Source organism: Acinonyx jubatus, chromosome E1 (genome assembly GCF_027475565.1).
Source record: "Acinonyx jubatus isolate Ajub_Pintada_27869175 chromosome E1, VMU_Ajub_asm_v1.0, whole genome shotgun sequence".
Lineage (NCBI taxonomy): Eukaryota > Metazoa > Chordata > Mammalia > Carnivora > Felidae > Acinonyx > Acinonyx jubatus.
The window spans coordinates 48,806,804-48,926,019 of record NC_069397.1 but is presented as its reverse complement, the minus strand read 5'-3'; the positions used below and the strand labels follow the sequence as shown (position 1 = coordinate 48,926,019).

The following is a 119,216-nucleotide window of genomic DNA, read 5'->3' as shown; positions in this document are numbered from 1 at the left end:
TTCTCACATTTTATGCCAGATAATTCTTTGTTGGGGAGGGAGGACAGAGGGGCTGTCCTATGTATTATAGAATATTCTATGGCAATCCTGACCTCCACCCACTAGATGCCAATAGCTGTCTTCACCTCAATATAACAATCAAAAACTTCTCCAGACGTGGCCCAGATCACCCCATCGCATTACAGTTGTACGCCTCTAAACCAACGCTTGGTAATTTTACCATCTTGGAATGAAGTAAAAAATGAATGAAAAACAGTCTTTTTTATTTGGGGGGTGTGGTTTCCTGCATTGAATACTCGGGACTAACCTGCCAAAATTGTTCTTTTTGCAGACATCTAGAAAATCAGCATTAAAAATGGTCAGTAACACATTTTAAAATGTGTGGGCCTTGGTGTAGCTTCTGTTTGACGTTCACGTCTCTTTGAACTTTTTAGAGAGCACAAGCTTCAGTGCTGTGTTGCACCATGGTCTGTAAACTGTTTCAGGGAGGGAAAATAAAGAACTCAGCACCCTGGTATGTCCTGAATCAGTGCAGCCTCTGAAAACACAAGCATGGCAAAAAATACTGAAAACTAAATGAGATTCCTCTGTTTGGTGTATTTTAATTTATTTTTTTTAAGCTTATTTATTTTGAGAGAGAGACAGAGACAGAGAGAGGAAGGGGCAGAGAGAGAGGGGGAGAGAGAATCTCAAGCAGCCTCCACACGGTCAGCGCAGAGCCCAAAGCAGGGCTCGAACTCATGAACCACGAGATCATGACCTGAGCCGAAATTAAGAGTCGGATGCTTAACTGAGCCACTGAGGTGCCCCCGGTTTGGTGTATTTTTTAATATGCTTCCCCAGGTATAGATGGAAAGCCTTTCCTTTGGGTGGTATCTTGATAGGAAAGGTAAATTTTGAGGCAGACACATCACCATATATGGAAAAATATCCTTACTCAGCACTGACTCCTCGCCTGGGGTTTAAAAGCACATTTTAACCATCAGGGCAAATTAACAGTAAAATTCGGAGCTGAACATGACCTCAGAGATCCTACCATCATTTGCTTATTTTATAAACGTAGGAAGTGACAGATTACATGGCTTGCTTATAGAGCATTCAGAGAATTTGATCGTTGGTCATCATAAATTTTTATAGACTTAACTTTTTGAAAATGCATGATAGGATGAAAACTCACTGTTTATATCGCTAATTCAATATAATGGAATATAGGATTGTACCGGTAGGTTGAATTCTGGTTTGCAGCTTTTCTCTCGCTAATGGACACCAACTATATTGTAACCTGTTTGGCTACAAGAAAATTCTTTATGGATTACTTTGGATGTTCAGTCTCTTCTGCGTAGTTCGTGCTGATCTTGAACTACATTGCCCGGTTTTCACAAACTGACAAAACCGAGTGAAGAAGTTGAAAACCCTTAAATTTTAAGGTGGAACCCATTGGCTTGTGATGTTGAGTTCAGAAAAGGATGAGCTGGAAACAGTGACAAAGACTGTCCCCAAAAAGAATGAAAAAGTAAGCAAAAAAAATATTCCTGTCCCTTAAGGCAGATTTTCTATTGTCCTTCTCGTCATCCATTTCCAGCTATTGGAACTCAGGTGCTATCACTTTGCTTGAACACCTTGTTCTATATTTGCTTATTTTCTCACGATTTTCAAACTCTGTCCTAGAAATTCTCCAGGTCATTTATTTGGATGATCATAAGATAATGTTTGGTTTCAAGGCCCGCCCACACTTTGACCTGCCTTCCACCCACCCCTTTCTTTATCATTTGAATCACGTTCATTGGGCAGTTTTCCCTTACAACCATGATCTCCTACCCACACCCCTTCTAAACTCCCAAACCTGGGCCCATGAGCTTCCATCTGGGAGACTGAGCACTGCCAGAGAAAATCAGTTACCTTGCTCACCAAATGCAAGAGAACAGTGTGTCTACTCATTCCGCTTATGTCCCTCAACATACTGTAGACTCAATATTCTTGGGCATTCCAGACATGTAAGAAAATGGCATATTTTCATGTTGTTTTAGCGTTGAAAAAATAGACCCTAAAATCTTGTAAAAACTCCTCATGTGTACATGTTTCTCAACCAGGACTTTGATTAAAATTTGGATCTATTACTCGAATTTAAAATCTTTCTCAATACTCTAAGGTGTTCTATGTTCCTGATTAGAAGACTGATACCCTATATATATATATATATATTTTTTTTTTGAGAGATAGAGAGCATGCCGTGGGGGGGGGGGGGGGTGCAAAAGGAGAAGGAGAGTGAACCCGAAGCAGGCCCCACGTTCAGTGCAGAGCCTGATGTGGGGCTCAATCTCATGACCGTGAGATCATGACCTGAGCCAAAATCAAGAATTGGGCACTTAACTGACCGAGCCACCCAGGCGCCCCAGAAGACTGGTATTCTTAATGCCCAACTGAACACGTGCTACGTTTATGAACAGTAAGATAACGAAGAAATAGAAAATATGTCCCACTTCTACCCGAAGGAAGATCGAGACCGTAGGGAATTTTAAGAACGCCTCTGGAGTCACATGTGCTGCAGGTCAAAGCTGTTGCTGTGGTGTCATTACTCTACTGCCACGAGATACCTAAGACAATCCACTCAAAGGCAGTAATTGAAACTGACTACAGATCAATACTTTCCGAAATACCAAAACATGTTATGAGAGGTTGTAGAAATGTTAAATCTATAAAAGCTTCTAAAGCATACTCTCACATCCTTTGCTATTTTGACCTTGAGTAGTATCGCCTAAGTGCATGACATACAGTGCTTGAGGATGGTGTCTGTAGCAAAAAGCACCCCTCATCAAGGAAGATTATAAAGGAGCATACATACCTTAGTCTGGCTCATATCATACCTTCGTCCCCAGTCTTGCTACTAACCAAGACTCCAAAATAGTAAATAACATTTCTCCCCACATCCGGTTTCTCCTGCCCAAGCATGCTCAACTCGATTATCTTTAGTATGCCTTCCAGACTCAGATTATAATCACTCACTTTATAACCACGCCATTGTGATTCTCCCCGATGGTCAAAGACAGGAAGCTTCAGGAGATAGATCAACAGGTCTTGGGTTTTGAATCCAGCTAAAATGTGTCTAAATCTCAATTTCAGGGGGAGACTTCCCATTCCCTCAGGTATATCACGGCCTTCCCATGGCCACCGGTGACGTCCATTCTTGCATCAACTCAGCTTCTGATTTTAACAAGCCATCTCCTCTTGTGTATTATAAACAGAAAAGGTGGGACTCAAATTCCATGCAGCAATAGCACGGATGACGGTGATTGGAACTTCCACAAAGAGTTAAGGTACCTTGGAGCTGCTTTCTTGTACAAGATGACAAAGACAGTAAGTCATGCCAGGCTTTGATAGAACAAGTTACAGGTGTGAAGGAACATTCCAAAATGTCAGGATTAAACACTGAAGGAATGAGATGATTCGTTACTGAAATGTTGCCAAGGTTTTTCTTGTCGAAGAAGGTTTCTGAGATGTTAAGATTTGGAAGATGTGGAAAGGTATATTAGGACAAGTTTGGCTGCGATATCAGATCAACCCAGGAGGGTAGAATGGCTCAAACAAACGAGATTATTCTTCCTCACAAAAGAATCCCAGGTGGCTATTTCTGGCCCATGGATATCTCTGCTGCAGGGGTGATTTCAAGAAGCAGACCCGCCCACCTGTTGGCTCAGGCATCTGCTGTGGTATCCAGGAAAACAAGGTGAATTGGGCAAACCCCATTCATAAAAGGTTGACTCAAAACTGGGTCTTGGGTGGATTTTTCCTTTGTTGTGGAAAAAGCTGCCACGGTTTTTGGATTTTAAACTGCTTGTGGCATCTATGTTTAAAACACGGGATTATTTTCCTTTAAGCTCTGGATGATTGTTCTCAGAAAGATACCATCGTTTGACTGGCACCTGAATTCTCTTAAAAATGTTCTTCAGGATAAGGCACAGTAAGAAAAACAATTACAGAGCCCAGCAGGAAAGATAGCCTTTGTTGTACTTTGTTTCTTAAGGAAAGCTTCCTTCAGCTGTTTTTAATTTTTGCGTTTAAAAAAAATGTTTTTTTAACGTTTATTTTTGAGAGAGAGAGCGTGAGCAGAGGACGGGCAGAGAGAGAGAGGGAGACAGAATCCGAAGCAGGTTCCAGGCTCTAAGCTGTCAGCACAGAGCTCAACGCAGGGCTCGAACTCATTGACCGTGAGACCATGACCTGAGCCAAAGTCAGAGGCACAGCTGACTGAGCCACCCAGGTGCCCCTACTTTGGTGTTTTTAAAGTAGATTCTTCCCACCCGCCAATCAAGGAGCTTAGCTTTGAGGTGAGAAAGCAAGGTTAATCTCCCTTTTTTAAACATAAAAATATTTTCAAAATTATGAATATTTATCATTTTGGAATAAAATACCATTAAACTCTAAAAGAATAAGAAATTTTATAAAAGTGAAAGTTTAGATGAGTTTTCCAAACTTTTTTAACAAGTGAGAACAATTATCTCGCACTATGTTTTCACGCAGGTGCGGGGAAAGCTCTGGGGGTTCAAAATCACCTCACTGGACAGTAAAGAGATTATGGGGCTTATAGACGATATAACTGAAGGCAGCTAGTGAACACACAGAGTTAGGGCTAAGGACAAAGTGACTTAATTTCTAAAACACATATATGTTGTGTTTTTTCAGAGCACGTCCCTAAAAATCATCACTTCGTATGATGTGCTTGTCATTTACGGACACTGGTCATTCTTGCCAGCTGCCTGCAAAGGAGCATACCGACCAGAACGATATTTTCCAGCACCGGAAGATATTTCTTGTCGCTTCCACTTTTGGCTAGAAATTTCCTCTGCGAGTTAAGGTCCTTGAACAAAGAGCTCCACGCTCTCAGAAGCTACTGCGATCTCTCCTGTAATGTGCAAGCCTGTCGCCGACTGTTTCTTTTCCAGGGAACATTGTCTCCTTGACTAGGGACCTAGTTACCCTGGACACCAAAACCACAAGCTTTCTTTTAAAAGAAACCATGGAAACCACAGCCTTTCGACTTCACTAACGCAATTGACTCCCTAATGGTCAGTACTGCCGTTAAAAAACTAAATTCAGTGGGTAAATGTGAAAGTCTAATTGGCCTTATTAAACAATTCGTAAATTGGAATCATTGAACAAGTGGGGGGGGGGGGAAGGAGCCTTCTGCTGAGCTAAAAGAAAGAAAGCTTTCAAAGGCAGAGAGGGGACATCAAGAAAAGAAAGAAAAGAAGGAAGGAAGGAAGAAAAAAACAAAGGAATTTAGTAGCAAGGAATGCCTTGCTTAGGAGAGGCTGCCCTCTTAAGGAGAGGGGAAGGGGCCTGTCAGTAAATTTCCGAGCCCTGACCAAGAAATTCTACGTTGACTGCTTAAAGGTTACATTCCGGGGAAGTTGAAACTGCAGGTAGGTTACGGATTAAGTCTGGTTTACTGGGAGACAAACCATCAGAGACTCTTAAATACAGAGAACAAAATGAGGGTTGCTGGAGGGGAGGTGGGGAGGGGGTCGGGGGGAGGGATGAGCTAAATGGGGGATGGGCATTCGGGAGGGCACTTGTTGGGCTGAACACTGGGTGTTGCGAGTAAGTGATGAATCGCTGAATTCTATTCCTGAAATCGTGATTACGCTATACGTTAACTCACTTGGATTTAAATTAAAAAATTAATTAAGAGAAAAAGCCTGGTTTTCTGTACATGCCCTAAGGGGCACTATGTGGGGCCTGTGGTTTTCTTCTTAGCACTGTTCACGAGGAAATTGCCTTGAGGCCTTGCGAGTACGTGCTGAAATGTTGACCAACCGTTACAAGAAGAAAGAGCCTGTTTTGCTGACTTCTGCCTGCCTCCCGTTCAACAAAGCTGGCTTTGCAAATGTGGCTGTCATTCCCCAAGTGTGCAAACTTGGGAAAGTAATCCTAACCCTGAGAGCTTCTGTCCCCGAATCTTTAAAGAAGGGATCATACGGGCGCCTGGGTGACTTAGTTTATTAAGCATCTGACTCTTGATCTTGGGGTTGTGAGGTTGAGCCCCGCATTGGGCTCCATGCTGGGCATGAAGCCTACTTAAAATAAGTAGTAAATAAGGAAAGAAAGAAGGAGAGAGAGAGAGAGAGAGAGAAAAGAAGGAAGGATCGGAATCTTACCTCTCAGCTTGACAACTATATGAGATAGTATATATAAAGCATGTAACAGCATTTGCCACATACTGAGACTTGTAATCTTTAAATTATCAATATATTTTTTCCAGGAGAGGCTTTAGGGTTATTAGGAAAGAAAGAAAGAAAGAAAGAAAGAAAGAAAGAAAGAAAGAAAGAAAGAAAGAAAGAAGAAAGAAAGAATAAAGAGAGAAAGGGAGAGAGAGAGAGGAGATCATAATTACACCTCTCAGCTTGAGAACTAAATGAGATACTGTATATAAAGCACGTAACATAGCTCTTGCCACATATTGAGACTTCTAATCTTTCCATTATCATTAACATATTTTTTCCAGGTGAGCTTTTAGGGTTATTAGGACATAACAGAGCCAGTAAAAGCACATCCATTAGAATGTTAACTGGAGACACAAACCAAGTGCAGGACAGGTAGATGGATGAGATAAATAATATATAATCTAACAACACCCAGGATAAGTTTATAAGATATGACACTCTAAAACAATGTTGCCACTCAGGCACCTGGGTGGCTTAGTCGGTTGAGCGTCTGACTTTGGCTCAGGTCATGATCTCTCGGCTTGTGAGTTCGAGCCCGGCGTCGGGCTCTGTGCTGACAGCTCAGGGCCTGGAGCCTGCTTCAGATTCTGTGTCTCCCTCTCTCTCTGCCCCTCCCCCACTCTTTCTCTCTCTCCCTCTCCCTCTCCCTCCCTCTCTCTCTCTCTCAAAATAAATAAACATAAAAAGAAAAAAAGGCAATGAGGCCAAACCATCAGAAAGCTCAGGGTTGCCAGAGGGACAGAGATCACAGGACAGAGACAACATATTTTCCCCTTGTTAAAAAACAAAATGCAAGGGTAAATTTGGAGATGTAATTGGCTTTCCTGGGCAGCATCCCATCCGGTGGGAAGAGAGATACTCTTCTCACCTCTGGGGACAGTATCTGTGGTCGCTGTGACACCATTGTCTTCTCCAGACTGAGCACCCCGACTTTCTGGGCCATGTGGTCATTCACAGCACTCCCCAGATTGACGCTGAGACCACTCTTGGCCTGGGACATGTGGCGGCACATTTCCAATCTGCTGGGCTCCTAGAGGGACCGTACCTGCACTTGCCTGTCTATTTTGTTAAACTCCAAGGATATTTTCAACTTGATTAGGGGCAAGTTGTAATGGCTTTTGGGGAAAAAAAAAAAAAAAGCCCGAGAGGCATCTATCTGTTCCTTCGATAGCCATAGCGGTCTTTTATAAACTTATTTATTTATGTATTTATTTATTTTTAATGTTTGTTTTTGAGAAAAATAGAGTGTGAGTGGGGGAGGGGGAGGGGCAGAGGCAGGGAGACACAGAATCCAAAGCAGGCTCTGCACAGAGCCCGACGCGGGGCTCGAACTCACCAACCACGAGATCATGACCTGAGCCAAAGTCGGAGGCTCAACCGGCTGAGCCACCCTCTCTGCAATCTTCCGACGCTTCCCTTTTCTACGTGTCGTTTCCTCCCTTCCTTCCTTCTGGCTGCCGAGTCAGCTCTGCTAAGCACTGGCTCACGTGCAGGGACAGAAACCTTGGGGCTGTTTCCCCCCTTAGAGATCTCAAAAAGTGGGCACCACGCAAGCGTAACACAAGTGCCTTCCATCCCCCAGACCTAAGCAGACGTGTGTCTGTTAGCTAGAAGATGTGCTCACTACCGGGGTATGTGGGTGGCTCCATTGGCTAAGCAAATCAGCATGTTCTTGATTTCGGCTCAGGGCACTCTCTCACAGGTCCGTGGGTTCAAGCCCCGCGTCGGGCCCTGCACTGACGGTGTGGAGCCTGCTTGGGATTCTCTCTCTCCCTCTCTCTCTCTCCCCCACCTGCGCCCTCTCTGTCTCTCTCTAAATACAAACTTAAAAAAAAAAACAACAAAAAACAAATACATTGAAAACAGTAAACTTTGAAAGATGGGGCCAGTCGCCTCACCTCATTTAAGATTTGCCCGTATTTTCTGTTTGTGTCCTAAGGTGATGTAGTCAACCATCCAGATTTAAAATATACGAACTCCTAAAGCGTGCCCACCCTCCCGCAGTTCAACAGAGCTTCAGCCTGGAGGAGTACGGCCTCTCGCAGCCCACCCTGGAGCAGGTGGGTCAGTCTCCGTGATTTTATTTATTTACTTATTAATTTTTAAGCGTTTAGTTTTATTTTGGGGAGCGTGCACGCAGGGGAGGGGCAGAAAGAGAGGGTCAGAGGATCCGAGGCGAGCTCTGCACTGACTGTCTGAGAGCAGCGAGCCCAACACGAGGCTCAAACTCATGAACCTCGAGATCGTGACCTGAGCCCAAGTTGAACGCTCAACTGACTGAGCCGCCCACGTGCCCCAGGATCTGTGGTTTTGTATCAGCCGTGAATATAAAAGTACCATCTGTGCATAGACACTGCACTCAGTCCAGAGCTACTGAAGGCCGTGTGGCCTCCTTCTATCTGTTCGTTTCCAGAAGAGGTTTTCTTGGACCTCTCCAAAGAACAGGAACTGGATGATTTTGAGGAGGAACTTCAGCCCTCAGCCAAGTGCAAGCTTCTGCTGGAACAGCCCGAAAGCCTCAAATACCCTCTGTTTCTAAAAAAGAATTATGCTGTTTTAACTTACTGAAAATGTTTTGGAGTGATAAAGCTGCAATATTATAATTATAATGTTATAAGTTCTCCGAGAAGCACAGCATAGTTCTTCCTGTAGTGGAGAGGCAGAGCAAGGGCTGGGCAATGGCAGTGACCATGTGAACAGAGGCACATGGCTGAGCCCGCCCCAGGGTCACAGCCTCTGTGTTGTGTCTCTGCACATCATATTTTTCCTTTTTTTTTTTAACTCAACGTATCTGTGAAATCGGCATGGCAATGGGTCACTTTTATTTGTTGTCGTGTGGTATTCCACTGTATAAATACACCATAATTTATGTACCCATTCAGGCTATTATGAATAAACCTGCTGTGAACATCCTTTTATAGGTCTTTCGATGGACGTTAGCACTCATTTCTGTGTATCTATGCCTACACTCCCAAGTGCTGGTCTTAGAGTAGACACTTACCTACCTGTAGTAGATACTATCAAACAGTTATGAAAAGTGGTCGTACAAATTTACAGTCATATCAATAGTATGTGAGAATTCTGAGCCGCCCACATTGTTCTCGGTTTAATAACAGGCATTCTGGTGTGTGTACATGATTTTAATTTACGTTTCCAGATGACTAATGACGTTAAACATCTTTTCATACGTATTGGCTATTTGGAAGTTCTTTTGCTTGAATACCTATTGAGATCTTTTACCCATTAAAAAAATCAAATTGTATGCTTTTCGTTTATTGACTTGTGGTATTTCACATATATTATTAATATGAGTCCTTTGCTGAATAGATAGATAGATCTACGGTGGAAGTACACAATGGGTGTGTTCTCTTATTTTGTGATTTTTAGTTTCTCACTCTTCCTTTTCACAAATGGAATTTCATTTGTGGATAGTCCTGCTTTATTTTTTTTTAATGTTTTATTTTTGAGAGACAGCACAAGAAGGGGAGGGGCGGGGGGGGGGGAGACAGAGGATCCGAAGTGGGCTCTGTGCCGACAACAGTAAGCCCAATGCAGGGCTCGACTCACAAACTGTGAGATCATGACTTGAGCCAGAGTCGGACGCTCAACTGACTGGGCCACCCAGGCACCCCTAGATGGTCCTGCTTGAAAAATACTTTGTTTTTCCCAAGGTTATGAAAATATTCCTCTGAATAAGTTTTAACTTTTCCTTTCTAAAAATTATGACTTCTAAGTCATTTTTCTCCATTTGTGAACTGCTAAAACAACAATGCTGAATACCTATATTGATTGTGGACATCCTTCTTTTTCCCACTCACAGAGGTAAAGCATTCTCTATTTCACCATGAAGAGCGATATTAGCTGTGTGTTTTTTTTTTAAATCCTTCATCGTATTGAAAGATTCCCTTCTTTTCTTAATCCGCAGATAGTTTTTATTGTGAATGCGTAGGTAACGTTACGAAATGATTTTTTTCTTCTAGTGAAATAATCATTCATCATTAGTGGTTATGATGATTAATTAAATGGTTGGATTTTAGAATGCTAGCCAGCCTTGCCTTCTCGGACCAGTTCATGGCCAATTAAGCCATGGTTACCTGGATTTGATTTGGTAACATTTGGTTAGGACTTTGCATCCATGCTTATGAGGCATGTTGCTCTATCATTTTCATTTCTTGACACGCCCTTGTCCAACTTTGGTATGCAAATAGTGCTGGCCTCCTAAAACACGTCGGAAACTTGGGTGGATCACACCAGGTCAGATGTCGGAAGGGACGCTCAGACTCCTCACATAGGCTTTTAAAGGTAAAGGATATGCTAGATCAGAGAAAAGCATAGGCAAGCATTGGGCTCTGGAAATAGTGCCCTAGGCTTCTTTCTCAATCACATGGAATATGCTTCTTTGCCTGAAGATCCACCAAGATGTGTGCAAGAAATGTGACATCAGGGAAGTCTGGGAAAAAGTTTCCAGCAAGATCGTCTATACCTCACTGCTCATGACGCCAAGCTATCTTCAGGAGTTGGGCCAAGAGACCCTGGCCCTCCCATCAGTCCGGATCATAATTCTCTCCTTTGTCTCCCACCATATCAGGTGACTCTGGCTTTGCAGGAACTGTAGATTCCTCTTTTGAGTACTCATCAAATATTTAAAAAGTCCCTGATGGTAGCATAAAGAGGAACCTTCACCGGTTCAGTCGCAGCTCTACAGGTTGGTGGAACATCTGGATCATCTACTCTCTTTAGTTTTCCGTTAAAATGTTAGCAATTACTCTATTCATTTCTTCCACTTTCAAGTCACTTTTAATTAAGCTTCTACACAGTCGACAGCCTCAGAAGGAGTCTTCCACTTCCTATGTATGACTGGCGTTGTACAATTCTTTTTCTCGTTATGTGTTATACAACCCCACATTTACCCTGGCTAATAAGCTGGGGATGGGGAGTCTGTCCCTTTATACAAATCTCTGCAAAAGCTGCTGCGACCTGAGGGTCTGATTGAGACCCTAACCTTCCCTTCCACTTGGGTGTATCTTTGACATTCGTGTGTAAAATCCGCTTCAGTAGAGGGTCCAAGGAGTTCCTTGGGGCCCCTGGGTGGCTCAGTTGGTTAAGCATCTGACTCTTGGTTTCAGCTCAGGTCATGATCTCACACTTCGGGGGACTGAGCGCTGCATCGGGCTCTGTGCTGACGGTGCGGAGCCTGCTTGGGATTCTCTCTCCCTCCCTCTCTCTCTGCCTCTTCAGTGTTCATGCTCTCTTTCTCTAAATAAATAAATATAAATAAATAAACAAATAAATAAAAAGAGGGAGTTCCTTAAGATCATTCACAAAACACCCTAACTCTTTGACCACATCTCCCCATGTTTGGGTAGTCTTGATTCTCCTCCAACCGCCTGCTACCTATATAATCTTTTTGGTGATCATTGATGGGACAGGGACCCAAGCCATCAAAACAGATTTCCCCCAAACTCCTTACGATGTTATGTCCCTTTCTTACAGACTGAATCGCCAGCCGTAACTCAGCAATTCTGGCGGCCCACACTATTTCTTAGTTACTTTCATTTTTGCTGAATGAACCCAAAGCAGCCAAGGTACCATTTTCTTGGCTGACCTCAGCCAGAATTTCTTTTGTAATGTACTTGTAATTCATAGAGATATACCAACACCAAAACCCCAGATAAACTTTTCCTTTTGTCCATGGCTACGGTGCTTTAGCGACAACCCCCAGGGATGGTTACAAAACCCAGCTGGCAACGGTAGTTCCTCAACAGGTCTCTCTTCTGCAAACTTTTGTATTTGTCTCTCTCCCAAACAGAGCCACGGCCATTATTAAAACCGTGGAGCCAGAAAGATTTTAAAAAACCTTCTACCACGGTGCTAATTCCATAAATTGTATAGAGGCAGATAATTGAAAGGACTCACAAGACCCTTTGGGGTGTGTATTTCTGTAAGGTACAGCAGCAGAAAATAAAGGAGGGGCAGGGAAAGTATCGGAAGCCTGAGAAAATTCCAGAAGTAGATCCCCATCATCCTTTTTCAATCACACAGGTAACTGTTTGTATTTGAATTATCAGCCACCAAGATAATACTGCAAGGAATACTCGTTCCAGGAAAGCCCAGGTAAAAGTATATAGCCACATGTGTACCCCCCCCCCCCCCCCCCGCTGGTGATTTATCCAAGCCAGGTTGTGTAACTGGTTAAATTAGAGGTAAACTATCAACCCAACATCGCTATACAATGAAGACAAGGTGGCCCCAGGTACTGGCAGGGGCGTTTCACGCTTTAAGCGGCACATTGTAAATTACTAGCTGGCCCTTCTAGTGTTCTCTTGGCTAAGTATCAGTAGTTAACTTCTTAGAAAAATTTTCCATCGAGACCTGGATGTGTCCCTCTTATCCTCCAGGGAAAGGTTTGTGGTGATACATTCAACTCCTTACATTGTGAAAGAATGATTCAATTTTGAAAACATCTTCTTGCGTTACTTTGGGTAAGTGTGCGTGTGTGTGTTTTTTAAAGGATTTCTCATTTAATCCAAATTTTCAAATTTATTAAGACATGGTAGTTTATAACACTCCTGTTCCTTTTTTTTTTTTTTTTAATGGAGTTTGTTTATTTGTTTTGAGAGAGAGACAGACAGTGCAAGTGGGTGAGGGGCAGAGAGAGGGAGAGAGAGAATCTCGAGCTGACTGGACACTGTCAGTGCAGAGCCCCATTCGGGGTTCGAACTCATGAACCGTGAGGTCATGACCTGAGCCAAAATCGAGAGTCAGATGCTTAACCAACTGAGCCACTGGGCACCCCCTTGTTCCTTTTCTATATTAGGAGGATTGATAAAGAAACTTTCCTTTTCATTCCTGACAAGTAATTTGTCTCTTATTTTCTTAGTCGACCTAGTAGATTATAAAATTTTATTATTATTTTTCAAGAATCAAATGCTGACTTTGTCAGTCTTTCTCTTTGGGGCAACTAAACTTCTCTGTCGGGTTGAACTTACTGTCGTATTTCTGGCTTCTTAAGACTGAAGCTTCAATCACTGATTTTCAAACTTTTTCTTTTCTAATATATCCATTTAGAGCTACAAATTGCCCCCTAATCATTACTTAGGATATAGTCACAAGTGGATATAGTCACAAGTCTGATATGTTGTATTTTCATTATCATTAAGAAATAACGTTGGGGCACCTGGGTGGCTCAGTCAGTTAAACATTCAACTTCAGCTCAGGTCATGATCTCACAGTTTGTGGGTTTGAGCCCCGCATCAGGCTCTTTGCTGAGAGTTCAGAGCCTGGAGCCTGCCTCAGATTCTGTGTCTCCCTCTCTCTCTCTGCCCCTCCCCCACTTGTGCTCTGTCTCTGTCTCTCAAAAATAAATAAACATTAAAAAATTTTTTAAAGAAATAATGTTTTCTAATTTTTCATTTTGATATCTTTTTTAGTAACACTTTGATTTTTTTTTGGTACCATTTCTTATTTAGAATTGCATTACATTTGTGCAAACACATACATGTACATATACACATGTGCCCGCATTACTATTATATTTTAGAAAATATTTCATTTTAATCTATATTTTCTTTGAGCCCCCCCCCCAAATAATTAAGTTAGTTAGTGGTTCACATCTTTAAAAAAATTTTTTTTAATGTTTTTATTTTTGAGAGAGAGACAGAGCGCGAGCGGGGCAGGGGCAGAGAGAGGGAGACACAGAATCTGAGTCAGGCTCCAGGTTCTGAGCTGTCAACCCAGAGCCCCAAGCAGGGGTAGAACCCATGAACCGGGAGATCATGACCTGAGCCGAAGTCAGACACTCAACCAACTGAGCCACCCAGGAGCCCCAACATATTTTTAAATATTTATTTATTTAAAAGTTTCAGTTAATTAGTGAGATCTGTCTTCCTGTTGTGCACTTACTAATTTTTACTTTTGTTTTTTTGGCTCTTTGATTTGGCTTTCTTTTTCGTTTGTTTTCTTGTTATTTTTTCTGACTTTCTGTGCTGGACATTAAATATGTATTTTATTTATTTATTTTTTTCAGATAGGAATATTTGTTGGAGGGGGCTATCAGGAAGACCCCGGGGTTGGCCGCAGCAGTCAGAGGCTGCTCGCCCCTCCCCTGTCCCTGGAACGTAGCCCCCATCCACCACGCCCACCACGGGAGCCATTTTGAAGGTCACAACCTTGAGAGAGCAATGTGCTGCTGAGACCATTTGGAGGGTTTACGTGATCGAACCCCGTTAAGGACTCTGGGTAAACATTTAAGATTCTGGCCTGGGTGCAGACATCTACTCGTCTGGAGGTGTGGGACACAAGCCTTATAAGTAAGTCCCTTTGCTTCTTAAACTTAATATATGCCACCGATTCGGATACATAGTGTTTTGTTATCATTTCATTTTATAAAATGTTTAACTTCAATTTTTATTTCCCTTTCCACTCAAGAGATGTTTAATAAAAGGTTGGGCAGTTTCCATGTGGAATGCCTTTTAAATTCTGCTGCTAATTCTTAGTTTTATCACATCGCTTTTCGAGAATGTTGTTTATATGATATTTCTATTTGATAGAGAACTCGGTGACTGATTTTTGTGACCCAGTGGAGGATCACTGTATGTGACTGGTTCCTGTGCATGAGAGGTGAAGCTGTATTCTCTGTAATCAGGGCATAAAGTTACTTATATTGACGTAGGATACATTTTGACATTAATTCAGATTTACGGAAAGGTTGCAGGAATATTTTCACACATGCAAAATACACAAACATGGGCCCAGCCATACATACGTACGTACGTACATAGTACATGAAGTAACTTGTTCATTGTGATTTTTAAAACAGAAAGAACTTTGTATAGGAATGACTATAGTTTTATGCATTGATATCTATATATCAATATAGAATGTGTATTTATTTTTGGGAGAGAGAGTAGGGGAGGGGCTGAGAGAGGGGGTCAGAGGAGCAAAGCGGGCTCTGTACTGGCAACAGTAAGCCCGATGCGGGGCTCCAATTCACGAACCAGGAGACCATGACCTGAGCCAAAGTCCAGTCTCAAGCGACTCAGCCACCCAGGCGCCCCTATATATAGTACCTTTTTAATTATGCTGTTCCCATCTTCTGGATCCTTCCTATGTTTTGTCCATTTCCTCTGTCTTGTGCTCAAGGTGGTGTGTTAAAGTATTCTACTATTGTGATGCCCTGTTTCTGTCTCCTTGCATCTCTGTAATTTTTATTTTATAAAATTGGTTGCTGGGTTTTTGGTGAACAAATATCATAATTATTATACGGGGCGTCTGAGTGGCTCAGTCAGTTAAGCGTCCGACTTAAACTCAGGTCATGATCCCAGTGTTCCGTGAGTTCAAGCCCCACACCGGGCTCACTGCTGTCAGCTTGTCAGCCCATTGCCCACTTCCGATTCTATGTCCTTCTCTCTCTCTGCCCCTCACTTGCTGGCGCTCTCCCAAAAATAAATATTTTTTAAAAATCATAATTATTACAAATTAATTGTCATGTTCAGTTTTTTTCCTTGAGTTGTATTTTGCTTGATATCAGTATTCCTACATAGGATTTCTTAATAATTTTTTTAATGTTTATTTGGGGGAGACAGAGTGGGGGAGTGGTAGAGAGAGAGGGAGACATAGAACCTGAAGCAGGCTCCATCCAGGCTCTGAGCTGTCAGCACAGAGCCCTATGCTGGACTGGAGCCCACAAAGCACAGGATCACGACCTGGGTCAAAGTCAGACACTCAACCGACTGAGCCACCCAGGTGCCCACCTACATAGGATTTCTTATTACTAATCACCTGGTGTATTTTTGCCACTCTTTCATTCCTGCTAGTGACAATTTGCGTGTTTGTGTGTTTATTAATGGTTAGGTTAGCTAGAGCTCAGCGATGTTACCAGTCTTCGCAAAGACTACAAATTCTAGTTTCATTGAATTTCTTTATTATTTTCCTATTTTATTCTAGTCACCAAAACTATAAATTGTCCTCTAAGTACTGTTTTAGCTGCTTCTCACAAATTTTGATACATTGCATTTCATTTTTATCTCTTCAAAATATTTTTCTTTTTAATATATTCTTTGAAAAATGCATTATTATAAGTATGTTATTTAATTTCCAATTATTTGGGGATTTTCCAGCTATATTGCTATTATTATTTTCAATTTAATTCCCTTTTGGTCAAAGTGCACTTGTAAGATATTTTTAATTTATTAAGCTTATTGAGATTTGTTTTGTGTTTAATATATATCTACTATGATGAATAGTCGATGTGCATTTATTTTTTTTTTAAGTGTTCTGGGGGCACCTGGGTGGCTCAGTCAGTTAAGCATCCGACTTTGGCTTAGGTCATGATCTCATAGTTCGTGGGTTTGAACCCCACATCAGGCTCTGTGCTGATAGCTCAGAGCCTGGAACCTGCTTTGGATTCTGTGTCTCCCTCCTTCTCTGCCCCACCTCTGCTCGCTCTCAGTCTCTCTCTCTTAAAAATGAATAAAACGATAAAAAAAAAAATCTTTTTTAAAAATCTGTTTTTTTGTTTTGTTTTGTTTTATTTTGTTTTGTTTTGTTTTTGCCTAGAGTGCTCAATAGGAGTCAGTTTAAGAAGCTTGGTTGTATTCAAATTTCCTATATAGTTACTTTTTATCTAATGATTTTATCAGCTACTGAGCTACAGCTGTTGAAATCTGTGGGCTTGTTTGTTGGCCTTTTCTGTTCTGTTTTTTTTCTTTTCTTCTTTTTTTCTCTTTCCACTCATTTTTTTATTAAATAAATATGGCTGCTAGTAGTCCTGGGTTTTTTTTTCATTCATGAGTTTTCAAGCTCTGCTCTTAGGTCTATATACACTTAGTTTTTCATGTCTTTTAATGAATTGACCTCTGCATGATTAGGAAAGACCCCTCCCTCACCAGCAATAATTCTTGTCTTGAAGTTAGTAGAGCCACACCAGTTTTCTGTGATGAGTCTTCCCAAGGTGTTTCTTTCCCAGTGTTTGAGTTTTCATCTTTGGGTCTTTAAAGTGTGTTTTCGTTCTTTGCGGATCGCATGTATTTATGGCAGACTTTTCAAAGTAAGTCCGGAAAGCTCTCTTATAATTGGAATGTTTTCATAATTTGTATTTGGTGTCATTATTGACATTGGTTGAATTCAAGCTACCATGATTTTGTATTTCCTATCTACTCACTGATGTGGTTTTGGGGTGATGATGGGAATCTGGAGCCGAAGGCCAAGAAAGAATTCTTGAGACGTCTTGGGTGCAAAAAGATGGCTTTAGTAAAGCACAGGGACAGGACCCGTGGCCAGAAACAGCTGCCCGGGAAATTGTGAGAAGTTACTGATTATATACTTGGGAGTTGGGGTAGATAAAGGTAAGGGGAAGTTTCCAAAAAGATTTTCACGTGCTAAAGAAGACTCCCAGGATCCTGGAGGCCCAGCTGTTGTTAAGCCAAGGTTGTTTTTCCCTCCAGCAAAGCATTAATATTAAGACAGTAGGGAGTTCCTAGAGAAAAGTTATACTCGGCCTGCCCCAAGTATTTGTCAATGGGCTGCAGGTTATAAGGAAATTTAATTTTCTTTTGTTTTTATTTTTGAAGTTTTTAATGTTTATTTATTTTTGAGAGAGAATGAGAGAGACAGAGCATGAGCAGGGGAGGGGCAAAGAGAGGGGGACACACAGAATCCGAAGAAGGCTCCGGGCCCTGACCTGTCAGCACAGAGCCCACAACACAGGGCTCGAACCCCTGAGCCACAAGATCGTGACCTGAGCCAAAGTCAGATGCTTAACTGACTGAGCCACCCAGGCACCCCAGGAAATTTGATTTTCTACCATTTCCTTTTGTCTTTGTTTTCCACATCAGTCACTATGTCCATTTGTTACTACTCCTACTTTTTTTTTTTTTTTTTACTGATTTTATACCGTTAGTATTCCACTTTCTCTACACACTTGTCGTATTAGTTATATTTATCTATTTATTTTTAGTGGCTATTCTAGGGCTGACATTATGTACTTTTCATTGTTGTTTTGCAATGGTTGCATGGTTTCGGATAAGAAATTAACCTGCCTTTTTTGCAGAGTTGTAGTAGAAACAGTTCTCTGACACAGTCTCCTGCTTCCTGTCTAAAATCAGATGGGTCCAGCAAACTTCTGCTTGAAGTTCGTGAGCCCATGAGTATTTGCAAAAGGGCACAGGACTCAGAACTGAGTGGCTCGATCACCTGTAAATCATTCATGCATGAGAAAGGAAGGAATCAAAACAAACGAATAGTGGCATACGCTATTTGTGTGATCTCTGAAAATTTAATTGTAGCAAAGAATGAAAACACGGAGGAGTCATGTGGTCAGCTGGAGCTACTCCATGAACAGCTGCAGAAGGCTCTCCTTTCAATAGTTTAGCCAGAAAAAGAATTATTGAAAAGTTATCAGGTGTTTACTGTGAGATAATGCACCTGATTTTAGTAGCCTGATTTTTTTTTTAATTTTTTAAAAATGTTTTATTTATTCTTGAGAGAGAGAGAGACAGCCTGAGCAGGGGAGGGGCAGAGCAAGAGAGGGACCCCGAATCAGAAGCAGGCTCCAGGCTCCCAGCTGTCAACACAGAGCCCGCCACGGGGTCATGACCTGAGCCGAAGTTGGACACTTTACTGACGGAGCCACCCAGGCGCCCCTTTGGTAGCCCGATTAAATATAAACTCCTCACCTAACGGTTAAGAGTGCATTTTAGCCAGTGCTAGAATATAGTCATTGTATACAGACCTGAAATTGTCCGTAGATGTCATACCATCATTGGCTAACTTTACACGTGAAGAAACTTATCTGCATGTGTGAGAACAGGGAGACCTTTATTACAGGCGTGGGCTCTTGTGTGTAATTGAAGCGTCCTTGGGGCTTCCAGGCCTGGTTTCCAGTTGTGTATTGCTGGGCCCCAGCTCTGGTGCGTTAACGGTGTTTAGCGATAGCCATCCGATATCGTCATTCTCGTATTTACTTGCTGAGACACCATAGTCTCAAATGCCTCATAGATATGTACTTGCCAGTGCCTTTGTTTCCACCGGTGCATTTCTTTTCTGGGACCGTTTCTGCTATTAAATGTTAGACTGTCTGGTGCACGACATTGGAATTTTGAGGGCAAGATAATAAGAGACGAATATCTCTTAGAAGAAAGAGGGTGGAGTGGTGATGTAAGAGCAAGAAAGCCTCAGGCAACCTGGTGGAGAGCTCTAGACGAGTTCTGCCATCCAGGGTTGTCCATATCAGGTTGGAATAGTTGGGCTTTGTATCCTAGCCTCACTCAGTCGCCACTGGATGCAAGTGGCCCCAAGGAAGAAGGTGACCTTGTGCAGCGAAAGCAGATCCAGAAGGAACTGACAGCTGAAGCAGCTCAGAGCCCGCTTTACATAATCTGTCTCCTTCTCTCTCTGCCCCTGCCCCACCCATCCTCTCTCTCTTTCTCTCCCTCTCTCTCAAACATAAATAAACATTAAAAAAAATAAGTAGTGGAATGTTGAAATTAGACTTAGGGAAGCAGAGAATTTCAAGCATTAAAATAATCCATGTATATGATCTATTGGATTTGGCCATCATATGGCAAATGTTAAAACCTCAAATTGAAGGGTGCCTGGGTGGCTCAGTTGGTTGGGTGTCCGACTTCGGCTCAGGTCGTGGTCTCGCGGTTCGTGAGTTTGAGCCCCGCATCAGGGCTGTGTTGACAGCTCAGAGCCTGGAGCCTGCTTCAGATTCTGTGTCTCCCTCTGTCTCTGCCCCTCCCCCTCTCACACCCTGTCTCTCTGTCTCCATCTCTCTCCCTCTCTCAAAAACAGATAAACATTTAAAAAAAAAAAAAAACAACCTTAAATTGAAATTCAAGAGCGTGAGTCAAGGAGGTGAGGTATTCTGTTCATCCATGTGTACGTTGTCGTTGGGATGGCTTTGTCTCTTGCTTTGTGCTTTTTGTTTTGAATTTGATTTTTCATTGTTTTGCGTATTTTTTTTGGTCCAAGATAAGACAAAACCCAATTACATACCTGTATGTATTTTTGTCAGAGGAGATTATCTTTTTTAGAGCATAGACACACACACATTAAGGACAAAATATAAGATACATCCCTTTGTTCCCGGTATTATTTTATTGGTTTATACTATGGATTAAGAAACAGGCCATTCATCTAAGCGTGAATAACAATTCTCCTTTGGTTGGTCGCACTTTACATCTGGACATCCTGCATCATTCCCTCCAGCTCAGTCTTCTGCTTTTTCGTGTTTCTTGCTCCTCGAGCTCACGAGCTTTGCTGTTCACGACTTCCTCCTTGTGCTGTTTTCCTTCTCGTTTTTCGGTGGAATCCTTGCTTGTCACCTATTCCAAGGAAAATGTTCAGGTTTCCTGGTCCTGGGAGACTCTGATGACTCCTGTTGACAGCAGCTGGGGTCACAGTGACACATCTTGTCTTCATTCTTTAATTAAGCTGAGCACCTCGACTTTCTCAGTGACGTGGTCATTGGTCACTCTCCGACTGGCACTGTGGCTAGGACTGGCCCACCACTGTTGGTGATGTATTTTTGGTCTGTTGGGCTCCACTTTGGGTTCTCACTGCCCTACCGAGCCAATATTTTGGTCAACAACAAGGGCGTTCAACTCAGCTTAGGGCAGTGGTTTCTTGAAAGAGACAGAGAAGGGTATCTGTTCCCTAGAAAACCACAGATATCCAGCTGTATGATCTTCTGATGTAAACTTTTCCAAATGTCCCTTCCTCCTGCTTCCTACTGTTTCCTGCTGCTGTGCTGAATGTGTTAAAAACACTGGGTCATGTACAGGGAAGGAGCTCCCTAAGCAGTATTTCCTTCCCTTGATGTGCAGTGGGTAAGCATTTATTATTTTCTCAAACGTAAGCAAACGCATTCTACATTTCAACCCTGGGACAAACTCAGTCCGTGAATGTTTATTACTTTATCTTGTTCCTTGACTTTGTTACTTGTACTTGGTCGATTTTTCAGACCATCTGGATATAAGAATGTACCAAGACGTACAATAATTCTACCCTTTTGGAGTTAGAAATTCAACCTGGAAGAGGACAGCAGGGACAGAGCTCTCCACATAGCAGGACTTGGCTAATTTTGATGAGGAAGTTGATTGCTTGGTGAAGGGGAAGCTCCCGTAGGAAAACCCATAAAGCCCATGTACCCTATGGTTTTGTTTAAGTCTCTGCCATTTTCTAGGAGAGTTCTTTTCGTAGCTTTAATATTATGCCTTAATGTTTAACAGTCATACCAATTATTTGGTATAAACTATCGTGGAACTCATGTTCGAATTTTACATGGAAATGCTGGAATGAGTCTTCTTGGCAGAAGAAGGGCAAGTCCAGAAGTAAAGTCAGTGATGACATTGAGAAGATTTCCGGGGCATAGCCAAGATGGATAGACATGGATGGGTGGGGAGAGAGAGAAAGAGAGCTAACAGACAGACAGATAACAGATAGTTTTCTTTGATAACATGTTAAACTGGGAAATGCACAGGGACTGGACTGTAAAAGCATTGCAGCTCTCATTTCGGCCAATATTGGATCTTGGCCTGATTGTTATACTCTGTGCCAAATATAAAAACTAAACACCAATTCTGGTTATTTCCTGGACATCCTTTTGGTTTATGATAAAAGCAAAAATAAAATAAAATGAACGGTGATCAGTTTTGAGTACAACCCTCAGTGATCTATTTGCTAATGCAGAAGATTAAGCATCTAATATGCCTTTGTGTCATTTGGGAAAGAGGTTGGAATTTGGAATCCCAGGTCATCTGAGACTGCATTGGCTTCTCCGGAGATGCGTGGTTGAGAGTAAATCCCATAACCTTACTGAGCCTAGGGGCCTCTTCGTCCTGTATACACGCTAGGTTGTATGGAAGTCAAATGGGAAGCTGCAGGTGGGAGCTTTTATAAACCCATAAAGCTCTTTATGCAAATTATCTACAGAGGCAGAATGCACGTTCATACAATGTGTGAAGTTGACTGAGCAAAATGATTTCCATTGACTCCTAAAATCTTCATTGGTAAAGAGGTCACAGACTGGTAAGTCTCTGATGTATTCCCCAAGGACCGGAAGCCCACACAATGGAACTTTCTCGTTTTAACAGAATTTTCCCGCCCTTGACCCCTCTCCTACCATAGGGCCTGTAGATCACGTGACAGAATGGCAATGATTTGCAGGACACTACGTGCCTGCTGGAAAGTCCATTCCTACTCCAGGCCTCACTCAAAGATGGCATCCTTCCCTGTCAGGCCGTGTATGGACCAGAGAAGTATTACTAGGTGTTGAATGTGTTGCCTCCAGAATTCAAAGAGACATATTAGGTGCTGGTCTCCTATCGGTAGGGGATATAAGGTATGTCAAATTGTCTTTTACTTTGGAGGAGATATGTAGAGCGCCCCTGATCACTGGAGCCATCAAGCCTTCAAGTGATGGGTCACGGGTGATGCGTTCCTTATCCTCCACAGGATTTGTCCCCTACTCTCTGGAGCATTTGTGTCTTACCCATGTCATCTCTCGTCCTGATAGGTCAGTTATCGATGTATCAATATGATGTTCCGTGAGACACTCTAGGTCTCTTACGACTATAACAGAAGCGAGAGAGTTAACATAGCCCTGAGGCAAAACTATAAAGGAATATTATTGTGTAATTCACCTGAGTGTGAACTCTTTTCTAATCAGAATAGAAAACAAGGCATCTGGTTAGTCACCAGCTGAATGTCATGGACCTGTCCTAGAAACAGATACCATGTCTGACAGAGCAGCTGTCACTACCTGTTTGAGTTTACAACAATCTGGTTGTTGTTCAGGACCCATCTGGTTTCTGGAGGGATGAGACTGGCAAATTAAATGAAGATAGATACACTCTCTTTGTATTCTTTTTTTTTTGGGGGGGGGGGGGACAAGTGAGAGAAAGTCAGAGAAAGAGAGAGAGGAAGAGAGAGAGGGACAGAGAGAGAGAGAGAAGCGGGACTCACTGGAAGCAAGTCTCGTGGAACTTGAACTCACAAACCGTGAGATCATGACCTGAGCAGATGCTTAACGACTGAGCCACCCAGAAGCCCTCTTTGTATCCTTTATGTCATTAATGGTCTCTACTTTCCCCCTCCTCAAGATACAGTATTGTTCTTGATTCAGTGTCTTGGCTGGGAGTGGGGTTGAAGGAATTGTCAGAAGTATCCACTTTCTCTACCCCATTATGAGACTTCTTACCCATAGGCCAAGGACCCAACATGGGGATTATTCCAAATACCAAGTATATTAGTTCTGATGCTATACCTGGTGTTAGAGAACTGGCCACTGGGTGTGTTTGTGTTCATAGACTCAGTGGGACCCCATAAAGCTGGGTTTTAACCACAACTCCATGAATTACCTTAATTTCATGCACCCATTCTAACAATGGGGCCATAGTGACATTTTGGTTTTCTAGGTATCAATGTCCATTTAGGCCCTATGCCCAATAGCTCTTGAAATGTCTAAGGATTTTTCTTTCTCCAGTGCACAGTCATCCAAGTAAATGGCTGTAGGTCCCTTTGAGTAAGGCCCAGGGGAAATCATCAGAGTATATACTTGTCAAGATGTTTGGGGATTCTTCTGACTGCTTCTTCAGACAATAGATTCTGGACCTTAAGATTAGCTCAGAGCCTGGAACTACACAAGTGATAAGAACTTTTTACTGGGGTGATAGTGACTGCCCTTAGCCTGTTACTCTCCATTCTTGACTCCCGGTTTTAACTATTAAGCAACACCCTGTTGGCTGCCTACCTGTTTTGCCCCTATGTGATGGTAAGACTTCTATATTCTACTTAAAGTGGTAAAATATTGCTTCTTCTAAGTAGACTGTGTAAAGTTAAATGTGTCTTTTTTTTTTATTTTTTTTTAATATTTATTTATTTTTGAGACAGAGAGAGACAGAGAATGAACAGGGGAGGGGCAGAGAGAGAGGGAGACACAGAATCTGAAACAGGCTCCAGGCTCTGAGCTGTCAGCACAGAGCCCGATGCAGGGCTCGAACTCAAGGACCGTGAGATCATGACCTGAGCCGAAGTCGGATGCTTAACCAACCAAGCCACCCAGGCGCCCCTAAATGTGTCTTTTATAATCCCTAGGGCAATCACTGAAATAAGTATACAAATATATGTAGTTTGCCATCGCAGTGGGTAAATTGGAAAACTAAAAATGTTCAGAGAAGACAAAAGAAGGCAGGAAATGGGAAACAGAAGGATGAAAGTCAGAGAAAACAAATAACAAAACGGGAGACCTGAATCCTAAAATAGTAGTAGTCAGATGAAATGTAACTGCTCTAAAGACACCCATTAAAAGACATATATTATCAGGTTGGAATTAAACAAACAAATGAACAAAAAGGACCTCACTTAAGCTGTCTAAAAGAAGGTCACTTCAAATATAATGATATAGATAATTGAAAATTAAAAAATGGGAAAAATATACCATGGAAACACTAATCAAAAGGAAGTGGGAATGGTCCTATTAAAAGCAGGCAAGGTAGACTTGAGAACACGGAAAGTCACCAGGAATGAAGATGGGCGTTATTACATAATGATAAAAAGCCAATTTGCAAGGAAGACATACCAGTCCTAACTATGTAGGCACCAAACGACAGCTTCAAAGTGCATGACACAAGACTAGTTAGACCCGAAAGGAAAAACAGAAGAGTCCATGATTGTTGTTAAAATCTTCAATACTCCTCTGTCAGTAATCAACAGACCTAGTAAACAGAAAACCAACAAAAATATAGAAAAACTGAAAAACACCATCGACCTACTAGATCTCATAGATATTTATGCAATACCCCACTCAACAGTAGAACGCACCTCTCTTCAAGTGCATAAGGAATATTCACCAAGATAAATCATATCCTGGGTCATAAAACAAGTCCTAACAAATTTGACATACACAGTAAATTTTCTGACCGCAGTAGAATTAAACTGGAAATCAGGGTGCCTGCGTGGCTCAGTCGGTTATGCGTCTGACTTCAGTTCAAGTCATGACCTCACAGGTTGTCAGTTCGAGCCCCGCGTCGGGCTCTGTGCTGACAGCTCAGAGCCTGGAGCCTGTTTCGGATTCTATGTCTCCCTCTCTCTCTCTGCCCGTCTCCACTCCTGCTCGCTCGCTCTCTCTCTCTCTCTCTCTCTCTCTCTCAAAAATAAACATTAAAAAAAATTTAGAAACAAAAAAAGAATGAAACCAGAAATCAGTAACCAAAAGATAATAGGAACATCTCCAGGCATTTGGAAATTAAACAACACACTTTGAGATGATTCACAGGTCAAAGAGTAAATCGTAAGCGAGACTAGAAATATTCTGAACCGAATAAAAATGAGACACAGAGAAATGAAAACCCTGATTATCCAAGTGATGATGTCCATCAGGCAGCATAGAGCTGTGTAGAGAGGAGCTTTTCTCTGATTAAACGGTTGACTTTCCCTTCAAAGGCACTGCTTTAGATTTTGATATTAGTCCACAGTTATCTTGGCCATACCAGACGAAAGCTTAGAAATATCGGACCTCCTTGGTAAGATTGCTCTTCATAATATGATACGTCCAGGAAACAGCGTGTAAATGTTACTCACTGCTCTACAGGAACTGGCTGAAAAGAAGGGAAAACATCCCAACAGTCCAAGAGAGATCATGTGAATGTGAGGTTTGGCAGGACCTGCGGGACTGAGGTCTGAACTTCTGAAGGCTGTCTTCGCAGGAACTTTTCACAGAAGTCAAACAGTTAAAGCAAATTGCAGAGAGGTGGTAGAGACCGGGGGTGAACATGTGAACTGTTTTCTTCTAAACAAGGATCCACGTCAGTGGATAAAGTGTGATTCTGGATTCCTTGCTTCAGATTTCTCGAGAGTAAGTTCGTTTCATTTTTTCTGGTCTGTGACTTGTGTTTCGGGGTTTTCTTTCTTTCTTTTTTCTTTTCTCCTTATCACAAAGTTATAAATTTGGATGCTACCCCTCTGTGGAGAAATTATTTTGGAAATTAATGGGCTGTTTTGATGTTTTGAGTACTCCGTGTTTAACATGATGGAAGCGACGGCATTGAGTTAAAATACAAAGGTGTAAAAATCATACAACTCTTAATACGATTTTTCACCAGAAACTGAGTGTGGAAATAAGCTGAACTTTGCTTAACATGTTGATCAGGAAGAAGTAGGGATCTTGAGAACAGATTTGTAAACCTGAATTGTTTTTGAAGTGATGGCTCTTTGCTTTTATTGCATAATAATTTGGGGCTATTGTGGATAAACTGTTTCATGACTTTTACACTGTTGACCAAAAGCATTTACAGAAATATTTTTATTGTCTCTGGCTCTCTTACGCTGTGAGAATTTTGGAAGCAGAAGATGCTTTCTGTGTACACGGTGTGTTGAATCAAAATTGACTGCAGCATTTCCTTATCACAGTATTATTTCAAATGTGCGTTACTTCTATAAACAGAGATTTCAAGCTGCTCTGGTATAAGCGTTTTGCCCTGAATTTAACAACCGTATAAAAGGAGGAAAATCGGAGCCCTTACAAAATGAAACTATCTACTGCATGTATAATGAGGAATTCATGTTATTGTTAGTCTTTTGATAAACTACAGAACATACGTGAATCGGGGCGGGGGGGGGGGGCGGGGGGAAGTAGGCAATACTAATTTCCAATGGAAAATCTAAGGGATGGGAGCCACACTGACATTTCCAGGCTGAATTGGGCTGCAGCTGATTTCACAGCGAGATCACTTTTTGGCCAGCTTACCCTCCTACGCAGCCATGCACAGTCCCCTTAAAAGTGTCCACACTGAATTCTCTGCACTAGGGACAGCCTATGGGATCCTCATTCTTGTTATCACTGGATACCTGACCTAATGCTTCCCCCAGCACCCCCCGCCGGGAACTGTCTTCCTCCCATCACCTGCCGTTCCCTGGGCTTTCTAACCTCTTCACCCAACCTGCTTCCACCTAGACTAGCCCCTCAGGCTCATCAGCCTGATGTGTAGGGTTTAACCCCGGGGCTCTCTGAGGCTTTCTTGGCCTCCCATTGGAACTGGCTTCTGGACATCTTCTATGAGTTTGGTCTCTAGGAAATAGCACAGCCTTAAGCGTCATCCCGTGGCATGAATGGAATGACAGCTTCGGGCAAAGGCACAACCATTCCTCATCACTATGGAGAAGTTCATGGCAACCGTGTGGTTTCTGTCCCTGGCCGGCATGAGATGCACGTGGGAGGAGGAAAATGCACCAAATTCAGGACTTAAGAGCCAAATTCCAGGTGGAGCTGCTGACTCTGTGTTCTCAAAAGTCTCGACTCATTCTCCCAAGTCGCGTCCCTGGCATGCTTTCCAGAAAACTGATGATCATTCCAGAATATCTTTATTCTCTTTAATCCAGCTTAGATATACTGCTTGCTCCTACAGTGAGGACCTTTTGAAAGCCCTCAGTTTCCACGGTTTTCAGGAGAACCTCAGCAAATCGTATTTGTGTAGTATTGGCTGATTAGGGCTCTGGAACGATGTGGTATTACTATTATGCACTGAGAAGCTTCCTTCTGGGAGGTATTTTGGGTCACTGCAAAAAAAAAAAAAAAGCATAAATTTCCCTGCCTAATCCTCACCACCACCACTAGCTCTCACATATGCACACAGGTGCACACACACACGTACACGTTCATATATGCTCTTTGCCCAGGGGAACGGCCTGGTGTAATGCTATACTGTTCTCTGGTTGCTGATAGGCTATGTCGGGAAGAATACTGCCCTCTGCAGGCAGTTTTAGGTAGAGTCCATGGGCTGTTTTCACAGTGAACTAGCCCACGTACAAGTCAGAGTCCTGGGTTCTTAATCTGGCTAAAGTCTATCCAAGCCTCGTTCAGGTGGAGTTTCTATCCCCCACCTCAAGAATAAGTTCAAATACATCACAGCCTTCCCATAGTAACCTTATGCAATCCATTGGCAGCTTTAATTAACTCTGGGCGGCTAAACTCAATCCACTTTATGTATCCTTTAAATTATATGTATTCTTTATATTAAAAATTGAACCAAGTTTCGATAGCAGTAACCGGAATGATAGGGTTTGAAATTCAGCTGAGAGATAATTGTCTGGAAAGTCTCTGTTTGTAAGAGGGTCGTGATAATAAATGATGTGGAGTTTCCACTTGAAAAAGAAAGATATTTTCCTAGGAAAGTCCAAAAATTAGTAGTCATCATTAAAAGAATATAAATACCTTTTATATCTTTGGGACAGGAAAGGAAACATGGTGGGGGGGGGGTACCTTGATAAACTTCAATAGAAGGTTATTGAGATAGGACTAGAAGCAGACAATAAAACACAATGGAAGATCATCCGAAACAAACATTCATACATGACTAAATTCACCTCTTAAAAATATAGTATCTATGAGTTTGAATTTCTAAAAAAAATGATGAATCTTTCCTGCCTTAATCACACATCTTAAAGTTGGGCAAAAGGCTAAAATAAAGAGGAGGATAAAGCGACATGAGGCAAAATATTAAGCTAAAGAAACTTCATGTCCCTATGCTGCTGTCAGAAGTAAAAACAACCTACCATTAAAATAAGAGTAGGGGCACCTGGGGGGCTCAGTTGGTTGAGCATCTGACTTCAGCCCAGGTCACGATTTCACGGTTCGTGAGTTTAAGCCCCGCGTTGGGCTCTGTGCAGACAGCTCGGAGCCTGGAGCCTGCTTCGGATTCTGGGTCTCCCTCTCTCTCAGCCCCACCCCTGCTCATGCTCTGTCTCTCTCTGTCTCTCGAAAATAAATAAACAAAAAAAAATTAAAAAAATAAAATAAAAAGATCAATAGAGCAAGGTTTTATGCACCTAACCACTTAGCCTTTAAATGCACTGACTAGGGGCACCTCGGTGGTTCAGTCAGTTGAGCATCTGTCTGACTTGATTTTGACTCAGGTCATGATGCCAGGGCCAGGGAATTGAGCCCTGGGTCGGGCTCCACGTTCAGCGCAGAGCCTGCTCAAGATTCTCTCTCTCTCTCCCTCTCTCTCTCTCCCTCTCTCTCTCTCCTTCTCTCTCTCTCCCTCTCCCTCCCTCCTTCTCCCCTCCCCCTGTCCCTCTCCCCCACTCACACTTGCTCTGTAAAATAAATAGGGGCACCTGGGTGGCTCAGTCAATTAAGAATTGGACTTCGGTTCAGGTCATGATCCGACAGTCTGTGTGTTTGAGCCCCAGTTTGTATATTCAAGCCTGGCCTTTGTGCTGACAGCTCAGTTCCTGGAGCCTGCTTTCAATTTCAATTCTGTCTCCCTCTCTTTTTTTCTTAAACTTTTTAAAATATTTATTATATATTTTTAAGAGAGTAAGAGACAGAGCATGAGCTGGGTAGGGGCAGAGAGAGAGGGAGACACAGAATGTGAAGCAGGCTTCAGGCTCTGAGCTGTCAGCACAGAGCCCGACGCGGGGCTTGAACTCATGAACGATGAGATCATGACCTGAGCTTAAGTCGCACGCTTAACCGACTGACTCACCCAGGCACCCCTGTCTCCCTCTCTTTCTCTCTGACCCTCTCTGCTTGTCCTCTCTCTCAAAAAAATAAATAAATAGGGGCGCCTGGGTGGCTCAGTCGGTTAAGCGTCCGACTTCAGCTCAGGTCACGATCTCGTGGTCCATGAGTTCGAGCCCCACATTGGGCTCTGGGCTGATGGCTCAGAGCCTGGAGCCTGCTTCCGATTCTGTGTCTCCCTCTCTCTCTGCCCCTCCCCCGTTCATGCTCTGTCTCTCTCTCTCTCAAAAATAAATAAAATGTTAAAAAAAATTTTTTTCATAAATAAATAAATAAAGATAAACAATTTTTTAAAAGTTTAATAAAATAATAAATAAATACACACAGTAAAAAGTAACAGAGGGGCACCTGGGTGGCTCAGTCAATTAAGCATCCAACTTCAGCTCAGGTCATGATCTCACTGTTCATGAGTTTGAGCCCCACATCAGGCTCTCTGCTATCAGCACAAAGCCTGCTTTGGATGCTCTGTCTCCTTCTCTCTCTGCCCCTCCCCTGCTCTCTCTCTCTCTCTCAAAAATAAGTAAACATTAAAAAAAATTTTTTTTAATGTAACAGAGACACAATAAAAAATTGGCAAGTCCATGATCGGTGGAAAAATTTAACAGAATTCTATCGTAAAATGATTGCTCTCGCAAATAACATTCAAAAGGATGCTGAAGGTTCGAAGAACACAATTATGAAAGATACGTACAAAAGAAACTAAAGGGTGACATATGGCTATTTCAAGCGTACATGGAGTATTTCCAAATATTAAAATATGCTGAACCACCAAGGAAGTCTCAAGGAATTTCAATGAAACAGTATCTTACAGAGCAGCACTTCCTCAGACTACAGCATGATCAAGTTAGAGACCAAATATTAAAAAACCACTAAAACCAAAGAAATGCAATATTGTAGGGGCTAAGTAGGGGATCCTAAGTAACATATCTTGTCTGTAGCTGTATTTACATTTCATAGCAAAACTAAAAAAAAAAAAAAAAGGCAACAAATAACACACATCAATAAACATTTACGGCTGGGATGTGTGGGTTCGTCTTTAGGTGGTTCTGCTGATCTTGGATAAGTTTTCTCAGATCTCTGGGGTCTGGCTGGCCATCCTTTGATGTCGGCTACTCTATACTCGGATGACTGGGATGAGTCCGCTGTTTCATGTGCTTTTCATCCCAGAGGCTAGCCCAGGTATGCTCTGATAGCAATGGCAGAGCCACAGGAACAAGAAGATAGATTCAAGGTCTCATAAGGTCTAGGCTCAGAACTGGCACAATTCTGGTAACAGAGTGCTCCCATCCCTCTCTACAGTCAAAGTTATCGTCTGCCCTCAGGGAAGGAACTCCAGAGTTCTCAGACAAAAGGTACGGACAAAAGTAGAGGTGAAGAATTGGAACCTTCTATGTTGAATAAGAGTGGTAGGGGTGAGTGCCCTTGTCTTGTTCCTGATCTTAGAGGGACAGCTTCCAACCTTTCACCATCGAGTATGACGTCAGCCGTGGGCTTGTGGTATATGGCCTTTATCGTGCTGAGGTTTATCCTTTCTGTGCTTACTTGTTTGAAAGTTTTTATCATGAAAGGATGTGTATTCTGTGAAATGCTTTGCATCTATTGAGATGACCGTATGATTTTTACCGTTCTACTCGTGTGCTGTATTACATTCATTGATTTGCATATATTGAACCATCCTTGCATCGTGGGGGTGAATCCCATTCGGTTGTGGTGTATGATCTTTTTAATGTGTGGTTGTGTTCAGTTTGCTAAAATCTTGTTGAGGGTTTTTACATCTATGTTCCTCAGGGATATTGGTCTGTAATTTTCTCTTCTTAGAGTATCCATATCTGGCATTGGCCTTGGGGTAATGCTGACCTCGTAGAATGATTCTGCAAGTGTACCCTCCCCTTCAGGTTTTTGAAGTCTTTGAGAAGGACTGGCATTCCTTCTTTTTTGAATGTTTGGTAGGATTCAGTGAAGCTGTGTGGTCCTGGACTTTTCTTTTTTGGGAGGTTGTTTAATTTTAATTTTTTATTTTTTTATTTGAGGGAAAGAGGGAGAGTGTGTGCACATGAGCGAGTGAGGGGCAGAGAGAGAGAGAGAGAGAGAGAATCTCAAGCAGGCCCCATGCTCGGTGCAGAGCCCACTGTGGGGCTTGATCCCACAATCATGGGATCATGACCTGAGCCAAAATTAAGAGTTAGATGCTTAACCAACGGAGCCACGAAGGCAGGAAGGTTTTTGATCACTGATTCCATGTCCTTCCAGCTTTTCTTTTGTTACTCATTTCTAGTTTCTTATTCTCACGGTCAGAAAAGAAACTTAGTATAATTTCAGTGTGTTGAAACTTGGTTTGTTGCCTGTTGTATGATCTATCCTTGTATCTGTTGGGAGGTCTTGGATATGTGAAAGCATCCTCTCTCCTCCTTGGATGATAGCCTGTCTCTGCTTTGTATCAGTGCTGGATTCCCAAGCAAACCTCAGCAATAACTCACCTTTGCTTAAGAACGGGGGCAGAGAGGTTTCCCACCACATTCTTGATGGTAGATGGCCATTGCTAACTCCATGCAAGGGTCATGTTGTGTCAAATAAGGTGTGTTTGGATGGATGTTGATGCAGCCCACGGGATGACAGGGAAGCCTGAATGTCAAGCTATGGGCACAAGGACTGGAGTGCTCTGTCTTTGCAGTGGAGAGCAGGAGGAAACAAAAGTCTGGGGGAAAGGCTCCAGCTGTCTCAGGCTCCCAGATGCATTACTGCTCTGTGGTCAAGAGCTGTTGGAAACACACAGTGAAACCTGTACCATCCAGATGCTTTGTGCTGGAGGAAATCATTTCCTCTGAGCAGTTTGGGGGGGGGGGAGAATACATTCTGTAAGAACCAGGAAAATGAACCCCTCTGACACCAAAAAGAAGAGTCTCTTCTTCCCGAAATGCCTCTTCAGTCCTTTCTCCTGACAGTTTTACATCATGGCGGCTGGCAAAGGAAAATATGTCTAGGGCCCACATCCACTTTCACAGAGCGGGCTGCAAAGGATGACTTTTGAGCTGAGAGGCAAGAAAATGATGATGGACACAATGCATGATGAACAAATGAGGGAGTAAAGAGTTTGGACGTGGGAGGAAAAGAAAGCCAGGGCGGCGGGTTATGAAAAACTAACTTTGGAACTCTCAATTCCTAGCGCTCATGTCTAGCGCTGCAACGATCAGCCTGCTCTGTTTTGATTGTTCGTTTGTGGGGAGATTTCTTCTCATTAAGGCCATTGCATTTACGTGATCGTCTTGTCTTTCTTATTAAACAGGGCAAAATGATTAAGAGGGAGATAAGTGTGTGTCAACAAACATGCGCATTATTATGCAAGAACCTTCTTAAAAAATGGAGAATGAAGAGAGAGCCCTTAATGGTATGCCTGTCCCTTTGTATTTACAGGACGAAAATGTATATTCTTTGGGAAATAGCTATGCTTTATCTCCCCTTCCAAAAACAAAACACAACAACCTTTCTGTTGCAGAAGAAGCTGTTCCTCAAACTGCAATCTGTCTGCAGACATTTCACTTGACATAGACCCTAAATTGAGGTCTTAAAGCACTGAAGCTGGCCAACAATACAAAATCCAATAAATGTTTTAAAAGTCAACGGTCACAGGGCGCCTGGGTGGCTCAGTCGGTTGAGCATCCGACTTCGGCTCAGGTCATGATCTCACGGTCTGTGGGTTCGAGCCCCGCGTCGGGCTCTGTGCAGACAGCTCGGAGCCTGGAGCCTGCTTCGGATTCTGTGTCTCCCTCTTTCTCTGCCCTTCCCCCACTCATGCTGTCTCTCTTAAAAAAAAAAAAAAAACATTAAAAAAATTTTTTAAGTCAATGGTCACATTTTTGCTAGTGTTCCTACTCATGAGTCATCAGGTCCAGATGCTGAGATTCTGAAGGCACGGTAAATCAACCCCCGGAAGTAGCTGGCGGGTATTTTCGGTTTTGAATCTCTTTCTCTTTTTAAAAATACATTATTCTCTTCAAACAAGTGGAAAACTCGGAAATGACATTAGTGCCAAGAACAAAATTAGTATTAGCCCCTATAATTCTACCATACAACAAAAATCCTGGTTAAACTCCAGGGTCTTTTTAAAATCAGGTAGTTATAGCTTCTCCGGTTGCCTGAATCGTATGGAGTTTTCCAATACCAGACTCCTGCCTTGTAGCCAATGTATTATTGCTAAGGAAGAGGTGTCCTCGAACTGTCTCATGTAACGCTAGGCTTTGAGCAGAATCAGATACAGTGTGAGTAGTTCCTGCCCACTGGTAATAATTTATGATAGGTCGCCACTGTTGTGTCTCATACATCCATGATCAGCGCATGCTTTAGACTGGTGCTGTGGATCAATACATTTGAATTCCTACGAATAACTCAATGGAATTAGACTGCTGACATTTGTAAGGTACATATTTTAAACAGTTCCTAATGTGGCATACATTGAGATCAGAAAGATGAATGAGACAAACTGTATGCCCAAATGATTGTGGATAACTGATTCAAACTCATAATTTTCTTTATTCTTTGTCTTGGATTGTGTAGGAATGGCTAAGCTCATTGCTCCTACTGCTTTTTTTGTATGAATATCCTATTTATCATGAAGCTCATGATTTTTCTTCACTGCCCGCCATGGACCTGGGACCGGTAGATTCATTCAATGATACTACATTTGCTATTGCATTCACACCGGTCACCAACGTAACCCAGCAGATCATGGACAAAGTAGCCTTAGCCTCCTTCATGAAAGGTGAGTTTTCTGGCAACCAAAGAGAAATATTTCTGATGGCAATATTTGGTTCAAGTGACTTTAGATGCATGCATTTAATTTGCATTTCAGTGGATAAACCACGTTACTTGTCAGATTTTCTAGATTATGTGAAATTGGAGTGCACAGTCTCTCAAGAGAGAACTCTTAATCTTGCATAGGATTTGGGGAAGCATGGAATATAGAGTTTGGCAGACTTTGAAAAGCAGGAGTGTTAAGGAAATCGTTGACATTGCCATGGAAGCATTATTACTAAAATGAGGCTCTCCCTCCGGCGTTTGCTTGTGATGAGTGACAAAAACAGCTAGTCTTTCCTTGAGTTTGATTATAGGAATTCTTTCTCTACCTTTTTACTACCAAAAAACAGCTTTACTATATTTGAGGATTCTATGGAGGAGTGAGTATTCATTGTGTGTTTCAGATTTCCACGCTTCCGTGTTAAGATACTTATCAATGAAAAATAAGAGTAAATATGTGGATCCTGAGAAACTTAACAGAAACCCATGGGGGAGGGGAAGGAAAAAAAAAAGAGGTTAGAGTGGGAGAGAGCCAAAGCATAAGAGACTCTTAAAAACTGAGAACAAACTGAGGGTTGATGGGGGGTGAGAGGGAGGGGAGGGGAGGTGATGGGTATTGAAGAGGGCATCTTTTGGGATGAGCACTGGGTGTTGTATGGAAACCAATTTGGCGATAAATTTCGTATATTAAAAAAAGAAAAAAGAAAAATAAGAGTATTATTACTGTCAGGATCACTTCCCTGAAAACTAATTTTTTTAAATCAGAGGAGAAGCAGCCTGGTGCAGAGGCAAGAGAACTAGTCTTAGAGTCAAAGAACGCTTGACTAAAAGTGTTTCTATGACTGGGTTTGCATTGCGTTTTGCAAGTCATCAACTTCTCTGAGCCACATTATCACCATAGTCAAGATATGATAAACAATGCTATGGTTTTCATGACTATTTCAGTTGAGAATGAGAGAATCCCAATTCAGCTTGTCTCAAAAAAAAAGGGGGTGCTAGACGCTTAAAGGAAGAGAGTATGGATAGAGATGTGTCAACAACAAAGGAAGAAATACGTCTCCAATTCTTAGGTCTGTAGTATTGTGTGCTGGCCTCATTCTCAGGTTGGCTCCCCCCAAACAGAAGCTGACTTAGTCTGTAGAATCTCCAGATTTAAGCCCTACCACAAACAACCCCTGTGAAAAGCGTACAGAACAGTTCAAAATAATTTTAGAGATTAGACCCATGGGAAAAATGGTCTACTGTGGGTTAATGTTGGTCTCGGTCCACCAAGAACTAATCTCATTGGATAGAAGAATATACTATTGTCATTGCCCGTTGGCTGAGTTCCTACGTCACTTTGCAAACCACATCCAAACCATGTGGTATGTGAGTGGGAGAGTGGCAGTATCCCAGATGAATTTTGGAGTGTTTACTAGAAGGGGGACTGAATGTCAGGCAACTAAAAACAATTCTTTGCAAATATAAATGCATACCTCCAAGGGGAATCTATGGTGATTGCCCTATAATTGTGAGTTGAGTTATAATTTAAAAATGGATTAGAGCTTGTACAACTTTGTGAATATGCTAGAAATCATGAAGTTGAACAGTTTAAAGGATGAATTTTATGTTCTATGAATTATATCTCAATTTTTAAAAAGAACATAAAAATGTGCCTTGGAAGGTACTTCATGTTAATTTTGAACACCATAACTCTCCACCACGAGTATTACTGTGAGGAGAACTTTTGGATCTTTTTCTGCCCAGTCCCTGGGAATCCATAAAATGTCTCTTCTCTTTGTCACCTTATGTCCATGATGCTAGTACAGCTTATGTAACCATTAATTTTGTGCTTGGATTCTGACTCCTTAACTGTATTGAGTATCCAGAAGTCCACCTGTCTGTAATCTATATTTGGAGGTTCTGTGGTCACAGTTCCCAAATTATGTTGGGCTTTTCCTTCCTGTCCATGCTTCGCTGCACACTTCCAGGACAGGTGGATGGTTTACAGCCAAACTTGTTTTCCCATCACGCCTCACCAACTACCTCTGCCTTACTTCCTTCCAAATTGGAATGTTTACACTGTGCATCTCACCTGCAAACACTGACCCCACTTCTGATTCAAGATCATAGCCTGATCGCTCTCCACCTAAGGTGTAGTCTCCTTGTCTATCCCAACACATGTTTGCCTTGGTTCACAGATGGCCTCCTAGGAAGTCACAACGCTATGAATTTGTGCCTCCCAGCAACACCCTAGTTCAAAGTCCCCTGCAACAGTTAATACATATTCATTAAATGACTACTGCGCACAGTGTCTTTACATCAAGTTTATCTTTACAATGAACGCGTTGTTATCTTTGTGTCATAAATAATGTAACTAAAATTGTAAATATTCATTAAATGCTATCGTGTGCTAGATTTTTATAGAGACTTTATTCTGTGGTAATAGAATATGATTCTATCATATTGTTATTATGTATTTTACTTTTTTATACTCTAGTAATATTCTGTAATACTAAAAATAGATATTATTATGTTTATTTTACAAACAGTGGGGATTGAGTAATAAAGGTTATGCGACTTGCTCAGGATCACATGGATTTAAGGAATAGATTCCAGGGGAAAAAAAAGTAATTTTATCAAAATACATGCTGCCTTCTTTTTTGACTTCATCTTCAACACTCCCATCCAACCCAGGACTTGCTTTGTATTCCTTCTCATCTTTTCAGTCTTAATGAGACATCTGTATGGCGTTGAATACACTATCTGCAGAAAAGAGGGATTATTTTAGTGATGTCAACATAGTCGACATATTTTTTAAATTTCTCACTCTTGCTTTTAGTCTATTTAGCATACTGTCAGGATTATTAAAGGAAAAAGAATTTTTATAATCATTTCTACCTGCTGTAAACCAGAGACTAAGCCAGAGACTAACTGTGATTTAAAAAAAAGATATATGCATGTGTTTACTACCACTGGAGATTTATTGCAAAGCTAATTCGTATGTGAATAGTTTAATTGGAATGGAGTAATATTATACGTGATTGAAATTGGTTCAAGAACTACAAATGAAAATAAAATAACTAATTTTCATGGAGTCCTTCCGAATGTGTCTAGATGAACGTTAGCAATGTCTGTTCCCAAATTTTACTCCTCCTGACTTACTCAACGGAGATATTTGATTTTGTTTTATTTCCAGTGAAAGCTCTAATATAAGCAATTTAACATGGCCTCCTAAAGTTGATCTCTTGTAATTTACTAATCAATATATTCCTTTCTTGTAATGGCAGATAGAGAAGTCTTGGGACTGTCCAGTGAAGAAGATATTCAAGAATTAAGGACACATTATCTTGCAGAAATAATACAAGTCAGCTTTTCTAATACATTCTCGTATCATTTGAAATTCTCGCTGGGATACAGGATCCCAACGATCAAGGAACACAGGGACCATACAGGTAACTAGCTAGCTGCCCAGTTCCACTGCTCTCTATTACAATTATGTTATAGGCTGTACATGGGAACATGTGTTAGCACAGCAAATTTAAAAACCCCTGCCTGTGATGTGATGTCAGTAGGATAATCAACACATTTTAAAAATGTATAGTGGTTTTGGGGTTTATTAATGTACTGTATTAGATGGTTATTATATATGGTTATACATATGTACATATATTTATACATGTATTATACACATGTATATGTACATATATAATGTACATGTATTTACACAGATACGTGTATATGTATACACATGCATATATATGTATACATATCTATTATATGTAATATGCAGTTGTAATATATTAATTTTAAAGGAAAGTATATTTGTTTATGGATAAAATAGAATAAACTTCTCTTCAAGTGTCTGAGTAAGTTTATTCTTGAGGGCCCAAAATGAAGAAGTCACCAAATCCAAACTGATTGATTATTATTAATGCTGTATGATTTTGCCAGTCTCAGTAACAAAGAGATTTAGGTTTTAGCTGCATGAGGACAAGTGAGAAGATCTGGGGTTTAAATGAGATGAAAATTTCTATATTAATGTGGAACTTGAGGAAACTATATACGCAGTGAAGAAGTGAACAAGAAAAAAAGCCAAGATGGTCTTTAAAAAGAGTGAAATTATAAGTAATTAACACAGTATGCTATTGCCATAGTAAAAGACCAATGAAACAGAAGGAAACCTGGAAAAGTCTCACCTAAACATGAAAACTAACATATGACTGAGAAGACATTGTGATCAGTGCTGGGAAAATTCTCTCTCCATAAAGAATAAAATGAAATTATCTCATACTTAACAGTCAATTCCAAGTACAGAACTCAATGGAAAACAAATTACTATAAACTGTCTAGAAGTCAATATAGAAGAGTATATTTATAACTGTTGGATAAAATAGAATTCTTAAAGCAAAAAATGCATCAACTACAAAAGAAAAGACGGCTAAATTCAACTAGATAAAAATTAAAGAATTACCTTCACCAAAAGACCTCAGAGAGAGAGTGAAAAGTAAAGGCAAAACTTGTGATGAAATGTTTATACAAATAAAACTAACAATGGGGCGGCTGGGTGGCTTCGTCGGTTAAGCATCTGACTTCCGCTCAGGTCATGATCTTGTGGTTTTTGAGTTCAAGCGCTGCGTCGGGCTCTGTGCTGACAGCTGGGAGCCTAGAGCCTGCTTCAGATTCTGTGTCTCCCTCTCTCTCTGCCCCTCCCCTGCTCACGCTCTGTGTCTATCTCTCAATAATAAATAAAATGTTAAAAAAATTTAAAAAAAAAACAAATAAAACTAACAAAAGGTCAATAACCAGAATATAGAAAGATTTTCTTTGGATAAATAAGGGGGAAAAACGTAGAAATAGGAAAGAAGTGAAAGATATAAATAGGAACTTTGTAGAAGGAGAAACACAGATCCAGAATAAACACATGGACAGATGTTTGCCTGCATTAGCATTCAGGCAAATGCATTTTGAAACCACGTTCAACCAGATTGGCAAAGAACAGTAAATAGAACAATACAAACTATTGACAAGGGTCTGTAACAAAGAAAATCCAATTGTTATAAAGTATTTTAATTCCACAAAAATTGAGAAATTTTATTTTTACTTTGAAGATGTGTATAACCTGTAAGCCAGCATCATAGGAATTTTATTAGAGAAAATCTCATGCCTATTGAAGATTTGCAGCCTATTCTCCTCTCCTTCCTGAGGGCATAGAATAATTGTTTTTGGCTATAATTAGATACCTAGACTCAAGGTATTGAAAAGCAGATGTGAGTTCTCTACAACCTTTCCTCACATACTTCTGCAAGCTAGATAGAAACCCTATCACCTTGGGACCCTTAGATGTGAAACAGAGGACCTTGCACCCCTCCTTCCAAAGATCTGTGCTGAATCTATAGTCTGAGAAGTAAACTTTTGCTGTGAAAAGACATTGAGATCTGAGGGTTGTTTGTTACTAGGCATATTGTAGACTATCCTGACTGATACACACATATTATGAGAAGACGTATATAAGGACTTTCATAGCAGTAACCTTTTTTTTTTCTTTGCAATAGTAAAAAGAAAAAAAAAAAACCTAACCAAATTATCAATAAGAGAATGGATAAATACATTGAATTATTTTCTTTCAATGTGGTTCAACACAATCATAAGAAGAAAAAATAAGGCCATAAATTTCAAAATCATAATATAGAATAAATGAAACAAAATACAGAACGATCGCTGTAATGAGATGCAAGATATAAATAATTTTTTAAAATTTTAATATTTATTTTTTTGAGAGAGAGAGAGACAGATTGCTAGTAGGGAAGGGGCAGGGGTCGGGGGGGAGACCCAGAATCGGAAGCAGGCTCCAGGCTCTGGCTGCCAGCATAGAGCCCAATGCAGGGCTTGAACTCACGGGTCATGAGATCATGACCTGAGCAGAAGTCAGACATTTAACCGACTGTGCCACCCAGATGCCCCAAAAGTTTTAAATTGCATGTATAGTTTTGAGATACATTGTAAAAGCTTAAAGGCATACGTGAACACAAAGTTCAGGAAAGCAGTGAACCAATTAGGAACTTGGTGCTAGGAAAAGCAATGAGATCCTAGGCAATATACTGGGGTTTGCAATTGTATTTGTAATGATTTATTTATTTTTAAAATTTGGCCACGGGTACCTATGTGTTCATCACTTTAGGCCTGAACTATTTTGAAATGATTTTTTAAATGGTTAAAATTTTAATGAAACTCACACATAATTCCAATATTCAATTTTAATTTTTCATATTAAATAATGTCTCTTTTTTTAAGTGTTTATTTAGTTTTGACAGAGAAAGAGAGACACAAAATCCAAAGTAGGCTCCAGGCTCCAGGCTCTAAGCTGTCAGCGCAGAACCCAATGCAGGGTTCAAACTCACAAACTGTGAGATCATGACCCAAGCCGAAGTCGGACGCTTAAGTGACTAAGCCACCCAGGTGCCCCATAAATAGTGTCTCTTTAATGCAGTTTCATACTCAATGGACTGATAGGCTTTTTTTTCTTTTTCTTTTTTTTTTTTTTTTTTTTGGTAAGAGTTTTTTCTTCAAAAGATGTTCCTATTGACATGATTTAAACATAGTAGGTCATGCCCTCCAAACTCCCAGTTGCTCATTACTGCCTGTGGTGTATTTAATGCTAGGCAAAGCTTTAGTTCTCAATCCGTATGAGACCTACTAATCTTTGGAAACACAAAAAGATTTTGTTTTGACAATACAAAATCATGAAGAGAAGAGCTCAACAAGATTCTTTTGTTTTTAATTTTTTAATGTTTAGTTTTGAGAGAGAGAGAGAGAGAAAGAGAGAGCACAGGGGAGGGGCAGAGAGACAGAGGGAGACACAGAATCTGAAACAGGCTCAAGGCTCTGAGATGTCAGTACAGAGCTGATGCAGGGCTTGAACTCACAAACCACGAGATCGTGACCTGAGCTGAAGTCAGACACTTAAGTGACTTGGCCACCCAGGTAGCCCCTCAACAAGATTCTCGATGGGTGAAGAAGCATGGAAGGTAGTGGAAGGAAGCACGGTGAATTCTCATTTAATGCAGAATGTTCCCTACAAGTACTCTGCCTGCCCTGCTTTGAGAATCATTACTCCCATTTATATTTTTTTTTAATTTTTTTTATTCTTTATTTATTTTTGACAGAGAGAGACAGTGAGACAGAGTATGAGTGGGAAAGGAACAGAGAGAGAGGGAGGGAGATACAGAATCCAAAGCGGGATCCAGGCTCTGAGCTGTCAGCACAGAGCCCAATGTGAGGCTTGAAATCACAAATTGCGGGATCATGACCCGAGCCGAAGTCAGACACTTAACCGACTGAGCCACCCAGGCGCACCCCCCATTTATATTTTCTTAGGCTTTGAGTCAAAATAACATTTGGAATCTGTAGCCATTGTAAAGTGCACTGTCTCCTGCGATCAGAGCTGAAACCATCCATCATCTTTTTTCCTTAAAGGTCATTGTTTTGAAATGGGTACTGAAGAGGTTAGCTGCCAAGTTTCACAATACTGGGAAAAAGGTTTTCTGGCTCTTCAAGCCGCTATCAATGCTGCTATTATAGAAGTGAGTACGATTGTTCCCAGCTAACTAACGTTCCATGCAGATTAACGGTATGAGAAGCCTCAAAAGTTTCATGGAAGAATACAGAAATGGGTAGCCTTATTCTTTCGCTTGATCACTGGTTTCGTTTTCTTTTCTTTTTTTTTTTCCTAAGTTTTATTTATTTATTTTTGAGACAGAGTATGTGTGTGCAAGCGGGGGGAGGGGCAGAGAGACAGTGAGACAGAGAGAATCCCGAGAAACCCAGGAGAGAATCCCACACTAACAGCATGGAGCCCAATGAGGGACTCGAACCCGCAAGCTGTGAGATCATGACCTGAGCCGAAATCAAGAGCCTGATGCTCAACTGACTGAGCCACCCAGGTGCTCTGATCACTGGTTTCTTTAGATCGAAGTGTATTTAAGTTGATATGCCATGGGGACAGTAGACATACATGGAAGAGAAATTTTCTCTCCCAAGGACTCAACCTTGTCAGGAAGCCAGGCATTTAATAAGAATCTTAGTAGAATGGGAGAAGGAGATATAAAGAAAGTCCCTGTAAGTAAACAAGCAAAACTTCTCAGCCTAGAATGCCATGGAAGAATTCCTAATCGAAGTAACATTAAAACTGAAGCTTAAGGTAAGATTTGCCAAGTACGTAAGGTCATAAAGGCACTTCAAGCACATTGTAGGGCAGTGTTAGGCGGGGAGGTGATAAAACACACAGTAAATTTGGAGAGCTGTGCGAACCTCAGAATGCCTGGAATCAAGGCTCCAAGTGGGCCAGTGGTGGAAGAAGCGAGTAAAGTTAGGCTAGCGTCACAGCCAGACCGACCAGTTACGTATTCAGAGGAAAACAGACAATTGAAAAGGAAACGAACATGCTATCCATTAAAATACAAATTTTGTTTACTGATGTATTTCCTCAGACCACAACAAATCATTCAGTAATGGAGGAATTGATGTCTGTCACTGGAAAAAATATGAAGATACATCCTTTTGTTTATCAAGGAGGTGTTGCCACTGATTTCTTCATTTTCTTCTGCATCATTTCCTTTTCCTCATTCATTTATTATGCGTCTATTAACGTTACAAGGGAGAGGAAGAAGATGAAGGGCTTGATGAGGATGATGGGTCTTCGAGATTCGGCATTCTGGTGAGTAAAGTGTAGCACAAATGAGTGAATGTCGGGATTCGGGGAAAGTGGGCTTCTTCAAAGCATCAGCACTCAAACTTAATGATTTTCCAGCTCTTCCCTACGAATGGGGTAAATTCTCCTTGATGTAATGCTTGTCAGGATAAGGCTGTGGATTACAAGGCTTTTTGGACTGAAGAAGAAACATCAGGGTTGGGTTTGTGAGGTGGCTGTGAGGTAGAAATAGTGAGGGACGGCCGTTGAGTCTACTGGTAAGAGACTCAAGGTAGAAATGGTACATTTGGGTATCTAAGCCAGGCGGCCGTGGAAGTCAAGCCAGGATGGTACTGAAAGGGGAAAAAAGAAGTCAAGGGTTAGAGCTCTCTAGAGACTGAAGATCTAGCATGATGGATATATTTGAGGGAACAAGTCAGCTGTATGCGATGGCGAAGAGGGGATGTGTAGTTTGAATTTAAAATCTTGGGAGCTGGGTAATTCCAAGGATGGACAAAGCCCTGTGTTGAGAGAGAACCTGAGCATGACTGAAAAAGCATAGACGTGATGTTGATCACGAGGGGAAGGTAAAATAACAGAGACACTAGGAGGCCAGGCAGAATATGGGAAGGGCGACAAATTTGGAATCTGGAAGATATCCTATAGATTAATATTGAACTCTTTTTTAAGTAAGTTTGTTTATTTTGAGAGAAAGAGAGCATGCGAGCAAGGGAGGAGGAGAGAGAGAGAGAGAGAGAGAGAGAGAGCCTGATGCCGGGCTTGAACTCCATACCGTGAGATGATGACCTGAGCCGAAACCAAGAGTCTGATGCTTAACCGAGCCACCCAGGCACCCCTATTGAACTCTTTATTGAGTTAATATTGGAGGGAAGTATGGCCAAGCAGTGAAATCTAATGACTCTAGAGCCCGATGCCTGGACTTGAAACATAGTTACTTGACATCTTTGTTCAGTAAGTTCTTTGTGTATAAAATGAAGGAAATAATGGTGTTTCTGCGTAGAGCTGTGGTGGGCATAACGTGATTCAATATTTGCTAAGTTTGTAAAACACAGTCCAGTATGGAGTAATTGCTATATGTGTGGGCTATTATTTTGTTGGTTTTGCTGCTATCTTTGCCTTTTATTATTTCATTATATCCTTCAAAGAATATTAATCCACATGAGAAAAGAATTGAAGAAAGGAAAGTGAACTATCCTAACAGTAAATGGATGGAGTTAGAGACCAAGTATGTAGACTTTTTGGTGTACGCATCCAGAGAAAGAAGAAAGCTTCCGCAAAAACAGAAAGTGACAGCACTACACATAGGAGGAATTTTTTTTAACTCTGAGGAAATTCATAAAGCTCCTCACCCCTAGACAGGCCCCAGAGAGGAGAAAAGATCTGAGATTCAGGGCGCCTGGGTGGCTCAGTCAGTTAAGCATCCAGCTCCTGATTTCGGGTCAGGTCATGATCTCACAGTTCATGAGTTCAAGCCCCGAGTTGGGTTCTGTGCTGACAGCGCGGAGCCTGCTTGGGATTCTGTCTCTCCCTCTCTTTCTCAAAGTAAATAAATAAACTAAACCAAAAAAAAAAAAAAAAAGATCTGAGATGCATGGAGGGGTTACTCTGTACTAGGACTGGGTCCCGCATAGACATGACTTCATTGATCTAATACTGTAATATTATTCCTATTGTCCAGAGCAATAACAAAACAATGAGGGGTTACAAAGTTTGCCCGAGGTCACAGAGTATGAGTACAGCAGAGAAAAATGTTTGAACCAAAATCAATCAGACCGGAAGACTATTTTCTCCTTTTCTCTACAATGTTATGTGTGTGTGCATGTATTTATGGGTGTGTATTTATGAAATTAATTTTAGGAAGACGAATATTCCTAATTCCTAGAGAATTCTTCCCAACACATTTTCCTTGTATTTACATATCCTAAAACTCAATAAATATCTACCGAAAGGATGAGTGAATCGATGAATAATGTTAGCATCGATCCCAGGTCCTCCTTTCAATGAAACAGGAAATACTAAAATAAAATCTTGTTTCCACCTTAGGCTCTCCTGGGGTTTACTCTATGCCGTCTTCATCTTCATTATGGCGCTTTTCTTGGCACTTGTTATAAAATCTGTCCAGTTTGTCATTCTGACTGGCTTCGTGGCGATCTTTATCCTTTTTTTCCTCTATGGACTGTCTCTGGTGAGTTGGTGAACTAAATTGCTTTCCATTCAACTCTGACCCTAAGGATCAAGTGTTGCTTTCCAATTAGGTTAATTCTTCTCCATATCCCTTTTCATCACTGTCTGCTATTTGCCTGAGAACATCTGTATATGTGATTTATAGTGTTTTGTAATGCCAGCTTATAGTGCAATTCGTAGAGAATAGTTTTGTATTATAGACAAAAAAGATGTAACTCTAATTTTGTGTATTAAATCCCTTATTTTGTTATGCTAATGATAATCCATAGAGAAATATCAAGCAAATGGATCTTCTCTCGTTTTAGATAGCTTTGGCTTTTCTCATGAGCGTCTTGGTAAAGAAATCTTTCCTCACTGGTCTGGTCGTGTTCCTTCTTACCGTCTTTTGGGGGAGTTTGGGATTTACGGCATTGTACAGGCACCTTCCTACATCCTTGGAGTGGATTTTAAGTTTTCTGAGCCCCTTTGCCTTCACGCTTGGAATGGCCCAGGTGAGAAACAGTCTGATTGTTTATCGATGGCATTTCCTAAGCATCTTTCCCCTCTGGAATTCAGTTGTCTATCGTCGCCTCTATGATGAGCATTGTAAGATTTAAAGCCCCAGTGCACAACACTTGGAAAGTGCAAAGGTGAACTTGTAAAGCTTTGGATACACTGAGCTCAGCAAAATAAGCCATTTGGTGAGTGAAAAATTGGAAGATCAATATACAATTCATTAGAGACAATCTAAAGCATTTCCTTTGACTGTTAATTAAATATGTATCTGATGCTGCAAATCTAAGTCTAAATCGTTATTCCAGTTTGTAGTTTGACTTAGTAATTGAATAGCTTAGTGATTGATGGTCCAAAGCACCAGGTAAAAGAAAATTAAAGGTTAAAAACCTCTTGAAAATACATGAATTGGCCAGTGAATTACGTTTCTGCTCATCAAATGTCCTTTGTCTTTATCTGATTCTCACCGTGAACTCACTTTGCTGTCCCTCCAATTAAATGGCAATGTTGATCATTACATACATAATTCTTAAGGAAAGGATTATTAATTTTAGAAGACCCATTAACTTGAACATTATGGACAAGCCCACTTTTTCCACTGGTTCTCCTTAAACACACCAATTTTTTTTTTGTGGGTTTCTTTTTTTTTTTTCCCCAAGAGCATGAACTCCTTCTCATGTAGTAATTTTTGAGCAGGACCATACCTTTGTCCTATTTGGTAAAAATTTATCTAAGGTTAAGCTCAAATGTCATTTTTTCCCATACTTCCCTTCCTCCTCCTAATGCTCCGTTTTCACTTGGTACATAGTTGAATCACAGTAATTACTAAATTTCGTTATACTTGGTCACATGCCTATGCCTTCCAAAGATTTGAGAATTTTAACGTATGCAGTTTCATTCAACTTTGTACTCCCAGGATAGGGCAAAAAGTAGCTATTTTATATTTCTGCCAAACTGAACTGTTCAAAATTTATCATCAACCTAAGTTCCTTAAATTAATTTCTTTTTAATTTTCAGCTCTTACGTTTGGAGAATGACTTGAATTCTAATGCATTTCCTGATCCATCAGACTATTCAAATCTGATCGTAGCAACAAATTTCATGTTGGCTTTTGATCTTTTCCTCTATATGGCACTGACGATTTATTTTGAGAAAATTTTGCCAAGTGAGTAGTGACACAACGAACATTGTTTCCTAAAACAAATCTCCTAATACACGTGTTATTTATATTTGAAAAACTATTTGGGGCATCAACAGGAAAGAAATAAACAAGGTCATTGCCAATGGCCCAATTAGTTATTTCTTGCTACTTGACTGGTCAGCATTACAGCTTAAATTTTGTTTATAGGATCACTGATCTTTGAACTCCACTATGATTTAAGCTTATAGTTTGTTTCTTTTTAAAGACTTGCTTAGAAAGCTATTTCCTAAATGGGTCTGGCGTGATACTCACTTAGCTCAGCAGTTCTTAGCCCTGGCTGTATGTAAAAAGGACCTTGAGAACTTTAAAAATACCAAGCACAATTCAACTCTGAGAGATTCTGATTCAGTTCACCAGTGGTGGGACCAGGGCATCTATATTTTTAAAAATCTGCCCAGAGTGTCACAATAGGGAAGTCAGTAGGTCGTAAATTTTTATTTTTATCACCTTGCAAGTTAAAAGAATATGAGTTCATAAAAGCAATGATCTATGTTATTCACAGAGGCAGCAAAGCACCCACCCCAGTATCTGACGCACACAAGGGACTCATAAATAGTTGGGGTCGAAATGCTAGCTCATTTTCTTCTCCCTCCTTTTATAGTCAGTCACAGGCGGGGTTTGTGTCTTGCACCTGTGCATCTGCTGTTCAAAACCGAATGCCAAGGCTTTCTTCACCCCACATAATCCAGCATTCCCACTTGTGGTTGCATATCCAAAGGAAAGAAAATCACTCTCTGCACTCCTGGGCACATTGCGGCCATTATTCACAGTAACCAAGATATGGGAACAACCTAAGTATCCATCAGCGGGGGAAAGGATAAAGAAAATGTGAGATATAGGGAATCTTATTTAGTCTTTAGGAAAGAAGGAAATTCTGCCATTTGCAGCAACGTGGATGAACCTTATGGAGGACATTATGCTCGGTGAAAGAAAGCAGACACAGAAAGACAAACACTGCATGATCTAATTTATACGTGACATCTAAAGAAGTCAAAAGAATGGTACCAGAGAATAAAATGATGGTTACCGAGGGCTGGGGGAGTAGGAGGAATGGGAGATGATAGTCACGGGGTACAAACTCTCAGGTACAACATGACTAAGTTCTGGACACCTAACATACAGTGTGGTGACTGTAGTTAATAATAATGTATTGTATGCTTGGAATTTGCTAAGATAATAGGTCTCAAGTATTTTCAGGACACACACACACACGCGCACACACGCGCACGCAGAAAAAATGATAACCATGTGAGGTGATGATATGTTAATTAGCTCGATGGTGGTAATACCTCACAATGTATGCATATATCAAAACATCACATTGTATATGTATGCAATTTTTATTTGTCAATCATACTTCAATAAAGCTGCAAAAATTATGAAAGTTATTAATGAAATCAACACATCGAATAGGTTTTTAAAAAGTCAAGGGGGTTGCCCGGGAGGCTCAGTAAGTGAAGCGTCCAACTCTTAATTTGGGCTCAGGTCATGATCTCGTGGTTTCATGGGTTCGAGCCCCGTGTCGGGCTCTGCACTAACAGTGAGGGGCCTGCTTGGGATTCTCTCTCTCCCTGTCTCTGCCCCTCCCCCGCATGCGCTCTCTCTTTTATTTTATTTATTTATTTATTTATTTATTTATTTATTTATTTTTAACGTTTATTTATTGTTTGAGACAGAGAGAGAGCATGAACGGGGGAGGGTCAGACAGAGGGAGACACAGAATCGGAAGCAGACTCCAGGCTCTGAGCCATCAGCCCAGAGCCCAACGCGGGGCTCGAACTCATGGACCGCGAGATCGTGACCTGAGCTGAAGTCGGACAGTTAACCGACTGAGCCACCCAGGTGCCCCTGTCTCTCTCTTTTAAAAAGTCCAGGATTGATCACTTGGACAAAGGGACAAAGGGGAAAGAATGAGGGCAAAGGTGCAGAGAAACATCTTGAGGCAGTGAATTGATCATGTTGTTGCTCTTAGATAATCCCTTAATAACAATAACTGTCTCTGCCCTTTAGAAGAGTCCAGAATAGTAGATGCCAGGATCTACAATTTTGGCTAAAACATTTGTTATATGGTTAGAATTATTTGCATCATCATTCATTAAGCCTGAATGTAAGCCTGAATCCAAATGGTGACTTTGTTCAAAATTCTTTTAAAGATAAGAAATATGAATGAGAGAAAGGAAAACTAACTGGCTCAAATGACAGAATTCTTTAATAGTAAATCTGGTGGTAGAACGAACCCAATACAGCTACGTGCTTTCGTTGGTTAGATTTCCTAATCAAAGGAAAGAGATGCGATTAATTATATATCAAATGGCAGGTGAATAGAGAGTGTTTGGTCAATATTGAATGAACGAATGAATGACAACGCATGAAAAGTACACATAATTTGAAAGCCCATCATCATTACACTGGAGGTCACTTGCAGAATATTAGGGAAATACAATTTTTGTATTTCATAATGTCTCCTAACACGTAGGGAAACAGAGGTGATAATTAAATGCAAATACACTGTGGATTAATTTCCAGAAAGAGGTTCGTGAATAGTAAATTTGCTTCAGAGGAAAGTTATTATCTGGGGATGAAATAGAGGATAAACCCAAAGTAGCTTTTGGAAAAATTCCACTCTGTTAAATTTCAATGAATTGTTTTGCCCCTCTTCTCGCCCTTTCTTACAGTGTGTCCCTTATTTTCTTTAATTCCTATAATCCTGTTCTGTTTTCTCTTGGAATATTTGTATCCAGTAGTGGCTTCCGAGTCTCTTCTCCCTTTGTGGGGGGCGTGGGGGGCACGATACTGGACTCCTAACATAGCATTCAGGATGCTTAGCATATCTCGCGTTTGTATTCTAGTATCTGGCTTTCTGGGGATTAAAAAAAGTCCTCACATTTACTTAAATTCCTCCTGGACTTTTTCAAATCCCAGTTTCATTTTCTCTGATGGGAACAATTATCATAATAGAGACATCTTTGTGATTTTCTTCTCCTGACGAAACTACCTGTGCTGATGACACGTTCAGGTTAATGGGCAAAGGGGTCCTATTGCTCTGCTTTGTTAGGGTGCCTTTTTCCCTTAAACTGATGACTGACCCAATATTTAATTGTCTCCTGGCCATGTAGATAAATATGGACATCAATATCCCCCCTTGTTTTTCCTGAAGTCTTCCTTCTGGTCACGGCAACCAAAAGCTGATTGTGTGGCCCTTGAAGATGAAATACATTCTGATCCTTCATCTAATGACTCTTTTGAGCCAGTGTCTCCAGAATTCCATGGCAAAGAAGCCATCAGGTAACAAGGATGCAAATGAACAGGGCCAAGATGAAGATACTAACAGCGCCTGAAGCAAGCACAGTTCTCTTTTGTGCCCTCTAGACGGCTCCGACCTAACCTCCATGCTACCTTCGTCATTTCCCAGTTCACGTTTAAAGAAAAATTCCTTTAACCCTTTTTATCTCATATCGTTGGCTTTTACATTAAATACTAACTTAGGGGGTGCCTGGGTGGCTCAGTTGGTTAAGCGTCCGACTCTTGATTTCGGCCCAGGTCATGATCTCACGGTTCCTCAGTTCAAGCCTCACGTTGGGCTCCGTGCTGAGCGTGGAACCTGCTTGGGATTCTCTCTCTCCCTCTCTCTGCCCCCCCTACACTCATGCTAGTGTGCATGCACGCTCTCTCTCTCTGTCTCAAAAAATAAGTAAATAAACTTAAAAAATTAATAAATTCGAATTTAGATTGCACCAACAAAGATAATTCAACGAAAACCCTGCCTGTATTCTCCATCTTTTATCTGTTGTTTCTCCCCTCCATCCGTAGCCTCTCTCATTTCTTTGCCCGGTCTCATTTATTCACACTTTGCCCTACCTCATTTTTTATACTCCTTATGTTTTTCTCTGTTCTTTTTTCTTGTTTAAACTTCTTTCCTCTTCTACGTATTGCCTTTTCAAAGAGAATGAAAGAGTAGGGGAGAGGTAGGGAGAAAGGATCTGGAGATAGACCCAAGGAGAATTGAGGAAGATGTGCCTTAGAGTGTCCTGCACGTCTTCATTCCAAATGTGTGTTTTGCTTGGTGCTAGCAACTTTTCTTTCCAAATAAGAAAATAGGAAGAGAGTCCTCCAGATCCCTGACTGTTCACATCTTACTCGTCCGTCAGTGACCCCCCACCTGTCAGTCCTTTGTGAATGGTCTCAGATGACCTCAGCCTACAGAGCTTCTAGAACCTGTTCCAGTTTTTATTTCAGCCTGTTCCATTTTTATCTTCTATCCTTACGTCTGTCCTATGGTTTAAGCTGGGTTGAGCTTCCAGCAGAGCGGCTGGGAGGGAGCAGAGCAATGGCTTTATTTAATCTGCTTAATTTAATCTGTTTTCTATTTGTTTAATCTTTATCCAATTTCTTTTTGTATTTCTTCTATCTCTTTAGCATCTCACCCAACTAGAAGTGCTATGGAGTGATAGTAAATGGGGTGAAAATAGAGATGAAGAAGCTAATCAAACAGTTCAATATGAATGGAACCTGAGTCACTTGAAGACTAGTAGATGATACAATAAGAAACATAAATTTGATTTAGTCGATGGATTATATATTTACTACCCAATAGAATAAAACAGATAAAGTGCCTAGCGTTCCAGATCTGTAATAGCACCCAGAATATGTTAATTCTATTCCTTCCTATTATCGTGATCAACATAATCTAACCAATATCATTTTATGCTTTACCATGAACCAAGCACAATGCATGCAAGATGAACTATGTTACTCAACCTCCACCACAACCCTAAAACACTCAAAAGTTTGAGGTTGCAAAAGCTGAAACTTACCTGGAACAAGTACGTTGACTAAGGCAACAGCTACTAAATTCTGTATAAGACTGTAAAACCCATGCCATCACTGTTACAATCTTTGCCTGTCTTCCTTCCTCCACCCTTGTGCCTCTTAACCTACTCCTGGAGACCTTGACTCAAGATAACCAAAGATACCCGTAACCTGTGCCAGTATTGCATAATGACCCTTTCAGTATCAGATGCCCATGTTACCTGTCGGTCTAGCTTCCTTGGCTTTGCAGTTTAGAGATGATCCCTGTTTTCAGTACTAATGTCAGGCCATACCCTAATCTTTGAAATCAGAAGGACTGGTAATGGGACCCAAGCATAGGTAAATGTATAAAACTGCTCAGGTGAGGCTCATGTGCAGCCGGGACTGGGAAGCAGTATTCTAGCCGATTCTCTCTCACACAAGCATGACTTTATGAGGGTGAAATCTCATACCTTCCTGTACCCTGAAGATAAGATTCATCCAGTCCCGGCAACCAAACCAAGAATGACAAGCTGAAGAAAATTGTCACACCTTGAGATATCTTTTCTTTTCTTTTTTGTTTTTCCAGAATCAGAAATGTTACCAAAGAATATAAAGGAAAGTCGGGTAAAATAGAGGCTTTGAAGGGTAAGAAAAGAAGAACGCTTCGTTATAATGTTGATACTGATTTCCTGCTTTTAATTCAATTTTGTTGGTTGTGGTGGTGGTGGTGGGCAATCACTGGTGGCATTTCAGATTTGAAATGAGTCATTTGAGGGGCGCCCGGGGTGGCTCAGTCGGTTAAGCAACTGACTTCGGCTCAGGTCACGATCTCATGGTTCATGGGTTCAAGCCCTGCGTCGGGCTCTGTGCTGACAGCTCAGAGCCTGGAGCCTGCTTCGGATTCTGTGTCTCCCTCTCTCTGCCCCTCCCTTACTCGTGCTCTGTCTCTCTCTGTCTCAAAAATAAATAAAATGTAAAAAAAAAAAAATGTAATGAGTCATTTGAGCCACACGATAAAATTTCCCTTCTAACACATTACTTTGCATAAAAGTTAGAAAAAAGATTGATGATACGTTAGAATGTATGTACTTGAAAGATGTATTGTGTAATACTGAGGTACTGTAAGGAAATCCTGGGGGTTTTTTTTCCTACAAATCCAAACGTTTCTTCTGTAATTCCAAAGCTGTTGCAGGGATTATATATTCTTCTGCTGTGCAAACAAAAAAGCAATGTATCTCAAAGGAACATTAGTCACATAGTGATCGACTGAATGATTAATCTGTTGTTCAGTCCATAAATATTCACATCCACCTACTTTATGCCAGGCCATGTCAATAAACCTAGGAGTATGAGACATGTTTCCTGCTGTGAAACCAAGTAATTTCAAAATTTCAGAACAGGGTAGACCCATAAACTTCCAAATGCGTGTTTTATTATTTTTATTTTGAATGTGACAACATGGCCATTCAAGGAAATAAAAAGGCAGTCCATTAGTTCCATAATATAGTTTTGTTTGTAATTTTATCTTCCTTCCTGTCGCCCTACTTTTTTCCCTTCCTTCCTTTCTCCCATTCTTTTTTCCTTTCTTTTTTCAACGTTTATTTATTTTTGGGACAGAGAGAGACAGAGCATGAACGGGGGAGGGGCAGAGAGAGAGGGAGACACAGAATCGGAAACAGGCTCCAGGCTCTGAGCCATCAGCCCAGAGCCCGACGCGGGGCTCGAACTCACGGACCGCGAGATCGTGACCTGGCTGAAGTCGGACGCTTAACCGACTGCGCCACCCAGGCGCCCCTTTCCTTTCTTTTTTCTATCTAGGTCTGGTATTAGACATATATGAAGGCCAGATCACTGCAATACTTGGTCACAGTGGAGCCGGGAAATCAACACTGTTAAACATTCTTAGTGGGCTCTCAGTTCCCACCAAAGGTAAGAGGTTTTTCCCAAAGTCAGGTCGACGTACATATATAGATATCAGCTCTTACTATAAAGTCCTTCTGATCGTTAATCACAAACACAAACAAATAACTGTGGACAAATGGAAGTTAGTTCATAGTGTTAGTCTACAGAGGTATGCGATACTGGATTGATACATACATGAAATTTGAGTCTTTCGTGAGAATCAGTGTCTTGATCATAAGTTACCCTTTGGCATTCGAACTTGTACCTGTTAGCTTTTGCTGCATAACAAGCATCCTCAAAATGAATGGCTTAATATAAAGATGTTTTATCATTTCTCACGATTCGGTGGGTTGACTGGCTCGTGTTTCCGCCTGGACTGAGTTATTGCTGGATGTTTTGGCATAGCCTCACTCACGTATGTGGGGCTTCAGTTAAGAATGCTGCTCTTCTCTGTTTACACGGACTTTCATCTTCCAGGAGTCTGGTCAGGATTCTTCAGCCGGGGGTCCATGAACCCAGAAGCCAAGAGAGGGCAAATACATCCCAGGGTGGAGGCAAATTCACAGCCTCTGCCTGGATCACATTTCCTAAGATCGTTTATTATATCACCAAGCCTAAATGCGAAGGGTGGAAAAATAGATAACATCTTGATGATAAAGCTGCAGATGGGACTTTCTGTTTTCTTCCAGTATACCACACGACCAAAACAGAAGTTCATAATGCCTACGTTATATAAACCTTGGAGAGAAAATCGTGTATCTAAAATGTAATTGATAAATATATAGTGATTTTTCATCTAGATAGATCTTTCTTTTCTTGAGTTTTTGTTTCATTTCCAGTTAGTTCACATACAGTGTAAAGTGAGTTTCAGGTATACAATACAGTGATTCGACACTTCATACAACACCCAGTACTCCTTACGACAGCTGCACCCCTGAATCCCCATCACCTGTTTCACCCATCCCCCCCACCCACCTCCCCTCTGATAACCATCAGTTTGTTCTCTATAATTAAGAGTCTGTCTAGAAAGATCTCAATTCAAGCATTCCTCTGATATTAACTCTTAGCCTTTATTATAGGTTCAGTCACCATTTATAATAATAAGCTTTCAGAAATGGCTGACCTCGATAATATCAGCAAGCTCACTGGGATTTGTCCGCAATCCAACGTGCACTTTGATTTCCTCACCGTGAAAGAAAATCTCAGGCTGTTTGCTAAAATAAAAGGAATTCGGCCGCATGAACTGGACAAAGAGGTACAGAAACATGTCAGAATTAATGTATGGGTCAAAAAGAGATTGTGAACTCTATTTGTACTGAGTTCTTTATGCTTTCATTAAATTATATTGGTGCAAATCACGTATAAGTGTTTGACGAAATCGAACTTAGATAACATCTAACGTTTATGTGTAACTTACAGCGTGCCAAGCAGTATCCTTAACTTCAAAGAGAATAATTGGCCGATTCCTCACAACCACTCTAAGAAATAAGTACTGTTACCATCCCCATTTTATACATGTGGAAACTGAGGTTCAGGATCAAGATTATGCAGCTAGTTAAAGTGGAGTGGTATTCTAATCCAGGCAGCCGCCTCAGGTTCCATGCTTTGAGCCATTACACCTTACAGCCTTGCGTTTTCAAATTTAACAAGAAAAGAAACAAAATCTTGATTTGTGACATAAAGCTTCTTATTCGGTTAGATACAAAGAGTTTTGCTGGAGTTGGAGATGAAAAACATCCAGAACGTCCTTGCTCAAAACTTAAGTGGCGGACAGAAAAGAAAACTCAGCTTTGCGATTGCCATTTTAGGAGATCCTCAGGTAAGTAAGTCAGACTAAATTTGGAGATGAATTCAAAATTTCAAAAATGAAACTTTGGTAGTGGTCCAAAGCTTTTATTTGCAAAAGACATCTGTGCCAAGGGATTGATGATAGAGCGTGAAATATAAGAACAAAATCTTAACTACCGTATCCTTTTAAATATGTAAGTAATGTGGTTTCTGCGTGTTTTCTGGAAGAACTGTGCTTTACTGGAAACACACTTTATATACATCCCTCCTCGGTAGGTTTTCCTACTGGACGAACCAACTGCGGGACTGGATCCCTTTTCAAGGCACCTTGTGTGGAACCTCCTGAAGGAGTGGAAAGCAGACCGTGTGGTCCTCTTTAGTACCCAGTTCATGGATGAGGCTGACATCCTGGCTGGTAACTGCCGATTTCCTTTAAGTGTCATCATGAGGTCTTTATGAGACTTGGGAAATATGGATTTGTATCCTGAGCAGCTGTATTTTATAATCTGGTCATCTAGTTGTACCTAGCAATCCGAACAGCTGGTAATGATACGAACTGGGCCCGACGAGTCTCACTCCCAACCTTTTCCGTGTGTCTCCTAGAATTTTCTATCATTTGATGTTACAAGGGCATAATCTGCCAGGAAACTCAATTATTGTGAAGTGAGAGTCTGTATTCTAATACATTAATCCTTTTACTCAAAGTTAAGGTACACTGACTTGACATATTCGAATAATGGCTTGGTCCATTAAAATAGATAGTGTAACAACAGTCTATATTAGAAGACGTATTCACGTAACCTCCCAGAGTGGTTAGATGGCAAAACAATAGGGCTAAAGTCTACAAGTAAGATTAAAGTGTGCCTGTTTCAATGAGTTTTTATGAAGCGCTGTATTTGAAAATGCGGGGGTGCCTGGGTGGCTCAGTCCGTTAAGCATCCGACTCTTGATTTCAGCGCAGGTCATGATCTCACGGTTCATGAGGTCAAACGCTGCTTCAGGCTCTGCTCTAACAGCGTGGAACCTGCTTGGGATTCTCTCCCTCTCTTGCTGTCACTCCCATGCTCTCTAAACCAACAAACCAACAAACAAATAAATAAATAAACTTCAAACACACACAATAAAGAAATGTGGAAGCTCCTAAATTAGAGTAGAATCATGGTTACCTCTTGGGAAAGAGTGGACGACTTCTTACGAAACTTTCTTCTTTGCTTCTTCCTTTTCAGATCGGAAAGTGTTTCTCTCCAGCGGGAAGCTGAAGTGTGCAGGCTCTTCTCTGTTCCTCAAGAAGAAATGGGGCATTGGATATCACTTAAGGTAGAGCCACATGAGGAGGCTGGGAAACTGAGAAAGGCACATGATGTAAGCACGATGTTTGATGGAATGAATACATTACAGCACAGGTGAAACTCTTTATTTGTCCCACACCGATATTTGCATGTGCATATGTGGAGATATTTACACACATATATGGAATTGGTCTGTATATAGGAGAGAGGTTGACGGGTAGATTTTAGAGACTGAAAATACAAGATAACAAAAAAGCCGAGATAAATGTGATAGAAAATCCATCCACAGCACACTGTTAAGGAAGGTTTGGATTGAAGGAACTTTCACGGCTGACACGTGGTATTATCCACCCTTCTCCCCCCTCACCCACGTGTTAACATCGTTTCTTGAGTAGGCTCCTTGCTTCTACTTGATCTCTCAGCGGTGCTGTTCATGTGCTTGCTCTTCTCTCCGTCCTCTTCATTGTATTTTTATCATTATTTTCAATCAACTGGGGTTGATGGAGTCATTCAGAGAGAAGATGCGTACCATCGTTGTATTTAAATCTTGAGTCTTTTGAGATAGAAACTATTGCTATTTTTATTCTACAGATAAACGTAGAGTGCCCCTAGGTTTGTAAGTGAGAGAGCCAGGAATTGAATCTGGATATTTTTAACTTTGAAGGCTAATATCCCAGATCTGTATTTTAAATTAATGTTTATTCATGAATTAATGAATAACATGAATTAATGTTTATTCATGAATTGGTCAGTTTGTCAAAAGTATAGCTCTAACTTACGGCATCTGTAACTTAAATATATATATATGTGTGTGTGTGTATATATATATATATATATATATATATGACACAAGAAACAAAAAAACATTAATGGCTCCATTTTATCTATCATAATCCAAATTTTGTTGTCATATGAAACTGGTGGGGCCCACCCTATTGTGACTTCCATATTACTCACCTTTAGTTAAAAATTAAATATGCAGGGCGCCTGGGTGGCTCAGTTGGTTGAGTGTCTGACTCTTTATTTTGGCTCAGACTGATCTCACGGTCGTGGGATCGAGCCCCATGTCCGGCACGGCACTGAGGGTGGAAGGAGCCTGCTTAAGATTTTCTCTCTGCCTCCCTCTGCCCCTCCCCTGCTCCTGTTCTCTCCCTGTCTCTCAAGAAAAAAAGAAAGAAATACACATTGTTCATTGCACACCCTCTCGTGACCTACATTTCCCCTTGTCCGAGGTTATTTCCAGAGGCTGGCAGTTTTCTTGGGTCGATTCCCGCCTGTTTCCGTCCTATGGAGTTATTTGAATGCTGTCTCGTGTAGCTTTTGCTAATCTTCCAGCTCCGTGTATCGTCCCGGTGTTTCATTTCCCCAGGCACATTGTTTGAGTTGCTTCTTGGAAATGAATTAAGCTCTCTGGAACTCGGTTTCCTCGCTTACAAAGTGGGCATAACAATTCCCAGTTGCAAGTAAAGGTCAGAGAAGAGCAAATGACGTCGCGCCTCATACAGAGCATCGAAACAGAACGTGTTCTCTAAGTAAAAAATGCTGGTCAGGATCCCTGCATACCCGGGTGTTTAGGTATCGCCCGTGGCCTGCTTCCACGTTGCAGCAGCAATGTTGAAGATTTGCAGTAGAGACCGACTGGCCGCAAAGCCTAAAACATTTACCACGTATTCCGTTTTCAGAAACGAGCCTACTGCCCTCCATTTCTGAGCTATAGGCTCCCCGAGGAGGGTACATTTTCTGCTCCCTCAGTCCTCTCTGGTGCCCAGCACAAGTTGTTGTAAGTAACCAAGAAGTATCTATTACATTGTTTTTATTTCAGGGGGCAGCAGCACCATGGAGAACAGTTATGATTTGGGGGGTGTTATTTAGTTGTTTTTTTTTTTTTTTGCTTCATTCTCTCAGTGAGTTTCACTGCCTCTAAAGATGAAAGGGATTCTCATTTGTTCTTAATACGCACCAGTAAGCCTAGTTTCGATGTAAGCGTTTGATCAAATAAAATAGCCATTTTTTTAAAAAGAAAGTTTATTTATGTTGAGATAGAGAGAATACAGGCAGGTGAGGGGCAGAGAGGAGAAGCAGAAGCCCAAGCAGGCTCCGTGCCGTCAGCGCAGAACTTGGTGCGGGGCTCAAACCCACAAACCGTGAGACCGTGACCTGAACTGTGAGACCGTGACCTGAGCCGAAATCAAGAGTTGGATGCTCAACCGACTGAGCCACCAAGGTGCCCCTAAAAAAGCCTTGTTTAAAGGACTTACTAAGTACAGACATCACTATTACCCAGTTCTTTGGACAGCCTTAAACGTCAGGAATCGTTATTCCATTTTGCTAATGAGCAGACTGTCCAGATAGGGCAAGCAGCACACTTCAAACGGCAAAACCGAGTTTAGAAGCCAAGTCACTACTGGTATTTGTCTATTGTATACTTTAAAGCCTGGATTCATACGTTTTTGTTTGTTTTTCTACATTACGGAAATACCCATGGTATTTTTTAATGGGTAGACTGTGCTTCTCTATGATTCTGTGTTCTTGGTCAAAGTTCTGGGGTTAGCACTGCAAAGAGAGCAAACATTAGTGATCTCAACGACTCACACCCACATTCATCCACAATTCATTTCTGTCTGTGCCCCATTTCCTTCAGAGCATTTACTACTATTGCATTTACTACTAATCATTTATTTTTCTGTTTGTTTACTTGTTTTCTCCCTGTCTCCCCACCAGACAGTAAACTCCGTAAGAACAGGGCAGCACTTTTATTCACCGCTGTACCCTCAGCATTTAGGGAAGTTTTTGTCACATACCAAGAACTTAATAAATTTGTATGGAAGAGCCAGTTGAAGAACAGAAACTGTTTTGTCCCTGCCTATCAAAATCCCCTTCTGTTTTCCCAATACGGTAATCCTATTCAGCCAAATAAAACTCCCTTTGAAAAATCTTCACCATTTTCCACTTTGTGTAGTCCTGCTGTGTCCCTGCTGTCTCTACTCTGCCACTGTTCTCCTTTTAAGGACTTGAGTCAATATTAACTTGCTCTGGGCATCATCTCTAAATAACCTGACCAGTGGTTCTGATTAGCTCCCTCTGCCTTCTCCTATTACATTTATACGATCTGATATTTTTTCCCCTTTATTTCATGTTTGAATGGCCTATCTCTTGCATAGAAGTCATTTTCTTCATGCTATTGAAGACTGTGTCAAATAACATATATCTTTCTTTTTTATTTTTCAAACACCAGTTTGCAGTTGAATGAAGTGTGTGTTCAGGAAAAAATAACATCGCTGGTCAAACAGCACATCCCCGATGCCAAATTATCAGCGGAAAGTGAAGGAAAACTTGTCTACACATTGCCCTTGGAGAGAACAAGTAAATTTCCAGGTAAGCACACCGTGAAATGAAATGTGTAAATAATATGTATAATCATAATGATAATTCTTACAGCATATATTGAGAGCTTACAATGTGTTCAGGCATTTGAAACATGATGCAAAGAATAAGACAGTGGTTGGATGATTTTATCGATTGTAGGAAATATTATATTTCAGTAGTTGCATTGCAATGTCTGGGCATTTTAGGGAACTCTTTAAGTCATTCATTCCCTCTGTGGTGCATAGCAGAATCTTCTAGGGTTCGTAACTGTGAATGAACACAAGTGGTTGAAAACGTCTGGCTTAGCCATTAAGTTAAACAGCCCCGTGATTGGTCCTTTTCGTTCTCGACAGGATTTTTGTGATAACTTTGGGGTTTTTATGCCAATACATAAAAGTTTACTTTAGGATCGCCATTTTGAATTCTTTGTCGGGTAAATCATAAAGCTTCATTTACGAAGGTCTGTTTCTGGAAGTTTGTCTTGTTTCTTTGTTGGGAGCAGCTCCCACTGATGTCTCCTCTTCCTTCACACTCTGTGTGGATGTCTGCACTTTACGTAAAGCGGGCACCTCTCCCAGGCTTCACAGGCTGGCTTTCTGCAGGAAAGGAGACACCGGCGATCAGCCTGGTCAGAGATTCAGAGGGCTGCCTTATCAACTCTTTTGAAGCAGGCAGCTGTGGTTTTTGTGTGTGCTGAGCCAGAGAGTGAGTAATGGCACCACGTAAACTATAATAATCAGGTTTGTGTGATATTGGCGGAGTGATAGACACGTAGACAGAACAGAATAGAGAATCCAGAAACAGACCCACAGAGATACGCCAGGCCAATTTTCGACAGAAGTGGAAATGCAATTCAATGGAGGAAAGATAACCTTTTCAACAAATGGAGCACGTGGACCCACAGGCATAAACGTGAACCTTTATCTAAATCTTCTACCTTAGATAGAAATCAGCTTAATATAAATCATGGACTTAAACGTAAAATATAAAACCATAAAATGTTTTAAAAATAAGAGAAAAATCTTCAAGCTATGAAAACATATGCACACAGAACTCCTGTACGTGAATGTTTATAGCAGCTTTATCTGAAACAGACAGCAGCCGAAACCACCCAGATGCCCTTTAACAAGTAAAGGGTTCAATTCTAGAACTGTCGTGACATTGCCTTGCCACTCAGCAGTAAAAAGGAACAAGCCACCGACTGGCCTATGCAACAACCTGGATGAATATTCAGAGAACCATCCTCAGTGGAAATAGCCAATCCTAAAAGAAAACATACTATGACTCAGTTTGTAGAACATTCTTGAAATGGCAGAATTATAAAAAAATGGAGGAGGGATTAATAGTTGCCATAGGGTTGGGAAAAGATGGAATGAGGAGAGATGGTTGTGGCTATAAATGGGTAGCATGATCTTTGTGAGGATGGGAATATTCTGTATCTTTTTCTTAAATGTCTATTTATTTATTTTGAGAGGGAGAGATATCGAGCACGAGTAGGGGAGGGGCAGAGAGAGAGGGGGAGAGAGAGTGAGAATCCCAAGCAGGCTCTGCACCATCAGTGCAGACAGGGCCTGACGTGCGGCTCAAACCCGCGAACCGTGAGATCATGACCTGAGTCAAAACCGAGAGTCGGACACTTAACCAATGGAGTCCCCCAGGCACCCTGGAAATGTGCTGTATCTTGATTGTATTTTCACTAGGGTGGTTGTGATCGTTGTACTGTGGCTTTTTAAGATATTACCGTTGGGGGACACGGAGTGAAGGGTACAGATCTCTCTGTATTATTTTTTTTTTTTTTCACAACTGCTTGGGAATCTAAAATGAGCTCAACATAACAAGTTGAATTAAAAGAGAAAGAAAAAGTACACTTATCATATATGTCATTCAGAAAACCTGCTCCCTGGTAGAGAGGCCCTCTAGGAGGGCCACACTGGATGGTGGAAGAAATTAACTGGGCCATACGTGTGGTTAACAGACACATAGATTAACCCCATGAAGTCATTCACATATACATTTTATGGCGACAGCACAGGCGTTCCTAAGAGCCATGGGGTGAGATGTTAATCAAATCCCGATTAATGTGTTTTCACAGTCGTTACAATTTGGAGGAGGTTTGTCCAATTTTAGGGAAAGTGAAGAATGACACAAACCACTCATTAGCATTTTGAATCTCACCTCTTTCCTGCCCTTCCATACATAGGACTCTGATCAGGACAGAAAGCTTTTAACTTCTCCTTCTGCCCAGGGAGAAACGATAGGTGGAAGGCTCAGGACTTCTGTAATCCTGCTAGGATTTAAAATTAGGTTTCAATTCAGGCTTCATTTAATTAGCTGCTATTATTCAGATCCAGACAGGCAGAGACAGTGTTCATTATATTAAGAACAGTGGCTGATGCAAAAGTGGCTTTGGTCAACGAACTAAAGGGTGCAGGGACAGAGCATCGCTGGAGGAGGCACCAACCTCCAGTTTCCCACTACGACAAGATGCCCTGAGTCCGTTCTGCGTTCTTGATGACATCTTGTGAATTGTTTCTTCCACAGTCAAAAGCAGAAATAGAAAAATTTTTTAAAAAATAAAAGATTTATTATTCGTGTCCTTCCTTTAAAAAGTTTTTTGGAACTGAGGAAGGTTCTGTACCATCGTACCAATTCTCAAATAATTAGTTCTCTCCGTTTTGTTGGCTAAAGCACAAATGGCCCTGAAAAGAGTCTTCAGTTAATTAGAGTTGAAAAAACCCGAAGTTCCCCTGTTCATTAAATGTTAAAAGTTACCATAATTAAGTTAAAAACAAACTTAAAATTTTTTTCTAATTTTTTAAATGTTTATTTAGTTTTGAGAGAGGGAAAGAGAGGCAGAGCATGAACAGCAGAGGGGCAGAGAGAGAGGGAGACACAGGATCTGAAGCAGGCTCCATCCAGGCTCTGAGCTGTCAGCACAGAGCCCGACGCCGGGGCTTGAACTCAAAAACCACGAGATCACGACCTGAGCCAAAGTCAGATGCTCAACTGACCAACCTGGGCACCCCTAAAATGAAATTTTAACATAAATATAAATGACTATAAATTATTATTTGATCCAAGGAGGTTAATATATGAGCTGTCACAATATACATTTTAAAATACAGTATTTGAAGAGTAAGTACTTACTATGAAATGTTAGCTTTTAAAATGTATAGTTTTATTTCATACCTTTGTGCTTTGTCGCATGAGAAGTTGTCTTCACTTGTGATTTTCATAGTTTTGATTTGCTACTGTACGTGTTCTTTAGCACTTTACGAGGATCTGGATAGGCGTCCTGGCCTTGGAATCGAGAATTACGGTGTTTCCATGACAACCTTGAACGAAGTGTTCCTGAAACTAGAAGGAAAATCAGCTCTTGATGAACCAGGTAAATAAAATGCGTGACTGATCATGTCAAGGTATTCACAGCACTTAGTGCAGTATATATTTCCGTAAAACACTGTTACATAGATGTGATTACAAAATGTGGGGTTCCGTGATGATCAAGGCCTTTCCTAGACAAGGATACATGGAGCCAGACTGCATTCCTGTCACATTATACCTTTCCTGCCAATATTGCCTTATTATTAAAGCTGGCCCATTTTCTTCTATCCAAGGCTCACTGCTGCCTTCATCCCATTTCCCAAGAGCAATTTCAGACAAAACATGTATTATTTTTTAAAACTTTGTTTTTAATGTTTTTTTTAATTTTTTTTTTTTTACATTTATTTATTTCTGAGAGACAGAGAGAGATAGAGCGTGAGTGGGGGAAGGGCAGAGAGAGAGGGAGACACAGAATCCGAAACAGGCCCCAGGCTCCGAGCTGTCAGCACAGAGCCTGACGCGGGGCTCGAACTCACAAACCGCGAGATCATACCCTGAGCCGAAGTCGGACGCTTAACCGACTGAGCCACCCAGAGGCGCCTTCAGTGAACTTTTAAAATTGGTTCATGCACTTTTCAGCTCAAATCTCTATTTGGTTATCTTAAATAATTTTTACGTCTCTAATTATATCCCCTATTTGATGAGACGTTATTGAAATACAGTAAAACTTTGGTTTGTGAGCATAATTTGTTTCTGAAACATACTTGTAATCCAAAGCACTCATCTATCAAAGCGAATTTCAGGAACCATTGGCTCAGTTGTGATCATGTGACACTTGGCATCGCATTCTCTTTGTACTGCAAGGCACCACTCATGTATCAAGTTAAAATTTATTGGAAATGTTTGCTTGTCTCACTAAACAAGTTACTTGCAGTCCAAGGTTTTCCTGTACTTGGTGATTTATAAATGCGTCATTCGATGTACGAACATTTGTGGATTTCCTAGATGTTATTGCTGTGGACACATAGATCATATTCCAGCACAGGCAAAATTCTAGAGCTCCCTCTGTTATACAGCCCCAAATTTCTCAACAAGAAATGATATCTGCCTGATTTTCAGCTTGCTATCACTTTTTGTTTACTTGTTTTTGGGGGTTTTCGGCTTTTCTGCTACTGGGGAGTCAACCTGACTCTCCATCCTTGACCATGGTTTACCATGCCTTGGGAGATCTCTCCACCTTTCCACCCTACACCCAGATGTCAGCATGCCAGTGTATTGTACCCAGCCAAGATCCATTCTACCTCAGTATACCTCTTTCTGCTCAGGTGTCCTGTAGCCAGCCCCTGGTGGATTTCCTTCACAGAGGAAGGCCCCATGTACCTTGACGATGTCTTCCACAAGTAAAGAGTCTCTGCCCTTTAGCGTGGATCTTTCTCAGCTTTTCCTTCCCATCTCCAGCCTTTGGTGTGCTGTTCCCATGTATTTGGTGAAGTTCTCATGGGAAAGGTTGTTAAATGATGTAAATTCATTTTGGGACTTGAGTACCACGTGACTCTAGTCTGTCCTACCAGCCCATATGTGACCATAAGAGTTTGTTCGGTGCCCTCTCCTTATTCATATCTAAAGTGGTTCTTTCCTTTTCCCATGCCCCTAGGATGAAAGGAGCCATGGGTATCATCTCCCTCGGAATGAGTCTTCCCTTTTTTTTACTTTCTTTATGCTCTTGTCTGATGGGTTAAAAATAACTGGTATATTCTCTTGGTAAGAGAGGTGACAGTCTCTTGGAAGCAGGAGATCCCTGAATTATTCTTTTAATATACTGTTGGCCCCTACCTTGTATAAGATCTTTACATCTTCTTCAATAGTAACTGGAATGGTGTGTTTTTGTGTCTGTGGTTGGACATTTATGGGTGCGTGCTTTCTGAGGTTGGATATCAGGCTTGTTTTAACACCATACAATGGACAGCATCCTGAGTCTCCAAAGACTGTCGGGCATATACAAGAGTGCAGCCTCCAGTGGTGCGAACAGATTTGAAATCCCACCAGTGCCAACAATTAACGGTTAATCCCGTTTGTAGCATGTCAGTTTGTAGGTTGTTTCTCTAGGCGAACACCTGAGATTATTTTTCCCTTCCAAGTGACACCTCTAGGCACACTACGATCTCGCGTATTTGCCCTGACCTCTTGAATGTGTTGTCTGTAGCCAAATGATCGAAGATCTCCTTTCTACTCCTTTTGTTCAAGGCATCAAACTTCCATTCATGTGTCTCGCTCATGGCGGCTGCCAGTAGCACCACACAACGCCCACAGTTACGCAGAAGACTCTAGCAGTGTGGACGACACAAGCTCCTACATGCAGTAGGCTCCATAACGTCCAACCGGAGCCCAGTTTTATGAATTGCGTTTTTTCGTATTTTGCAGATACTGCCACGTGGGGAGAAGCCCCGTCAGAAAGAGCTGGAGATACAGAGAGGCTTGTTGAGACAGAGCAAGTTCTCAGTTCGCTTAATGAGATAAGCCAGACCATAGGTGGAATGGCTCTTTGGAGACAGCAAATCTGTGCGATCGCAAGGGTTCGCTTCTTAAAATTAAAGCATGAAAGGAAAGCTCTTTTATCACTGTGAGTGTCAGAGTGCCACGGTGGTTTTTTCAGTCGATACATTAAGAAAACAAATCTAAGATGTAAAAGCAAGAGAAGACAAGCAAAAAATAAAAAATAAAAATAAGGTGGGAGGGGCGCCTGGGTGGCTCAGTCGGTTAAGGGTCCGACTTTGGCTCAGGTCACCATCTCACAGTTTGTGGGTTCGAGCCTCATTTCAGGCTCTGTGCTGACAGCTCAGAGCCTGGAGCCTGCTTTGGATTCTGGGTCTCCCTCTCGCTCTGCCGCTCCCCCACTCACGCTTTGTCTCTCTCTGTCTCTGAAAAATGAATAAACCTTTTAAAAAATGTAATTTTAGGGGTAGGCGAAGGGCAAAATACTCAAGAAAAGAGTCCAAGAGCTCTGTGGTGCATTTCCATAAATTCTTGATGGTATCACGTTCTAATCTGCTCAGGCAACTTTAAAGGTTAAGAAACAACTGTGCATTCACACTGGCACTTTTCTCCTGGGTAGGCTCTTGATTCTCGGATTTGGAGTTTGCCCTCTTCTCACGGACATCATCACCATGAAAGTGTATCAACAGAGCTACACTTGGGAACTTTCTCCTCGTTTGTACTTCCTGGTTCCTGGACAACAGCCACGTGTTCCTCTCACCGCATTACTGATCATCAACAAAACAGGTAATAATGTGGCGAATACTCCATTCCCAAGTGCATTCACGGTTAAGAGAAACATAAAGCATGCGAGAGAGAAAAAGAAACTTTTGACTTCCTCCGTATAAAACTGTTCATGAGGCTTGAGGAGGGTGAATGCAAGTCCAGGAAGGTAAAGGGACTAGGAAAGGACTTGCCAACGAGACATAAACTTTCTGGTGGCTGTGGGCAAAATGAAAGCATTTGTATCAAAAAAACACATTTGTGGGGCGCCTGGATGGCTCAGTCAGTTAAGCATCCAACTCTTGATTTCAGCTCAGGTCATGATCTCACAGTTCATGAGTTCAAGCCCCGTGTTGGGTTCTGTGCTGACAGCGCGGAGCCTGCTTGGGATTCTCTATTTCTGTTTCTCTCTCTCTCTCTCTCTCTCTCTCTCTCTCTGCCCCTCCCCTGCTCAACCTTTATCTTTCTCTCTCAGAATAAATAAATAAACATTAAAAAAGACACATTTGTAACAGCTGGAGCTAGAATTCATGTGCTATTCCATTTATTCCAAGGATACAGTCCAGTGGTTTTCAGTGTATTTCACAGCATTGTGTAACTCTCAGTACAATTCATTTTTTTGGAATATTTTTATATCAAAACTTTTTTTAAAAAAATTTTAAAGAATATTTTTATCTTAAAAAGAAATCCCATGCTCATGAGTACTCATTGCCACTTACTCTTCCCCAGCTCTGAGAAACCACAAAATTTCTGTTTCTACAGATCTCTGTTACCCTGGACATTTAATATAAGTAGAATTACACAACATATGATCTCTTATGACCGACTTCGTTCCCTTAGCGTGACGTTTTCCAGGTTCATCTATGTTGTAGCATGTTTCAGTATTTTTTTAATTGTGGAAGAATTCCATTGTGGGAATATGCTACATTTTATTTTTCATCAGATGATGGATAGTTTCTCCAAATTATTGGTTATTATGAGTCATGCTGCTATAAATGTCCATGTACAGGTTTTTATATGAACATACATATTTTTTTCACTTCTTTGGGGTATAAAACCCAGAAATGGAATTGTTGGGTCATAGGGTGGCTATATTTAACCTTTTGAGGAAAGGCCAAAGTTCTTTGAACGGGCTGCCCCAATTTACGTTTACGCCAGCAATTTGTGAGGGTTCCAGTTTCTACACATTTTCACCCAAACTTGTTATTTCCTGACTTTTTGTTTTTTGTCATACTCATCTTCGTATGAATCAAGTAGTATCTTGTAGATTGATTTGCATTTTGCTAATAGCTACTGACCTTAGGCATCTGCCCATGTGCTTACTGGCCAGTTGTACATCTGTCTTTGCAGAAGTGCCTTTTTTCTTCCTATTTAAACAATGAATCATATGTCCTTTTTATTGAATCCTAAGTGTTCTTTATATATTCTAGATACAAGTCTCTTATCGCATGCAATAGATCCTCATCATTCACAGGTTATGTACTTGCAGACTTCTCTAGTCAGTAAAACTTATTTGTGACCCCAAAACCAATACTCATGGCTCTTTTGTAATCATTCACACACATGCTCAGATCAGTGGACAGTTTGAGTCACCTGATACACACTTTCCAGCTGAGATGATACTCTGTTTCCTTGCTCAGCTCTCATACTGTAAATAAATATCCTTTCTGTAGTCTATTGAATGCTACGTTTTCCACCCAAGTAGAGTGCACAAGTGCTTTCTAGTGTCCCTGAGTCAAGAAGGCCATGAGATACCTTCCAGAGGAAATATGTGTGTTAAATAAGCTTCGTTCAGGTATACATTAGTGTCGTTGGCTTTGAGATCACTGTTACAAGTCATCAATATATATACCAAAACATATATAAGATATGGCAATCTCTTGATTGGTCAAAGAAATTGTTGCAACCAGAGGCTCACAGGAACCTAAGCCATAATTAAGAATTCACTTGGGGCGCCTGGGTGGCTCAGTCGTCTGAGTGTCTGACTTCGGCTCAGGTCATGATCTTGCGGTTCATGAGTTTGAGCCCCGCATCGGGCTCTGTTGCTGACAGCTCAGAGCCCGGAGCCTGCTTCAGATTCTGTGTCCCCCTTTCTCTCTGCCCCACCTCTGCTCTGTCTCTCTCTGTCTTTCAAAAATGAATAAACATAAAAAAAGTTAAAAAAAATAAAGAATTCACTAATTCAGTGTTTGTGGTGACTTTGTAGAATATATGTACCATGAATAATAAGAATCAGTTGCAAGTTTTCTGCAAATATTTTGCTTCGTCCTGTAGATTGCCTTTTCATTTTCTCATTAGTGTCCTTTGAAGCATAATGTTTTAATTTTTTTAAGTTCTTTTTTTTTTTTCTGAGACAAAGGCAGTGTGAGTGGTGGAGGGGCAGAGAGAGGGAGAGAGAAAATCCCAAGCAGACTTCGCACTGTCAGCGTAGAGCCCGTTGTGGGCCTTGAACTCACCAACCATTGAGATCGTGACCTGAGCCGAAATCAAGAGTTGGATGCTCAACCAACTGAGCCACCCAGACACTCTATAATGTTTTAATTCTTACAAGGTCCAACTTATTTTTTTCCCTGGCTTGTGCTTTTGGTCTCATGTCTAGGTAAGCTTTACGTGACCCAAGATCACAAGGATTTACTTCTATATTTTCTTCTAAGGTGTTTTTACTCTTAGTTCTTCCATGTAGGTCTGTGATCCAGTTTGAGTAATTTTTGTGTATGGTGTGAGGAAGGGACACAACTTCAATGGCTATTCAGTTCTCTTCAGGGGACTGAGTGGCCACCAACCTTTCTTACTCCTTTCAGCCCCATGTTGCATAAACTCCATCCCCCCAGGTAGTGAGAGGACTGGAGTCCCAGTCCATCCACTCCCTACTTATGAGATGAAAGCTCTATCATAGGCACGTGAGGCCAAAAATAACAAGGCCAAATCATCCTTATCCCAGTTCTTCCCAAGAAGATACTGTAGCCCTAGACGTGGCTTGATAAAGGATTCTTGAGTTCTTGGCTATATCCAGAGTGAAGCTTCTATCAAGCTAATTGAGGATAGGGACTAACGGTATGGATTTTTAGCTCAAATGCCAGTTTTTTAGTGTTCTTACCCAAACTTACCAGATTTTCTTAAATTTTTTTTGCACTTTCTGTGTGCCATTAAGACAATCAAGAGATTTTTAACTTGTTGGATTTTTAGTAATTTTTACAAGTTATGGTTGCTTTTCTGGGAGAAGGTCCATGAAGCTCTTCCTACCCTCATTCAAACAGCTGTTATCGAGACACATTTTGAAAGTCAATTAATAATCTAGCAGTAGTGAAGTGAGATTTAGTGATTTTCGTAGTTGATTAGTAGCGATTATCCGTGTCATTAAACCCTTAATGTTTATGGCCACTGATTGCAATATTCTAGATAAAAACATCATTCCAAATGCCATATGGTGCTCAAAAAAAGACTTTCACCTTTCACATTAGCAGTAATCAGAAGCAAATAAATATATTATGAACTAAACTCCATCACAAGTGAATAGATTTTTAATTCACAGTAACAAGTATGTTCTTACGTGGAAAGCTATCCTGACAGTCCATATGACGGTAAGGATCACATAATGACATGAATTAAAATTTTATTGTACAACTTGACATTGATTTTCTTAGTTTTATGACACACCTAAAATATTTAACTGCAACATAGGGGCAAGCATTGATGACTTTATACATTCTGTGGAGCATCAAAACATAGCTTTGGAAGTGGATGCATTTGGAACTAAAAATGCCCTAGATGACCCATCTTATAATGGAGCCATCATAGTGTCTGGTAATGAAAAGGTATGTTGGTCTCTGTTTCATAATTTTTCCCCAAGATGTGGAAAACCAATACGATATCGATGTACTCAGCTTTCCACTTCAGGAAATGAAATGAAAAACAAAGAATGCTTGCATTCATTACTCAGTGAATTGTAGTCATTAATATGATGAATAATTCATATTTTAATCATTGTCTACCAACACAAGCTGTGTGTGTTAGCAAAATAAACACTATATAATACCCCCTGTCAAGTGCATATTTAAGTCCAAAGAATTCAGATTTCCTCTCAAGGATTTTAGAATACATATTTTCTGAAACTTCTGTTTTATTCTTAAACAATAATACTTGATGCTAGCCTTCACCCAGATGTCTGGTGTCCTGAAAATTAGATTCAGTCTATATACTTGTTCTGTTTTACTTACACAGTGTTTGTGTTTTGCTTTATGAGCACAAGTGAGGGAGGGGCAGAGAGAGAGGGAGACACAGAATCGGAAGCAGGCTCCAGGCTCCGAGCGGTCAGCACAGAGCCCAACGCGGGGCTCGAACTCACGGACCACGAGATCGTGACCTGAGCCGAAGTCGGACGCTCCACCGACTGAGCCACCCAGGCGCCCCTATGTGACACCATTTTAAAAACAGGATTTTTTAAATTTTAGATATTGAATTTTGACCTCTTTAGCAAACAAACAAACAAAAAAAGACCTTTGAGAATTTATAATTTTGCTTTTTATATTTTAGTGTTACAGATTTTCATTAGTATGCAATACCAAAAGACTAAATTGCTTCCCAGTTCTCATGGACATTATTAGTAACGCACTACTTGGAATGGTTAAGCCATCAGCACACATCCAAACTGATAGAAGTACATTTTCAAGGGTAAGTATACTGACTCTCCTCCATCAGGAATCTGGTCTCTCCTGCACCAAGAATGTCCCAGGTCACTCTTTTAAGTGCTGCAATCTCGTTCTTATTGAGTAAATGGCTGCATAATAAATCACGACTTGGTTCATGCTAGCTCTCTGGTTTTAAGAAATCAGTACACTTTTTAGAGCTTCAATGTTTTCAGTAATCTCTATACCCAGCACGGGGCTCAAATTCGCAACCCCAAGAGTCGCACGCTCTACCAACTGAGCCACCCAGGGGCCCCTGTCATTATTTACTGTTTTCACATCAGAATACATTTTAGAATCCTAAAATAAGAAAATGTAAAATCTTACTCCTCTTTTGTTTCCCAACGGTGTAATACTTATCAGTTCAGTCTCATGCTTGGAGTCACTTTCCTTATCCCTGTAATTGGGTATAAAGCCAAGAGTCATGCTTCATAATTGGATGGATAATGAAAGAGTTTGGGAACCTCAGTGGGGACCTAAGGAGGGAGTATATGTCATCAGTTTAATATTTTTTTTAATGTGTTCCAGAAAGCAAATTTTGAATTTGTTACTCAGCTCGTTATATTTGCATTTTCAGGAGTCACAGAGAAATTCGTTTGTATTTTGGGAACATACCATATTATGGGTGATTTTGGCATCCTCTTGTACTCCTTATATTGCAATGAGCAGCTTCGATGATTATAAGGTAATAATGAAAACTTCATTACTTTGTATAACTGGAAGGTGAAGGTGAAAGTCCTTCCACAAGGCTTTTATACAAGCCTTTTCACAAGGCTATTTATACATTTCTTAAATGCTTATTTATTTTTGAGAGAGAAAGCATACGAACAGGGGAGGGGCAGAGAGAGAGGGAGACAGAGGATCCAAAACGGGCTCCATGCTGACAGCAGAGAGCCCAATGTAGGGCTTGAACTCATGAACCGTGAGATCGTCACATGAGCTGAAGTCGGATGCTTCACCGACTGAGCTACCCAGGTACCACCCTCCCGTCCGTTTATACATGCTTCATAGAGCAGCCAATTCAGCAATAAATCCTAAGATATAAAATTTTTTTTGATGTCTTTGTAAATACAGAGATAAATAAAGAGGTTACAGATAGAGAAGATTCTAAAAGTTGCATGGATGTGCAGCACCTAGAATAGACCAAATAAATTTGAAAAAGAAAAAACAAAGTTGGAAGGGTTATGTTTCTGCCCTCAAGGCTTACTACAAAGTTATAGGAGTGAAGAATGTGTTGTATTTATTTAGGATAGTCATATAGGCGTAGGAAACAAAATAGACATTTCAGAGATTATCAGTTGATTTTCAGTAAAATCTGCCAGAGAATTCAGCAAATTGTACTGGAACGACTTGATATTGGTATGAGGAAAAAAAATAGTGTTCTCAACACTCACCCCCCACCATACACAAATTTTATTTGAAATGAATCGTCGGTTTTGTGGTAAGCAATTATTTCTTGCTTAGATGGGGCAGAATGAGCATATATACCATAAAGGAAAATGAGAACTTGAAATTCGTCAAAGTTAAAACCTTTTGCTCTTTGTAAAGCACCAATGAGAAAATAAAAAGCTTCGGGATGGGAAGAAAAAATATCCACAACACTCGTACATCTAACAAAGATTTGTATCGCACATAAATGAAAATTGGAGGGTTGCATGGTCCCTGCACAAGGAAAAGACAAAAATTTGTGAAGCATTCCATATTAAAAAAAAAAAATTTTGTACTAAGAAGATAAAGAACTCTTACGGCTCAGTAGTAAAAGATAGCCTAAATTTTAAAGATGGGCAAAATATTTGAACAAATACTTCACTGAAGATATGTGGAAGGAAAATGCTCCCATGAAAAGATGGCTAATATCATGGGTAATCAGGAAAAGAGCCCCCATGAGATAGCTCTACACACGAACGAAAATGAGTAAATGAACATGACTGAAAATATCACGTTTGGGAGGATATGGAGAAACTGGAACTGTAATGCGTCATCGGCAGGAACATAAAATGCACAGTCACTTTGCTAAGCCATTCGGCGCTGTCTTACAAAGTGAAAAATACACTTATGGTGTGGCCCGGAATGTCTCTCCTAAGTATTTACCTGGGAGAAAAGAAAACCTCTTTCCACATACAGACTGGTACATTCATGTTCTTGGCAGCTTTATTCATGATAGCCAACTCTCTGAAACAGCCCAGATTTCCATCAAGCTGTGAATTGATAGAAATCCTTGGGTGGCCAGACCAGGGGATGTTACTGAGCAGTACAAAAGAAGGAACATCTGATAAATGCATCAGCATGGACACGGGTCATAACCATTACACTGAGGCAATGAAGACAGGAAAGAGTAAATACTGAATGATTTCATTTATATGAAATTCTCGGAAAGGTAAAATAAATTCGCAGTGACAGAAAGGAGACCTGTGGTTTCTTGTAACCCCTGATAAAGGCTATTAACTGCAAAGGAGCATGGGAAATTGGGGGCGGGTGGGTAATGTAAATGGTCTATACTCTGATTATGATTGTGATACAGGAATCCATACATGTGTCAAACCCCGTACAACTGAATACTTCATAGGGACATTTTTTATGGTTTCAAAATCACATTTCAAAAAAGTTAGAGAGAATTGAAATAAAGGAACATGGTATGTTGAAAACGTGAGAACAAAAAAAATTTAATGTTTAACTGACTATACATTTCCATTCACAGACACTCTTTCGTTAATTGCCATGAATTTTTGATGTATCTACAGATATTTGTTTTTGGTTTTTTTTTTAATTTTTTTTCAACGTTTTTTATTTATTTTTGGGACAGAGCGAGACAGAGCATGAACGGGGGAGGGGCAGAGAGAGAGGGAGACACTGAATTGGAAACAGGCTCCAGGCTCCGAGCCATCAGCCCAGAGCCTGACGCGGGGCTTGAACTCACGGACCGCGAGATCGTGACCTGGCTGAAGTCGGACGCTTAACCGACTGCGCCACCCAGGCGCCCCAAGATATTTGGAGCATCTTTTAAGATGAAGACTGATTCAGTAGTTCTGGAGTAGAGACAGATTTTGAGTGGCAGTCATGGGGGGATGGATTCATATGACTCATCAACCCAGGCCAACTCGCGTTAGCTTTACTTGCAAATCTCAATAGAATGTCTTTTAGTGTCTCCATTTTTGTAACTTGACTGCACAGAGTGACCCTGCATAAGGATCTTGATCTGTTCCTCTCCAAAGTGATTCTGTTGTCCAAGGGAAGGGAGCGCTGGCTGTTCTGTTCTCTTCTTAGTGTAGAACCTCCGGGGATTCTTGGGAAACACCATTTGCTGGCCTGAGGTAACTGTCAGGCATCTCGTAGTTAACACTGTCCTAACTTAAAATGACTCCCCAGGGACACCTGGGTGGCTCAGTCAGTTAAGCCTCAGACTCTTGGTATCGGCTCAGGTCCTGATCTCCCGTTTCGTGGGATGGAGCCCCACATCGGGCTCTGCCCTGAACAGAGCCTGCTTGGGACTCATTCTCTCTCTCTCTCTCTCTCTCCCTCTCAAAATAAATAAATAAACTTAAAAAAAAAAAAATGCCTCCCGTAGGAAATGCGGACATTTTCTTTCTCTGGTCTGTGAAACGCCTCAATCCCACCATGTTCCTCCCAACCCTTTGGCCACTGTCTGTCTCCTTTGGAACTCCTCATTCTTCTCCATTGTCTCTAAATTCTGAACTCCTTACATCTCAGTCCTAGGCTCTCTCATCATTCTTGATGTCATTCTGTCCTAGGCAAACTCATCTAACCTTATGGCTTCAAACCCCTTTTACCTACCCATCACTCAACAGACTTGATCTCTAATTTCTTTCTTCTTCTTTTTTTTCTTTTTTTAGTTTGAGAGAGAGAGAGAGAGAGTGTACCTGTGTGGGGGTGGGGGAAGGGGACACAGAGAAGAGAGAGAATCCCAAGCAGGCCCAGTGCTATCAGCACAGAGCCCAGTGCAGGGCCAGTCCCACTGCCGTAGGATCATGACCGGAGCCGAAATCAAGAGTCAGACGCTTAACTGATGGAGTCAACCCAGGCGCCCCAAGATCTCTAATTTCTCATGTTACCTCCAGTGCGGATCCAAACTCCCTTCTCCGGGGTTGCCACTGGGAGAATCACAGACTCTCCAACTTAACCACATCTCCAAAGCTGAATTTATGATCTTGTTGAACGTGTACCCCCTTTCTGCATTTCCTGCCCTCCAGAGCTGGCAGTACTGGGCACTCACTCGGTCAGTACCCTAAAACCGCCATTCACCCCTCTCCGGGCTTCACCACAGATCCGTCCATCGCCACATCCTTTTCAGTTGTGCCAACTGACTGGGCCGGTGCTCAGAGATTTTGACACGCATCCTTAGGTCAAATTCCATCTCTGACAGGGGCCTATTTTAGCCAACCAGAGACCATCATCAAATGAACTATTTTTGAAAGAAAAGAAACGTATTCAAAATTGCTTAACCGTTTATTGTGATTGCTTCATTGGTGCCCAGCCCCGCATCACTTGATAAGTAGTTTTAAAATATGTAATTTAGTATGCTTATTCAGAGACGGGCAGGAATGCAAGACACATAGCATTTATGAATGTAATAATATTCATGTACATGTGCATAAATATTTGGATGGGTAATAAATATTTGAATGTGTGCTATGCCAAAACTACCCTAATGTATCCTTTAGTTAGAATGAAAGGAATAAAGCCATTTCATATGTATATAAGGTACATATCATGTTATGTATTTATGTATAATAGTAAATAAAACATAACATTTTATGTATAACCTTTATATGTATATAGACACGTGTAGAGAGAGACAGCACAAGACTTCACAGTGAGTCAAAGCAGAATCACCCTGATGGAAGGCTAGCTGCTTAAATAAACCACCCTGTTCCCATAGATTGTTAATCACTGTTTTGTTTACTGCAGTGTTAATACCTTAATTACACTGAGACCTTCTTACACGTATTTCCACTGGGTGCGTGACGAACATCAATATTGTTAATGAAAGCAACAAATTGACCATCTGTGTTTGGAACTATCCGTATCCCTTGGTCCCCATAATGCTTCTGGCCATGATGCAGAATTATTACAAAGGAAAATTCTGATCAAATGTTTTCTTACATAATCCACGTTTTCTGAAAGCTCCAACTGAACTAGCACTTTGTGTCTTTGCTGTTTTGTAATCAGAACAAAGCTCAGTCCCAGCTCCGGATTTCAGGCCTCTTCCCTTCTGCTTACTGGTTTGGGCAGGCGCTGGTGGATGTCCCAATGTACTTCCTGATCTTACTGCTTATGTATTTATTAGACTACGGCTTAAACTTCCAAGAGTCTGCGTTTGTAACTATAAATCCGACTATACAAGTAAGTGACGATATTCACAGAACAAATACCGTTGAATGATTTCATGAAAAAAAATTGAAGATGCAAATGATATTTGTATTGTCATAAATTAAATCGCTGTAAAACTCTGTGCTACAGCAGTCTTTTGGCTCCTGATGTGTTTCTCGGATTGCATTTGCCTTTGACTAAACGTCACATTCCTGTTGATTTCAGATCCTCTGTTCTATTGGCTATGCCTTCTCACTTATCTTCTTGACATACGTGATTTCGTTCATTTTTCGCAAGGGGAGGAAAAATAGTGGCATTTGGTCTTTTTCCTTCTTTATGGTAAGTATATTTTTTGTGTACAATTCTAAGCCAGTACTTAAAGTTTGCCCTCAGTAGAATGATAAATTAATATCATAATCTAACATATTTTGTGTTCTTTATGCATGATCCTTTTCAAACTCTGCATGTTTTTCTCCTCCTAATTTCTACCCTTGTCTCTCTCTCTCTCTCTCTTTTTAATGTTTATTTATTTTTGAGAGAGAGCAGGGGGAGGGCGGCAGAGAGAGAGGGAGACACAGAATCCAAAGCAGACACCAGGCTCCACACCGTCAGCACAAAGCCCAACACGGGGCTCGAACTCACAAACCGTGAGATCGTGACCTGAGCCGAAGTCAAGACACTTAACCAACTGAGCCACGCAGGCACCCCTACCCGCAGGCACCCCTACCCTCCTCTCTTTTAAAAGTAGCCAAATTGTTTCTAGAACCATAAAGTATTTGCTAGAAGGAAACCAGGAAACCATTTGTATCTTCTTTACTGAAAAACAAAGAAGCCCACAGACCTCCACTAGATTACGAATGTTGTTGCTAGCCTGGTTAAAACTAGAAACTACTTCTCCAAATTCTACTAGAATTAATGCCACAAAAGCAACACTTATTTTATCTAAATTAGGAAGGAAAAGTACTTGTTATCTCCTATTACCTATTCTAATTTCCTGTCATTCTGGCTGCCAAAAAGTAAATTATTAATTCAACGAATACTAGTTGACTTCAGGACACCTGGGTAGCTCAGTCAGTTAAGCGTCCTATTCTTGATTTCGGCTCAGGTCATGATCTCACAGTTCGTGAATTTGAGCCCAATGTCAGGCTCTGCACTAAGAGTGCAGAGCCTGCTTAGGATTCTCTGTCTCTCTTTCTCTCTCTGCCGCTCCCCTGCTCACTCTCTCTATCTCAAAATAAATAAATCAGCTTTAAAAAAATGTGTATTAGTTGCCTTCCAACAATATGTCAAAAAGTAAGACTGATAATAAATAAAAAATAGTTTCAACCCTGAAAGGGCACTCAGAGGGTAAAAGAGAAGTAAACAGCCACTTACGAGAACAAAGTGACAAGGAAAAGATGATCTCTTTTTTTAATTTACAAATTTTTATTTATTGCCTTTTTTTAGGGTTTTCGTAATAACCACTGTTGACAAAATTCCAAGGTATTTTAAAGGAATTCATATTTTGTCTATTTCATGATGGGCATAGGTCTGTTAAATGAGCACTAAAATCCTTGGCATTAGCTAAAATCAAATGACAAATAGCAGCTCAGACTTCTTTTACTATACTAAAGATGATCTCTTTTTAAAAGATTGCCTCTATGAAAACCAGAGAACGGAAAGATTAACTCATGAAAATGAGAGCAGAAATTTCCTTTAGGAATTGAAACCTGGAGAGTAAGATTTTACTAGCTGAAGAAGAATGATGCGGTGAAGAAAGAGAAACCCAGAGGGGAGACAGTCCAGGCTTAGCCTAAGAACTGGTAATAATCTGGCTTAGGGAAGGGAAGGAAACACCGGGCAGCATGGGCGTGGCCTTAGTTATGGTAAAAATACTGGTTGGAACCATGCTGGCCTTTGGTGATGTGCTCCAGAATTGATTCTACAGGCTGTGGGAAGCTATGGAAGCTTCTAGTGTAGACATGAAACGTGATCCGAAATATACTTTTAGGAGGAACATGCCCAGTGCCATAAAAATGGTAGCTTGTAGCACAAAGAAGCCGGAAGTACAAAAACTTTTAGGGAACTTTTATCATTGCGGTGTTTTAGAAGAAAACGTCTGAATGTCTCTGTTGGACCTTTCACCATCTCTTATCCCTGAATTCTACTGAATTCTCCTGAAGCCACTCTGGGTTTTTCTGTGCCTCTGTTTCTCCATCAGTATAACTAACAGAAGTCTCTCTCTCTCTCTCTCTGTTGTTGTTATGTCATTCCTACTAGATATCAGTTTGTGTTCCCCATGATCATTGCTTTTCTACCCGTTTTACCTCCGAAAAGAAGGCCAACTTTCTTCCTTTTCCGTAACGAAAATATTCCATACGTTAGATTTACCCAGTCGTGTCTCACTCATGATACTCTAGGTGAAAGGAATTTGGCTAAGTCACTAAGAGAACAGGTCAGTAGCAATAATGCTGATTTCAGTTGGCTTTCTGAAGCTGGGGCTGAAATTAGGATTATCTTCAAGATGAGCCATCTCAATTTGGAATATATGTTGAAATTCGAAGTGTTAATATGCATGTCTGTTATCTTCTTTAGATCACCACCTTCTCTTTGTTTTTATTTATGCTATTGGATTACTTTGGATATGGTGTGCCGTATTACATCACCTTTTTAATACCACAAGCCACCTTAATTGGCTGCATGTTCTTGTTTCTTTATGTAAGTAGTGCCACCATCTGCCCCAGTGTCCTAGAACTCTTGGCCAATTGTGAATGCTATGCTGGGGGTTGGGGTTCTACATCATGTTGAGTATACATGACATTGAAATATTTCTACCGCATGGATACCAGCTGAATTCCTCCCCGATAGGCCCATGTGCTCCAGCTGAACTGCATTAGAAAACCTGCCCCTGGTCCGTGCATGGGGAGGGGGGGGGGGTAACAGGTGGTGGGAAACAGAGCAGTCTCTATGTACTCGTAGGCATGCTCAGCTTTAGAAGAAGGCAAATGAAATACCCCCGATCTTTGGGATCTTGTGATTCTCGAGAGGCACTCCATAGGAATAAAATCCTTTTCTTCTAGCTAATCGACTTCTACAAAAGGAAGAAAGATACAGTGCATGCGTGAAGATGGGGAAAGGGAAGGGAAGAGAATGGGAGGGGAGGGGAAGGGAGGGGAGGGGGGGAGGGAGGGGAGGGGAAGGGAAGGGAAGGGAGGGGAGGGGAGGGGCTTATGAAGGATCAACGGGCACAGGAAGGTGTGTGAAGCTCTGCGGGATAAAGATAAACCCTGTTTCTCTCTCCTTCCTTGGAGAGGCTAACACATGCCCAAGTTCCTCTCACCAGGTGGTGAGTACTTGCTAAATCCTATTGCTTCAAATAAAAACACAGTGCCTCTTAGACCTTGGGAGGAAGGAATACAACCCTTTGATACACATTTTGGAAGGAACACCTACCCAATACTCATGGCAAAATCAGGGGACATACCAGTAGGGCTGTTCAGGGGGCCAATTCACGTTTATATGGATTAAAATGCACAAAACCAAAAAACTTCCTATGTAACCATTCTTTTTCCTTTTGCAGCAAGTCGAGTCTTCTCTTTGGACTCAAGAACCAACAAGTGCAGAGCCATTTCTGGTATTCTTAATTGTAAGAACACACCTGTCTTTCAAAATTGTTGTCTTTTCCTATACGAACCATTTTAATTCCTGTATACAGGGTGAAGCTTTTTATTAAGGTAGATATATGGGTATGTGTAGCCCATGGAGATAAAATATTAGTAAAATATGGAACAAATTTTTCTATAAAGACTCACTGATTAGATAATATGCTTCCCAAATTTTGAAAACACTATACCAGTATTTAGACGAAATGACATAAAGTAATGGTATTACTTAATTGTATTTGCTTCTAATGTTTCCATAAACAAGATTGAAAATGAACTTGATAGTGGCACGATTTGACAAATAGATTATTGGAAATTTGAAATGGTTTTTCCAACCATACCTTTGGAGAAGTCCGACCATTCCTAGTTCACTTCTGATGTGAAACATTTCTCTTTGAGTGCTTCTAACCATGCATCTCTCTCTTTATTCCTAGCCTTTCCTTCATTTTATCATCTTCCTTTTTATTCTTCGGTGTCTGGAATGGAAGTTCGGAAAGACGTCAATGAGGAAAGATCCTTTCTTTAGGTTGGGAGAAATCAAATTGGATTCTTTCATTTCAGTTATCAGTGGTTAATTTTTTTCATGCATAAAGTAACGATTTAGCAAAGAACGGCCAAGTCCTGGAACAGGCTGGGGTCGCAGCTATATGCCAAGACAAAATATAGAGATCTGAGTACCTAAATCAGAGGATTATAAGTAGAGGAGGAAAACACATCTGAAACACTCACTGTTAAGGGCTCTGTCTGACATGATGTGAAGTAGAGAGGGTGGGAAAAGTTATATGCTGCTAGTTCAGGTTTTTTTGTTTGCTTTTTAATGTTTATTTCTTTATTTTGACAGAGAGACAGAGACAACGAGCAGGGGAGGGGCAGAGGGTGAGAGGGAGAGAGAACCCCAAATAGGATCTGCACTGTCAGCACAGAGCTCGATGCAGGATTCAAACTCATGAACCAGCGAGATCATGACCTGAACTGAAATCAGAAGGCAGGTGCTTAACCACCCGAGCCACCCAGGGGCTCCGCCGCTGGTTCAGTTTAAACAACAATCAGTTTAAATAGATTGGTAGTTGAAGGAATGCTACCAGTCTAGGGAGGAAGACTAGAATGATGAATAAGCCAAAGACCGCAATAATTATGCTCTTTTCCTGTGGTGCCGAGAAGCCCAGCTGGTAGATGACAGACTGATCAGGTCATAATGGGACTTAGAAGCTGAGATTGTCTTTTTGTGGCATACAAGGACACGTCCATAAGCATCTTATTCCCTGTCTTCCATGCCACCTTGGTTTCATCTTTAACTATGACAGACAGTTAAGTGGGTGACTCACAAGGTAAAAGATGACCTTTAGGAAATCTAAGGTTGAGGCGCCTGGGTGGCCCTGTCAATTAAGCATCCCACTTTGCTTTGGCTCAGGTCACGATCTCATGGTTCATGAGTTCGAGCCCTGAGTCGGGCTCTGCACAGATAACATCGAGCCTGCTTGGGATTCTGTCTCTCCCTCTCTCTCTGCCCCTCCCCCGCTCATGCTCTCTCTCAAAATAAATAATAAATAAATATACTTAAAAAAAAAGAAATCTAAGATCGGTATGTGGGATTAGGGCAGAGGTAAGAGAGACTAAAATGACATAACTAGCTAGCTAGCTGGCTAGCTATGAAGGACCAGACTTAAAATAGAGGAGAAAGTGAATCTGGCACATATTCCCAAGAAATGGCCAGGCTCAGTAGGAGACCAAGCATCTAACTTGTATTTTCTGAGACCATCCTGACTCCAGATATGCCAACTCATTCTCCCCATGGAAATGCAATAATGCCAACATGGAGGTGGTGGTAAAGATAAGGTTTCTAGAAAAATTGCATCACTAAACTAGGATACTAAAGTCCTATGTTAGACAATAGATACTAAGTTGCCCAGCGATAATGAAAAAATAACGTCCCATAGTTAAGTAGAGCGAAAGACACGTGAGAAGCAATGGTCACTAAATATAGCAGTACCATGGACAGGAATAAGGTGAGGAAGGGCAGAGGAGGCATGGTACTAAAAGGAGAGTGTGACAATTTATTACGTACCCAGCCTACTACTCAAAGCATCAGGTTTAAAGAATGCAGTATTCTGAATACAAGAATGAAGCTGCCAATCAGTGATTAATGGGTGGCTTTCGACTCTAGAATTTCTCCAAGAAGCAACAATGTGTATCAAAATCCAGAAGATCCAGAAGGGGAGGATGAAGATGTCCAAATGGAAAGAGTGAGAACAGCAGATGCCTTGAATTCCATGAACTTTGATGAGGTAAAACATACGTGGTAATGATTCCGTCGAAACCACAAACATTTGTCAGTCAAAGTGGTCAGGCTACGAGTCTAATGCTCATAGAATTTTGAGTGTCTCTAATACATACAGGCAAAGACCACAACTCCAGCTTAGGAAGTGGTCATATGATTACATCTCAAGAAGCAGATTAAGAGTCATGTCACCTCAGTTTGTCATTCACGGTTTAAAGAACAAGTAGAGAACAATTAAAATTGCAAAAGCCAAGAAAGACCTAGTGAACTTTAGAACCGGAATAAAGCGATAGGGTGGCATTGCTTCTTGGAGAAAGTGCACGGTGCGGACTTCAAGGCAAAGTCTGGTCCACAGCTTGTTGTTTTGGATGCTTAAGGACGACTCAGTACTTCTCCAAGTTTCTTTGCTCCTGTTCTGCACAAAATAACGTGCTGCTGAGTAACTGCCTTTGTCAGGGGTTAACGTGACCGAAAATAAGGACTAGGATTGGAGAATGGCCAGTAAACATGTCACCTAGGAGAAGGTCTTCTGTGATGCGTGGCTTGTGCCATGAGGCACCAACCCAGTGGGAAGACAGAGTTTCTTCAAAGTTAACGGAGAGAATTAAGGTCTGATGTGATTTATTTGTTATTTACAGAGACCGGTCATTATTGCCAGCTGTCTACGCAAGGAGTATGCAGAGAAGAGGAAGCACTGCTTTTCCAAGAGGAAGAAGAAAATAGCCACGAGAAATGTCTCTTTCTGTGTTAGAAAAGGTTTGCCCCCAATGGCTCTTCCCCTGTTGGCTTGGGGCCTTCATTAGCTTTATGGTTCCTGATGAGAATCTGATGCATCACCTCTTGGTTTCACACACAGACTCATCAGCAGGTGACTGTGACAGCTCCTTTGACCTGTTCCATTTCTAAGTGAAATTAATTAACTCACCCCACGGATGGGGCACAGTCACATCTACATGGAAACCATGAGCAGTCTATTAAAATGAACCACTGGAGCTGTGACATTTCTATGTAATGAACATGATTGATTTCCTAGTGTTCTTCTTCACAAGAGAACTAACTGGGGTTGTACCCATCCAGTCAGAAGATTTGACCAGCAGCTGTCAGATGACCTCATTTTGTGTCATTATCATGGAGTGCTTAGGGTCGCAGGAGACAAGAGTATGACACGCTGGTTTCCAGGAGTGGCTTTACCCCTTCCTATCAGTGTGACCGTGGGCAGCTAACCTAATCTCTGGGAGCCGGCCCCAGATACGTAAGAAGGGATTATGGTAACAACTTCTCAGGGTTGACAAGTCCATGAGATACTGTGTATAAAGCACATAGCACAATACTTGTCACATGGCAAGACTTCAGACTCTGTTACATTTTTTTTTAATTTTTTTGTTTATTTATTTATTTTGAGAGAGAAAGTCAATATTAAGTGTAACCATTTTTTTTCAGGTGAGGTTTTAGGATTATTAGGACACAATGGAGCTGGTAAAAGTACATCCATTAAGGTGATAACTGGAGACACAAAACCAACTGCTGGACAGGTAAGTGAATTAGGCTAATAATTTACATTAATTTTAATACATATTATAATTATGATATATTTTAATGTATCATATTTTAATATAATTATAATATATGGTTATATACCACATATAATTATAATTTATTATGTTTTATATAATTATAATATGTTATAATTATAATATAATTATGCTAATAAATTTATAAGATGTTGGGGCGCGTGGGTGGCTCAGTCGATTAAGTATCCGACTTTGGCTCGGGTCACGATCTCGTGAGTTCGAGCCCCGCATCACGCTCCGTGCTGACGGCTCAGAGCCTGGAGCCTGCTGTAGATTCTGTGTCTCCCTCTCTATCTGCCCTCCCCCTGCTTGCCTTCTGTCTCTCTCTCCCAAAAATAAATTTTTTTTTAATTTATAAGATGTTAAAACTTTGTAAACAGCAAATATCATTTAATCATTAGATGATTGAAGTAAGTAGCAGAATAATACATTCACAAATTAACGTGTTCATACACAGAACAATTAATCGCTGCCAGGGAGCAATTACTTATGCCTTCAAAGACATTTAGAGGGAATGTTCAGTATCCGATCAGAAATCAATATCAGAATCCGTACAAGTCTTATTTACAATACCATAAAACACACGCATTCGCACTTTGTTTTTCTTTTTTTTTAATTTTTTTTTCAACGTTTATTTCTTTTTTTGGGGACAGAGAGCGACAGAGCATGAACGGGGGAGGAGCAGAGAGAGAGGGAGACACAGAATCGGAAACAGGCTCCAGGCTCTGAGCCATCAGCCCAGAGCCCGACGCGGGGCTCGAACTCACGGACTGTGAGATCGTGACCTGGCTGAAGTCAGACGCTTAACCGACTGCGCCACCCAGGCGCCCCTCGCACTTTGTTTTTCTTGACAAACTATTTGCTTCCATTTAGTAACAGTGAATGCAGTGTAACGCGTTCCTTTTTTGTTTTAGAGTTTTAAAATTTTTATGTATTTATTTTTCATGTTTTATTTATTTTTGAGAGAGCACGAGCAGGGGAGGGGCAGAGAGAGGGGGACAGAGGATCCCAAGAGGGCTCTGCGCTGACAGCAGTGAGCCCGATGTGGGGCTTGAACCCACAAACCGCGAGATCATGACCTTAGCCCAAGTCAGATGCCCAACTGGCTGAGCCATCCGAGGTGACCCTGTTTTAGACTTTTTTAAATTGAAATATAGTAGACATACAGGATTTGCACATTCAGTGAACATTGTTTTCCCTGCATGTAATGCTTTAACATCGAATTAAAATGTTGAAAAAAAAAACACCTTTATTAAGTAATTATATTCATTGTCCTGCACAACGTGCTTGGACACTGAAATGTATATTTTTGTACAGATCCACTATTTCTTGGGAGTATTTGTAAGGAATGGCTCAAAGTTGAGGGATATGAAGTCAACTTGAATTGTACATGCAATTGAACCGTATAAAGTGGTCTGAAAAAACAAAGGGGCTCAGATTTATCAGAGAGAGAGAGAGACAACATGACGTATAGAGAAAACATTTCCCCCCAAACTCCTTGGCAGAAAAAAAGAAAACTTTAAGAGCTCGCTCCTTTGGAAAGTATGTCCGGGGTTGTGGAGAACAGAATATAACACAGAGGTCTAGGGGATTGCACCGTGGGAAAGGGTTGGTGGTCAGCCTGGAGGGAAAAGACCTCCTGTAAAGTGATTGACAACCCACTAAAGACGGAAGAGAAAACATATCCACAATCCCTCTGAAGCCGAGCTGAGAGCAGGTGTCTGTGAAGGGGGCCACTCAGGAAGGTTGGTGGCTTGGTCAACTCTAACTGGACTCCTTCAGTTGAGACCACGCTTCAGTTCAGTCACCACCTGGACCCTAAATCGTTACTTTATTTCTCATCACACATGAGTACAAAAGGAGGAAGTAACTGTTCATAGATACATGGCGATGAAATATTTTCAAAGGTAGGTACGTTCTGGGGCACCTGGCTGGCTCAGTCAGTAGAGCGTGCAACTCTTGATCTCAGGTTGTGAGTTCGAGCCCCACGTTGGGTGTAGAGATTACTTAAAAAGGATAGGGGCGCCTGGGTGGCTCAGTCGGTTAAGCATCTGACTGTTGATTTCAGTTCAGGTCATGATCTCGCGGTTCATGGGTTCGAGCTCCGCATCAGGCTCTGTCCTGACAGTGTGGAACCTGCCTGGGATTCTTTCTCCCTCTCTCTCTGCCCTTTCCCTGCTCTCGCTCTCCCGCGCTCTCCAAATAAATAAATAAATAAACTTTAAAAAGTATAATGAAATAAAATCCTGAGAATAAAACATACTAAGCATTTTTTTTTAAAGTAAGATCTGAGTTACAAATTCAGCTATTTCGGTGTCATGAAATTAGCTGTCATCAGATCAGCCAGTGTGATCTTTATAAACCATGTCATTGTCCTACTTAAATATTTTCAACAACCTCTTACTGCACTAAGGCTGAAGGACCCCCCCACCCCCACCCCGGACCCCCCACCTGCTGGCAGCTGCAGGGACCGATTATCATGTTCCTTCTCCATTCGCCTTTCTTTCCTTTCTCACTCGGCCCCAGGCTCCCAGCTTTGTCTAGGGTCGAAGAACATATCAAGCTTCATTATGGCGCAGGGCTTTGCTCTGGCTCTTTCCTCTGCTCCAGATTCCTTTCCTCTGGGCTTTTCCATGGCAGGTGCCCTCTTGCCCTCCCCCCACAATGGCCCCTCAGCAAACAGGCTTTCTCTGATGACCCTACCTATTCATCTCCGCTGGTATTCCCCAACCCAGCTTCCGGACTGCTCCCACTACGGTACCCCTTACGAGCTGCCTGTATTCCATCCATTCATTTGGCTACTTCTTTATTGCCCAATTCACTTGGTAGAAGGAAAACCCCCAATATAAGAGGGGTGCTGGCTGTTACATGGGTGGCTCTCAAAAAACATTGGATCACGGATCCAATAGTGAGTAATTAAATTCACCAATTCATATACTTTCTTCCTGACTGCGACGAGGAAATGGTATATCAACTGTTGGCCACGATGGCAAGACGGTCCCGTTGGTGAGATTTTTGATTTTTCGGCTTCGGTTAGGTGGGGCACTCACTTGTTTTCATGGGCTTGCTCTCTGACGACCTTTCTTCAATGCAGATTGATGACAGATTGGTCAACCCGATTAGGACTTAGAGAGTCTCTAGTTTTTCTAGGTTTGTAAGGAGAAAGATGCCATTGAAATATGCAGGGGAAGCAAACAAACCCAGAGGGCAGGCTCTGAGCATGAACTTTCTTCTGCAGGTTCTACTAAAAGGGAGCCGTGAAGAGGACTCCCTGGGTTTCCTAGGGTACTGTCCTCAGGAGAACGTGCTGTGGCCCAACCTGACCACAAAGGAGCACTTGGAGGTGTTCGCTGCTGTGAAAGGGCTCAGGAAAGCCGATGCGGCAGTCACCGTCACAAGGTAGGCGGGAGCCACAGGTGTTCTATGCCTGAGGGTGCGGGACAGTTGGGAGTGACGAGCTTCACTGTCATTCTGGACGGAAGACTCCTCTCTCGAGAGGAAGAGAGAGAGAGGGAGAGCGAGAGGGAGAGCGAGCGATCAACCCCTGACCCAGACCACACTGGGTAGATTCCCCACTAGAAACCCGTTTCCTGTATTTCAAAGTGTTCATTTTCCTCTCATACTGAATATGAAAATTAAAAAGTAACCATCAGTGAAAGTTACCAAAAATACTAAAATTGAAGCATAGGGCACCTGCCTCAGTTAAGCGCCCAACTTCAGCTCAGATCATAATCTCACAGTTCGTGAGTTCGAGCCTTGTATCAGACTCTGCTGACAGCACGGATCCTGCTTAGGCTTCTCTCTCTTTCTCTCTTTCTCTCTCTCTCTCAAAAATAAATAAACATTTTTTGGGAGCGCTTGGGTGGCTCAGTTGGTTGAGCGTCCGACTTCAGCTCAGGTAATGATCTCCCAGCTTGTGGGTTTGAGCCCCGCATCAGGCTCTGTGCTGACGGCTCGGAGCCTGGAGCCTGCTTCAGATTCTGTGCCTCCCTCTCTCTCTGCCCCAACCCACTCGCATTCTGTCTCTGTCTCTCTCAAAAATAGATAAACATTAAAAAAAATTTTTTTAATAAATATTTTTTAAAAAGCAAAATATAAGTACAATTCAGTATAAAGTATTTATTTTGGCACAACTATTTAGAAATCATGAAATGTGCTTCTATTCTTTTAAAAGAGAAAACTATCCCTCTGAGGGGATCAGACCAACCAGTTCTAAAATGCCTGGCACGTAGGGCCGCCTGAGTGGCTCAGTCTGTTGGGCATCCGACTTCGGCTGAGGTCATGATCTCGCGGTCTGTGAGTTCAAGCCCCGCATTGGGCTCTGTGCTGATGGCTCAGAGCCTGGAGCATGCTGCAGATTCCGTGTCTCCGTCTCTCTCTCTGCCTCTCCCCCTGCTCACACTCTGGGCCTCTCTCTCTCTCTCTCAGAAATAAATTAAAACATTTTTAAAAATTAAAAAAAAAAGAAAAGATCGCCTGGCGTCTATTTTCAGAACCGCATTTCTGAGCTCCGCTCTGCATCCTTGGGCTGCGGGTCTGCCCTCCTTCCAACTTCCTCACTGTGATGCCCCATCGTGTTTCCCTCCTTCAGGCTGGTGGATGCACTCAAGCTTCAGGACCAACTGAAGCTGTCCGTGAGGACCTTATCCGAGGGAATAAAGAGGAAGGTAAGGGGGGGGGGGGGGCTCAGCATTCCTCTGCACACCCCACATGTCAGCCCCAGACACGCTGTTCCTCTCGTTCCAGCTGTGCTTCGCGCTGAGCATCCTGGGAAACTCATCGGTGGTGCTTCTGGACGAGCCGTCCACAGGGATGGACCCCGAGGGGCAGCAGCAAATGTGGTGAGGGGGCACGACCCCGTCGGGGCCAGCTCCAGTGCCCCGTAGGAAATCTGTGAATTGCTTTCCTGCTGTAAGAATGGCCCCTTAAACTGTCAAAGGAGACACCTCTCAGGATCGTTAGGGCCACCGATATTTGGCAAACCAAAAAGGAAACCTCTCCCCGATGATAGTCCATCACTGAAGAAAGAGTAGGCATCGTTGATCGCCACGGTGATAACCATGCCAGGCTGGTGTTTTAGAGTGAGGGCCCAGTATTAGGTTGTCGAGGTGGGATCGGGTCCTCCGTGTCACCTTGTATATTTCTTAGGAATGTATTTTCTCCTACGAGGCTGTGACACCTCTGTTGCTGGATTCTCCCTGCTCCTTCGTGCAGCCTTTTCGTAACCAGTCTCCTGCTCAGCATTTCTCTTTCAGTGCCACCTCGTGATCGACATGGTATTCTGTGCCCGCTCCTCTTCCAACGCCTGGCTCCCCCCCCTCCTCCCACCTGCCTCCCCACCCCCCCCACGGGTCCCTCCCTTGCTTAAGCTCTTTTTGCAAATGACTCAACCTTTGTGCCAGTTACAAATTCTTCTCTCTGCCCACTTACGATTAACGAGAAGCCTTTCGCAATTGCACATGGTCCTTTGACGATTCAGGCAGGCAATCCGGGCCACCTTTAAGAACACGGAGAGAGGCGCCCTCCTGACGACCCACTACATGGCAGAGGCAGAGGCCATGTGTGACCGCGTGGCCATCATGGTGTCCGGAAGGCTGAGGTGGGTGCCCGTCCACCCCTGCACTGGGCACCCAGGTGCACGGCCGGAGGAGTCTGTGGACAGAGGGAGGTCTCCGTGTGGCTGTAGCTGCTGCATCTGGGTCCACCTGTGAGGTCCTTTGGACACCAAGGGTCTCAAGCGTGGTGTTCTCTGTCCCGTTCCCCTGTCTCTTACGACCTCATCCTCCTCCCACCTCCAGGTGTATCGGTTCCATCCAGCACCTGAAGAGCAAATTTGGCAAGAATTACCTGCTGGAGATGAAAGTGAAGGCCCTCGAGCAAAGGGAAAGCCTCCACCTCGAAATCCTCAGGGTTTTCCCCCAGGCTGCTCGGCAGGAAAGGTAAAGCTGGGTGCTTGCTGGTTTCGATCTGATACCAAACTTTTCCTTGCCGGTTTCATTGATTTATGGCCCTCGGAGTCCACAGTGAGCCCCAAAGGAAACCTCAAAGAAGTTATTTGCTGGACACCCAAGAACCTAAATTGGAGAAGAGAAGAGCTGGTGTAAAATCAGAGGGACTAAGTGCTAAGTGCCCTGTACTGTCCTGATCTTGCGTTATTCTACTTCATCCTCCCCGAGACTTGCCAAGGAAGACATCGTTTTTCCATTTTTCCTGGGATGGTTTCAAAAGAGCATTGTGAGAGTCTGGCCACTACAAGGACCTTAATGAGTGGAATTGATTGTTACCTTTAAGGATAGGAAACTGAAGGGCGCCTGGGTGGCTCAGGGTTAAGCATCCGACTTCGACTCGGCTCATGATTTCACCGTCCATGGGTTTGAGCCCCATGTCGGGTTTTGCGCTGACAGCTCGGAGCCTGGAGCCTGCTTCGGATTCTGTGTCTCCCTCTGTCTCTGCCCCTCCCCTGCTTTCTCCCTCTCTCTCTCTCTCTCTCTCTCTCTCTCTCTCTCTCTCTGTCTCTGTCTTTCAAAAATAAATGCACATTAAAAAAAAGAATAGGAAACTGGTAAGTGAGGTCACATGACAGCTAACAAGTGGCACAAGAATATAAACCTAATTATTTCACTTCAAATCTATTTTATAAACAGTCTAGTAATGGCACACTTCTCAGGAGCATAATACAGTAAAAATCAAGAGATTAATTTTAGGGGCATTTTTATCAGCTAGACTTGATGACAGAAGACAGATGATTTAGGAGTTGGGGGAGAAAACAGGAAAGGGTGATAAGTCACAACAATACGGTGGGAAAATACTATTTCTACAGTGGAGTATAAGTATCACAGCAATGCTGTACCTTGTGTGCAGCCCACAACTGAATAGAAATAGGTCATAAAGTCACAAGGAATGAGAATAGATGAGAACGATTGACCCATAAAGCGAGCTAATAGCATTAGCTATTAAAAATTAAAAATTTTTAAATATTTATTTTGAGAGAGAGAGAGAGAGGGAGACACAGAATCCGAAGCAGGCTCCAGGCTCCGAGCTGTCAGCACAGAGCCCCACGCAGGGCTCGAACTCGCGAACCATGAGATCATGCCCTGAGCCGAGGTCGGACGCTCAACCAACTGAGCCACCCAGGTGCCCCACGCAAATAGTATCTTAACAAAATGAAATCTAAATCCTCCTGATTTTCAAATGGTAAAAAGACAAGTGTTCGTCTGAGAAACAAATTATTTTTAAAAAATGCGAGTCAATTCAATTTCAGTTATATTTTCAGTTTTATATTCAGGATTCAATTATATTATCCCAAATTAGGAGAGCATGGGGCAAGGTCAGAGAGAGATGAGTTCTCTGGAGAAAAGACCCAGAGTCCCCACGTGAATTGGATGATGTCAAGCAACTACCAGGCGTCAGTCCCTGGCTGGAAGGTGATGTTTGAGGAGCCAGTGTTCAGCTGAAAAGATAAGGTGACAGGTGACTCTGACACATGTCCACGTTTTACCTGCACTGCACCTCTTATCTCAGAAGCCAAGGGCACGATCCCCTCCTGCCTCCCAGTTGTCCTTGTGGACGGCCTCAGCCTGGGCATTTCGCTGGCCCAAACTGACTCTTAGGAGGACAGCGACCGGAGAGAGGGTCGCAGCCAGCTTGCACCTGCGCAGGTGGTACCAGCCTCAGCCCCGCCCCTCTCCCCCCAGGTTCTCCTCGGTGATGGTCTATAAAGTGCCAGTGGAAGATGTTCGACCTTTGGCACGAGCTTTCTTCATGTTAGAGAAGGGTAAGAGCGATACACTTTGAAATAAGATCCCCCGGAAAGCAGTTAATTCCAAATCCTAGATGAATCCATCGGCACGACAAGAACGGAATGTGACCTAAGGTGTTAGTTTTCAAAGTTCAAATCTCCAGTTGAATCTTACGGGCACGGGATCAAAGAGGTGGACAGATTCTGTGTGTGTTGGGTGTTGGGGGAGGGGCAGGGGGTTAATGGGAGTGATTTTACCTTTGGTGGGGTTTTTCTGTGTGTGTATACACACACACACACACACACACAGGAACAACCTAAGGCAAAATTCAGTTGTGTATGCATTCAAGGAGGATGTTTTCTTTGGGAACATTGATGCATGCATATTTACAATTCAATTTTTATATGGACTTACATCTTATTTTATTGCCTTAGGCTGGGTATTAAGAAACTGGCTCCTGTCTGGTCATTAGAACAATCTTCCCTTGTCTGTTGCACTTCGAAAGTGACCACGCTGCGTCTGTCATCACCGCCCCATGTTTTTCTTGCCATCAGAGCTCATTAGCTCTGCTTCTCTGAACTGTGCTAGCCGCAACTCCCTCCCTCTGCTCTTTCCATTGTCACGGCTCAGTGATCTTTTTGCTGGCTTGCCACCTTCCCTAGGGAAGACATTTAAGGCTCCTGGTTCAAGAAGACTTTTTTTACTCCTGCCGATAACATTCATGGTCACGGCAGTGCCCCCTTTCCATTCTCCGAGCTGAGGACCCCAACTCTCTGGACCATGTGTTTGTGCAGTCACTTCCGGATCGACACTGTGGCCAGTACTGGCCTGGAGGTTCTGCTGGTGACCTATTTCCAGTCTACTGCCCTCCCATCGGGGCTGGGACTAGTCCCATTTTGGTTAAGGACAAGGGTTTTCAACTCAATTAGGCGCAAGCTGTCACTGGAGAGAGAGGCCCACAAAAGATATCTGCTCCCCAGAAACCTTCAAACATCTTTCGATATCATCTTTTGATGCTTCCCTTTGCCAAATGTGTCTTCCTTCCACTTCTTCCTGTGCTGAGTGTGCAAAAGCCTTGGATCACACACAGGGAAGGAGGCCTTTGCAGCACCGTTTCCTCCATTAAACAGACATTGCGAACACTGTGCTAAATGAGCATTGCGTGAGCACTTTTCTCCCCAGACCCAAGTGAATGCATTGGTGTATTTTATTTTTAATTTTTTTTTTAATGTTTATTTTTGAGAGAGAGAGAGTGCGAGCGGGGGAGAAGCGGAGAGAGAGAGGGAGACATAGAATCCAAAGCAGGCTCCAGGCTCCGAGCTGTCGGCACAGAGCCCGACGCGGGGCTCGAACCCACAAGCCACCAGATCGTGACCTGAGCTGAAGTCGGACACTCAGCCGACTGAGCCACCCAGGTGCCCCAGCATTGGCGTATTTTTAACTGAATGCAATCCTTAAACTAGGAACATTGTCATTGAAACTTTTTTATTCAACAAGTTTTTAAAAGTTGTTGTTTGTACTGGATGCTGAACTGTCCGGCTATAAAAATATATGAACTCCTGGGGCACCTTGGGTGGCTCAGTCAGTTAAGTGATCAACTTCAGCTCAGGTCATGATCTCACAGCTCGTGAGTACGAGCCCCGCGTCGGGCTCTGTGCGGACGGCTCGGAGCCTGGAGCCTGCTTTGGATTCTGTGGCTCCCTCTTTCTCTCTGCCCCTCCCCTGCTCAAACTCTGTCTCTCTGTTTCTCTCCAAAATAAACATTAAAATATGTATCTATGAACTCCTCATGTGCACCCATCCTTCTGCAGTTAAACAGAGCTTCGACCTGGAGGAGTACAGCCTCTCGCAGTCCACCCTGGAGCAGGTGGGTCCGTTTTAGGGACTTTGTTCCATCCGTGGGACAGAAGTGTACAAGCTGTGCCCGTGCTTTGCACTCGCTCGGAGCTGCGGGAGGCAGCGTGACCTCCCCGTCTCTTCATTTCTTGCCCCTCTCAGGTGTTCCTGGAGCTCTCCAAGGAGCAGGAGCTGGATGACTTTGACGAAGAACTTGACCCCTCAGTTAGATGGAAGCTCCTCCCCCAGGAGGACCCTTGACGCGCCAAAACCTCTATTTCCTTTCAAGCCTGCAGTTGTGTTTTTTTGAGACATTTATTTTTATAGCTTCAATGTCAGATTTCTAGAAACTATATTGTAAACACAACATGATTCTTCCTGTGGTGGAGAGAAGGAGCAAGCGCTGGGCAATTGCAGTGACCGCGTGGACAGAGGCACATGGCTGAGCCCGCCTCCTGGTCACAGCCTCTGTGTCTCTGCAGGTGGCCCTGATTCCCTATTTCTGCATAATACTGAATAAGCAAACTCACTCTTACAAGACTGTTTCATTTTCTGAGTACAATAAACACATTGGGTTCAATTGTTTGTTTGTTTGTTTATCAAAACCTTAAAATACCCACTCACGTAGACTTTGTGAAGCTGATATTTTAATAAGAATTTAAGTGACCATGTCAAAGGTGTCATACTCTTCGAAATAGATTTTTTTTTGTATATTCTTATGGCTAAAAGTATGACGGCATCATTCGTTCTAATATCTGATACCAATATATTTGAAAACACATCCCCTGGTAATGCTATGAGTAGCATACACACGTACTTGTGATTAGCAGTTTACTGAACTTTTTAAATCCCGGTAAACCATTGAAGTCCCGTTTTCACTGTATTTTAAAATCGAGGCTTCAGAGTTGCCCGTTTTGCCACGGATCGTTCATGGATATTTGCCGCCTGGTCTAAGAAAGTTGATAAATGACCAAGTTGGTGGAAAATGTAAAATAAATCTCATATGTGCTGTTTTGAATTTTTTTTAATTAATTTATTTTTTTAATTAATTTATTTTTTGAGAGAGAGAGCACGAGCAAGAGAGGGGCAGAGAGAGAAAGGGACAGAGGATCCGAAGCAGGCTGTCGGCAGCGAGCCCGACGCAGGGCTCCAAGTCACCAACCGTGAGATCAGGACCTGAGCCGAAGTCGGACGCTCAAGTGACTGAGCCACCCAGGTGTCCTGAAATATGTTTTCTACTTCAAGGATTTTCACGTGTCTCTTTCTTGGCTAAGTGGCCTATTTACAAATTCATTGAAATCAAATTAAAAAAAAATTCTATCGTAAGAGCTGGTGTGCTATAATCAACGTGTTGCTAAATGCAAAGAAAGAAAAAACACACCGTGGTTAAGGAAGTAAACGGTGGTGGCAAACATCTCCTAGAACAATCTTTTTTAAAAATCCCGGGTATGGTGGGGCGCCTGGGTGGCTCAGTCGGTTGAGCGTCCGACTTCGGCTCAGGTCACGATCTCGCAGTCCGTGAGTTCGAGCCCCGCGTCGGGCTCTGTGCTGATGGCTCAGAGCCTGGAGCCTGCTTCGGATTCTGTGTCTCCCTCTCTCTCTGCCCCTTCCCCATTCATGCTCTGTCTCAAAAATGAATAAGTGTTAAAAAAAAATTAAAATCCCGGGTATGGCTACCATGCATAACATGTAGTTAAACAAGATTTTTCTGAGCTGTGGAGAGACTTCCCTGCCAGTTCTCTCTGCCTTATCTTTTCTTCCCTCGGGAAGCCCTGACCCTCCCAGACTCAGATCCTTTTTAGCAGCCTGGAAAGTTCTCTTCCAAGCGGCACCCCTCCCCTCCCTTCCCAAGGTCCGTTTGTTCATCTTGTTCTGGTGCGAGGGATGTGCCGGAAGGCCGGTCGGTGCAAAGACACCCCAAATCCCCTGCCAGTCCCTGTCTTCGAAGGCAGGGCTCGCATTCCCCCTCTGTATTCCCATCAAGCAAGATAACGTAAAGAAAACGTGCTGCTCAGCGTTCCGGGTCAGGGGCTCTGGGGGCAGCCAACCTGGAGCACGTCCTTTGTAACCATGAAGGTCCACGTGACAGGCTCGGATCTCCTTGGACCGCTGGCCATGCAAGAAAGGGAAGAGGCTACGGGTAGTCCCCAGGCCGGTTGCTACTCTGTCCACCTGCTGCGTGTGGAGCCCCGCACGCAGGGGGGATCCGGTCCCCACTCCTGGACGCCTGGTCCGTAAGTTCCCCCAACCAACCACCTCCACCGCTGTCTCCGGTCATTTCTTCGGCCTCGCTGGGCCCTCTCCCACCCTCCGCTTAGAGTCTACAGAGCCACGGCTGGGAGCCACTGGGTGAACGCAACTCCGCGCCTGCCTTCAGCAACCCGTTGCTGCGTGTCCAGACCACTAGTCTGGAGCTTGGCCTAAGTTCAATGTGGGGTCTACCATTTACTGTCCGCACGCCCCTCGCTTCGAGACAGCAGAGCCCGCCTCCGAGGGTTGCCGTGACCACCAAAAGTCAACAACAGTCCCGAGCTGCTGGCTGTGACCAGCATCCGGTGCATTCCAGGGGGCTCCCTCTTGTTTTTGTCCCCTGGGTTCTCCGGGGCACATCAACCTGCTCCCGTGTCACCTCGTTTCCTAAGGGCCAGCCGAGGCGTCTGTAAATAATCCCTGAACAGACTTCTTGGCACGGAGGACTTCACGCTGCAGCCCAGAGGAGTAACGCAGGGGCGCCTGGTGGGGGGGAGGCTCAGTCAGTTAAGCGTCCACCATCCGCTCGGGTCATGATCTCGCGGTTGGTGGGTTCGAGCCCTGCGTCGGGCTCTTATCTGTGCTGACAGCTGGGAGCCTGGACTCTGCTTCGGATTCTGCCAGGAAAAGCCTGCCCGCTCTTCACGTGGCTTCACGTGGGACCCACGTGTGGCGTTGGCTTCCCCTGATCCATCTGCAGAGGAAACCCAACGTTTCGCCAGCAGGGTGCTGCCCGGTGGCAGATGTTGACATTTCGGAGGCCATCGAGGGAACCTAAAGTCACAGACTAGCTCTGCGCATTTTACCCCCAACCTGTAACAGCCCCTTACATCCACAGGCCCCTGAGGACACGGAGCATTGCTGTGCTAAAAATAAATCTCTTTGTTTCTTACGGTCAGTCTTACCCTACCCATCCCTTTTTAATCTCATTAGTATCCTCTAATAGTCTTCTAACCTCCTTTGGTTTGGGTTTGGGGGGTTTGGGTTTTTTGCCTCTCTTTTGGTTGTGTAGAGATCCTACGAAATCATATTCAAGGGAAAAACATTCAGTTCAAGGAAATTGATTGGCACGGTGGAAATAATACCCCAGCTAATGGACCAATATCGCTATTTTCCAATCAGATGTACGAAGTCGAGGGGACATGGCTCCCTGCCCCAGGCTCTGTCTTAGTCCAGTTTCCATGCTTGATTGCTTTCCTGCTCACTTGTTGGTTTCCTCTCCTTCTATCCAGGTCTATGCCTACTTATTTATTTATTTATTTATTTAATATATTTTCCTGCATCCACGCCTCCTCTAGTGATCTATAGGGTTTTCCACACCTGTTTTTCTTTTAAGTTTGTTTGTTTATTTTGAGAGAGACAGAGAAAGAGCGCAAGCAGGAGAGGGGCAGAGAGAGAGAGGAGGACAGAGGATCTGAGGCAGGCTCCGTGCCGACAGCAGATGGACGGCCCAATGCGGGGCTCGAACTCACAAACTGTGAGATCATGACCTGGGCCAATGTCAGACGCTTAACTGACTGAGCCACCCAGGTGCCTCAGATCTATGCCACTTTCAAAGCCTTTCCTGAGATGTTGAAGTAAAACTGGGAGGGGGGGAGAATTTTTCCCACTATTAAAAAAAAAAAAATATCTACAGTCTTCCAAGATCCCAGAGAGGTCAAGTGATACATTATGTTGAGCAACAAATGATAAAGGCGTCAGGAAAAATAGACAACGACTTGAAAATGGTGGGAACCAAGTGTCTCAGGAGACATCCTTTGTCTACTTGACCCGTGGAGAACACACACAGCTGTGAAAGGGTTGGAGGGATAGACTAATGCAGAATCATCACCTCACACACAGGAAATGGCAACATTTTGAAGGGGGGGAACCTTCGTATTCTTCTTATAAATTCCAAAATGTCCTTGTTTTTCCAGTGATTTACAATTCGTGTCTTCATCCTACTCTTCACATCCAAGAAAAGAAATACACGAGACCTCAATTAAATAGATTCTAAAGTTGAGGTCTTAACCCGTGGAAGCCCGAGTGATCTCAGTCTCGCTTTGGAGGATGAGAGAGGTAGCTTGTACCCGGGTTCTAAATAGGTCAATGCTGCTGTGTTGTCAGAGAACTCATGAGGACAGAGCATACAAATGGCCCAAATTTCTTATTATCCTAATTAGTTGAAATCAGACTCCCTGCACTGGTCAGGGTGGCCCTGAAGGGAAGGTCAAGGGGCCATAGCAGTTTCGATCTCCAGTCTTTACGATGCTGGAATGTGCCCAGGAAGGAGAGTGAGGTAGATGTTGGAATCCAGTCTATCAAATGCAATGAAACGCTCCAATGTCTCCACCCACACCTTTCCTTTGAGAACTTATAAACGTACGAACGAGTTGAGTGTCCAGTTGGAAACTCAAAATGTGTCCAAAACAGAACTCCTAACATTTCCCTTGGACTTCTCCATCTCAATAGTAGCAACATCCCAGTTGCCAACCTAGAGGGCCACCCTTGACTGCTCTGTGTCCTCCTTCGGGTCAGTTGAGCTGGTGGTTCTATTGACTCTAGCCCCAAGTTGCACCCCAGTCCATCCTCTTCTTTCCTTGTGCTGCTACAACCACTGCACGAGCTGCCATTGCCTCTCGCCCAGCGTTCTGCATCGGCCTCCGGTTGTCATTCCCGCATCTGGCCTTGCGTCCCATATTTCATTTTCTGCACAGTGGCTACAAATTCTATCATGTCCCCCATCTTTTATAACCCACCGCCACACTCAAATAAAATTCAGACTCCCCGTTCAGACCTACAGATCCTCGTATGACATGGCCTCTGCCCACCACTCTGAGACTCCAGCCACATGGAGACTTTCTGTTCCATAAACACATCGAGATTACAGTGGGGCTCGGGACAGATGTGCCCTCTTCCCCGAATGGGCCACATCGAAATGTGGATTGTTTTGAACTGGAGGCGCTTGCGTCCCCATGGGCTCAAGAGAAATTTTGTCTCCCCTTAACCACACAGAATCTAAACTGGGGGTCTTTCCAAGAACAAGGGTTATTAACAGAGATAAATTTCATCTGAGTGACCCATCTGTTTGGCAGGACAAATGTCTAATTACCAAACATCTGGTCTTCTTATTGTCCTGTGAGGTGCATTTCTTTCCTCCAAAGTCCCAGACCCCTACCCACCTTCTCCCCAGTTCAGAATGACCTATATACCTCATTTTGCTGGCCTGTCTTTGGAATTTCCATGTCTATGTGGATTCCCTGTACGTATGCCTATTAAATTCCATTTTCTCCTCATACTCTGCCTCGTGTCAGTTCGATTCTTCCTCTAGCTATAAACACCTTTAAAGGGACAAGAATTCTTGCTCCCCCAACAATTGTTCCTGCTTCAGGACCTTTGCATCTACTTTTTCCTCTGCCAAAACTTCCTTCCCCCAGACATTCACCTGCTTGGCTCATGACTGTCCTTCGGGCCTCAGCTCAAATGTCTCCTCTTCTAAAATATCATCCTGACCACCCAATCTAAAGTAGCTCCCAGTCACTCTCACTACTTGCCCTGCTCTATTCTTCAGAAATTAGGTAGCTTATTTATTTATTTGTAGATGACACGCCACCCTTCCTCCCTACCCTCCTCCCACCAATTAAAGACAATCTGTGTAAGTGTAGGCATCTTATCTGTCTTGTTAACCCTTGTTTCCCCATGGACTGGAACCGTGCTCATACCATAATAAGCCACCACTAAACAATTATTGGGTTCGTTAACTAAATAGAGGTCCCATTTCTCTGTTCTAGCATTTACTACTGTGAAATGCGATCATCGGTCACAACTTTTTTTTCCATCAAACTACCACTTTTTGAGGTGTGGGGGAAGAAAAATAATTTTTCTTCTACCTTTCTAGGTTCTTGGCTGAGATCCCTCTGTAATAAAAAGACAGATTCATGGGAGAAAAGTAAACATAACATCTGTATCTCTTATATTAAAGAGAGAGAGAGAGAGAAATACCCAGAAAAACTGAGTAACTCCCTGAAATGGCCCAAGCCATCACCGTAAGTGCCATTCCCAGCTAAAAACAAAAGATGTTGGGTGGTGAGGGAGAGCCAGGTATGGGAGATTTTCAGGAAAAGCACAGTAAGGAAGGTTGGAGTTGTGTAGCTTTAAGCCCATGTCTTCTCCACTGACAACAGTTTCTATAGATTTAGAGTACCTTCCTGGTACAGCAAGGGAGACACCCTTACACATGGAAATGTCCCTTATAAATGTAAATTTCCCTTACGAAAGGCTAACTTCTTAGTTTTCAGAGATTTTTCTGTGTCAGCTCTTTCTTAAAAATGAGCAGCTCAAAATAATCCCTATATTACAAAGGCATATTTGGGGGTAGTTTATTTTGCTCCCTGACAAAGGGGAAGGGCCACGTCTTGTTTGTCGTGGTATCCCCAGTTCCTGATACATAGTGGATGCTCAGTAAATGTCAGATGAGTACTCCAAGAGCAGAGAATATCTGAGAGAGGAAGGGAAAGATTATTGGAGACAAATTGTTCCTACTTCAGAATAAGATATGTGGCTGAAAATAACCTGAACGTTGCTGGACCCAAGGGCTATGGACATTTGAGCAATAGTCACTGATTCTTTTTGTTATTTATGACCTGTGAGCTTCTGAGACCCAAACCACTTGAAAATTGAATAACAAATGAAAATTACAAAATTACTGGCTAGGAAAATAGATCAAAGTTGAGATAGTGGTTTGCTTCTGTCAAGATGAAAAATACACGACGTACAATCTATTCTCATAGAGAGGTCTGAGTCATGTCTCCAATGCTGGATAGTTATGAGCTCCTTATGTGCCAAACACTGACTGACACACTTATAGGAAAAGCAAAATAAGTAATATACCATCAGGAAAGGGAAGAAAGAGGATTTATATTAATTAATCATCTTTCCTATGCCAGACATTCAGGCTACAATCTTTTCTTTCTTTTTTGTTTTGTTTTGTTTTGTTTGTTTGTTTGTTTCAGGCTACAATCTTAAGAAGCTGATTATTACTGTTTTACAGTAAGGAAACTGATCGGCAGTGGGAGTAAATCACCTATAATCACACGATTTGGTAGAGCTGGAATTTGAACCCAAGTTTTTCTGGTTCCAAAGCCCCCATTCCAGTGTATCTAGAATGCAAACAGAATCCGACAGATGCCATGCAAACATAATTACTGAAAACCAGAATGGTAGCAGAGGAGGGTAATTGACTCTTGGGCCTTCCTGGTAGTGAGTTTAAGATTGGAAGCAAAGAAAACTTGAAGGTTTCCTTGAAGTGAGGTCCTAATGGATGAGGAGGTAGGTCTATGCCAAGTTTCAAGGGGGAGGATAAAAAGCAGGTGGAGTGGTAGGGAGTCATGAAGGTGACTCATCCGGGTGCCATTCCAATTCAGAGAAGACCAAGCCCAATAACCTGTAAGATAATTGTTTTTGTGCCTAGAGACTTGAACGAGGGCAATCGAGAAGGGGAGACCAAAAAAGTTCTGAGAGCCACTTTTTTCAGACCTGAGCCCTGAACCCAAGGTCCTTTTGACCATTTTTTGTATCATGGCCATGGCCATGGTCTGTGGCCATTCAATGTATTTTCTGCCTGCCAACTGCAGCAGCTGGGCGTTTTGTGATAGCTGTCTAAGCAGTGACACATTGACTCTGTGCTTGTTGGGGACTCTGTAGATCCCCTTATAAATGGCCATTTCCTTTATTTCCTCTGAAGATTCTCAAGTACAAGATTGGGGCCCTGGGTGGCTCAGTTGGTTAAGCGTCCAACTTTGACTCAGGTCATGACCTCACGGTTCGTGAGTTCAAGCCCCACGTCGGGCTCTGTGCTGACAGCTCGGAGCCTGGAGCCTGCTTCACATTCTGTGTCTCCCTTTCTCTCTGCCCTTCCCCTGCTCATGTCTCTGCTCTGTCTCTCTCTCAAAAACGAATAAACATTTTTTTTAATTTAAAAAAAAAAGACTAGTGAGAAACAGCAATTAACACAAATATCCTCATTCAAGATAAAACTATGTTAGCATTATTTTCATACTCAAAGCCACTTTGCAAGCTACCTCTGACTACCAGAACTTCAAAAATAACACTGCTTTTGTTTTTATTTTTATTAAATACTGCTCAATTGTATGCTCTAAACTTCTGGGCAAGAATTTTAGAAGGGCTTGGTCAGATACTGTTCCCGTACCTTCTGGTTGCAGTAAGAGGTGATTATACAGTTAATAGTAATAATGTCACGGGTCATTTGAGCAGGTGGGGATCTGGGCTGTCTGCCCTTCCCCATGGATTCATATTACATTTAGACCTTTGATGCTATGAAGTTAATTGGCTAATTTTTTTTTCTCAGAGCATCTAATTACATTTGTGAATTAAAATAGAAGTTGAGAAGTGTTCTAACAGAATATTAAAACTCTATCTCCTCCACTGGGGTTCAGAGATATTTAGCCTGGTAGACAGATGTATCCTCAAATTAGACAAGATTTTTTTTTATTTTTTTTTTGTAACACTTATTTATTTTTGAGACAGAGAGAGAGAGTGAGAGTGGAGAAGGAGCAGAGACACAGGGAGACACAGAATCCGAAGCAAGCTTCAGTTGGTTAAGTGTCCAACTCTTGATTTTGGCTCAGGTCATGATCCCAAGGTCATGGGATTGAGCCCTGGGTAGGGTTCTATACTGACAGCATGGAGCCTGCTTGGGATTCTCTCTCTCTCTTTCTGTCTCTCAATAAATAAATAAACATTAAAAAAAAAAGAGGGGAACTTGGTTTTAAAAGACTCTGAAAGACAGGTTATTCCTTGTCAGTGATATGTGCTGTTAAGATTTTAGTTCGTATCAGATGCAGGAAGCATAATGCCCGTATTTAACAGATTCTAGTTACCCATGTACTGAATGTGCCTCTTAAATGTCTAAAACTTTTAGAAGAAAACGATTGAATTGTTGAATATCATATTCTCAAGCATTATTACTTACTTTTCACACCATCTCACACCGATAAAAGGAGTTGAGATTGCTTACACTAAACAAAATACAATCAGACTATTAGGACAAGGGTAAAAGAACAGAAAAGCTAGAACAACAACCAAGAAAACCCAGAATACCAAGAAAACACACAGTAGGAGAAGGAAACGGAAGGATAAAAGTGGAGGCACACATAAAATGATACACCATTTCTGCAAATGGGCTTACAAGGGAACAGAACAATTTTTCATCATTAAAAATGGCTGCAGCTGTATCTCAAAGGAATTCATCTAATCTGGCCAGCCAGATTTCACAACAAAGGAACACTTGAAAATACTGCAGCTGCAAAAGACCTCTGGGAGAGTGAGCTGTATCAGCCTGGAACATTCCACAAAACAAAGGGGAAAATAAATTGCCCTTGTAGATAGGTAAGAAAATACTTCCATAATGATGACATTCTATTAAGAAACTTTATGTTTTCTGTCCAAAGCGTTGACAGTGGTATATGAGAGCTTGAAGTCATGTGGAAATTCATTTGTCCTGTTTCATAAACCAAAGAGTGACTGTAAGTTACTTCCAATAAAATCTTCACAGATCAGATAATTCTCCTTCACAGAAAACAAGTATAAAACTGGATAAAATTGCTCAAAACAACGATTTTAAGCGAAAATGATGATGAAGACGACAAATTATGAAGATTTCCCTCCTGAAGAAGTGCTCCTGTACCTGCTAGAACAACGGTGAACGTGGCATTCTTGCCCGGAGGTGTTCCCATCGCTAACTGATCTGTACAATGACTCGTGGATAAGTACATACCTAGCTTTGTGTCGTCAACAGCAATTCAAGAAGGGTCCCACTCACACAAGCCAAAACTTCATTCAAAGAATTGTTTTGTAGATTACAAAGCAGCCTTGGCTGACGTAGTAGAAGTCAAATCTGACGGCGGTAAAATCCTTTACCGTAAAGATATTGGTGAACTCACCGAAATGCCGGAAACGCTAAACACCTAGTCTCAGAAAGTAGTCAGGAACCAGAAGTTAGGCGGTAGGAAAACACAAAGGATATCACATTTCGGGGCAACCTGGTTCAAGGTCACGGTACCAGCGCCATCACCGCGAGGCGGCTGATGCCAACAGCAATGGTCACAGCCACTGAATTCTTGATGTTGTCACTGCAGCTGGACTCCCAGCACTGCCTCCGGGAAGATTGTCTCTACTATGCCTATCTTTCTTTTTCTTTTTAGTTTATTTATTTATTTTGACAGAGTGAGCAGGGGAGGGACAGAGTGAGAGAGAGAATCCCAAGCAGGCTCTGCACTGGCAGCACGGAACCCGACGCAGGGCTCAAACTCATGAACCATGAGATCATGACCTGAGCCAAACCAAGAGTCGATGCTTAACTGACTGAGCGCTCCAGGAACCGCTGTACTATCCCTGTTCTTTACCTTGGTTCCCCTGGGTTCAAAGACTCAAGCAGGAGCATTTTACTGAATGCACTGAGAGGGAAGATTGGTCCATTTGGCATCCATAGTGGACAGCCAAATTCTGCCTTCCACCAAAGCTTAACCTTTATCAATTTTAGTATTTGGAAGAGATGTCCTAAATTTAAGAAAGGTTGCAGAAGGATTAGAAAAATGGCTTTCTCTGAGCAAGTAATGCTTCAGGGAAAGGAAAAGACTGACTTTTCATGGAACGAACACGTATCCCTTAAAAGATAGAGCTTCATAGGAGAGAACATCTGGAAAATCAGCAGCTGTGAAAGCAGGAGAGGAGAAGCATCACTCAAGGATGCACAGAAAGCATTAGATTTGTTACAGAACTTTCTTCATCTATTCTTTCTTGTGGTTTTGTTGTTGTTGTTGTTTGTCAACTACTCCAGGATCTCTGTACTTTTCTAGATACTCATCAATTATTGTCCATCTTCCATTTAAATATTTCGAATATTTGGGCTTCATATGAGATTTTCTTCCAAACCCAAATAAAATATCCTGGACCAAAAGAAATTCACCATACATAGGCTCATAATCTCAGAAAGTGTACGAGGTCAATACATTTGTGTATGTCTTCGTATGACAGAGACAAGAATAATAAAAACTTGTCAGTGGTTGGTTCCTTAGGTGAACTGACAATCCCCAACACGCTGATCGAAGGACCTCAGCGAGGGGTGGGTTCTATCAGCTCTGTTGTAGTTGTAAACCACTATGCTGGTTGCTTTTGAAGCGTCCTCAAAATTTCAAGTCATTTGCTGCATGTTGACAAGATTGATGACCGCTTTGTTCTGGTTCCGATTCACTCTTTGATGGCACAGTGACAATAGAGTTGAGACTTTCCAGAATCCCCCAAAATTTTATTGGATTCCACCTTGCTACTGAAGCCATACTCTGGGGCTTTCCCGCCTTCTTTTCTCAAGTCCAAACTTGCAGTGCCTGTATATTTTTGAGCCAAACATGAAGATCTTCCTTCAAACAAGGGATATTCTACAATTTGGATAGTTTGCCAAGAGACAGCTATTCAAGGTCAAGAGAGAAACCTAAGATTTCACACACTTTGGAGTCATTAAAAGCAGCAAAGGAAAATCTTTCTGCTACGGCTTTGCTTTGAAACTAACCGAGAAACTCTGTAGTCATATCATGAAAAACTGAGTCTGACTTTTGTGCCTTTTACAGTCAGAAAAATAGGCTGAACGAAAACCACCCATTGGGGCTCTTACATAAATTAGCTTTCAAAAAATCAACTAAAGTCAAGTGCATTTTATCCCTTTTCTTGAGACTTTGGTGCAGAGTAAATCCAGTTTTCAATATCCCATCTTGTGAGAACTTGAACTCACTCCTCACACACACACGCAGTCAAGGTTTTGCTTGAACAGGACAACATAGCCTCACACTACTTTCAACAGTCAGTTCCTCCAACTGTTCAGTGAAGTCTTTATGTAGAGCCATATGCCCACTCTTTCTGAAATACACTAGAAGGTGGGGAGTGTGTTTGGAGGGGAGGGGAGAACGGGAGGAGGCCAATGCTTGGTGCCCTTGATATTTGCTATCTCAATCTTAAGTGGAAGATTTCTGTTTCAAGATAAACGACGACATGCTTCCCTCCCACTCCAAATCCGCAGAGATGATGAAAAAGTTGCAAAAGGTAAAGGCATCCAAACGTGAGTATGGAAAAAGAGAGACATCTGGTAAACCGGCAACTCTGACGAAATCCTGAAAAAAACAAAAGCTACCAAAAGCATATTGGAAAAAGGAAACTTACCCCAAAATGCAGATCAGAGAAGAGTATAAGAAGCAGTGAGCGAGCTACCAAGAGTAACAGGAGCCCGAGGCCAAAGAGCAGATGATTTTCTAGAAAAGCCCTGCACAACAACCTCTTTTGGGGTCAGGAGAGTTCAGGCCACGTGGCTGCAGAACATTAGAGAGAAGAGGGCAATGGGAGACCAAACAAGACCGAGGGGCAGGGATGGATTTGGATTCATTCTGCATTTCGAACAGGCCGGTCCCGATTCCATCTTCCCGCGAGCTTTTTGCCTCATTTGGTACTTAAATGGAGTCACATCTGTTCTCCATATGAGCAGGTTGTTTATGCGACATTAGAGATAAATTCTTCCCCACTGAAGTCATTAAGCTTTGCCATTAATTCTTTCCCCAGCTTGATTCTCCTTCCTGTTAGCCAAATCAGTCCTGTTTTGTCGAGGGTGGCTCCGTCTCTCGGGGATGTTCCGGCCTTGATTTCTCTGAAGAAGCAACTCAGGACCCATCACCTCCTAAGCTGGGTATGTTGATGTGGCACGTTACCCATCTTTGCCTGTGAGTGTCTCTTGCCCTGGCGTCCCCCGTGGCTCACACTCTCTGCCATGTGTCTACAGCTGCCTTTTCCTCCCAAAGTACAAATTCTCAGGGAATTTCCTGTTATTGGAATTCTTCATGCCTCGGGGACACAACTAATGCAAGGACACAGATTTGAACAGAGCATCTATTGGGACATACAGACAGGAGAGAAATGAGCCAGGAAGACCAGTAATGAGTATTTCCTGTTAACGGTGGCAATAGATTTGAAAGCTGTTTGTAGTAACAAAACAAAACAAAAACACCATATATCAGACATGGTATTTCCATCAAATATGGTCACTTTTGTTAGTATGTCAATTATCACATTTTAAAAATAGATTGGAATTAGGGGTCGCTGGGTGGCTCAGTTGGCTAAGTATCTGACCCTTAGTTTCGGCTCAGGTCATGATCTCACTGCTCATGAGTTTGAGCCCCACATCGGGCTCTGCGCTGATAGCATGAAGCCTGCTTGGGATTCTCTCTCTCCTTCTCTCTCTGCCCCTCCTTCTCTGGTGCTCTCTCTGTCTCTCTCAAAAATCAATCAATCAATCAATCAATCAATCAATTTCAGGAGGTTCTTAACAAATCTGGGAATGGAAAACCACATCACATGAAGCAGCCTTAGTCTTTATACAATGTATAAATTCAACTTTGGCTATTTTTTGCAAAATCACAACACAATTTTAAAAGTCTTCGTGTTGGACCGTTAAGGTGGCTCAGTTGGTTAAGCATCCAACTCTTGATTTCGGCTCAGGTTATGATCTCACGGTTGTGAGATCAAGCCCCGTATCAGTCTCTTTGCTGAGAATGGAGCCTACTTAGGATTCTCTCTCTCCCTCACTCTGTCCCTCCCCGACTTGTGTGCATGAGTGTGTGTGTGTGTGTGTGTGTGTGTGCGCGCGCACGCGTGCATGCCGCTCTCTCTCAAGATAAAAAATAAAAATAAATAAAAGCCTTCGTAGGGGCGCCTGGGTGGCTCAGTTCATTGACTGTCTGACTCCAGCTCAGGTCATGATCCTTCAGTTTGTGGGTTCGAGCCCCACATCAGGCTCTGTGCTGACAGCTCAGAGCCTGGAGCCTGCTTCAGATTCTGTGTCTCCCTCTCTCTCTGTCCATCCCTCCTCATTCTCTCTCTCTCTCTCTCTCTCAAAAATAAATAAACATTTAAAAAAATTTTTTAAAGACTTCATAATATATTGAGCAATTTTTATGAGTTTCTTATTCACTGAAATTGTGGCTCTATTTATGCTTAGATGTACATATACTATTACTTCTTCAATATTTCAACCATTCACTTAATTAATTTGTATTGTGCCACTAACATACTAAATTTTGGAGACACGAAGGTGAGTAAGACATACCTTCTGCCCTCAAGAAGCTCAACTGAATGGGGCAAATGGGAAAAAACTAGATGACTCCAATAAAATACTTTCGTTACTATAATTAATGTGTCTCACGTGTTGTGGAAGCAAAGAAGGGGCTAATAGTTCTTCCTGGGGGCCTCTCCCCCTCCACCCTCCACCCTCCACCCTCCACCCTCCACCCTCCACCGTCCACTACCTCTCTCCTTACTGGCCATAATACTGAAGGTGAGTATGGATCTCATCACACGCTATCTTATGAAATACAATTCTTGAATGCTTGACCTAAATTAAAAGAATAAAATTGCATTTAAAAGTTATGTTTTACTTAGACAAGTATGTGTGAGAACTCATAGCCTCGCATTAAAAAAAATTCCCCAAACATTCAGGGGTAGGTCAAGTAACATAATCTTACTACCAGACATGATCAGCCTTAAATTTTATCTCCAGCTTTTGCCCGACAAGTTACCTCCCAGCTGCCATAAAATACTCTTATTTCAGTTATTATAAGACAGTTAAAATACCAATTTTATTCATTTTCTTCTTCTTCTTTCTCCTACTTACATTCTTTCTCCTTTGTGTCTCTAAGCTAATACCACCTGATACTTTGTTGTACGGGAAATACCTACAACTCACACAATCCACGGTTAAGATTCTCCGTCGAAATTTGAATCCAGTTAGAGTTGAGATTTGGCATATGATTAACTGCTTGCTCAGAAGAAGGAGGAACAAGAACACAAGATTCCACAGCTGTCTCATTGGGTTCAGAAATCAATTATGATTTTAATACAGTATTAAATGGGGCGCCTGGGTGGCGCAGTCGGTTAAGCTCCGACTTCAGCCAGGTCACAATCTCGGGGTCTGTGAGTTCGAGCCCCGCGTCGGGCTCTGGGCTGATGGCTCGGAGCCTGGAGCCTGTTTCCGATTCTGTGTCTCCCTCTCTCTCTGCCCCTCCCCCGTTCATGCTCTGTCTCTCTCTGTCCCAAAAAATAAATAAATAAAAATAAAAATAAACGTTGAAAAAAAAATACAGTATTAAATGAACCACTTGGCCTCTGACACCTGACTAAAATGGCAGGCAACCCTCAACTTCTGAATAGCTTTGAAAGGAAGAAGCTGGCATCTGCCTTGATTCCTGTGGCTGGAATCAAAGAACATCCTGTTCGTCTCTCTCTGCTCATGTGGCAATTTACTGTTGCGGTCACCCTGGAAAGATGAAATATTTTTGATGTCTCCCATTAAGTTGTTGACTCCGTGCAGCTATGGAAAAATGTGTCATTAACAGCAGCTAGCAACATCAGAGGTCTGGCCTTCTCGTTAATATTTTGCTTCACAGTGCGGAGGTGATAAGTAAATCCACATCTCCCGCTGACGTGGGCAATTTGGAAGCTTGCAAATCCAAATTTGCATCACTCTCACTAAATGGGGCAGCTGAACAAAACAGCCATCCCGTTTTGCCTCAAAATTAAGAAAGGTTTGCTTTGCGGATGAGAAAATACGGCCTATCAGGCCATCCGACTATCGAGGAACATAGGCACAAAATTAAAAGGTCTGAAGGACTTGATACGAGTAGGTCTTATTCAAGCCCTCGGGTTATGCACTCAAGGCTCACTGGAGCATCCCTTAAGGAAAAGCATTTCATTTGCAGTTTGCTACTCTTTGTTCTACAGTGTCCACGACCAACCTTCCTGGTACCATCATCCTCTGCGCCTACTGCCCCCACCTACCTTTGACAGTTCGATGTTCTTCCATATGCGGCACTCATGAATTTTCTTTTTCAGTAACGAACTTCACTGACTCCTTGAAACATGTGCGGCCTGGGTGTAACCCAACTGAAGTTGTGGCTATGGCTCGTTTGTCTTTGTGTCTCAAGCAAATGTTCATGAATATTAAATACTGCTGGAGGAGACACTTGCTTGAGCAGACATGGCCGTCACAACTCTCTTGAAGGATGGACACCCGGCAAGACATACAGGGAAAAAGACTGCAAACCACCTGAGTAGAAGGGGCACTGAAAATGATACTGTACAAAATCATTACCAGTTCCGCCATATTGTTGCCACGGCCATGACCCCTTGCTGCTCTATAATGTCTCTCAGGTCCCGCCCCAGGTCACACTCAAGCTCTGACTGCCCTTTTCTTATGCAGAACATGGGCTTCCTAGGTCAGCAAACCCAAGACACTTTGGAAGTCTTTCCTTATTTGAAACCCTAAGTGTCATCCCAGTGGCTGTGGTAGAAGGGTGGAGGTAAGAAAGGCAGAAAAGTGTCATCTATCTTGGGGAGGACTTGAGACCACATTATTGCCATAGTTAAGTTTAGAAGGTTATTCTAGGATCAGAACGAGTTTTTTTCTTTTTTATTTTTTCAGAAGGGTGCAACTAAATAATGGGCTTCATTTGTCCAAGAAATATATTCAGTGACATAATGGGATCCTGAGTTGCTTCTTAAAGACCATTTTTTCTTTCCTTACTTGGATTAAAACCTCATTATCATCGGGGGCACCTGGGTGGCTCAGTCAGCCAAGCGTCCGATGTCAGCTCAGGTCATGATCTCGCGATCCGTGGGTTCGAGCCCCGCGTCGGGCTCTGCGCGGACCGCTCGGAGCCTGGAGCCTGCTTCGGATTCTGTGTCTCCCTCTCTCTCCGCCCCTCTCCCACTCCCTCTGTTTCAAAAATAAATAAACATTAAAATAATTTTTAAAAAAATTAAAAAATAACCTTATTTCCACAATAACCGGGTGTTCTGCTCTAGCTTTGTTGCAGCCTCAAACAACATTCCTTACTATGTCTGCAGATTTGTCACCAGCTCTTAGTCTCTTTGACTTCTCCTTAACTAGATATTCTTTGTTTTCTTCAAAATTGTACATTTTCTCCAAAGTCAAGCTCAAGGGTGTAACTCCCCATAAAAAGCTTTGTCAGTTCTGCCTAGCGCACGATGGATTTTTCTTCCTTAAATTCTCATTGATGGCACACTTGTTGGTCCTGGGAGGGGACACTTCTGATGGTTTGCTATGCTGCTCTCTTCCTTGGATTGCACTGAGTATCTGCGATTTGTCTTCCTTACAAAATTGTGAGGAAAGCAAAGAGAAGGCCCAGGTTTCCTAGGTCCACTCTCCCCTCACTCAGGGTTTGACGAGTGTTCGGGCAGCTCGGGGTAGCAGGGAGACCGCCAGCTTGATGATAGGCCAATCTGGGTTTTCATCCCGGCTGGGCTCGGTAGCAGTTATATGATCTCGGTCAACACATTAACCTTCTCTGAATATTGATTTGATATCCTGGAAAAATCATTGAATCAACCAGTCAATCAGGGTCTGAAATCTCTGCATGCACAGTGAGCTGTGACCTGTTTGACAGTGAAGTTTAGCTTCTGGTAGACAAGGCCTTGGTTTGGTCCCTTTCAGACCCTGCACACAGCTGCATACTCCTTCTGCTTCTACAAACACCGAGTGTAGAGAAGATTCGGATTCAGGAGACAGCTGCTGCAGCCCTTTGGGTTCTGCGGCAACCCAGCAGGTGAACGGATAGGAAGGAAAAGCAAGATTTGGCAAGGTGGTGGGGTCACGAAGCTAGAAAGAAGCCACTCTGCGGTCGCCTGGGATCCAAATCCCCTCGACTGACTGAGACCGGCAGAGGACGAATGTGAGGTGTTTCACGGGCACAGAACTTCACTTTTGCAAGATGAACGATTCGTTGCGGACACGGAAGGCAGTGATGGTTGCACAGCAACATGGGAATCTCTGAACTGTATGTGTAAGAAGGGTTAAGGCGGCAAATTTTATGTTACGGGGCGCCCGGGTGGCTCCATTCGTTAAGCATCCAACTCTTGATTTCGGCTCAGGTCATGATCTCACAGTCGGGAGGCAACCCCACGTCGAGCTCTGCACCGAGCGTGAACCCTGCCTGGGATGGTCTCTCTTCCCTCTGTCTTTGCCCCTCCCCCTCTCACTCCCTCTCTCACTCAAAAATAAATAATAAACTTTAAAATTAAAAAAAAAAAAAAAGGCGGCAAATTTTGTTACCTGTATTTTGCCACAATTTAAACATCTAAGTGTGCATAGAGGATGTCTGGAAACTCATAGCATGTGCTGTATCTACGAATGAAGCGAGTCACAAAGGCTCACGTACCATAGGGTTCCATTTACATGAAATGTTCGGTATAAGCAAAACCATAAAGGCTGAACATGGATCTGCAGGTTTCCAGGGTCGGGGATGGGCCTTGGGAATGGGTATTGACTGCAAATGGGTATGGGCTCTGTTTTTGAGGTGATGCAAATGGCTAACATTATACAGTGGTGGCAGTTACACTGACTCTCATAGCGTGTGAATTACATCTGAATAAATTATATGTATATGGATTGCATCTGAAGAAACTTTAAAAAAAAAAAGATTTCTTTCTTCACTTCTCAAACCCTGAGCAAATACTGACAGAGCTAGTATGGTACAAGAGAGTTGGCCCAGGCTACTGGCCCGGTTCCCAGAAACTTGGTCTTTAAACCTTCCGAGTGACAAAGCTTTATACCAAAGAGCAATGTAGCCTCTGTGTTTGAATTTCGGAAGGGACAAAAATCTTATAAAAAGGTGAGGAAACGCAACACAAGTGGAAGACTTTCTTTAGTTCCTCTTGATACAGGAAAGATGATTCTTACTCCTACCAAGCGATATACACAATACTTTATATTACGTTAAGAGCGTTCGACTGTTACTTTGCCGACATCACCCAATAAGCAAGAGTAATTTTCCTCCTTTAAAGATGAGTAAACTGAGGCTCAGCTCAACAAGGTTTCATCAGCGTTTTCCCTATGCTCAAAAGTAAAGCGACAGAACCACATACGTATTCAATTTCAAATCCCTTCCCATTTCCTGGGATTTGCGGACATCGCCCAGATGCTGCAACGTGTAACGCATGACCTCTGCTCTAACGAACACAAAGATAAGCATTATTCTCTCCGCCAATGATATAGTTTTACTGTTGCAAATTTCAAGAACAACGGAAGTTGTGATCTTTAAAGGGAAAAAAAAAAAACGGTTCAGCACAAAATATGCCAAATTTCAAACTAATGACCCTTGGCAGATCTATACCACCATTTAAGAGAGTGAGCAAAATTAATATAGTGTTATTTTTCAAGATATTTACTGTCTCTATTATCTCCAAACGCATGTATTATAAAAGACAGTGCTGTGGGCTGAATTATGTCTCCCTTCACCCAATTCATATTGGAAGCTCTAACCCCCAGTATTTTGAAATAGGGCTTTTAGGAGGGAATTAAGTTTAAATGAGGTCATGAGGGTGGGGTCCTAATCAGACAGGACTGGTGGCCTTATAAGAAGAGTCTCTCTCTCTCTCTCCCTGCACGAGCAGGTGCCAAGAAAAGGCCATGTGGGCACACGCAGACAAGATGACTGAACTAGCTGGGAAGAGGACCCTCACTAAAGCCCAAGCGACTTTAACGGATACTCAACTCAGACTTCAGTCTCCAGAATGAATTTCAATGGAAAATAGTTGCGTCAAGTGAAAAAGCTCTCACAGAGAGCCTCAGGGGAAAAACAAAACAAAACAAAACCAATGAGAAATAAAATGAAACTTGGTGGGGCTCCTGGGTGGCTCAGTCGGTTAAGCGTCCAGCTTCGACTCAGGTCATGATCTCACCGTGCGTGAGTTCGAGCCCCGCGTCACCGCGTCAGGCTCTGTGCTGACAGCTCGGAGCCTGGAGCCTGCTTCGGATTCAGTGTCTCCCTCTCTCTCTATACCCCTCTCCCGCTCCCGCTCTCTCTCTCTCTCCCGAATAAATAAACATTTAAAAAAAAAAAAAGGAAGATCTACAGGGGATGTCCTCAGTGGCTGAACTCCTAAGCAGCTGCAGGTCTGTCCAGAATGTCCCAATCGACCTCACTAGGATTGGGGTCAGCCTCCACTGGCACGATGGGGGCAGGATCACCGGAACTGGCCCCTAACCCTTCGGCATATCGGCACACCTCGGAGCTGAGCGACACCCAGGCCATATCTACGGGTGTTTTACGTTCAAGGAGGAGCTTGCTAACTTCCTGGGTGTTTTAGAGGCCGTTGGTGCTAGCTGCTCAGACTTTTAAATCAGCCCATTAGATCTTAAGCCACCATACGCCAGGGCTGAGCCCTACATATTTCGTAGGGTCAGGGGACAGGGTGTGACAGCAGCGAGATCTGCAGCCACAGAGGGAGTGCAGACCTTGGCTGCCACCGCCACCGTGAGGAGTCCTGAGCTCCCCCGCAAGGGTGCCGCTATCCGACAGGTTAGGGCTTCGAGTCTTGGCATTGCCATAAACACAGTGCTCAGGAAAGGGGAGTCTCGTCTCTTCCTTCAAAGCGCACCGGCCAGCACCTTTACCCAGTAGCCCCCATTTGGGCAGGAGCTGTCATCGCACGTCCCAGGCATTAACTAAGATGCAAGGAGACCTTACAAAAGTGTTAGCCAATTCACCTGACAGCAGCAGTGGGGTCAGTGCTTAGCGTCGGCGAATATATCCGAAAGCTAACACCCGTGGTGGGGACTCATCCTCCATGGGGCATTAACAGGCAGAAGACACAGCCATGTCCCCTCAAACCAGCTCCGAGAAGCAGTGCCCCAATCTGAGGCCAGATTGGGGGACTCAGACCAAAAGGGTGGGATTTTGTTGAGCTCCAAGGTGTCTCATCTAAGGGCTGTCCAAAGGGAAGGCCCTGGGAGGCAGGAGAGGCAGTTGATCACAAGATCTGTTGGGAAATCATATTTAGGAACTCATATCTGCAGGGCGCCTGGGTGGCTCAGTCGGTTAAGCGTCCAACTCTTGATATGGGCTCAGGTCACGATCTCGTGGTTCGTGAGTTCCAGGCTCGAGTGTTGCACAGAGCCTGGTTGGGATTCCCTGTCTCTGCCCCTCCCTGCTCATGCTCTCTCTCTCTGTCTCTCTCTCTCTCAAAATAAATAAGTCAACATTAATTTAAAAATGGAACTCACATTTGCTTCTGAGTCTGCGGGCCATTCCCCAGGACATTGGCTTGCAAGAGGGGGCCAGTGTGGTTGCTTGGCCAAACAAAATCAATGCCAAGGCAGCAATGCCACGGAGGAGCTTGGCCAGACCCACAACAGGAAGCAAGGGAGGTAGGGCAGAGAAGAGGAGGAAACTAAGCAAGAAGTGGTCTGGGCTGGAGAATAATTGTCAGCCTCTTCCACGAGGGGCTCTGGAGAATGAATTGCACAAGAGTTGGTACATTGGAGGCCAGTGTGTTGGTGCCTCTCATTGATTGTTGGCAGCCCCAGGGGGTGGAGAGGTGGCTCCCACGCGGCCAACGGCAGGCAATTCTTGGGAGGAAAGAGTAGCTGTGAGCCAGTAGCAAGCAAAATCCACTGGGAGGCGAGTGCCACGTCTCAGGGAAGGAGACCGAGCTGTGTCCCCTCAGCAGCCGCTGCACAGGGTTTGTAAGAGCAGAGCCAGGATTCCAGCCCAGGACAAGCCGGTCCCAAAGTCCCTGCTGGTTGCACAGGCTACATGTTGCCTCATGTGACCGCAGAGGACGGATCATGCTGATCTCTTAATTTTTAAAAATTATGATACCGTAGCATTATCTCTAAGTTCACTTTCAGTTCAAAGCTAGATGATGATTTTGGATCTTGGACCAAAATACACTCGCTTGCTTAACGTTGAGAGTCACCGTTCTCTCCAGCTCCCACCCTTAGGTTCTGTTTTCCATAACAAAGAGATCCTGGCCACTCAGGAACCGCCTTTCCTGTTCCTCTGTTGTGGAAAACCCTTTGGATCCTTGTGCCATCTTGTAAACAGTCAAGAAGAACGAACTTCAAAAATGGTTATTCCCATGGCCTAAAAATATTACTTCCAATGGAATGAACAATAATTATTGCTAGCATTTTTGCATGATTTCGGTCCATGAGTAATCACAGTAAAGGACAACTAGATGGGGATGTGCCTGCTGGGGAAACATGAAGGGGAGGAAGAGGGAGAGAGAATGAACGCTTTCTTTTTAATGTTTATTTATGTATTATTTTGAAAGAGAGAGCAAGCACAAGTGGGGGAGGGACAGAGAGAGAGAGAGAGAGAGAGAAGGAGAATCCCAAGCAGGCTCATGTTGTCAGCACAGAGCACCTCTCGGGGATCGAACTCATGAACCGTGAGATCAAGACCTGAGCCGAAGTCAAGAGTCGGATACTCAACCAGCTGAGCCACCCAGGCGCCCCAGTCGCTCTTTCCACTAGAGCGGTTTGAGTAGCTCTCATCCGGCGTGATCTGGGCCAAGACTTGAAGACGGTGAGGAAGGTAAGCATAATGGAAAAGTCTTCCCGGCAGAAAAATCAAGGGCAGGGCGAGGGGGCAGGGGTGGGAGGCTGCCTGGCAGGTGCGAGGAACAGAAGACAGCCGGAGGGGCTGAAACGAGGGAGCAGCGGAGGCAGAGGTGAGGAGCTAAGGTCAGGACAATTACAGGAGGAGGCAGGAGTCTGCAGTGCTCCCACTGGCACCCAGAGCGGGAAGCAAACTCGCCCGGGGAGTCCCAGCCCTGAGACAGCGTGCGGGGTAGATTTTGACAGGGCTCTCTCCCCGTGGAGTGGGCATAACTTCAAGTCTCAGAATGGACAGCTGAATTTCTTTGAGATCGGAGTCAAATTAGTTTGAAATCATTAGACAATAACTAAAGACTCAGAAAATTGCCTGATATTCATGGGAAAGAAAAGAACGTATTCCCCGCCCAATCCTATTTGACAATAAACCCTGGTAAAGTATGGACGTGAAACGATCTTGTGGTCACGCTCTAACCATCCCACCTTGAGCCAGACAAGAGCCTAAGAAGTTCCTGCCTCTGTGCAAGCCTCCAGGCATCTTACAGAACCTATAAAGCATTCCTGAAGCCCCGAGAATTCCTCCAAGCTCCGCCTTCCATTCTTACCCTTTGAACTCTATCTTTTGTCTCATAACTGCATTTCCCTTCCCATCCTTGTCTTTGGAGATCAATAACTAGGTTGGACCATCTGCCTGGCTTTCCTTTTCGGTCTCTTCTTAAGATAACTTACCATCTCCACAACATGCGCTTCAGGCCATGAACAAATGTTTCTTTGCTCCCTGGCAACAAACCACATTCATTTGGGAAAATCGTGTTAATTTTTAACCGGGATTGATAAAAATAAAGATGTCATTTCAAAAAAAAAAAAAAAAAGATGCCATTTTTTTCCCCTCGCTCAAGCCCATGGACCCCTGAATTGTATCCCTGAACTCTTTGGTTCCATGGACCTCTGACTAAGTATCTCTGTGCTAAGTGGAAGGTGCCTTAATCCCTGAGTGTTAAATCAATGTGATTTGGGTATCTGTATTATAATCGCCAGCCTGCCCTCATTAATATATCCCCTCCACTGTAAATGCGTTGAAATGCCTTCTCCAACTTACTGATCTCAACTTTCTAACTCCTAGTATACTAGCTGGTGGTGGGAAGTAGATGGGGGAACACACGGCCCTTCAAGACCAGCAGGGAGAAGTTGGCAATCACCCCTATTTATCTACCTTTGCAGATCACTGCCACCCTAGTTTACCTCCAACCCCGACAGAGCATGTAGCTACTGGTGGCATCTAAAATCACGAAATCTTGTATAAAGAGCCCCTCCCCCCCCACCTCAAATACAATTGGGCAAGTCCCTAGCCCCCAAAGTAGCATTTCAGAGTTCCTGGATACATCTTTTTTTCCATGCTTGATCTCTTCCCAAATAGTGAAAAGTACATCCCTGCTTGTGGATTGAAACAGTGGTTAAACAGCGGGGCTTGCAATCAGCATATAATTAACACATGATACATCAAAATCAATGGATAGACCTGCAAACTATTTTCCACCACTGTAATAGTAATTAAACCTTGCAGTGCTCAAGTGAAGTTTTATCGCACTAAAAAGTCATTAAAAACATCTGGAACTTCTTACAAAGGTCAATGTCTATCAACTGAGATGAGAACAGCATTAATACAAAATACTTTCAAAACCCATGGGATGAGAATACAAGTATAAACAGGCTTTTTTTTTAATTTTTTTTTTAATGTGTATTTATTTTTTGAGAGAGAGACAGAATGCAAGTGGGTTAGGGGGAGAGAGAGGGAGACACAGAATCCGAAGCAGGCTCCAGGCTCCGAGCCATCAGCACAGAGCCCGACGCGGGGCTCGAACCCACGAGCTGTGAGATCATGACCTGAGCCGAAGTCGGACGCTCAACCGACTAAGCCACCCAGGCGCCCCAACAGGCTTTTTGATTATAAAACAGATCAAGAATTCTGATCAAGTTTTAGCACATATTTTTTTTTTTGAAAGAGAAGGTGCCAGTGAGCGAGGGGCAGATAGAAGGAAAGAGAGAGAGAGAATCCCATGAGGGACAGAGAGAGAGAGAGAGAGAGAGGGAGGGAGAAAGAGAGAGAGAAGCTGGGCTCATGCTCACCCAAAGCAGGGCTTGAGCTCACCAAAGCACAACTTGAACTCACAAACCGTGAGATCAGGACACCAGCCAAAGTTGGGTGCTTAACCGACTGAGCCACCCAGGCAACCAGTTAAGCACGTATTTCTAATAAGATCCCTTTTAATAAGATTTAGCTCAGCAAGTCAAACCATCAGTCAAACCAAAATTAAACCATTTAATTTTTGAATTTTATTGAATTTCATCCATGTTGTTGCTTGTTTTGGCCATCAGATCATCTCATCCCAGTGTCTATACTGGGACTTGACCTACTTTTACTAGGCTATGTAGGATGTGTGTGTGTGGGGGGGGGGGGGGGGTTGAGACTGTCTTAGTGCTCAGATGCTGGGAATGCACAGATTTCATCAGAAATCTTACTAGCGCTTGTTGGCAGGTGCTATAGGGCACAACCGTCTAGAACTCTTAAGAAAAAGCTATGAACATTGGAGAGGAGTCATGGAGAATGACACCAAACCTTTC

The 119,216-nt window shown here is 42.4% G+C and overlaps 1 protein-coding gene across 8 annotated transcripts; it reads left to right on the top strand.

Moving 5' to 3' along the window:
- Positions 1-5,175: 5,175 nt before the first annotated feature.
- ABCA8 (ATP binding cassette subfamily A member 8) lies at positions 5,176-94,475 on the top strand. 8 transcript variants are annotated; one of them, XM_015072661.3, is made up of 42 exons: positions 5,176-5,420; positions 8,161-8,281; positions 10,810-10,926; positions 14,248-14,530; positions 33,029-33,130; positions 34,297-34,501; positions 37,806-37,970; positions 41,992-42,098; positions 43,005-43,231; positions 45,269-45,410; positions 45,715-45,900; positions 46,919-47,066; positions 50,219-50,387; positions 52,480-52,538; positions 53,712-53,822; positions 54,875-55,050; positions 55,495-55,614; positions 55,860-55,998; positions 56,810-56,900; positions 60,108-60,247; positions 63,507-63,626; positions 65,984-66,182; positions 66,675-66,841; positions 70,499-70,632; positions 71,351-71,488; positions 72,080-72,187; positions 76,690-76,863; positions 77,056-77,169; positions 79,405-79,527; positions 80,390-80,455; positions 80,906-80,997; positions 82,636-82,756; positions 83,388-83,505; positions 84,190-84,281; positions 87,559-87,719; positions 88,912-88,987; positions 89,067-89,161; positions 89,800-89,919; positions 90,119-90,259; positions 92,015-92,094; positions 93,871-93,926; positions 94,058-94,475. In XM_015072661.3, exons 5-42 carry the CDS (start codon positions 33,035-33,037, stop codon positions 94,154-94,156), a joined length of 4,875 nt encoding a protein of 1,624 aa, XP_014928147.2. In that variant the 5' UTR covers positions 5,176-5,420; positions 8,161-8,281; positions 10,810-10,926; positions 14,248-14,530; positions 33,029-33,034; the 3' UTR covers positions 94,157-94,475. The 8 variants fall into 8 exon arrangements, with proteins under 8 accessions (XP_014928147.2, XP_026903741.1, XP_053068455.1 ...); XM_027047940.2 differs by lacking the exon at positions 33,029-33,130 and having other exon boundaries at positions 5,177-5,420; XM_027047938.2 differs by lacking the exons at positions 5,176-5,420; positions 8,161-8,281; positions 10,810-10,926; positions 14,248-14,530 and adding an exon at positions 25,934-26,079 and having other exon boundaries at positions 76,753-76,863.
- The last annotated feature ends 24,741 nt before the right edge of the window (positions 94,476-119,216 follow it).

Bases quoted from the DNA above. Each gene is read 5' to 3' on its own strand.
- ABCA8 (XM_015072661.3), top strand. From the start codon at position 33,035: ATGATTAAGAGGGAGATAAGTGTGTGTCAACAAACATGCGCATTATTA. The intron at 47,067-50,218 runs GTGAGTAGTGAC...CTGGCCATGTAG, and splicing joins TTTTGAGAAAATTTTGCCAA to ATAAATATGGACATCAATAT. The intron at 84,282-87,558 runs GTAAGTGAATTA...TTTCTTCTGCAG, and splicing joins CAAAACCAACTGCTGGACAG to GTTCTACTAAAAGGGAGCCG.